This window comes from Equus caballus, chromosome 6 (genome assembly GCF_041296265.1).
Source record: "Equus caballus isolate H_3958 breed thoroughbred chromosome 6, TB-T2T, whole genome shotgun sequence".
Taxonomy (NCBI): Eukaryota; Metazoa; Chordata; class Mammalia; order Perissodactyla; family Equidae; genus Equus; species Equus caballus.
This window is the reverse complement of record NC_091689.1, coordinates 6,573,233-6,715,868: the sequence shown is the minus strand read 5'-3', so window position 1 is coordinate 6,715,868 and position 142,636 is coordinate 6,573,233. Positions and strand designations below refer to the sequence as shown.

Here is a 142,636-nt window from a genome sequence, read left to right as displayed (position 1 = left end):
TTCACTGAACTGTGTTTAGCGGCCATGGTGTAGGCCCTGGGGCCACCCTTCACCTGGTGAGCTGCTGGCACTAGGGGAGGTGCTCAGAGACAGAGGCTGGGAGGTGGTGGCAGACTGACAGCACCCATCTCAGGCTCCCTTCACCACATACACTTGCTCAGTGTTTCTTTCTTGCTCTCCTTTAATTACATATAGAGTCACGCGCTGCATAACAATGTTTCGATCAAGATGAACGGCATAGATGACAGTGGTCCCTTAAGACTAGTATCATATAGCCTAGGTGTGTAGTAGGCTATGCCATCCAGGTTTGTGTAAGTACACTCTGCGATGTTTACACAATGACAAAATCACCTAATGACGCATTTCTCAGAACATACATCCCTGTCATTAAGTGACACATGACCATATTTGAATTCAGGTTATTTAATGCAACTCCACTTCAGCAGTTGCTCGGTGTACGTGACTGAAAAGGAGCATCTAACAGATAAAGAAGTAGATGACCCAGAAACACCACTCCTCCAAAAAACAGTCACAGGAAAAAAAGGAGGTCCTAATACTTGTGATTCACCTGAGTTCCTACCGTTGTAGGTCAGCTGGAATCAGAAGACCATGATAACCAGGGCAGAAGACAACAGGTGAGACACAGTGTCCACGTCCCTAATTAGACCACATGAAATAAGTAGACACTGACCACTTGAGCTGCCAGAACTTTAGGAAATTGGTCAGAGTCATCTCAAAGCCATTAAGTTTCCTCCTGAGGTGAGCATTGATTGAAAGGACAAAAAGAAGCATTTACCCTGCACAATGTGTCAGGCAGGATGCTAGGATCTGGGCAGAACCACAGAGGAAGAAAGGGCAGAGTCACCAGCTTCCAGGAGTCCACTGACCAACTGAATCGACAGAGACGTGAGTGAAGACTAACACCACATGTTAAGGCGTGGTATGACAAATACAAGTGCCAAGAGGAGGAAGTGATGAGATCTCTTGAAAGGAGAGCCCAGAGAAGTGACATTTTGTTCAGCCCAGCTTGGCTCCTTAACAGCACCTACTTCTGGGACACACCCACTGCGAAGCCATTTCTGGACTGAGATAAGACCCTGAACCTCTCCCCTCTCGGCTCTCCTGGTCACGGGTTCTCCGCGATGTCTCAAGCCTCATGTTTGCCCTGTCCTCTGTCTTTGATGCATGCCATGACCTAGGACCCACCAGACCACCATTGAGCTGTCCATCCTGGCAAGAGCTCCTTGGAACACTGCCCCCAACGCCCTGTAAGGCTCTCCCTGTTCCAGGGACCCTCCATCCTGATCTTTATACCCCCCAGGGGGAACATGAATACATTCAAGCTGGTCCTCAAAGTTGAATAGGGGTTGACTAAATGGAGAAGAGGCACGGCTCTCCAGGCCAGAGGAAGGTGTGTGGAGGGGTGACGGTGTGGAACAGCGGAGCATCTGGAGCCAGGGGAGCCCCTGCGGTCGGCACAGGGTGGGCAGCAGGGGCTGCAGGGAGACAGGACCAGAGTGACAAGGGGTGTCTTTAAATGGGAAATATGACAGCCCCCTTCGTTAGACTTACTCAGACAAGTTACCCATTTTCTAGCCTCTAGTCTCTCGCTACTCCCACTGTGCTCGCACACCTCTGCCAAATGAAGCTCGAAGTTTTCTAAAATACCGCTTTCATCAAACCACTCAAGGAACTGCAGTGTCCCCCGGCCTGCGAAGCCGAGTCAAGCGCCCCGCGGGGACTTCAGCGCCTTCAGCCTGGTCCCAACCCACCTGCTCATTCTCCTCCTGCAGAAGCTCTGCGCTGCGTGCTCTCCTCTCATCGCCCCCACACAAGCTAGGCCACCCGGCCTCCAGGCCTTTGCTGATACTGCCCACCCCCACCCCAAATTCGGAAAGACCTCAAGCCACTGCTCCACAATCAATCCTTCTCCTTCTTGTGACCCAGCCCGAATTCCACCTCCTCGGGGCAGCTGGGCTTGACTCTCCCGATGCCCTTCTCTCACCCACACTGCAGGGAGTTTAGCACTTAACTCCTTTTTTTTTTTTTATTGTAACAGATTTATCGAAATTTAATTCACATACTATACGATTCATCCATTTAAAATGTACAATTCAATGGTTTTTAGTGTATTCATGGAGTCACTAATTAGTCACACAGTGCATCCAGCGTCACAATCAATTTTAAAACATTTTCATCACTCCCAAAAGAAACCCCAAACCCTGTAGAAGTCGCCCCTCCCCCATTTCTTCCCAACCCTCCAGCCCTATGCAATCACCAATCTACTTTCTCACCTTCTTTCTGTCCCTATAGATTTACCTACTCTGGACCTTTCATATAAATGGAACCACACAATATGTGGTCTTTTCTGTCTGAATGCTTTCACTTAGCATTCAGATAATGTCTTCAAGTTTCAGCCACGCAGTAGCATGAGTCAGCACTTCATTCCTTTTTATTGTCAAATAATATTCCATGGTATGGATATACGCCACTTTGTTTATCCGTTCATCCATTGTTGGATATTTGGGTTATTATTACTTTGGGGCTATTATAAATAATACTGCTGTGAACATTGACTTACAAGTCTTTGTGCGGACATGTTCTCCATTCTCTTGGACATATACTAGGAGTGGAATTGCTGGGCCTTATGATAACTCCATGTTTAACTTTTTAGGAACCACCAGACTGTTTTCGACAGAGGCTGTACCAGTCCACACTCCCACCAGCAACATATAAGGGTCCAAGTTAGCCACCTCCTCGCTGATACTTGCTGCTGTTATTATCTGACTTTTTGATTAGAGCCATCCTCATGAGGCTGAAATGTATCTCATTGTGGTTTTGATTTAGCATTCTCCTGATGGCTAATGATGCTGAGACTATTTCCATGTGCTTACTGGTCATTTATACATCTTCTTTGGAGAAATGTGTATTCAGATCCTTTGCCCATTTCCTAACTGGATTGTCTTTTTATTAAGTTGTAAGAGTTCTCTATATATTCTAGATATAAGTCCTTTATCAGATATATGATTTGCAAAATATTTCTTCCCATTCTATGGGTTGTCCCTTCACTCTCTTGTTGGCATCATCTAAAGTGCGAAAGTTTTTAATTTTGATGAAGTCCAATTTATCTATTTTAGTATTTAACTCTATTTCAGTACTCACCTCTTGTCTATGTTTTTGGAGTAGTTTATTCTGTGGTCCCAACCAGCCTAACGACAAGGCTCATGAGCTATGTTCAGATGTTAAAAGGTAGAATAGAAACTGAACCTGAAAGAAAGCCAATAAGCGAAATGAAATGGTAGCAATATTTTGTGTTTGGGAGGGTAGGCAGTATTGATGGTAGAGAAAAATGAGGGTCTTGGATCAAAATAGATCTGGGTTCAAATCCTGACTATTCCACTTCCTACCAATTGTGTGACTTTGGGCAAATTACTTCTCCAAGCCTTAGTAAAAAAAAACAAACAAACATATAAATAACAAAATGGGTGTAATGGGTAAAAAGGTGACATAATGAAACTTAGCTTAAAGGGTTTGGGTGAGGATAAAGCAGACCCAGCATGTAGAGCTCAGTACAGGATCTAGCTCTTAGCAACAGTGAGAATAATTGCAGGGTTTTTTACTGAAATTAAATAAACTCCATATGGTAAATATCAGTTACGTATTAATTGGCAGCTAAGGTTTTGATTTTAAAGATTTGGAATACAGAACATTATCCTTAAAGATCCTAACCTCAAACATCCAACAACACAGAGTTCACTGATTTGATGTCAAGCAAAATCACCAGGTAAAATACTGCAGGCCTGCCCCGGACCCACCTCCTTCCCTTGCTCGCTGTCATCAAAGTCAAAAGGGATTTATTAATAAGCAAGTATGCCTGACAGTGCGCCGAGCTCCCCGCAGGGGAAAGGCAAGATTCCCTGACCTCTGGGAGTGGACAGGCTCAGGCAAAGTCTTGCTGAGCTACTTCCAGGCTGCCCCAGGGAGGAATAGGGGGTGCCAGGGGGAGGAGGAGACAGAGGAGGGGCCAGGAGCCCAACACAGAGTAGGGACAGAGAGTGTGGACGGGACCTGGTGAGATCAAGCTGGGCGACAATCTCCCAGGCTGTGTGGTGTGGGGGTGAGTTAGCCAATTCATGAATGACAGTCTTGTTTACACTTCTTTAATGCTAATCATTTGTTGATTTAAATGCAGCTTTGCACTTGACCAAATGTATTCTGAGCTCGTGGTCAGGTTGAGCCTGACTCCCCAGTGAGAAATCCATCAAATCCTAAAATTGCTTCATTTATTCATAGTCACTAATACTGGTCCAATAAGGCTGAACTTTTTGAAACCAATTAGCTTTCAGAATGGTTGCTTAAACAAAAGAACACCCCCTTGGGTTTACAAAGTGCACTTCTCTGTTACACAGCATGTCGCTGATCTCCAGGGTTACATATGCAGGTCCAGGGTGAATTCACTAAGAGAGAGCCTGGGGAGATAAAATGCAAATGTAACTCCCTTTAAGGTAACCTGAAGGCCTTCCTGTAGGATGTGTGGTTTGTCTGGAGCTAACTGCAAGTCCCAGACTCTGCCTTATTTGTGAATCTAATTATGGAACTAAGACCTCAGAAAGTGTAGGCATCCTTCTGGGAAGGGAAAGCGACTTTCTGGTGTCTCACACTAATTGGACTGGGGAGAGCCTGAGAATTGTTTTCCTGACCTTTTGTCATTCTTCTCATCTACACATTTTCTAGATCAATACCTAGAATCTCTAACATATAGCATTTATTTTCTCTTCTCCCTTTGGGGGCCGGTGCTTCTCATGCCCACGTCTCCGGCCTCCGTAGTCCGGAAGCTTCCCTAGGTAAAAGCCCTTTCACAAACGTTACCCTGGAGCTCAGAAACCAGAGAGAGAGCAAAATGAAACCCCTACCCCGGTCCCTGGAGAAGGACGGGCTGCTGTGAGCCCAGATGATGCCTGCTCTGCCCACCCACCCCCCAAAGCCAGGCTCCTTCTGTCCCCAGGGGCGGCCCCCAGCCTCTCCTGTCACCCCCTGGGGGAGCTAAAACAAACAGTGCTTTGGAAATTCAGTGAAAGGAAAAGGCTGAGTCAGGCCTTCTGTTTCAATAGTCCCCACCTGTTCTCCCAGCCCTTGCCTTCCCCACTCCCACCCTGTCCCCCCCACTTCCCTTTCTCTTTTCTTTCCTTTTCCCCTTTGTTGCTCATTTTCAAAAGGGCAGAGCTGACAGCTCTCGCCTTGAGCACAGCCAACCCCGGGGGCCAGCCAGGAGCCCGAGCTGCTGATCCAGCTCCCCCCACCGGCTCCTCCCGCCGCCGCAGCGTGCACGTGGCTGTGTCTCGTCCGCGGGGGAGGGGGAGAGAAAGCGGACCCGTAGGGCCCAAGACAGAAGCCGCCACCCTCTCCCCTCCCCCGCTCCACTCCTCCGCCAGGCCCCGGCACGCAGGCGGGCTCAGCACCAGGCACCCTCTGCCCGCGGGGTTCCCGAAGCGTATGGAAGCAGAGGGGACAAAGCAGGCAGACAGACGAGGTGGCGCCTAGCGAGGGATGTGCCCTCTTGTTGGCTGGAACCCTCCGTGGCCCCGTGCACTTGATGCTGTGTGTAAAAATAACTCCTTGGCAGTGGAGGAAATGAATGAGTTGACCATATTCAAAATTGAAGAAAAGAAATGTTTCCAAAGTGGCCGAAATTGAGTTACAGACGTGCCCTGAACCCACCAGCTCTCCTTGAGGGCACCTGGGAAGCCTTCGGAACGCCCTGCGCCGCCCTGAAAGGGAAGAACCCCTCCGAGACCATGGCCGGCTCTGTAAATCAAAAGCTTTTGGTTTTAAAGTAAAGTTCCTTACAACTCCATGTGAATCTACAGTTTTGAGAAAATTGTGGATTCACATACAGTTACGCTAAGAAATGATAGAGAGGGAGCCCCTACACCTTTTGCTCAATTCCCCCAGGGTAACATCTTGCAAAACTATGGTACAACATCACAACTAGGATACTGATATTTATACAGTGAAGATACAGAAGATGTCCATCATCACAAGGGTCCCTCATGTGGAACTTCTGGAGCCTCACCCACTTCCCTTCCTCCTACTTAACCCCTGGCAACCACCAGTCTGCTCCCCATTTCTAAAATTTTATTTCAAGAACGTTATATAAACAGAATCCTACAGTATGCAAACTTCTGTAATTGCCTTTTTTCCTTCTGCATAATTCTCTAGAGATTGATCCAAGTAGTTGCCTGTATCCATTATTCATTCCTTTTTGTTGCTAAGTAGTATTCCATCATGTGAAGGGACCACTATTTGTCTAACCATTCACCTGTTGAAGGACATCTGGGTTGTTTCCAGTTTCTTCCCATTACAAATAAAGTTGCTATAAACATTCGTTTTTGCATGAAGATAAGCCTTCATTTCTCTGGGGTAAATGCTCTGGAGTCAATTGCTAGGCCCTATGATAATTGCACATTTAGTACTGCATCTTTTAAAATTCTTCTCTAAAACTATTCTTTACACACTTCTGGGAGTGTTCCAGGAGGAAAGCAGAAGGAGAAGCTAGAACTGAAAGGAGGGGATCTTTGAGATCTCAATTTGTGGAGGTGAGTTGCTGCCAAAACACAAATCTTGTGCCTGCCCCGGATGGTAAAGGTGGACCAGGACCAAAACCAAGTATGGCGGGCAGAATAATGGCCCCCCAAAGATGCCCGTGCCCTAATCCCCGGAACCTATGAATATATTAAGTTATGCGGCAAAGAGGAATGAAGGTCACAGATGGAAATAAGGTTGCTGATTAGCTGAACTTGCGATGGAAGCGTAGCCTGGATGATCCAGGTGGGCCCAGTGTAATCACAGGGACTTTAGAAGTGGAAGAGGAAAGCCGAAGAGGAGAGCCGGAAGACAATATGACTAAGGAAGAAAAGCCCCAAAAGATTCATTGTTGCTGGTTTTGCAGATGGAGGAAGGCGACCCTGAGCCAAGGAACGTAGGTGGCTTCTAGAAGCTGGAAAAAGCCAGGAAACCAGTTCTCCCCACAGCCTCCAGGAAGGAAGGCAGCCCTGCTTTTTGCAGGCCAGCGATTCCTGCATCAGACCTCTGACTACAGGAACTGTAAGATAAGAAAGTCACGGTGCTTTAAGCCACCACGTTTGCAGGAACTTGTTACAGCAGCAAATAGAAAACGAATACACTAAGTGACCTCGCTGTGGGTTTCCACCTTCACAGCCTACCACGCACGCATGCTCCTGACACAGTTCATCTGCTCGTCTTACGAAGCGGTGAAGAGAGAACACGGAACTTCTCTCATGCTTCGTTCAAGTACCTACACACTTTCTGGTTGGCCGGAGGCTCAGGCCTCTCCCTTCCAGGCCTGACCTGTTGCCTGCTGCTCCTTTCCAGTGGACACCCCAGCCCCTCTGGGCCTTGTCCTGCCCCTCCCCAGGCAGCACCTTCAGGGTCAAGGACTCTGAGCCTCCATCCAGCAAACTCAAACCTCAGCCCAGCCTTACCCATGAAAAAGACTTAAAGAACTTTGGGATTTGGAACTTGTTCGTCCACTGGGATTCAGCGCTTAATTAATAGAAACCCAGGTGACCTGCCTCTCCGACAGCCAGAGGCTGCTCTGCTAAATCAGCCAGTTGGTGTTCCATCAGCACAGGAATGAGCTGGGCTTTTTTTCCCTTTGATAATAATCCTAGAAAATGATGAGCCCGGCATGTGGATGAACGAGATCCAGAGAAATGACGTCAAAACGACCCTTTCACGGGGAAGCAAAAGTGAGGCGACAATTCCCTAAATGAGTAGTTCTCAAGTGAGGCGTGAATCAGAATCACCCGGAATCTACCTATACTCACATTCCACCCACAAGGACACACAACAGACACTTCCTACTCCATCAGGATTATCATAATTCTGTGAGGACCAAAGCCTTGAGAGCTTAGTCTGTGAGGGCATCAATACACAACCTAGCCCATATGCAAATACAAACCCACGAAACAGCCCCCAAAACACACACACACACTTTTAGTTTGATCCACCGTTTTAGAACCTAGTTAGGCTTTGGCATGAAGCCAAGACTAAGAAGCTGGTCTAAGCCAGAAGAAGTGGTCTCCCCCAGAACTACACCCTCTCTCTCCCGATGTGGCATTCCTCACCCTCGCCTTTTTCTCATTTTATACATGGAGTTTGGCAATAGGAAGTGGAAAAGGAGAATGAATGGGTTGTCACCACCCCAGAGATTTCCAGAGATACCACCAAAGAAAATATCCTACTGACAATGGGACCTCTGAAACACCAAGAATACCTCACTCACTCATTTCACAAATATTTGTTCTGCAAAAATATAAGAGGTGTCACCTCAGGTCAGACCAAAGGTGCAAGTAGCCCAGCGCTGCCAGCGCTCTGTCTGTGCTCGGGTGTGTGGACAACCGACACCCTAAGAGCGGAGGCTGGGGCGGGGTTGTGTGACCACTGTCCCCCAACCTGTTCCAGTGGCCACCAAATCTGAATAAGTGTGACATTTATTTTTGCTGCCCTTGAGTATACACCCTGGTAGGACAGCGGTGGTCATGTGGCTCTTTGAGCTGATATACTGTGTGACTCAGTTTAGAGCAGGTACAGCTTGCTGTGGGCAAGGGGACTGTATTAGTCTGCTGGGCCACCATGATGAAATATCATAGACTAGGGGGCTCAAACAACAGATATTTATGCTCTCACAGTTCTGGAAGCTGGAAGCCCAAGATCAGGGTGCCAGCATGGTGGGGTTCTGGTGAAAATCCTCTTCCTGGCTTGCAGATGCCACCTTCTCTTTGTGTGCCCACATGGCCTTTCTTTGGCACCTGCACACGAAGAGAGAGAGGCCTCTCATCTCTTCCTCTTCTTAGGAGGACACTAATGCCATCACGGTTGCCCCACCCTTGTGACCTCATCTAAAGCTAAAGACGTCCTGGTGACCTCACCCGCACATGCCGTCACTTTGGGAGTTAGGGCTGCAACATACGAACTTTGAGGAGACACAAACATTCCGCCCCTAACAGGGACAGAAGTGAGTTCTGAAGAAAGAGCACATATTCAGTGGACCGTGTAAGAACCCACTGGAGAGAATGTGAGACAGCGTGTCAGGGTAATAAGGAGCTCTTACTCATAAGAACCACAGCATTGAAAGGAGCCCAAGCGATTGATGAGGAAACTGGATGCTTCTATAGATACTGAAAGACATTATTGAACTCCTGTCATTGACTGTGTTTTAGTAACTACTGGCTTATCGTGTGCTATGTTTAATTCTTTAATCATATCAAGTGTGTTTCAAATATTATGCCACGAGTGCAAAAAGGCTGGAAGCCACCAGGTTAGGGACATATGCCCAACACCACTAACTTCACTAATGCGTTTCTGTGACCCACCTGTACCACCTTTGGATGGTAATAATCTCTACAGAAAGTATTAATGTCTCTGGAAAGTTTGCATTCTTTGAAATTCTTTTCTAAAATTACCCATTTCGTGCTTCCAGGGATGTTCCATTCTTCTCATAGGGAAGGTGTTGAAAATCATATCCGGATTTACTCTATTCCCACCCTGGATAGCTTCATAAACATGTCCAGTGTAACTCCTCAACCTCTATATTTTCAACACGAGGAGTCCTCTGTAAAAGGAGACAGATTGTCTTCCATGAGCTGGATCTTGGGGTGACCTCTCTATTATTTTTACTTGAGACACAGCAAGTAGAATGTGTTGGCACCACGGATGGTATGAGGAAGGCACGGCAATGACAGTATCCTTCTTGACAAAGCTCAGCATCCTGTTGGCCTTCTTTCTGCCACAGCTAATGGCCCTGTCTTCAGGAAACAGTCTGTAAATACTCTTAGTCTCTGTTTTTAGGACTGCAAAATTCCAATGAAAGTTAAAGAAGTCCTGCCTGACCCTAAAAAGGTCACAGTGAAGAATTTCCCAGCTCTCAGATACGTGTAGTGAATTTAACATAATTTGTTGATTATAAAAGCAATACAAATTCACTGCAGAAATTTGGAAAATAGAGAAAAAACTACAAAGAAAACAAAACTCATATTTTGTGTATGTATCTGTGTATAAATATTTTAACATAATCAGGATCATACTGTGTCTGACTTGCTTTTTTAGTGTATTAATAAGATGCAAACATTTTCTCCTGTCATTTATGTAGATCTTAGCCAACATGATTTTTCATGGTAGATGGCATGCTGTCATGTGGGTGTGTCATGATTTATTAAACCTATCCTTCATTGTTGCCTATTTAGTCCATTTCTAATTTTTCACTCCTTCAAACTATCCTCTTAAAAAGTATTGCACATTGGGGCTGGCCCCGTGGCCGAGTGGTTAAGTTCGCGCGCTCCGCTGCAGGCGGCCCAGTGTTTCGTTGGTTCGAATCCTGGGCGCGGACATGGCACTGCTCATCAGACCACGCTGAGGCGGCCTCCCACATGCCACAACTAGAGGAACCCACAGCGAAGAATACACAACTATGTACTGGGGGGCTTTGGGGAGAAAAAGGAAAAAATAAAATCTTTAAAAAAAAAAAAAAAAAGTATTGCACATTGAATCCTAATCTATAATTCATTACAGAAGAAAAGGTTATCAAATGTCAAGTGAGCCTTAAGCTTGCTAATTTCAAGATTATTGACAAGTAACTGATTGATGTTCATTTAAGGTGATAAGGGTGCTAGGAGCAGGATAGAAACCAAGGGAAGCCAAAAAAACCTCAAATGAAAGCCTGAAGATGGTGTTGCTTCAATGGGTTTAGAGAAGTACATCAACCAACTAAATGACAACTCGCCAAATCTAAAATGCATTCATTGTAAGATGCACCATTTAGTTTAGGTCCCACTAAGGAAGAAAGAAAAGCTGCCAATAACCATTGATGTCATCACTTATAAACAGCATTCAGGTGGTTCAGAAGACCAAAGGCCCAAGGAAGAAAGTCTTGCTAAGGAGATGCTGAGCAGGAGTAGAAGCCGAGTTGGAAGGAATCAGCTGAGGATAAGGCCATTTCACCCTAAAACCAAGGCCTAAAGTTAGAATGTTGAGAATAGATATCCTATGACTATGATGAAAATCAAGCTGACCTCCCTGGGGAGAAGCAGACTGAGATTGCCAAATCGTGATCATTTTATTAGCCTACATGTTATCTTGAAATGCTCAAATAAGCCTTTAGACTTAGCATGCTATGTTTTAGTCATTCTCATCTCCCCACAGCTCCCTGGCTTCACCAGGCTGTTTGATCCTTCTGTGCCTTTTCATAAACAGTTCTTTCTGCCTGGAAACACCCATAGTCATCCAGAAAATACAACTCAAGCCTTGCCTTCTTGGGGACCTTCTCTGACCTCTCCTAGGAGGAGATGGAGTCGCTGTTGCAGAAGGCGAAAACTGCTATTTCCTCGGACCACCGCCCTGACTTTGCACACCAGCTCCTGTGTCAACTATGGCCCTCTCAGACCCAAACAAGCCAGGCGCAGACAGAACCCGGAAAGAGGGTGCTTCACGTGGTGGTGGGATTCAAGGAGCCACGATCTTGCCTGATTGTCAAGCCAGCTTCCCACCAATTGGAAACAATAACCTGACCCTACAATGCTTTAACTCTTAGCTTTTTGAAGAGGCTAAGAGCATTCGATGAGACTGGCAGAGCCCAACTCTGCAATGCATCCTATGTGCATTTCACTAAAACGTTGACTTCATCCTATCCAACGCAACCACAAGGTGGAGGGGTGTTCTTATATCCTCTGCCAGGGTCTCCTCCCCACTAAGAAGTAAAAAGACTCAACCTTGGGGAATAGGCCTGCCCTCCAATCTGTGCTAGCAGCTCCCCTATCCTCGCCTGTGCATCCCACCCCTTACTCCACATCTCTAGTTCTCACTTATCGAAGTTCAAATTGCTCAGAGTTTGTTTCTTAAAAAAACAAAAGTCTGCCTTAGTAACAAACTGTGCAAACACTTTGGGTCTGCTTCTACAGCCCAGCAGCTTTCCCTTTAATCCAGACATTAATATCTCAGGCTCCCAGTGTCCTCTGCTGCCAGGCTGGGAGGATCATTTCAAATTCCTTTTGGCGGGAAAGGGGAGTTCCTACTTGGAGACTTGGCTAGAAACGGATCAGTTGTTCATTCCTCAGGACCCATAGCAATTCGGGAGCTTTCCTGTTTAACCATTCTATGCTCACTTGCCTATGGACACCGGTAGTCCTAAGCACATTGTGTTTTAATCAAGAATTTATGTATCTGTCTTGGAGTTTCTGGAGGCCTGGAATTGTGTCTTGATTGTCTTCGAATTCAGTGTTGAGCATGGTGCAGCTCCCAAAATGAATGAATGAATAAAAGAACATGGAAGTTGATTCAAACTGGGTATAATTTATCATGTCTTGGAGAGCTCTGGGGCACTGAAGGTTGAGTGAATTGTATTCCCATATCCCCCCTCTCCTGTGTACTATCCTCCTGTGATCGCCTCTCCCTGCAAGATGCTTCTCCTTGTCCATCGGTTTCTTTCTCTGTTCCCCATTCCCGTCCTCTCCCCAGCCCCCACCAAGTACATAAGGCTTAAGCGAGAAAACCATCTACCTACGTAAAGTTTGTTTCTGAGATGGCTTCACATCCTTGTAAGGTCACTTTGCACAAACAGCTGAAGAGAGATCGTGAGGACAGTATAAGAATGCAGGAAACAAACAGGAAGAATGGCAAAGTTCTCCAGGTTGACGTCTTTGGAAGACAACCCATCCTCAGCTCTCCTACCCCCTCTTTTCTTTTGATAGAAACCCCCAAAGTTATCTGGAGCACATGTCAGGGAGTCTTCTCTGTTGGGGTGCTGGGGATGCTTCTCACTGTCACCCGTTAGCCTTCCTTCTTCTCATCAGAAAGCATTTCATGGACACAGTGATCTAGCTAGCATTTTATTCTCTGAGTATGGGTGACTTCTATCTATGATCTACCAAGTAATAATCACCAAGGCTTCTCCGTCAGGACAGACAGGAAGCTTATGCTCTGTAACAAACAACCCCCAAATCTCAGACGCTTAAAACAAGACAGATTTGTTGTATACCACATGTGCATCACAGATCTGCTCAATGCCCCATCTCTTGTTGCTCCAAGATCGAGTCTGAGATGACCAGGCTGCCGTCATCTCAAACATTGTCAATGTCAGTAACAGAGGGCAAAGGGGAAAGAGCATAGTGAATATCAGTCCCATAGTACCTCTTAAAGCCTCTATCAGGAAGTGAAACCCATCACTTCCACTCACATTCCATTGGCCAAAGAAACTCATTGGCTGAGTCTGGATTCAATTGGGTAGGCCAGAGTAATTCTACTCCATGCATGTAAACAGCACTAATGACCACCACACACTGTGTCTTCCACGGAGTTGGGTCTCAATCTGTTTGAGAGGGAGAAGAATTCCATTTACTTGCCCCCTAGAGTAAGGGTAAAGAGAAGACCCTTGTTTTACAGAAAGGAGGTGAAGCTGGGTATGCATAAAGAGAAGGCAAATGAGCCACTGAATTGCTCCATGAAAGAGAAAGATGGACCCAGCGGGGCAGGTCCAGGAGTCCTGAGTGGGTGAAGGAGGCTTGGACCCTCTCTAGTGCAGGGAAATAGAAACTAAAGGGGAGTTTGTACAGAGAGAAAGAAAAAGAATATGGTAGCTGCCAGAGGGAGAGCAGAGACGGCTAAAGAGGACGTTGAGAAAGTTTTGTTCTATAGGAAGTGATATGCCCTCTTCAGGCATCTCCCTCCTTTTGGAGCATGATTTGTGGGTTTTGAAAGTGACAACATGCTGAGGCTGGTCTCAGGGCAAACGTAAGGCAAGGCCAGAGGCTGCCAAGGAAGCCCAATTACTGTCTACAGGCCAAAGTCAAGTTTTGTTTCGTTTCGTTTGCCTGATCTGGCTCCAACTAGCCTATCCTTTATCCTCCACTATGACCCAGCACCTCTCCGGGGGTGTGTGCTGTGCTCTTACCCCATCACCTGACATGGGCTGCTCGGTACTTCCCACCCTAAGCCTTCGTTCTTATAGTCTTCCCCATCTCTGAGGCCCCAGCCCCAACTGTCCACTTTCCACCTCTCAAATCCTCCTCTCTCTTCAAGCTATGTCTCAAAGGCCACCAATTCCTGGAATCACTAAGATGAGGCTCTCGTCCCTCTCTGCACCACGGCCACGCGTTTCACCAAGGAACGCCGTGTGCTAAAATTACTGGTTGACACCCTGTCTCCCCTAAAAGACTGTGAGAGCCTTGATGGCAGGAGATAATTTCTATTGAGCTTAACTCAGCTCCGGTTACAGGATTTAGTATGCAATAACGGCCATAATGACGCTAAGTAGTCGTCACAGTGATGGATGACATTCACCAAGCCATTATGGGTTGGGCCCTGTCTAAGGGCTTAGGTACATCATCCTTTTATCTGTACAACCACCCTGGTGAGCATTATTAGCCTCACTTTACAGATGAAAAGAATGGAGGCCCAGAGAGAGTAAGCAACCAGCCCCAAATCACCCAGCTCTGCTGTCAAAACCACCTCAGTTTGAACACCTTCCTTCTCACTTAAGTTCAATGGTCAATTGCTTCTCCAAAGTTCTGAGCACATACTACTTAGTGGTGGGGCTCAGCTTTCAGCCTAAGTCTTTCTGACGCCAAAGATTATGCTCTTAAACATGAGGTGTTTGTGGCAGAGACCGTCTAGCTATTCACGAAACCATTGTCCTTTACCTCCAGGGTGCTCCATTTCCAGCGTCCCAAATGACAGGTGCGGCCGTGTGCCTGAGTGCGTGTGGGCAGGAGTGATGACCACCACCTATAGACCCAGACCATGAAAACTTCCCATGGGGTCCTCCACGGCCCCACCCTCCCCTCACCCCTGCCACTGTGGGGCTATGAGGCTCCACGGAAGACTCGGAGCTGTGAATGAAGAGACCCACTAATTGGATGAATGACTTCATGGAGCAGAGTTCCCCACCCCAACCCCAGAAAACTCCACCCTCCTCCCCTGGAGACAGAAAGCAAGAAATCAACATTTATTGTGCTAAGCCAGGGAGATCTGAGCACAGATTGCAGAGATAGTGGCCCTGAGTAAAACAGGGCTCAGTAGATGGTTAATTTTAAAGTGATTTGGGGGAGCACAACGAGACTGCAGGAGCTATGTGATGTCAGCAGGGGCAGAGAGAGGGTCCCCAGGCGCACTTAGAGAAGAGTTGACATCCATTCACCCTTAACTCTCCGTACCTTAAGAGCAGGATGCTGACTAGTCTGAGTGAACGAGCAAGAGGGGAGATGAAGGAGAGACCGCCGATTGCTGAGCCAAGGACCCGGGAGCAGGGAAACAGGAGACAAGCCTCACAGAGTCCTCAGGACTGGGCTACCTCTCTTTATAAGGACCAACTGGAGCGGCCAAGGAGAGCTGCAAAACCAGCAGGAGCTGGAGCTCCTGATCAGGGGCCGCTGGCCAGTGAGAGAGAAAGCCCGCTCGCCTGCGTGGCTGGCGGCCTGGGAGGCCCAGAGGCTTCATCTGAGATCTGGCCCAGTTCTTTCCCAGCAGCTCTGAAACATGAGCTGGCATTGTGTCCGGCAGCTGGTTTCCCACTGCCCACTCTCTCTCTTTCTGCTTTTTCTTTCTCTGAACTCTCCTTTCCTTGCCACCACCCTCCTACTGTACTGGGGAGAGATTGACAGTCCCCTGGGGCAAAGAACATCCTAAACGGGTAAGCCAACTGTCCCTCTGCCCACCCACACACATTATGCTCCGCTTATTGCATGTCAATACCCAGAATGCCTTGCTGGTCCACGCCAGAGCCATTAGACACATCGGTCAGCCATTGCCAGCATCTGGAGCCTGGAGTCAGCAGAGCGAGGTGTCCCTCTCAGGGCAACGTGTTTGCCTCCACGCCAGTTGAAATTGGGGTTGAGCTGTTCACCTGCAGTGTCAGTCCCCTTCACAGACTTCTGCCAGCATGGTTCATGTTGGCACAAGGTAAAAAGAAACCCAGGTGCACTAAGAAGCGATTTTTAAAGCCATTTGACCAGCTTTCAAGGTCCCCACACTGCTCACCCAGTCCATCCACCAACACAGCCCCCTCGTATTCCTGCTGAGCCCACCCCTCAACCCAACAGTGTGGTCTCTCCTTCCCACCGGGGGCCGCAAGAGAACTTTCTCAAAATCCAGATTTGGGGAGTTTTTCTACCTCCCTCCATAATTTCAGAGTGCAACAGCTTCACCTTTGGGTACAGAGAGGGCAAGCAACTTGCTAAAAACCACACCAGCATGATGAGCCCCCCCGGCCTTGGTCCCAGTGTCTCAGTTTCCTTAAGCTGCTGCTTGAGAGGTGTCAGTTCACAGTCCCAGAGAGCAACTCAGGAAAAGCCAACCCATCCAAGTAGGGGAGGAAGGAGAGTGGGAACAAGCACCTGGAAAATATCTGGGAGAATAATCATAAGGAGCGACGGTGAACGTGCATGTGGACCGTGGGTGGAACAGAAGGATATAAAGAGGAACAAGTAAAACAGCAAACAGACCACAGCCTCCATGTTCCACTTCATCCAAAAAGGGCTTCTTTTGTGCAGAGTATATTACACATATCTGCTCCTACCCCTGCAGGAACGTAGAAGGCCATCCCTGACTCAGACAGACACGTAATAATTCAACAGTTCACTCACTCGGTTAAACTTAGCGTGCTTGCTACGTGTCTGGCACCGTGGTGGTAACCAGGGCCGTGCAAATGAAAGACGTGGCCTCTACAAGGCAATGCCTTCAACGCTGATGTAGCCAGCAAGCCCTTTTCCTCCACGTACGTGATGACTGCTGTCTGGGTGTCGAGGAGGGGTCCCCCTGAGTCATCCGTGCTCCCTCGTCAGGGCAGCTGTCAGCCCAAAGCACAGGGGTAAAAGCGGACTTTGGAGCAGCCCTGCTCCCATTCGAAAGTAGGCTCTGCTGCTTTCCAGCTTGAGGATCCTGGGCTCATTTCTCATCTCCATGCCTCAGCTTCCTTATCTGCAAAAGGGAACCAAGAACAGAACTCCCTCATAGCGTGAAGGTGAGGACTGAATGAGTTAACACATGCAATGCTCTCAACACACATCAAGCCCTCGGTAAACATTAGCTATTGCTATCATCGCAGTTGGCCACACGGATTAACCAAAGTCACTGCCAAGCTGCAGGAAACAGCAGCCAATGGCCACAGACCTGAGCAAAGCTAAATGGTGTTTACAGGAAACTAGACCATGAACTTGGCCTCCTTGAGCAGGGCTCTAACCAGATAAGTACAGGAAAGCCAGCACTTATAATATGTATAGGCCAAGAGATAAGTTGATTATTGGAATGGTGATTGGCTAGTAAGTTAGGAGAATTTCAGACTTAAACATATGAGAAAGGGCCTCCTCCTGCTCCCTGGCTCTCAGCCACTGCATTGCTGTGGGGTGGAGGATAGGTAAGGGGGAAGGGAGGCACAGAGAAACTTCCGAGACAGCGCTCGGGCCCAGAACCAGGGCAGGCAGGGGTCCTAACAGGAGGTTATGGTAACTCTAGCTTCTTGAGAAAGGTGTTGGGTGGACCATTGCTAAACATTTCTCAGCCTTGGCCCCGCCCTCTCCTTGGCGACTTCCCACCTGCCCACCCCCGTCTCAACCCTCAGGGTGGGGTCAAAGACAGAGGGATTTGGAGGGCTGAGTCCCAAGTCCCAGGAAAACTCCTTTCTCTGTTCCCAGGATTAGGAGATTAGGAGGAGAACAAAGGAACAATTCACCACTGGATTCTGCAATTCTCCCACGTCCGACTCAGCAACCGCTGAGTTCCCACCATCTCATGTGGCTGGAGAGACAGTTGAGACCAGCTGGCTGGCCTGAACTGGTGTCTGTAGAGATGCCTCTCTTAGAGACACTTCAGTGCCTTCTGTGCAGGGAGCTTGGGGTAAAAGGGAACCAGTATGTGTGCGTGTGTTTGTGTGCGTATGCAGGCTGCTTAGGGAAACCTTAGAGGCAAGGGAGATAGGTACTGAACCAGAAAACTTCCCACAGATCTTCTCTTCAGAAAAATGCCTGCTTTCCACCCAGTTCTCTTCAATCCAGAAGACAGACACTGGCCAGGGAGGATGACAGCTGGACGACTGACACAACCCAACCCCACTTCCAGCAGATACATCCTCTGTAAAAGAGCTACATTCTGAAACTTTTGGAAAATTGAGGGAGAAAAAAGTTACCTACAATTTCATCACCGGTGGCATTTTGGTATATTTCTTCCAGCTTTCTCCCCTATGTATCTTTAAATATACGTGTAATTATTATCATCCAAGTCACACATTCTTGGGTCTTGTGATGTCTTCTCTTTCTTTACGTGATACCACAAGCGTTTTTTCATGCTGTGACACATTCTTCCCATCCAGCCTTCTTACAGGATGGAGCTCAATTTGAGGAGTGATTGATTGTTGAAGGGGTTCAAAATGATTCACAAGAGGGAAGGGAAGACTGAAGGAGCTCCTGAGTTACCGTGTTTAAGCTCACGCAAGGCTACTTCCAAATACGATATGGAAAGCACAGCTCTTCAGGTGCCCTATGGTCCAAATAAAATAAGAGGAAAGAAACGAAAACTGAAGCTGTAAGGGAAATTTTGCTGACTATTAAGATAATTATACTCTAAAGTGGATTAAAGTTCCCTGGATGTTTCCATTCAGGGTGAGCTGTGGTCACTCCTTCCGAGATGCCAAGAGATGCCCAAAATGGGGTTCCTCGTAACAAAGGGATTTAGTATTTGATCATTCTTAACGGATCTTTTCTTCAATTCCTGCCTTCCTTTATAAAATATATTCACATATATTCTCATTTCCTAGAACCACACTCTCCCACCTCCTAAACATACACACCCTCTCTTCCTCATTGTCTCCAGACTGGACATGTTCCAGATAGGTGGCATTGAAGGAGTCCTAAAAATATTGCTTTCCTTAGGAATTGAGGATTTGGCAAGTGAAACATTTACCAAGGGCTAGCATATCTCGCTTCTGCCAGTACTTAGCTTCTACCTTCTTATTCTCCTGACAGAGATGCCAGAAAGGGGCTTGATGCGATGTCTGAAGCAGAAGTGTGTTGGCTAAACAAGGAAGAGGTGGTTCTTAGATGGAGAAGATACTGCTTTGTTGAGGTGTTAACCATGGAAGAAGAAAAGGTTCATGGGGGGGCCGCAGCAGGATGGAGCAGAGAAGCTTCCAGCATTAGCTTGGAGGGTCAGCACACCCTGCCACTCAAGTCCCTTCTCTGGTCCATAGGGCAGGCAGGGAGGACTCAGCCCAAGAGAAAAGTCCACTCTTCCTCACTCTCCAGCCTCCATAGCGGCATCAGCTGCCACTAGCTAGGTCCAAATATGCAAAAGACTCCGGCTTTGTGAGGTCCTCATGGAGCAAGCCACCAGTTGCTTTGGCACAGTTCTGCCACAGCCCACAGAGTTCAGGGAAGAATAAAGATGTGAGTGGACCAAAAAAGCAGAAATGAGTCATCACAGTTTGAAAGAAAAGAGGTTCTTCTTTCAGAGGTTAGTTGCCTAAAGCCCTGGGGTGGGAAGAGAACAGAGAAGAGTTTTTTCATGGTTATGCAATTATCATTGGAGGTTTCAGGAATGGACTGATACCTTTAATGCCTGTGCACTCCCTCAGCCTTCTTTGGAGAACCCATCTCTAACTCGGCTTCAGCCTTGGGGGTCTGAGTTCTCAGGCCCCTCACCCAGCTGCTCGTGGGGAAGTGCCCTCCTGACTAAGGGCGAGCAGGTGGTGGGGAATGGGGAATGAAGCATCACGGATTCATTATCGTAAAAGCTCAAGTCAAAGTCAAAGAGAAGAGCCAGTGTCATCTCGAGCTCACAGAGCAACCAAGGGCTGCATTTGGAAAGATGCTGTTGCAAGCCCTAAGCAGTTGGTAAGAGAGACACAGACCCCACAGAGAGGACCTGATGATTCTTTCAACTAATTTTCTAAAAGTCATAATGTATCAATAGTTGGAAAAAGGACCTCAAAGTTCATCTCAAAAATTCCTCCTTTTGGGGCTGGCCCTGTGGCCGAGTGGTTAAGTTCGCGCACTCCGTTGCAGGCAGCCCAGTGTTTCGTTGGTTCGAATCCTGGGCGCGGACATGGCACCGCTCATCAGGCCATGCTGGGGCAGCGTCCCACGTGCCACAACTAGAAGGACCCACAATGAAGAATATACAACTATGTACCGGGGGGCTTTGGGGAGAAAAAGGAAAAAAAAAAAATTCCTCCTTTTGCAGATGAAAGCATCCAGGTTCAGCCAGCCTCAATGGCCTACCCAAAGGAATGGCAAGTTAGGGACAGAGCCAGGCTGCAGCCGCAGTGTTCTGAATCCAACTCGAGGGTTCTTTGCATTACGCCCTGTTCATAATCACGCCGCCAGCATGTAAGCAATCCCAGCCTCTCCGGACATTCTCCTCTCCCACACAGCAGCAGCAAGATGCATCCCTGTCTGGAATGAGGGTTGTTTCCCATCACGGCTGCCTTGATTCTGACTGTATAGGTTGATGCCATGCGACAGGTGGAGAAGCATGCGTGGGTGCAGGACATCAAGCCAAAGTTCTCTAGGGAAAATCTTAGGAAAGGGGCAAGTGACTAAGAAACAGGGATAGAGCAAAGACCTCAAAACATTTGGAATGGGCAAGGATAAAATCTTATAGCGATGCTGGAGGAAAAACTAAGAAAGCGTCTGCTCTAGGCAGAGCATAAAATGCAAGCATTTGTGTTCGGTGCTCTCAGCCTTCCTTTTGGCTGCCTTTTCCTTTCTTGGACATCAAGGGCCTCTTCATAAGCAACATTTTCTTTCAGGAAAGAAACTAATGAGCACATCCACTCTGAAGCAGAACCGACTAAAAATTCTCTCAGGCAGATTCCATAAGATGTCAGAGCTAGAAGGGACCAAGACATAACATTGCCAACCTAGTGTGAAAAACAATTTCTTGATCTAGAAGCTAAGTAATAGGTACCATCATCACCTACATTGTGGACCAAGAAGGTAAATCTAAGCCCTTAGCATCCTGCCTGGTATATGCAAGCCCTCAGCAGAGGACCGTAATCGGGTGTTACCCCAAGTCTGCATCCCTTCTTGAGAGAGCTTGGCCTGCGTAGGTATTTGCAGGATCCAACATTATTTCTTGTGTATGTCCATTCAGGATCATCTGCCACAGGCTTCACCTGGGGCGACCCTCTGGTCACCCCGAGTATTTGGAACCATATCCCTTACCAGAGGTCATTATCACTTCTCTACAGGAACTCACGATGAGTCCAGATGGGACAACACGCCCCTCTCCTTTTCCTTGGCCACCACAAGACTAACACACCAAGCTGAACTTATGTGCAAATTTCATTGTTGAAGAATTAGGGAAAACTAGAAAGAGAATGATCATTTAGGCTGGACAAACTTCAAGCAAACTGTGAATGTGGACTCTTTCTTTTCATTCCCAAAAGAAGGCATGTAACACTCAGGCTTTCACAAGAAGAGGTCGTCTGTGCAGGGCCGCCATGTTGCACAACTCCTGGGATCACCATTGTCATAACAGTCTGTGTGACGGCTCCCCTGCGGTTGTGCAGAGCCATGCCTTCACAGCTATAAAAATGGCTTTGCCTCACCCCTCAGTTGACCCACCAGTACTCAGATCATTCACATTGCCTCAAGCACCCGGTTCTCCAAGTCTCTGCGTCCTAAATTCTACTCTCCTTCAAGAACTCTCCTCTCCTTTCCATAGAAAAGTCTCAGCTCTCCAAATCATTCCTATGTTTTACTGTCTCTTGTGCAGATATAGATACAGCCATATGGTCAACATCAGCACATTGGTCATCACTGAGTCTCAAAGACATCAATAGAAGAACGGACTCCGGTCCCACAAGCAAGAGTGAAGAGATGGATCTTCAATTCTGCTACCGGGGAGAGCTGTGCCCAAGATAAACATTAAACGAATGAGAGGAGAAACAAGGGTACACTCCAAACCACGATAACTAAAGGCTCTAGCCCCACCCTTTGGTCAATGGTAGCCCGTTACTCTGCAACAATCATTTGGTTTCTTTGGGACTCTCTCGTGTGGATGGCCGTCCCCATAAAATGGCTACACTGGGGTTTAATTGCTCCTCCATCTAATCAAAAGACTTTAATAATAACCCGCATGATTCCCAAGACAGCAGAGCCCCTCTTTAACACACGCATTCTCAACTGGGGGGATATCATTGTGAACATTTGTTCTTGGGGGACTAAAAATGTCTCAGCTATTACAATGATTTGTAGCCTCCAAAGGGTCCCAGACATGAACAGATATAGAGTATGTGAGGGAGGAGGGGAAATGATAAAGAAATCAATGCCTAAAAAGTCTCTTTAGGAGAGTGATAACGAAAAAAGTTGAGAAACACTGCTCTAAGAGAGGAGGGAAACGGCGATGGAGGAAGTTGCCAATTCTAGCTGCTATGATAATTATTATCATCATCATCATAATTAAAAACATTTTGTATGCATGCCCTAAATTAATCCTCCTAACAATCTTAAGGGGTAAGTACTATTATACTCATTTAAGATGATGAAACAGCTTCAGAGGTATTGTCCAAGGCCACACAGCTAGTAACTGACAAGGGCATGATTCCAACCAGCTCTGGCTGACTCCAAAGACTACGGTCTCAACCATCCTAGAATACTGACTTCATCGTCAGCCCACAGAAGGGAGGTTGGCAACAGAGCAGCCCATCTCTGTATTCTAATATCTACACTGTGAACACAAGTCTACCTCCAAGACCATACAGGACAGTTAAGTTCTAAGAAAGGAGACAGACAAGTGCTGGGAAAACTCTGAGTTGGGTTGAGGATGAGGAGGGAGGAAGATGGCCCCACCCTCCTCCCGAGTCTGCCTCCTCCTTCTCTTCTGGGAAGCGTGGAGCCACTGGGACCAGGAGCCTGGAATCTGGAGCAAAGAGAAAAGTGAGAAGGGGGGAGGTGGCCCCTGCTGTGTGCTCAGCTACTGCTGCTAAAACCCCTGCATGGGGCTGCAGCCAGACCCCAGAGATGCGGTGACCTCTCTACAAACAGAGCTTCCCCAGGCAGTGCTTCTGCAAATATAAACAGGGACTCACATGTGACGGGTTCAACCAGTTCATGTAAACACCAAAGGGAGAAAAAAAACTCAAGGGAAAAAATATTCTCCAAAGCGACAGAGCAGTGTATGCAGTTTTGTGACTCAAAGAGATCAAGATCAAGTGCTAAAGACTCAGAACCCACTGGGCCTCCAATAGGGTCCCAGGGGCTCTTGCAAACCCGGGCGCCGGGAGCCTCGATCCCCTCTCAGTGTGGGAAATCCTTTGTCAAGGGCAGCAATCCATGCGTGGTTGGCTTTTTCCCTATATCTGAAGGACATTGGGTTAGACTTCCCTGAAAACAGAGAGAGAGGGTAGGCCTGAAGCAGGAGGGCCCGCAGTTAGATATCAGAAGGGTTTCCTCATTGCCAGGTGCCTTCAGGGAAGGAAGGTGCCTCAAGAGGTCCATCTAAGCTTGGGAAGAGCTGGCCTGCTTGGGAGCAAGGGGATGGATAGAATGAACTCTGAAGAAACAGCACACCCGTCCACCCTGCCCCTACTCCCTCCACCCTGTTGTTTGCGCTGGCAGAGAGGATGCTCTCCCCCACAGCTCTGTGTTATCTGTGAGAATGCCAGCGGACTCTCTGTTGTTTCTGCAAACAATCCACGCTGCCTCTGTAAAAAGAGCCAGCTTGCCAGCGCGTTTGCAAATACCATGCTCTCCTGGGCCAGCAGTTTCAACAACAGAGCATCTCAGCCCTTTCGAGGCACCCATTACCCTAAAATAAACCAGCCAAGGAGGAGGTTGGCAGCTAGACCTGGTGGATGGTGGGAGACAGGATGCTCCATGCTGCTGTCGTGGTCTCTCCCCTCTTCCAGAAGAACCCACAGAGCTCCGGGACGCCGGCACAGTCAGGGCTGTTGGAGGTCTTCAATTCTGGATTGAACCAAGCGGACTGTGGGTGCCACTTCAGGCCTCACCCTGCGTTGGGATTCATTCAAGCAGGTATAGCCTCCTGGTGGCTCAGTAGGGCACCTGAGGGGCTCACCTGGGAACTAAAATTGCACCGAAACACAGTCCGGGGATGGGAGAGGGACGGGGGAAGCAGACACGGGCAGGCACGGCCTGGAGGAGACTGGAGGAGGCTAGAGGCCGTACAAAGAGGGAAGAAGGGCGGGTGGATTTCAGTCTATCAACCACACACACCATGCACCTTATTGCACACATTTACTTCCATGTTATCACCTGCAGCCCTGCCTATATGGGCCAAACCAGTAGTAGATAAGTCCTATAACAACAGAAGACATTGGGGCAACCCAGCCCGGGGACTCCTAGCCTGGCCACTTCTTCTCTGTGTGACCTTAAGCGAGTAACATGCCTTCCCTGGACCTCATTTGTAAAATGGGATGAATAATTGTTCATATCTAATAGGGAAGTTACAAGAATTAAATGAGTTAATATCTGTGAAGCGCTTAGAACAGTGCCTGGCGTGTAGCAAGCGTTATTAGCATTTGTTAAACACACACAAGCTCAAATGAATTTCCCCAGCATTTCATGCCAAAGGGCTCCTCACTCAATTCTTTTTTCATCTTTTTGTTTATTCAATAAATACTTATTGGGTGCCTACTCCCATATCAGGCTCTGTGTTGTTACTGCAGCTGTAAAAATGAGCAAAAGCAACCACGGCCTGCCCACTCTCAGGGCTTCGAGTCCATGGGTCAGCTCTTCTGGCGAGGTTTTCTCTTCTGAGCACCTCCAGAGCTCTGGCAGGTTAAACCGGCCCAGCCCAGATCGCCTTGCCTAGGGGCCCACTCCCCAGAACACAGGATCCGAAAAGGAAAATTGCTGTGGTTTGACAGCTGTGCCAGCCTCGGTGCACGGGCGAGAACACTGCTGGAGTCGCTGGAAGGAGCCCTGATGTTCAGAGTGCAGGTGCTGTAAACCCAAGCTTGTTGGGGTGGCAAGTGCAAGACTGTTTGGGTCAGCATGCATGCCAGCTTCCGGCAGGCCCTCCCCCACTGCAGAGGCTGGAACCCCAAGCACTGCACCTCTCAGATGCCTAAGCAGTTACGGTTTTGGAAGTGACGCAGGACCTAGGAACCAGATGCACACACCCAAGGTCGATTTGAATCAAGTGGGGAGAGAAGGAGAAGCAGAATGGGATGTCCATTTCACTGGAGCAGACTGCAGCCGAGGCAGGTGGGCCTGGCACAGCCAGCTGTGGCCGTGGCCTCCTGATTCAGCAGGTAGCCTTCTGACCGCAGCGAGGCAGCAGCTCCTGTGGGGGCCCAGTTCTGCAGTGTGGTTCGGGGAGTCATTCCTGGAAGCTTAGCCTTGAATCTTTTTCTTCAGCCCTCTCCATTGGCCCATGATATATCTCTACCCCTTAATAAATCCCTTTCAGCCTACACTCGCTGGCTGGACTCCACTGTAGGCAACTAGAAGTGGGAGAACCCATCCAGAGCTGACCTCCCTTAACAAGGTAATTGTGGTTGAACCACCAACTAAACCCAATGAGAAAACAACATTCCCTGAGGTGCTGGGAGGGAGGAGACTCCAGTTTCCTTATCATTTGGCCAGCATGACAGCAGGGCCAGCCACAAGATTCAACAAATCCCTTCTAGGTGTTTATAGTAAGATTGCCCTGTTCACCAGGCAGAGAAAAAGGGTGGAAGGTTTTGACTGCAAGGTCACGATGGAGTGGAGAAGGAAGAGGAGCAGGGTACAGCACTATATTCTTCCTGCCTGGCCCTCAGTCACGCAAGACTTCTTTCTCCATCTCAAACATGCCAACTGTGTCTCTGCCTCAGGGCCTTTGCCCTTGCTGTCCTGTCTGCTGGGAAGTCACTTTCTACCACCTTTCCCCATTATATCTTCTCTGCAATTAATTTATTGATTTATAATTATTATAAATTATAAACATCATTTATTTTATTGATTTATTTGTTTATGTGTTTATTATCTGTTTTTCCCCATTAGAGCGTAAGGTTTTAGAAGCCAGGAGATCTGACTTGTTCACACTGAATCCCTAGACCAGAGGACATGCCTAGCACAGAGTAGGGTCTCCAAGCAAACTTCTTGACTGACTAAGTTATTCACTGACTCTCATTCTTCAAACCTACTTCCTACGGTCAGAGGCTTTCGAGTCAACAGAAAAGGCCCAGGCTTTTGGATCTAAGAGGATCCCAAGGACACCCCGAGCACAGAAGGGGCTCATGGGTTAAAACCTGGAGGTCAACGTCGGGGGAACTCTTCTCCCCGAGAAGTTAATAAGTTAAATCAGATGGAAATAAATTTAATCTTCTCTTTCTCCCCTTATTATCCTAATTGGTTTAATTTTATGGCAACTTTTCAGCATTCTCACAACAGAAAGCAACTCACGTTGCATTGGCGGCCCAGAAAGTAATTATCCTGTGGTTTTATTCTAATTCACTAACAGACATTCTCTCTGGCTTTGAGAACCCCTGAGAGTAAAGAAGGAAATAATGAAGATGTGGAAACGCTTTTACCATTCCTTGTGCTTTTTTAAAATTAAAAACGATGATAAAATGATTAGACATAAGAACTATCTCTTTTTTGAAAATAAAAAAAAGGTACATGATTTAGAGCACAATGTGAAACATTAGTTAAGTAGATGCAAACGTCTAAATACAACTGGGCATCTCGTTCGCTGACCTTTAGCTGGTTTCAAATATTGCTGAATGCAGCCTTGGTTTTATTCCAGAACTAAGTAAATTAAACTCTTTTTGATTATCCTAACTTGGACATAAAGTCTCCCCAGGGCTTATCCCAAGTCTGATGTGCTTTGTATCTTCAGAGCAGTTTTTTGTTTAAAAACAAAAAGTGCAAGGAGCTTCTGTCCAGCCTTGATCCCTGTCTAACAAAGAAGACCTTTCGTGTCCTGCTTGCAATTTATTAGAGAAAAGCCCAATTTGTCCTTTTAAGTCCCGAAGCTCTTCTTCCGCTTCCTCTCCCACTTTGCTGCCCACCAAAAAGAAAGTAAACAGCAGACTGAACGTTTTCAGCCTCCGCACAACTTCACTGTGAGCTTTCCAACCCAAGAGGTATCTAAATTTGCGTATGGTCGCTCCAGCACTCCCAGGAGCCGTCGGCCTTGGCCACAGACTCCTGTTGAGAAAGGCATCAGTTATCGCCCCTTGAGAGCAGACTTACTTTGAACAGGCAAGAATGCTATTTTCCCAAGGTATGGGGAGTGATTCCTCCACCATGTTGGCTTCCCACCCATTGCACCCAAATCTATCTGCAAGATCCCTCTGAAAGTCCTGAACAAAGTGACAAAATAGAGGCGAGCACAATTGGCAACAGAAGGAGAAGGTATTGGGGACAGTCACCCCGATGCCATAGGTGCCTGTGGCCCATCCCCGTCCCCTTTGTTCTCGATTTGGTGGTATGAATATCAGGGGAGAAGTTTCTCTTTTGTCCCAGGGCTCTGAAGTGAAATCCACTACTTGTCAAGCAGCAAAGCAAACTTCCCCAGCTGTCACCATGAGTCAGCTCACCCAAACAGATGTTGACAGTTTGGTTTACAAAGAAGATAGCTAGAGAGGTGGAGGAGTTGGGGCAAGGGAAAGGGATGTCCCTCAAGGGCCCTGGCTCTCAAAGGACCACCAGGTCTACGAGTTCCATGGCATCCCCCTTTCTGATCTGTCTCTCGGCACTAGAGAACGGCCACATGTGGTGAAGCCTCCATGCTGCATGACCTTAACTCCCTGCTACCCCCTCCTTCTCAGACCCTTTTTTCTTCTGGTGGCTCCTCATGCTTGGAGAGACCACCAAGGATCAGCTAATGTGGTGGTTTGTAGATTATGTAGAACAGTAAAATGTCCTCCAAAGTTTGGGCCCAACGTGGTAATGTTATCTCAGTTAAGGTGACTTTCAGAGACCCCGACTCCCACTGGATCCATCAATAAGGAGACGTGTCTTCTCACGTCACTGGAAGAGTAGAGCGTGGCTTTAGACAAGACCACATCAGCAGCCTAAGGACATCCTCGAGGCCCCAAGGTCTTTCCTTCTCTCTGAATTACTATCTACAGCATCCATATTGTCCCTCACGGTTGCAAGAGGCTACCAGTGGCAATGGAGGCTAAAAGCTTTCCAATCCAACAAGAGAAAGCAGAGAAATCTCTGCCCCAGACATGCAACGTGAATCTTTCCATGACCTAATCTGATTGGGCCAATGTGGGTCACTTACATAACCAATAGCTGTCACCAGATTAGACCAGCGGTTCTCAAACTTTTCCAACTTGGGATGCCTTTAAAATTCTAAAAATTATTGAGGACTCCAGAGAGCTTTTGTTTAGATGGGTTGTATCGATTGATACGTATTGAATTATAAATTAATACTGAGAAATTTTTAAAATATTTATTTGTCAATTCATTTAAAAATAAAAATAATAAATTTACTACATGTTAACAAACATTTGCTATGAAAAAATAACTGTTGTTTTTAAGTTTAGTGAGAAGTGTGGCATCGTTCCACATTTTTACAAATCTCTTTAATTTCGAGTTTAATAGAAGACAGCTGGGTTCTCATATCTGCTTCTGCACTCAATCTGTTGCAATATCACATGACAGTTAGCCTCTGGAAAAATCCAGCATATGCTCATAAAAAAATGAGAGTGAAAAAGACAAATAATGACTTAGTATGAAAATAGTTTTGACCTCCCAGACCCCCTGAAAGGGTCTTGTAGTCACACTTTGATAGAACTGCTGGTTTAAACTAATCAGAATTGCCTTCTGAAGTGGGGGATAGGGTGGCCATCTGAACAAAACTGGATCCTGGGGGAAAAGAGAAAGGAATCTGGGTTTTGGGAGCAATCCACAGCGTCTCCAAAACTGATACTAAAAACATACAAACAGAAACAAATTGCCATCTACCATCTCCTACATCTCATTTTTTTTAATGCATTTTGAGTCAAAGACACAGGATGAACAGAATTTCAAAGTAAAGGGTAGTAGTTTTGATTGACTACATAAAATTTTATGAAAAACTTACTACGCTGATTGCACATGGGAAGAGAAGGGAAAGAAAGTATACACATGGTCTCCAGCTTGAGAAGTGGGTGGAAGAGGATGGCATTTACTGAAAAAGAGAACCAGGTGGGGCAGCAGGTTTGGGTCAGAAACAACGAATTTCACTATGGACGTGTTGAGCTTGACCGGGGCCTGGGAGGCAGCCAAGGGGAGAGGTCAGCACTGGACGTGGAGATCTGGAGCTCAGAGAAAGATCTCGCTTGGTTAGAGGAGAAGTTTTGCGAGCCTTAGGATGTGAGTGATAACTGAAGGTTCTGCCATAGAGGAGCCCCAAGGACTGTACAGACAGAAGGTACAAGATGGCCCAGGGAGAACCCTGAGGGGCACCCATTTTAATGGGGGGTGGGGGGAAGAAGAGGAAAAGCAGGCAGAGAATAATGAAGATTTTTTTTTTTGCCAGAAAGCTAGGAAGGCGTGTTCCAACCAACAGTCTTGAGAACATTCAGGAAGGGAATGACGATGACGAAGCAGGTATGTGCGAGCCAGATTCTAGCCGGCTGGGAGTGTGGGGACAGAGGCTGATTTGCTGGCAGCGTTCATGGTTAGCCTCTTGCCTCCAGTGCCTGCAGCCTCAAACTTCCTCCCTATTCAAAAACCAAAAAAACAGGAAAGAAAGAAAGACAACTTCATTCAGAAAAGAATCTCTCAAAGGACTTTTAACAGCTATATAGTATTCCACTGTGTGGATGTACCATACCTAATGGTAAGTGCTCACAATATATTGGCAAGCGAAAAAAGCAAGACGGCAAAGAGTTTACGAAATGTGATTCCCGTTTTGGGGGTCTATCTATGTGCATCAATATGAGCACATAACACGTGAGTAAACTGACCCACACATGGCTAGATCAAACGAGACCCCAGGGGCTGCTTGGTCAGAGTGTTGCTCTTTGGTTCTGTTGAGCACATCTACTAGCTTGGTGAGCTGATGAGATTTTCAGGGGGTGGAGGGGAGGACTTAAGTACCAGGTGGCTGGAGAGGCAGAGGATGAGTTTCTTGAGAAAAAGAGAGAGAAAAGAGAGAATGAGACCATTTCCACCAGGATTAAAACTTTGGAAAAAGCACACAGATATCTCAAGTGTATGAGGAGAGGTGTGATGTCACGCGTAGTGTGACGTAAACATCTCCATCATCTCCCAAGAAATTCTAGAAAAACCTTCGTTGCTCAGCAATGCTTTGGGAATTGGAATCCGATGGGATTGGGAACTACAATGTTTGGCCTCCAGACAGCACAGAACAAGAACCACTGAGGCAGCCCAGGAGGCTCAGTTATCTGCAAGTTACAAAACAATAGCAACAACAGTAATAATACTAACAGCCAGCATTTCTTGAGCCAGGCAGTGCTGAAAGCGCTCACTAAATTAGGGTATCAACTCACTTAAGCTTCACAACAGCCTTACAGCCTGGGCACCGTGATTATCCCCATTTTACAGATGAAGCAACCGAGTCAGAGAGAAATTACTCATTTGTAGGTCACAGAGCTAGTAACTGGCTTAGCACCTGGCTCAGAGATTTTTCTTTTTTAAGCTCCACTCACCACCATGCTCTCAGTAAACTAAGCAATATGCCTGTTACAAACCAGAACGAAACTTCAACCACAGTTGTGTCCGGGTTATAAGAACATGGGCGATTTTCGGTTCCTTATTTATGCATGTTGTATACATTCCAAATTTTCTACGGTGAGAAGGTATTACTTTTATAATTGTATGAAAATAAGGAAAGGATCTTATGACATCAGCAATTATGTAAACGTCCACTTCAACTGATCAGAGCATAAATGAAACCTCTCTTGGAAGGATTTACATTTTAATAAGTAGCAAATTCCTCAAGGAAAGAGAGAGATTTCTCATCGGCAAGCAGGCCGGGAATTGTTAGAAGGGAAGGGAGAATCTCCTGGCCTCTGAAGTCAGCCTACCACCCACCAGTGCGACACCACCGTGCTCCCCAGAGCAGGCCTCTGGAAAGAAGGGAATTGGGGGGATGGTGACCCCCAAATGTAAGCAGACCCTGGTGGGAGCCACGGCTATAAGTGAAGCCTGTGTTTGGGTGAGAGAGCGGGTGAGCCAAGTGACCTGCTGAATCCAAGAGCGGGCCTCTCGGCCTGGCAGCCGCAGACAGCTGGAGCTCGAAGAAGGTGTGAGTCTCCGGCCCGTCCACTCGGTACTTTCCTAAGTCAGCGCCGGGTTGCTGGGTAAGGGCTCAGTAAATGTTTAATTAATTAATCAATGTGGTTTTCATTTTCACAATGACCTACAAAGAAGGAAGGAATGAAAACTGCCCCCAAGGGTGCATTTGGGAGATCTTCCTAACTCGAGAGCGCGGGGCTCCAGAGAAACTGAATACGCCTCCCTGGAGAGGCTTCCCGCCGGGATGGACTTCAGGCAGCTTTGGAGGGGCGACAAGGTGGAAGATGGCCACAGCGACTTTTGATGACCCTAACAGCCTGAGCAGAGGCAGCACGTCCTAATAGAAAAGCAGACAAGCAGATCACAAACCCCTCCAGGCCTGGGTGAGAGTCCCAGCTTACAGAAGTTTGTAGAATCTGGGGGTATGGTGGGATTTCAGGGGTCTTCCCACCGCCCCACCCCCGCCCCAGCCCACGTGCACATCCTTCCTGTACTCTCTCCATCTGGCGACGCTCCAAGCTCCATCTGACCACATCTCCCTTGTTCCTCAAAGAGCCCATTCTATTTACGGACCCTCGGAAAGATATTAAGCAAACCTTTCTGGAAATGACAATCACATGAGGGAGAGAGGCCCTGAATTATCCTAGGACAGGGAGCCTGGTGGATCTCCAGGCCATGATGTTGACGAGACCCAGCTTGCCCTCTCTCACGTCCACTGGGCTACAGCCTCCGTCAGAGTAGCCCATACCCGCCAGCCGATGCTCTCCAGGATCGTCCATTCACTTCCTCAAGCCACATTTCCCAATGAGACAAATCACGGCTAACGCTGTGAACACGGTTAAATCGCTAGTCTTTCTTACGCCTCCGTTTCCTCAACTGGAAATGAGAAAATTAGCTCAGACAGCCTCTCACTGAAATCTAATCCAAGGCTAACACTATGACCTGTGATCACTCTTGCAGGTAAAGCGGCAGGTGGGAAAGAGAAGGTACCCAGGACTCATGTAGGAGTCAAATTGAGCTCCAGGGAGAAATGGCCTTGGCAATTAGCAAAGGCTGAAATCGTGAAAAGTGGGTGCATTCGCCCCTGAGAGCTGGATGACTGCCCACGGCCCAGGTACACAGCTTGAGGCCAGGGTCTCAAATCACTAGGGAACACACCCACCTGCGGGGAGGGCCCCACCTGCCCAGCAGCTGCCAGGGCTGAGGGAGAAAGTGCCCAGAGCTCCCCCTCCAGCTAGCCCTTCACAGAGCACACCCACCTGCATGGCTCTGGGCCCGCGAGGGGGTTGGGGAGGCAGGGGGTTCTTCTCCCGGTGAAGCTTCCAGACTCCTTAGCAAGGCTTGGGAACCACTAGGCAGGTCTTAACTGAGGGAGGAAGAATGAGGATTATAAGAGGTCAGACAGCAGAGGAAGGCAGGCAAAAAGAAGAATTTACATATCCAAGCCCAGCAAATGCTAACCCACTGTAAGGATGGGCGGGAGTGGCACCACGCTGCAGCCATCATGCTCCTCAGCCCGTCCTAGCACAGCGCCAGGGCTGACGGGATGGTGGGTGGAGAGCATGGGCTCCAGCGGAGAGCACCTGGCTCCCATCCCACCCCCTCACTCACAGCTGTGTTACCTGGATCCAATAATTAACCTTTCTAATCTGTATAATGGGGACACAATTAACCCACCTCATAACAGCTCTTACGAGGATGAAGTGGGATGATTTTAAAAAGCGCTCAGTAAAGTGTCCGGGACCTAACAGGTGCCCGGTAATGTTAGTAGTGTTTTCTCATCGTTAGACCAGACCCAGCCCAACAGCGGAACTCCTGCTCCTTCCTGAAGCTCCTGAGTTTGGAGGAGAGGATGGAAGGGGGGCAGCAGGAAGGGAGAATCCCCCCCAGTGGTTAACCAGAAGCAAGAGTCCCTCTGTCCTTTGCACTCCACGACCAGCTGTCCCGCAGCCCCCCGGTCGGGCCTGCAGAGGCAGAGGGCGAACCCGCCAGTGACACGCCCTCCAGTCGGGTCCTGCTGAGTGGCCGAGGTGGGCCTCACAGGTTGCAGTCAGGATCCCAAGGGACAGAGGAGAGCAGGTGGGTCGTGGCGCTCAGTGGGGAGACGGCAGGAGTATTTTGCAGTGATGTGAACAGGGAGAAAGGGGAAAACCAGTGGCCAAAACCCAGTGTGGAAAGCAGGTTTCTGTCAGATAAAATACAGGACACCCAGTGAAATCTGAATTCCACATAAACAAGGAACAATTTTATAGTATGAGTGTGTCAAATATTGCACGGGGCACGCTTAATACTAAAACAAGTTGTTTATCTGAAATTCAAATTTAACTGGACGTCCTGTATTTTTATTTGCTCAATCTGGCAGCCTCGCAGGAAGCACCATGACAGCAGGCTGGAGAGGGTCCCTCCGGCGGGCGGGTGGAAGAGGGGAGCTGGACACAGCCTGGGAGGGAGGGGACGAGCAGGCCAGGCAAAGCATGCGGGAGGAGTCGCTGGGGTCCCCGGACCTGAGGCTGTGAAAGGGGATGGAGGCTGGTTGGGCAGAGAGGGCAGAGAGCACACTGCAGACCAAGTCACAACGCCCCAGAGCACAGCGCGTTCTGAGCTCTGCTGGCATCCAGTGTCACCCGCTGAGGTTGGAGCAAAGGGCACAAGGCGGCGAGAGCAGGGCTGCTCAGGAAACGCCTGGCACCCACCTCAGGAGTGGCCCTGATTCAGAACTCGCTGATGCAGAACTCTTTGAGCATCTGCCCTGTGCCCAGCTCTCTTCCTGGGAGCCGGTAGTGAACAGAGAGACAAGCTCCCTGATCCCGTGGTGTCGCTTACACCCTAGCAGAAAGTGAGGGCATTCCAGACAATAAACAAATAAACAAGGCAATGAGAGCCAGTGACCGCGGGCACTAACCCTACGCCCACATTTACCTGGCTAATCCACTTCACCTTTAGGTTCTGCTCAGATACTGTCGTCTTGAGGAACCCTTTCCTGAAGCCTGTAGCTGGGGTTAGGAGTCCTCCTTGATTCTCCCGGGCATAGCACTGAGCACACGGTGTTGAATGGAGTATTGACTTCTCTATGCTGCACACTAGACCGTAGCTCCCTAAGGAAAGGGTCTGCTGTTAAGTCTCCAGTACTCAGCGTGGTGACCAGTATCCGCTACAACATGATCTACTGAAGACACTTGTGGGGTCTGGATATGAGGCATGGGGATGTACATCCTGTTGGAGAAGCCAAGTCCAGTTGCATTTATGGATCTGGAAACGGGGAAAGCAGCAGGGGTTCAAAATCAGATTGTTAAATTCTAATATATGGATGGTATGTTGGGGCTGTGGGTGGGAACATTTCTGTCTAGGGAAAGAATAAGCATCATAAAGTTAAATAGAGTTCTTTGATTAAGAACAAATAAAACTAACACTTGCCAACATGAAGGAAAAAAAAAAAAAAAACGAGCTAAACCACACAAACAAAAACAACGCACCCAAGGACTGGGGATTACGTTGGGGGCCGACATAGACTGCTTGCGGGATCAGAGGAAAAGCTGGGAGCCAAGTTTAGAAAGTCTAGATCCAGAGTAGGTCAGGGCATCTGTGGAGCAGGAAGGAAGCCCAGAGTGCTCGGGAGCCCACTCTGGAACACTCCAGCGTAGCTCAGCATGCTTACTCCCTCCACGGAGTCCCGGGAGAGAAAATCCACCGGCACAGCTCTGGGCATGGACCCCCCTCCTGGTTAGCGCAGGACGGGACTTTATTGCGACCAAGATGGCAGCCATGGGTAATTACACTATGTGAAATTAGGGTGGTGTAATCAGAAAAAAAGAGAAAATGGATGCTGAGCAGCCAGTACACAAGCATCCTTATAATTATGAAGCTTTGCCAAACTGTCAGCTTGCAAAGTACAGGAACCGGCAGCCCAAGAATGCTACAAAGTCTCGTTCTGTGGTAGTTTCTAAGGAAAATCATACACAAACCCTTCCTGAGATTATCTGAATGGAGCATTGACTGGAAATAGGAGAATAAGGTAGGTAATATCCTTAATTGTTTCCAGATCTACAAGAATCAAGATTTTGGGCCAACGCAGGGAGCTTGACATCGGAAGTTTGACACACTCTATTAGTATGTCCCTTCTATGTGAGATAGGATGAAATCATGGTGTTTCATTTTGGCTGCAACGGGGATGCGGGTGCAGCAGGGGGCGTGACGGGTGAGCTGTTGGAATAACCGGCTTCAGTTTGGACAGGTCATGTCTAATTTATGTGTCAATGTGCCTTGTGCTGCAGGGGTATATGTCAAGCTAGACGTCTAGATGTGTTGCGATGCTGCAGGCAAGTGGCCCTCCCTGTTGGAGCACCTGGGATTCACAGATTTGAAAGAGGCCTCCTGGTGCAAGCAACTGTCAAAAATGATGGATGCTGACATCTCAGATAGGAGGAAAGCAGAAACGAGAGGCCTGGGCTCTGGGAACCTGTTGGAACTTAGTCTCATTCTCTTTAGCCTTGACTATCAAGGGCCGACGATTGGCGATTCTCTCCAGGTTGCCTAGAGAACAACTGAGCTGAGGCACAGAGACGTGATTGGGGAGGTAGTAGGAAGAGCTTAAGAGTTAGGTGACGAGGCGGGGGAGCTGGTGGGGGAGACCAAGAGGTGATTTTGCATATCAATAAGAAACAAGGATGATTTTCCTTTGAAACCATTGTTTTGGACAAGAAATTTTATTCTCTAGCTGTAATACCAATCACCTTTCTCCTAATTTTTAAAGCTCAAGAGTCTTTTCATGACCTTTCTAAATTGCCCTCTGCAATTTATCTTTCCTTCCACTTCCCCTTCCTCTGTTTCCTATTTAAAATCTAGAAGAGACTTGCATAAAAAGCAGTCAAGATGTTGGAGCCCACTAACAATATTTCCCCAAGTTTTAAAATAAATAGCAGCAATCCTTTTCATGTATATGGTCCTGAACATATTGAAAAGTATGTTTGCTTGTACAATGCCATCCGAGCATCACACTGGCCCTACGAAATCGGCAGGGCTGGTGTCATTTGTCTTCAAATCTCAGAAAACAGTAATAGATAAACAAAGATATGTGTTCAAGATGATGTAGCTGGTAAGGAGTAAAGTGGAGAGGTTAATCCCAGTCTCCCTTTTTTCTTAGTATTAGAACCATCTTTATTATTTCTGTCTTTAAACGCTATTTACAAGTTTTACAGTTTGGTGGTCACATTCGTTCACTGGAATAGCACTGACCTTAAACCTGCACATGAGTAGATAGAATCTTTTTTTTCCAGCTTTATTGAGGTATGATTGACAAATAAAAAACTGTATATATTTAAGGTGTACAACATGGTGTTTTGATATAAGTATACATTATGTAATGACTACCACAATCAAGCTGTTTAACATACGCATCACTTCACACTGTTACCATTTGTGTGTGTGTGTGTGTGTGTGATGAGAACACTTAAGATGTACTCATTTAGCAAATTTCGAGTATACAATGCAGTGTTATTAACTATAGTCACCATGCTATACGTTAGATCCCCAGAACTTACTCATCTCATAACTGGAAGTTTATTCCCTTTGAGCAACATCTCTCCCATTTCCGCCACCCCCAGCTCCTGGTAACCACCACTCTACTCCTGTTTCTATGAGTTCAGCTTTTTTAGGTTCCACATATAAGTGATATCATACAGTATTTGTCTTTCTGTCTCTTGCCTATTTCACTTAGCATAATGCCCTCCGGATTCATCCACATTATCACAAATGGCAGAAGTTCTTTTTTTTTAAAGCTGACTAATATTCCATTATATATATGCATGCATTTTCTTTATCCATTCATCTCTCAATGGACACTTATGATTGCTTCCACATCTTGGCTACTGTGAATAGTGCTTCAGTGAACGTGGGAGTGCAGATACCCCTTCAACATCCTGACTTCATTTCCTCTGGATATATACATACCCAGAAGTGCAAATTCAGAGTTCTCTCCACAATTCCACCCTGTCTGAAATCTATGCTTTTCTCCACTCACCAGAGGGAAACACGATTTGCTCTGGACAAGAGGGAGGGAGGAGAAAACAGCAAGGCTACTTCTCGGGATGGGAGCCCATTTCAGATGCTCCTCTGGTGTGGAGATACTTTCTGATCCACCCCTTCTGAAACCATGCATAGAGCCACTGATACATAACTGTTGGCATGTGATGGCCTCTGCTTTATTTTGTAGCCCTTGTAGGTTGGGTGGAGTTGACCCTTCCCAAACTCCAAAGATAGGCTTTGATTGGTCTAAGCCAATCAGATAATTCCATCCAATTTACCATAAGAATTGGTCCAGGGATTAGCAATAACCCAAACTAAGCCAATTGGCTCATGGCATTCCCCTGGGAGTCATAGTGATTAGTTCAAGTTGGCCCAGCAAGACTGAGCAGAGACCCAGGGCCAACCTCATAGGCATGTGACCTGTACAGTCACACAGGGCCCCCAATTACTAGGGTTCCATAATTGGTTTACTACTCTGGTTTTGCCTTCTCGAAAGTCTTAATAATTGTTGAACAAGATGCCCACATCTTCCTTCACACTGGGCCCCACAGTTATGTTGTCAGCCCTGCATGAGACTTTAGTTTGTTGGTTGAGGGCGGACAAGAACAAGGAAGCACACAGCGTAGGTGGCTTATGCTGCCTTCTTGCAACCATGAGAAAAGTCAGTCAGAGGACAAAGCCAACATTTAAAGGAAGGCAGGACAGAGAGAACTACAGAGAGCTGGAGCCCTGATTGATTCATGCCTGAAGTCCACCACTCAGTTGGACTTCTGATTACATACGTTAAAACATCCCCTCCTTGGTTTAAGCAGATTTCAGGGAAATTTTCTATTACTTACAATTGAACACATCCTGACTGATACAATGACTAATGACAATTGTCAATGCAATAACTTAGACACAGAGCCACAGCTATAGGGCAGGAAGGAGTGACCTCAGGTACCTCCCCAACATATTCTGGGTTCCAATCCCATCGTCATGAGGTCTGTCCTGCCCACTCACTCTAGCCCTGGGAGTAACACCTCCTCAATCCTCCAGAAGTGACTCAGTCAAGCTTGACACCCATTTCTTGAACGCTTGGCAAAGGATGTGCTCAACATTGAGCTGGGCTGAACCATTTATGTACCTTATAGTGTCTGTTTATTCAAGAGGCATAAAAACTCGCATTTAGAGCTGGACAGGACCTAAGAGATTGAGTCCAACACTCCTTCATTTTCCAGATGGAAACAAAGCCCTCAGGGAAAGAGACTTGTCCAAGGACACATAGCAAGTCAGAAGCTGATCCAGGCCTTGGCTTCCATCCCCTGACACCCAAGTTCTCTCCACCCAGTCTGCCTCAGGAACCATCTGGGTATTTCTACATACAGTTTGAAAGATTGAGGCTTTGGTCCCAATAAACTTGAAGGAGGCACAGTAGCCCTGCCAGTCAGGAAGAGTTTGGTGTATAAAACCTCATCCTCCCTCTGCAAAGCTTAGACTCCATCAGGCAAGGACAAGTACCAGAATCTGCCCGAGGTCCCGTCATGATCAAAATGGCTTTTTCTCCCTGCTGGAATTTAATCATTCATATTTTGGCATTAAATAATCTGGGTTCACACTGGATTTTTCCATTTATAAACTCTGTAATCTTAGGCAAGTTTTTCAGTATCTCTATGACTCAGTTTCCTCCTCCCACTACTACCTTGGAAGGGAGTAGTAAGGAGGAAATGCGTTAAAGAAGATAAAGCACTTAGGACAGGCTGTAAGTGCTCAATAAAAGTTAGCTATTGTATTTATAATTATTATAATAATACTCTCCCTCAGGATATTGCTCATGGTTATCTTGCATTGATATTTGACTCCTAAGTTGATGTTTAGCTTTCTGCGGTTGCACGCTTTACCCTCCTCCCAAAGCTCCTTCATGACAGGGACCTGCCATAAATGATGGATCTCTTCCACAACACCTAGGACAGGGCTCTGTGCTCAGCGAGTACTCCACTCAAAGAACTGTTGACTCATCGGCCCACCTCCTCTAGCAGGTGGGATGCAAGAATTTCTCCTCCATCAGCTTTAGAGAACCCTCGCTTTCTGGTTTGCAAGATGGAGGATCCAACCAATTAACTTTAAAAGTTGGCCAGTGAAGGGAAGTTTCCAGGGGCTTCTTGAAATGGTAAAGACAAGATATCTATTCTTTGTGCCAACTGTAGATAAGACCCAGAAGAGCGGAGCTCCACTACAGTTGAAGGGACGTGAGTTATATATTAAGAAGAACTTCCCCGCTTTCCTGGGGCTCTGATACACTTTCAAAGAAGGTCATGGTGTTTTCTTTTCCAGAGATTTTTAGAAAAGGTGGACACCTTTTATTTCTAGTATGGTTGGTGTGAGGTCCTCAGTGTGAACAAGTGGACAAATAAGTGTTCCTTTGCAGGCCTAGGGTAGAAGGAACAAAGATGGCAGAGCCTTGAGACCCAAGTCCTGGAAGTCAAGACTGAAACATCCCAGCAGATCCCACTGGAGCACCATGCCAGCCACAGAAGCTGTACCCAGGGCTCCCTCTGTCTCTCCAGGTTGTGCTGGGAGGGAATAGTCTGGGGGCAAGGGAGGCAGGGGTGAGGTTGTGAGGAACTAATGACGTAATTTCCCTCCAGCAATCTGAGCTCCTTGGGAGAAAGGTGCGGCATAAATACCAGGTATTATTATTATGAATCAGAATTGCTTCTCTTTAAATCCCTTCTTCACTTAATACTCTTAACCATGAACCATTTCTAGGAAAAGGGAATAGGAGACTGCAGAGGTGGGTTTCCAATTGAGTGGAGTGTTTTGGATCCTTTCAACCAGGCTTCCCAAACTTTTTTTCCTCTCAAGATCAAATGTCACCGACTGACCAGACACCGTTCTGTCTAAACAGGAAATTCTCCATCCCTGACCCCAACCTTCTCCCCTCTTCTCCCCCCACTTTATTTACCCTTTGACCTGAACATAATATAAATATTTAATCTCATTTATTACCTAAAAATTATCTGTATTTACTCTGTTTATTTAGTGACAGTTACTTAAAAACAAAACAAAAACTACGGGATTGGGTCAAACAACCAGTTTGTCTGATTTTTCCACTGAGGTAATCCCTTTTGCTATTTAATTTAGATAATTGACTGGTTGCTCCCCAAACACACCACGGATTTTCCCAGCCCTCTTACTTTCAGCCTTTCCTCAGGCTCCCCCAGCTTCTCTTCTTGGCTTGGCAAAATCCAGCACACCTTTCTAAACCCATTTCAAACCCTGCTCCTCTGGGAAGACTTCCCTGACAGCCCCTCCCAGCTCTGCAGCTGGACCAACACTTCCTTAGCTGCATTCCCAGAGTGCCTTGGGTGCACCTGCGTTGTTGGTCCTATCACAGCGTGTGATTCTGTGGGACCCACTGGGAGGCAATAAAACAGGGACATCCCAGCACGACCCTAGAGTCACACTCCCTGACTGCAAACACAGAGTCTCCAGCTTTCTAGTTTTGAGACCAAAGGCAAGTGTCAGCTTTTCTATGTGCCAGGGAGCCCATCTTATTAGGTTTTGTTTGATAAGCCTCCAGCTTCTAGAAGATGCTATGCAATCCTTGGGGAATGGAAGGATAAGGAAGAAAAGGCACTAGACAGAAGAATAACTAAAGATGGAGATGGGGAAATTAGAAGGAAGATGGGGGAAAAGAGGAAGGATTTTTTATAAAGAAGAAAGAACAAATCATTTGGGAGTGGTTGAGACACCAAACATCTTACCCCTGAGCTAGTATCCCACACCCCAACCTAGCAGCCGCTATGGTGTGGGAGGTGTGGGTTAACTAGTCAGCTAGCTGTGTTCCTGCACACCTGCAAGGGCTGGGGCTGAGGCTCGGGTGCAGCAACAGAGTGAGACATGAGCAGGCAGGTTCCATAGGTCTGTCCTGGCACAGCTCACAAAGTCTGCCTCTCGGGCAGCACCTAGCTTTGGGACTATCCCACTGCCGCCCACACCAAGCCAGATCCGCTTAGCCTGGGGCTGGAAGAGCCCATGGCTGTATAACTCCGGGTCAACTTGTCCTCTTAACACAGAGGTCAGAACATGCCACTCCCTTGCTCTCAGTGGCCATGATGGCTTCCCAAGTCACTCAGGATACAACCCAAGGTCCTTACCATGGCCCAACTCTGGCTACTTCTCAGCACTCTGTCCCCTCCTGGCCTACTTGCTGTTTCTTAAATACACCAAACAGGTTCCTCCCAAGGCCTTTGCACCTGTTGTTCCTTTTCTGAGGATCCACACCTCCAGATACACATATGGCCTGCACCTCCTTTCATCCAGGTCTCCTCTTGAGAGATATCTCCTGTGACTACCTTGTCTAAGGCACGTCCCCATCATTCACCCCCACTTACCCTGTGGTACCTACCTTCATCACACTCATGTCATCTGACATTACATCTGTTACCTACTTGCTCACTGTTTTATTTGGGTTTTGTCTGCCTCCCCTTCTACATATTCTCCATGATGGCAGAAATTTTATTTTTTTCACCACCATATCATCAAAGTTCCTGGCACATAACAGATGCTCAGGAAACAGTGTGGAGTAGATGACAGAATGAAGGACCCCAACTCCCTCACTCACAGTGAGGAACCCTGGCTCAGAGTGGGAAGACTTTGTTCAAGGTCACACTCATTGGCTCGTGTGAGTTCAGGCAGATCCTGAATTCACCCCATGTCTCCTGGCTCAAAGATAGAGGCTTTGGTGCCACTCTATGCTGTGATCTGGGGAATGACCCCCTCATCCACACACACCCCAGGATGGACTCTGAAAGGGAGGCTGAACCACAGAAAGCCGAGTGCATGGGGTGCCCTGCAGCCAGGTTGCTTTTTGCATTTGAGTCTTTTCTCATCTCTTACTCCAAATAAATTCTGAATCTGAATGAAAAAGTGCTTTAAGAACCCAGGGCAAGATGATCACAGGCTGGGGGTGACCAGTCATGGACCATGTCCACAGAAGGTGGGACAGTCCACTGGATTTGGTTAGAGTGGGGTTAGAGGACAGAAGGAATCCCTGACAGTGAAGGACAGTCAGAACTGGAATGAGTGCCCAAGACAGCGTGCAATATTATTAGAACCCTGCAGAGACCAAAGAAAGCCACAGCTGTCCATTTATGTAACATTCATTCAATCATCCAGCAAATATTAGTTGAGTGCTTACTGGAGGATTTTGATATATCTAAAGACAAATGCACGGGCAGGATGACCTGTGAGGGCTCACAAGCCCAAGGAGCCTGAGCCTGTATGACTTCGTCTTCAAAGAATCTCTTTGCAGAGCAGCTACTTCATCAGCTGAAGTCCTGAGGATTGGGAATGAGAAGTACCCAACAAAGAAAGTGACACCATCTTCCTGCTCCTCTTTGCTCTTCTTCAGTGACTCAGATAACTTGAGACCCACGTCAGAGTCATGGATGCTGGGCCGTCTGGACCTTCCATGGCTCACTTTGTCCATCCCCCTACCCCTAAGAGTACACAGTGCCTTCTTGGACTCAGGCAAGGGTGGGTCATTCTTAGAGATTCCCCAGCATAGTTAATTCCACATCTCCTTTGTTCAACATTCAGTGACTACCAGCCCTTTCCATCATAAGGTTCTATCTGAAGTCTGCTCTCACACCTTCCTGCTACACCTTTTAAAGTTTTTTTAAAATTAGTCTTAGTCATCATGGATAATTCTCCAGACACCAGACCTCCTTCTGCACCATTTACTAAAGAATACCTTACAAAATTAATCAGTTAGACAACAAGTATGCATTGGGCATCCATTATATGCAAAACTCCATGGTACATTTAGGGAGAGGCACAAAGAGACGGTGGAGGAAAGAGTGTGGGTCTGGAGACAGATTAAGTTGGATTCACAGCTCTGACACTTGTCCCTATGAGGACAAATCCTCTTCCTCATGTCGGGTTCATCATCTGCGAAATGGGGGAAGCAATTCTTGCTCCATCTAGCACACTGGTTATTGTGAAGCTCTATAAAAATTATGATAAGCAGGGTCCTTATAAACTGTAAAATTCCATAGAAATATGAGTCAGATGCAATACGGTGTAGTGGAAAAACACTGGACTTACAGCCACAGAGCTGAGCAGGGCCTGACTCCATCAGGACTGACTCTGCTACTCACCTCCCATGGGACTTTGGGCTGGTCACTTAACCTCGCTTTCCTTCTCTGCAAAAATGGCCTGTTGTGCAAAATGAGACAGTGCACATAGAAGCATCCATCACTGGCTCCCATTACCTAGCAGATCCTTGGTCTGTATTTGTTCATTCATTTGCAACTGACAAGGGGAGAGCAGCGCAAGCAAGCAGACCACGAAGAGGTTGTACCGGCAGTGAACACCTTGGTCTGACCAGGCTTGAAGGGTCAGCCTGAGGAGCAATGAGAACGAGCCTGGAAGAGTTGTGACATGGGAGAGAGGGCGAGGTGGAATGCCAGACTAAGGAGTTTGGGCTTGAGAGAACCATTTATGGGCATTAAGGAGCCATTGATGGTTTTAGAGCAGCGGGATAATAGATGAAAGGTATTTCTGTTCTTTGTGGGAAGTGCTCAGGAATGAGGAATGTTCTGGAATTGCTGGGTTCCCCACTCCAGGGCCGGCCGCCTAACCTGCTGGACTGGAACACAGTTTCCAGAGGGTGAAGGCCTGACTAGCACCTCCTTTGAAATAGCTAAAGCTCAGAGCAAAACCTGCTCAGACTTCCAAAACTTGGGCCTTGTAATAGTCGTATATAGCTGCCTAACAAATTACTTCAACAAGTAGTGGCTAAAAACAAAAATAAACAGTTCTTATCTCACAGTTTCCAAGAACGTCCTAGCTGGGCGGTTTGGAATCTGGATGTCTCATAAAGTTGCATCAAGATGTCAGCCAGGGTTGCAGTCATCTGAGGACCTGATTGGGGCTGGGGGATCCACTTCCGAGGTGGCTCAGTCACACAGCTGGCGAGTTGGTGCTGTTTGTTGGCAGGGGGCCTCAGTTACCACGTGAACCTTCTTCACAGAGCTGCTTCAGCATGCTCACAACCTGGCATCTGGTTCCCCAGACCGAGTGTCCGAGAGAGAGCAAGGTGACAACATCTTTGGTGCCCTAGCCTCAGAAGACACATAACCTCTTTCGTTGTATTCTATTGGTCACAGTGACCAATCCCGGTACCATGTGGGAGGGGTCTACATAGGGAGTGACAAGGACCAGTGGGAGCCTTCTTGGGGGCTGGCTACCAAGGCAGGAAGAGGGGGATGTCGAGGAAAATGATCTTGGAACCAAACAGACCTGGGTTCAAATCTCAGGTCCTTGACTTACTCCCTGTACGACCTTGAGCAAGTCACTTAAATCTCAGGCTTTGGTTTCTCCTCTCTAAGACAAGAATGAAAGTAAATGTGCCAGCATCAGACAGGGTTGTGAGGGGTCAGCACGGTGCTGCACACGGAACACTCGGTCCAGCTCCAAGCAGAGTCCATGTTTGCTAAATGGTGGCTTTGTTTACTGGCATAACGCACAGGCAGGTAGGATGAGAGGTGTTCTAGAAACACAAACCATCCCTGTGGTAGGCTGAAGAGAGCCCCCCGAGGATGTCCATGTCCTAAGCCCTGGAACCTATGAATATGATTTTGTAGGTGTAAGCCAAGGACCTTGAGATAGGGAGATCGTCCTGGATTATCCCAGTGGGCCCAACGATGCAATCACAAGCATCCTTATATGAGGCAGGCAGTAGCAACATAGAGGGGAGAAGGCCACCTGATGAAGGAAGCAGAAATTGGAGTGATGCAGCCATGAGCCAAGAAGCCAAGGTATGCTGGCAGCTGGAAACTGGAAGAGGCACGGAACAGATTCCCCTTGGAGCCTCCAGAAGGAACCATCTCTGCCATCACCTGGATTTCAGCTCCCTTGAGGCTCATTTATGACTTCTGACCTCCAGAACTGTAAGAGAATAAATGTGTTATTTTAATATCTAAAGTTGTGGTAATTTGTTACAGCAGCGATAGGAAACTAATAGGACCCTTTGAAGGGATCTAATCGGCACCTGGGGCCTGAGGAGTAGGATGGATGGGGACAGAAAGGATGAAGGGAGGAGCGGGGAAAGGTGCATGTTACTGAACTGCATCAAGGGAACCACTGTCCTCTCCTGTGACAGTGACAGCCCTAATTCTGTAGCCTCTGGTGCTATCTGAGCAAGAGGCATGGATTCAGGACAGAAACAGGGGTGGGGACAGATGGAAAACAGAGCCATAGGGCAGTTCTGAAGAGGACTGACCTGGCCTGTCGATTTAAAGTGCCTTTCGTTTTACAAGCAATAAAATTGCATTGGCTGGTTCTTGACAACCTCAACAGCCCTGCTCTGAGATGGGCATTCTGCAAGCTTCTTTCTCCCCCAGAAAAGGGACAGAGAAGGGGACTAGGAGAAACATCTCCTGAAACCTTGGAGAGACAAAAGGAGGAAGAAAAGAAGGAGGTTCTAGAGAGCGGCCTGCCAAGGACAGACCCTCAAGGAAAATAGGCAGAGGATATGGAGGCAGAAAACGATCTCCCACCCCAAGCCCAGCCACTTGCTGCTCAGCGACACCGAGAAAGTCAGTTCCTCTTCTCTGAGCCTCAGTTCCATCATCTGTCAAATGAGATTGTTACGAGGATTACACGGGTGAAGGCATTTAGTATATTCCACACAACAGGCATACAGTAAGCAATTAATAAATGTTAGCTATTATTACAGTGACCAATTTCATTTAGAAAGCATTTATGAAGTGTTGACTATGTATAAGGCAGTATAGACACTAGACAAATGAGACACAGTCTCAGCTCTTCATGAGATTGTTGGCTGGTGGGCGACATAAGCAGGTGTCATGGGGCCCTCAATGTGGCATCTCGGACAGGCCCAAGAATCCTGAGACCGGCGGGCTCTCTGAGAAACCAAGGGCTAGTCAGAACTGAAGAAGGTTGCCGCAGAAAGTCTGGTCTCTCCTCCCCACCCCACGGCCCCATCCATATGACGGCAACTGCTTTATAGTTGGTGTAAAATTTTCTGCAAAATAACCCACATAGCCATGGCTCCATTAACATCAGTTACTCTCATTATTTTTAAGAACCCAAGCTTTGGAATCACACAGTTCTTCATTCCAGCCCCTGCTGGCACGCTTGCAAGCGGTCCGTCAGCTTAAATTGGGTGTGCTTAAATTCACCCAGTATCAGTTGTTCGTCCATGAAATGGGAATGATCTCTATTTCCAGAGTCACTCGGAAGACATGAGATTGATTTCCACTAAATGAGCGCTATTGTGATGGTTTTTGGCCAGACCCACCTGCAGGGAGAGGAAAATCAGATGACACTGGAAAGTCCTTCTGTTCCCCCATGACCTTGGCCACTCATCTGGCTGACACTGCTCAGGAGTGATGGCCAAGGTGCTGAGCTTTATCTTCGTGCTGGACACAGCCAACTGGACAAGTAGGAGAGGAGCAATTACCGAGCCAGGAGCAGTGCCAGCCGGAACACCCACGGTGCCCTCTGATCCTGTGCAGCCACCTCTAGGCAGCTTCAGCAACAACCCAGCTCTGGTCCAATGCAAAGGCAGCGCCCCCTCTGGTTACAGCTGGAAGCTCCCACTGGCACATAATCTTAGTCCCTCCCACTGCGACCAGGCTCTGGGTGGGGCAAGAAGGCAGATGTGCCCCATCTATAAACAAACCCATGTGGTCTCTCGCAAGAGCAGCAATAATAGAAGCTTCTGTCTATGCTTATCAGGTGCCAGGGGCTGTGCTGAGCAACCCTCTTAAGAAGGTATATGACCGTCATACTCATCTGACAGATGAGGAAACAGACACAGAGAAATTAAGTCACTGGCTGCAGGCTGTTCAAGTAGTAAGCAAAGAATTAGGATTTAAATCCAGTCATCTGATTTTGGAGGCCCTGCTCTGCCCCACCAGGCCATGCAGGCATGCCGCCCAGGGCACCCTCTGTGCATGACATTCACCCGCGTCAATGGACTGGACTCTGCAACGCAGAGAGCGGGTAGACGTTCACACGGCGCTTCTGGGATCACAAGAGGCTCCCTGCCTAGGGGAGCCAACCAGACTAGACTTGCCCCTGCTGGACCCTGGCCCTCCACCTTCCCCCCATTCAGTACCTTCTGCACTGCCTCCCAAATCACCGGTGGAGAGAAATCACCGGTGGGGAGGAACCTGCCTCAACCCAGTTCTTCCCAGCATCTCCAGGCCAGCCCTGGGGGGAAGGCTTCCTGCCAGGACACTAGACAGTTTCCAACTCTTCACAAACCCACTCCAGGCTAGGAATTAAAATAAAAAGACAGAGAGGGAGGAGGAGCCGTCTGAAAACCAAGCTCTCCCCAAACACTGAGTCCGACAAGTTGCGACTCACCAAGAGTTCTTCCCCGCCAGCTGCATCAACTAATTACAAGGGGAAGGCTGGGAGGCAGGTTTCAAGCTTTTCGTGACAGAGCGTTTTCTCTTTCACTCTCCTTTCTCTCGCCTCCTCCATTCTCCCTTCCCTGTTCTCTCTCCTTGTCTTCCTCATCTCTGACGCCTGGCAACGCGCTTCCGCACATGGGTATGCGCTGGCCGTGTGCACAGAGCAGAGACTCACGTGCTGCCAGGATCTTCCAGAGGTCATAGAATTGAACCCCTACCTCCTTACACAAGATCCCTGCTCACCCGTCAGCATCTTCTAGGAAAAGGTTAGCATGGCCTGAACTTCTCCCTCTCAAAATAGCCTTTAAAAGCCATGTCTATTTTTCCTCGTACAAGTAATGCCTACTCTGCAAAAGGTACAAAGAAGATACTTAAGATTATTATCCCAGCAACCAGAGATAACACACTATCAATATTTTGTTGTACAGTAAACCCTTGACATTCTCGAGATTGCATCTCAAGATCTTCATGAATCTGCAAATTTAAGGAACTGGAAATGTTAGGGGCAACCCCAGCCTTTACAAAGAGATTCTCAACTTCACATCTAATTTATATCATCGTAGGCTTAAGGAAGGATGTCCTAGCTTGAGGCTGGGGGCTGGATGAGGTGCCACCCACTTTACAGATGAGGAAACTAGGGCCAAAGGGATATATCAGTTTGTCTGTGGCCCTCAGCTAAATGGGAGTCAAAGATGTGGCAAAGAGAAGGGAAATGCAGTGGCAAGGTCTGCAGAGAACTGGCTGGTGCCTGCGTTGGCAAGGAACTTGGAGGCACAAGAAAGGCAGCAGGAATCCTGTCCTTGCATTAACAGGCTGAGTCTCTAGCTTGACTGAATCCGTTTCCGGGATCTACAGTCAGGTGTATTATCTGGGTCTGGGGACTGAGACACCAGCGGGGATAACAGCCTCCCCCTGGCCCAGGGGGCCCCTCCCTGAGACAGGCGGTGTGCTCCCAGGTATTAGAGCTGGGACCAATATATCCCCAGAGAACGTCCAAGAAGGAGAAAAGCAGATGCTTGCCCCGGATTCTGCAGGAACACTGGTTCCAGAGCGCCCATCCTGCCCAGGCAAACGGGGAGAGCTTGATGGAGCTGGAAACAGGACCAGCCCGCCTCCTCACCCCTGCCCTGCACCTCACACTGCTTAATCCTGGTCAAGTCCTCTGCAGCTAGCATCCGCAGTGGCAAATCTGCCTTGAACAAAAAGATCCAGATGCCCCAGACTGGCAGTTGAACTTACACCTTCATTCCAGGGAACCAAAGAGCTCTGGGCAAGGCTTTTGCTACCTGTAATGCTGCCTAGCCCTCCCCTTCCTCCTCCAGGATTTAGCCTGGGGCTAAAAGCTCTCGTTTGCCACTCCCTGTGCACAGCCTGGAGCCAGCTGTGTAGCGTCTTCCCTTCCTCGACCTGCCGGACTGACTCATCAGCAGCCAGAGTTCCGAGTCCCAGCCGGGAGCCTGTCCTTACCGCGCCCACAGAGCCCTTGCTGAATGCCCCTGTCTCTGCAGTGGAACCTCTAAGCGTCGATTTATGTTTCCCCATCCGTGCCTAAGCACCTACAGCTTCTGCCTCCACATCTTATCCCCTCAGAGGCTCATCGAAAAGGAGAACGAGGAATGTCAGGGGAACAATCCTAAATAATGATAAAAACAAGGAGGAAAGGTCTACCAACTGCTCCAAGAATCCTAGCTAGCTCATTCTTCCAAGTGACCCAGTGGGGAAATTTAATTAGGATTAATTGCTCAAATTTCAGGAGGGCCTTTGGAAGTCTCCAGGGATCCCCAGGGTCTTGGGAAATGTTAGGAAATAGAAAATTAATTAATTTCGGAATCATTCACAGAACAAAAAATAAAACACTGAAGTGACCTCTGACCCAGGTAAAGTTTCCTCCTAAGGGACAAACACACTTTTAGACACACGCCCTTCCTATTTGCTTTGGTACCCACACAAACATCTGCATCTGCCATCTCCACACACACCTGGAGATGCCAGGCACTGTGCCCACCCCAGGCAGAGTTGTCAGATAAAAATAAAAATATGAGACACTCAGGTAAATTTGAATTTCACATTAACAACAAATAAATTTTAATGTAAGTATGTCTCAAGTATTGCATGGGACATACTTACACTAAATTTATTCCTTATTTATCTGACAGTCCAATTTAACTGGCCATCCTATGTTTTATCCAGCATCCCTAACTCTAAGACACCTATCTCTAGGTCCCCTACAGAAGTACTCTCACCCAGCCCCACACACACACTGTACTATGAACATGAACCTGATCCACTGTGAATTCACCCTATTTTCATTCAGTCATCTGAAAATTATCAGGGCAGAGGATCTAAGGAGTAGCAGGCTATCTTCAGGCCCTTCACCATCCGCCTGCCTCCTGATCTCACTCAGGAGTGTGGTCAGCGACTTAAAGGTTGGGGGTGCGGGGGCTCTCACGTATACTAAGTGTCAAAGACCTTCGGCATCCCAAAAGGCTATTAGCGCACGCATTCTAAATTTTCCCTCCATGACAGTGCTGGTTGGGATTAAGAAAAGGCTGAAAGTATTGGCTCATATGAAGAGTTTAATTCCCAGGTGTTAGAGAAAATCAAAGAAGTGGCTTAGCTGGTTTCTAAGGTAATGTCACATAGGTGTCCAGGACAGCAGTAGCGTTGTCTTAGCAGCTCTGTTGTTAAAGGGCTAGAGGTGTGTTTTGTGCCTATTATCAATGCCCCCAACTCTGTCCTCCATAGACACTGACCACGGCCATGGAGACAGGGTCTCGGGACATCTCTAAGTCCTTTCCCCGCTCATCGCCTGGAGAGCTGCACACCCTCCAAGTTGGTGGACTCTCTCCTGGTGGAGAAAAGCAAAGATCTCCCAAGTCCCTGTTAGGGTTCCTTGAAACATCTCCGTCGGGGGCCTTTCCTTTGCTGGGCACGTGTGGACAAGACTCTCTCATGTTTTTGACTCACCCTGAAACGAGCGCTGCCCAAGGCTCAGGTCTCTAGCTGGCAGCTTTGCGGTGAGCCTGGGACAGTGGGGAAGGAGGCATTCTACCCAGGTTTGCAAAGCTGACTTGCCTCAGAGACCCCGACTGCCGACCGCCTTCCTCTGGACTTCTACTTGCAGGTTGGTAGAACGGGTTCACTTATCCAGGCAGGCATTGTCGGGGGAACCAAAGAGATGATGTCTGTGAGTATATGGTAAATTCTCAGAAGGATGGGGCAAGATCCGAAACATCAGGCATCTTCCAAGGATAAGATATGCTTTAAAGCTTTCAAAACAGACTTTATATCTCTAGGAGCTCTGCCCTGAGAAACTCAGAGTCTTTAGGATGTAGAAAAAGTTCTCCAGTGTCCTGGAACCCAAACAATATGGAGAAAAAAGACAGAGTACTAGGCTCCCAGAGGGAGTAAAAAGAATGATGGCAGAAGAGTTCAAACGTCAGCAAAAGGACCAGCACTTAAGACTCAGGAGTTTCCTAAGAGTACAAGATTTTTATGCATGAAAATTGACAGAATGATGAACTCTTGGCACGCAGCATCTTGCAGAGCTGACATTCCATAGAGGCACAGGATCCCAACACTCGATGGGAGAAGAAGAAGAGTCAGTGACAGCCCAGCACCACCCAGAACCAGAAAATCCACGGAGATGTTTTAATAGAAGCTTTTTTGGTTGTAAAGATCAGAAACTCTCTCCAGTTAGTTCAAGAGGAGAGAAGGGTTGTTGAAAGGGTACCAGGAACGTCATGGAGCCATGAGTGAAGTATCGTGGGGCCCTGGAACAAGAAAGCCAAAGCCTTTGTGATTCGGGGCCATTCTCACTCATCTCTAGATTGTTGGTTCCATTGCCCTCACTTGATGCTGAATATATGTTCATCTTGTTATCCCAATATCCCAGCTTCCTGAGACTTTCCAGCTCCCATGACCGCCACCAACTGGTCCTTCCTTCTGTGCCTTTCATTCACATTTATGAGAGAGAGAATCTCATTGGCCCATCCTCACCCAGGGGCGAGCCCCAATGGGAGCAGGTGTCCTACCCTGAGCCAAACACCATGATGGGGCAGAAAGGGCCCAAGGCACTCAGGCTCGCCACCTGTGAGCAGAGCAGGACAATCATCACTCTGCCTGTTAAGAAGGGAAAGAGGGGAAGCCACCTTAAAAGAGGAAACACTCTCCACTATCCACAATGAGTATGAAGAATTGGAACCTCAGGTCAGAAGCGCATCCATTTAGAGGACAGTGTGCTAAGAAATGTCCCTCGATTGTCCTGTTTAGTATTCCCATCCTGCACAGCAGGCTTAATTATCTCCATTTTACACAAAAGGAAAACGGAAGCTCAGAAAGGTAACTCCCCAGGGTCACTCAACTAATTGGCGGGGGCCCTAAGGTCCAGCTCAGGCCTGGAGGGCTCCTAGCCAGCATGTTTTCAGACACAGTCAGCCACTGAACAGGATTCTCCCTCTGCAAACATTTGAATGAAATGCAGACAGTGCAAAGCCATTCACTCCCAAAGTCACCCTACATGCGGGAGAATGGGGAGGGAGAGGAAAGCCAGAAGGAGAAATGGATTTGCTTTTCCTGAGTAAATCGGAGGGAAGAAACAATACGAAGGTGAAGAAAGGTGCCTGTCTCGGGACCCTGGGAGGGACGCAGGGGGCGACAGAGAAAACGGAATCCAAGGGCACAGGACAGTACTCGCTAAAAGGAGGGATTTTTTTGTTGTTCTTTGTTCCTGCACCAAAAGTGCCTATAAAAAATCCCTGCTGTTGCTCCAGCAACAGACAGAACCAGAGGCCCGCACGGCCCTTGCCAGGTCAAGAGCTTTCCCTATGCCTCCACCCCCAGCCCTTCCATTGTCAAGATGAGGGGCAGAGGCGTGCCGAGACACAGCCCGCAGGAGGCGGGCGGGAGCCCAGACCTCACTTGAACTGAAGGAAGCTAGAGCGAGAAAGGAGGGGCACAGTGCTTCTGCGGGCTCCCACCTGAAGACAGAGACAGAAGGTGAGACCAAAGGCAGGTCCTAAAGCGATCTACAGAGAAAGACGAGGAAGGGGATCAGAGAGAAATGGTTAGAGCTGGAACAGACGCACACCCTCCACCTAAAGACCCAGAAACAGACACGTGCGCACACTGTCACAAACACGGAGGACCAGGGGCCCGAGACGGGGGAGGCAGCCTTGTTTGTTCTCCCAAAAGGCATCTGGATTTCTCAGTGAGGGCCTGACTTGGGTCTTTTCCTCATTTTCCAGCTGGACTGAATGGAGAAATGCCTGGCATGAGTGGTGCCGTGAGTCAGCGCAGATCCAAGCTCTGTCCCTCTGCCCCTCTGCTCTGCTCTTTGCCAGACCACACAGCCTCCCTCCCCTCCTGCCAAGCGTGGCCAGCGTGCCGTCCAGGTAACACACGGCAAAGACTCGGGGGTGAGATGGGGTGGCCCGGGCCAGCCTCAGGAAGGGGGCCGGATCCGCTCCCAGCCCAAACGCTCCTGGTCAATTTTCCTGAACGGTTTCCCTTCCTCTCACATCCCTGACACTTTGAATAACCCCTGGAAGTCAGAATTGGAAAACTCAATTTTTCACTGGGGCTGTCAGCCTCTTCCGCGCTACGGGTCTGTGTGGCTTTATTGTGGGGTTGACCAGATGTCAGCCAACGTCAAAGCAGAGCCCAGCAACAGCAGAGTCTTCCCTGAGTGGGTCACACCCCGTAGGGCAGTCAGAAAGACAAGGAGGGCTTAAGTGACCAGAAACCACAGGACACCTATCGACGTGTGCGTATGATAGGATGGCCCCCGCATGTGGGTCTTAGTGGCCCTCAGCCTGGCTGCCTACATCTCTTAAGATATTACCTTTAGGTCATCTTGTACCAACTGTATGTGCCTGATCTCCCACAGGAAACCGCAGAGATCTCAGCAAGCAGGAAACATACTCATCTTTGTGTCCCGGGAGGGGCACGTGCCTGCTGTTCACGTGCTCTTCCTTTTTTTTTTTTTATTAGGAAGATTAGCCCTGAGCTAACTACTGCCAATCCTCCTCTTTTTGCTGAGGAAGACTGGCCCTGAGCTAACATCTGTGCCCATCTTCCTCCACTTTATACATGGGATGCCTACCACAGCATGGCTTTTGCCAAGCGGTGCCATGTCCACACCTGGGATCCAAACCAGCGAACCCTGGGTGCCAAGAAGCCAAACATGCAAACTTAACCACTGTGCCACGGGACCGGCCCCTCACATGCTCTTCTCACGTGTCTGCTAACTGAAGTTCGCTGCAGACGGCCTCCTCTGACTTTCATGAAACACTACGGAGCTTGAGGGGCATGAAAATGGCTTAACATTTCCTCCTCTCTGAAGTCCTTTCTCTCTTGCCAATGGGCTCTCTGCATAAGATTTAACACTGGTCCACGGACTCAGAGTCCTATCATTGTACTGGTGGGACACCTGAGGACAAAAACGGCATTGACCTGTCAAGTAGCATGGTGGGCAGAATTCGAAGATGACCCCCAATGACCCAGGCTCTTGTACAATCCTCTCCCCTTAGGGCTGGTGGGACATGTAACTTGCTTTTAACCACTAGAATACGGCAAAGGTGATAGAATATCACCCTGTAATTACCTTACCTTGTATGGCAAACGAAAAGAGATCCTGCAGATGTAGTTAATTTGCAGTTGACTTGGAGTCAATCACAAGGTAAATTATCCTGGGTGAGCCTGATCTAATCAGGTGAGCTTTTTAAAAGAGGGTCTAGATGGTCCCCGAAGTTAGACATTCCACCCAGCAGAGGCGCTCTCTCTTTTTCTCTCTCTATCTATCTCACAGCTGGAACAGGTTCTTTTTTTTATTGAAGTAACATTGGCTTATAACACTACATAAATTTCAGGTGTATATCATTTTCTACTTCTCTACAGACTGCATCATGTTCGCCACCAAATATCTAGTTTCCATCTGTCACCCTACTCCTAATGTCCCCCTTTACTCCTTTCAACCTCCTCCCACTCTCCTTCCCCACTAGTAACCACCAATCTCTTCTCTGTATCTGTACATTTGCTTTTTATTGCATTTTTTAAATCTTCCATGTATGAGTGAAATCATACGGTAACTGTCTTTCTCCATCTGACTTATTTCACTTAGAATAATGCCCTCAAGTTCCATCTATGTTGTTGCAAATGGACAGATTTCATCTTTTTTATGGCTGAGTAGTATTCCATTGTGTATATATACCACATCTTCTCTATCCATTCATCCCTTGATGGGCACTTAGGTTGTTTCCAAGTCTTGGCTATTGTGAATAATGCTGCAATGAACATGGGGGTGCATGTATCTTTTCCAATTAGTGTTTTTGTGTTCTTCAGGTAAATAGAAGTGGAATAGCTGGATCATATGGTAGTTCTGTTTTTTATTTTTTGACGAATCTCCATACTGTTTTCCATAGTGGCTGCACCAGTTTACATTTCCACCAGCAGTGCATGAGGATTCTCTTTTCTCCACAACCTCTCCAACACCTGTTATTTCTTGTCTTTTTAATAATAGCCACTCTGACAGGCTTGAGGCAATATCTCGTTGTAGTTTTGATTTGCATTTCTCTAATAATTAGTGATGTTGAACATCTTTTCATGTGCTTGCTGGCCATCTGTATATGTTCTAAAAGAAGATCTGAACAGAAAAATGTCTGTTCAGATCCTCTGCCCAGTTTTTAATCAAGTTTTTTTGGTTTTTTGTTGTTGAGTTTATGGGTTCTTCCTATATTTTGGATATTAACCCCTTATCAGATATGTGATTTGAAAATATCTTCTCCCAGTTGGTAGGTTGTCTTTTCCTTTTGTTGATGGTTTCTTTTGCTGTGTAGAAGCTTTTTAATTTGATGTAGTCCCATTTGTTTATTTTTTCTTTTCTTTCTCTTGCCTAAGGAGACATATCCAAAAAGATATTGCTAAGACTGATGTCAAAGAGTGTCCTGCTCATGTTTTCTTCTAGGAGTTTCATGGTCTCTGGTCTTGCATTCAAGTCTTTAATCCATTTTGAGTTCATTTTTATGTATGGTGTAAGATAACGGTCTACTTTCATTCTTTTGCATGTGGCTGTCCAGTTTTCCCAACACCATTTATTGAAGAAACTTTCCTTTCTCCATTGTATGTTCTTGGCTCCTTTGTCAAAAATTAGCTGTCCATAGATGTGTGGGTTTATTTCTGGGCTCTCAGTTCTGTTGTTCCGTTGATCTGTGTTTGTTTTTCTGCCAGTACCATGCTGTTTTGATTACTGTACCTTTGTAGTATATTTTGAAGTCAGGGATTGTGATGCCTCCAGCTGTGTTCTTTTTTCTCAGGATTTTTTTGTCTGTTCGGGGTCTTTTGTTGTTCCATATAAATTTGAGGATTCTTTGTTCTATTTCTGTGAAAAATGTCATTGGGATTTCGATAGGGATCACATTGAATCTGTACATTGCTTTGGGTAGTATGCCCATTTTCACTATGTCAATTCTTTCAGTCCACGGGCATGGAATATCTTTCCATTTCTTTGTGTCTTGGATTTCTTTCAACAATGTCATAGTTTTTAGTGCACAAGTCTTTAACCTCTTTGGTAAAATTCATTCCTAGGTATTTTATTCTTTTTGTTGCAATTGTGAATGGGACTGTCTTCTCAATTTCTTTTTCTACTAGTTCATTGTTAGTGTAGAGAAATGCAATAGATATTTTTATGTTGATTTTGTACACTGCTGCTTTATTGTATTCATTTATTATTTCTAACCAATTTTTGGTAGATTCTTTAGGATTGTCTACATATAAAATGATGTCATCCACAAATAGTGACAGTTTTACTTCTTCCTTTAAATTTGGATGCCTTTTATTCCTTTTTCTTGCCTAATTGCTCTAGTTAGGACTCACGATACCACGTTAAATAAGAGTGGTGGGAGTGGGCATCCTTGTCTGGTTCCTGTTCTCAGAGGGATAGCTTTCTGTCTTTCACCATTCACTATGACGTTAGCTGTGGATTTGTCATATGTGGCCATTATTATGTTGAGGTATTTTCCTTCTATACCCATTTACTGAGAGTTTTTATCATAAATGAATGCTGAATCTTGTCAAATGCTTTCTCTGCATCTATTGAGATGATCATATGATTTTTATTCTTCATAGTCCTAATGTGGGTATTAATATTGTTCGTATTGTTAATGTGGGTCTTTACAGGATAATCTGGGTAATCTAGGCCTCATAAAATGAATTGAGAAGTGTCCCCACGTCTTCAAATTTTGTAAGAGTTTGAGAAGGATAGGTATGAAATCTTCTTTGAATGTTTGGTAGAATTCACCAGAGAAACTGTCTGGTCCTGGACTTTTGCTTTTGGGGAGGTTTCTAATTACTGTTTCAATCTCCTTACCAGTGATCAGTCTATTCAAATTCTCTCTGTCTTCTTAATTCAGTTTGGGGAGGTTGTATGGTTCTAAGAATTTATCAATTTCTTCTAGGTCATCCAATTTGTTGGCATGTAGCTTTTCATAGTACTCTCCTATAATCTTTTGTATTTCTGTGGTATGTGCTGTAATTTCTCCTCTTTTGATTTTATTTATTTGAGCCTTCTCTCTTCTTTCTTAGTAGGTCTAGCTAAAGGTTTGTCAATCTTGTTTATCTTTCCAAAGAACCAGCTTTTAGTTTCATTGATCTTTTCTATTGTCTTTTCAGTCTCTGTTTCGTTTATTTCCATTCTGATTTTTATTATTTCCTTCCTTCTGCTGACTTTGGGCTTCCTTTGTTCTCTTTTTCTGGTTCCTTTAGGTGTAGCACTAGCCTGCTTATTTGAGATCTGTCGTCTTTCTCAAGGTGGGCCTATATCGCTATATGGCACAGATCCTCTTGGTGTGGGTAGAGGAGCTTGGTTTCCGGCTGGGCAGGCAGCCACCTTCTCCTCTGAGTTCCCAGGGGTCCTCCCTCCCCACTCCAATCCAACCCAGCTGTTTCAAATGCTCATTTCTCTCCACATCTCCCAATCTCTTCCCACCTTGACGTGATGGCCCGCTCTTGACCTCCTTCACCAAGATCAAATCAGTCGGGCGCCCTCCATCGCCCTTCCTCTGCGGCAACACCTCTTTCCCTTCTTGGGAAACTGAGTACGTTTCCTGGTGATAACTTGGGCTCTCCTCCTAAGTCAGACCAAGGAGCTCTTCCCTGCATCATGCCTTCCTGCTGGGAGTTTGTGCTTCTATTGCCCTGTTTCTTGTGGCTGATCCCCAGATCTCTACCACCAGCCCTGCTCTTTCCAGATCTGCCGTTTTCTCTGTGCTCATCTAGCCTCACCTAGGTGTACCGTCTCCAGCCCCTTCTCTCCACCTCTCTTCAGTGCTTCCTCTGTTCAGATCATCTGCCTCCCAGCCCATCCTCTCAGATGTCCACACTCTGGAACCTCAAAGTCATTTATTCTCCACTTAGCTGCTTTTCTCAAATATTCTTTTATTGGCCACCAAATTCTTCTAGCATAATATAGACCGAAATCATCTCTATCACTACTTACTATTCGAGAATGTTTGAGTGAATTTTCAGGGTGTAAGAAGAAACAAGCACCATAAACATAACAGTGTGCCCAAAGCTGAAGAGGTCTGTTTTCATTATATTTTAAAGTTCAGTCCGTAGAAATGGAGGAAGTGGCCAGAGCTGTGCATGTTGGGTAGGATGGTCACGGAGTAATCCCTCTTCAGGCTGAGGGATGCGTTCATGGAGATTTACACTATTCTGTCTGCTTTTGTGCACGTTTGAGATTCTCCACAATACAAATAAAAAGGGGTTTTAGCAAAATTAAATAATCAGTTAATTTTTAAAAAAGTCAGGGGAGGGTGAGCCATAGTCCCAAATGGTAACAAGAGGCTGGAATTGAATTTCCCCTGCCCCTCTTGAACCCACAATTCTCCGCAGCCCCCACCCAGCCTGCATCCTTCCTGTGTCTTGCCGGGGGCCGTGTGCATTTGTGACATCTGTTCTACAGCTGTGAGAAAATAGCTAGGGAGATAGATAGATACATATGTACATAGAGGATGCCAGTAAATCATTAGTGTGTGTTCAGTGATTTCTCTTTTTGGGGGGCGAGGGATTGAGTCCAGAGACCACCACAGAGATGCTAGACCTGTGACAGTTCACCGCGGGGTCTCTAGGATACAGAGTGTTGTCTCCTACACTTCACACTCCAGTTCCTGCCTGAGTCCAAGGTTAGCACAGCTCCTCAGACGTGTTCAGACCAGGAGCCATCTGATAAAGGTGGCCACATCCTCTGGGCCTGCACTGGTGGTGTGTGGACCAGGGAGTCATTGCACAAGATGAAGGGGCATGCATCACACCTTTCTGAGGACCAGATAAAGCCCCTGTACCTTTCCAGGCCTGTAGCTCCTCATTTACACTTTGACTTTCAATCTCTGGAGCCAAGACTGACCTCGCTGGTTTCTGCCCAGACTCTAAGAGTGCAGTTAGGTCCCATTCGTTCTAAAGTGCCCACCCTGGCCAATATCAAGCCCTTGAAGTGCCCAGAGTGGGTCTCCAGGACAGGCACCATGCGCCCCCCACCCCCCGCCCCAACGCCAGGACCACCGCCACCCTCTGCCATCTTGCTGGGTCTCTAACTGGCCGCAGAGAGCAAGTGATTAGAGAAGATTTAATCATTATCAACACAAGAAATTAAAATTTGTTTGGTTTCATTTCTTTTGCCTTTAGTACTCTGGCAATCTAGAAAAGATAACCAAGGGGAGAGGCTAGCTACTGAGAAATCAAAAAAAAAAGAAAAGAACAGAGACAGGAGGAAACAGACTTCTTTCATTTGTTCTCAAACACTCATTGAGTGTCTGCTATGTGTTCTAGGCCCTGGCGACATAATGGCCAACACAACAGTCACATGGTCTGTTCCCATGGCATTTTCTTTCTAGACACAATCAAGGCCTGAAAAGACGATGAGAATGCAGATCTGGAAATTCTGGCTGTAAAATACCCCACAGAAAGGTGAACGAAGAAGGAACCACAAATAAAGTCACCGCCACTGAGTGTTTACTGTGTGTTATGGGTTGAACTGTGCCCACCCCCAAAAACCCATGTGTTCCAGTCCTAACCCCCAGAGTGTGCCCTTATTTGGAAATAAGGTTGGTGCAGACACAATTAGTTAAGCTGAGGTCATAAGGAGCAGAGTGGGCCCCTTATCCAATACGACTGGTGTCCTCACGAAAAGGGAAAATTTGAACACAGACACACTCAGGGAGAACACCGTGTGAAGAGTGGAGTCACGCTGCCCCAAACCAAGGACCTACCAGAAGCTCCGAGAGAGGCCTGGAACAGATCCTTCTCTGGAGCTTTCAGAGGGAGCACAACCCTGACGACACCTGGATCTTGGACTTCCGGCCTCCAGAACTGTGAGACAACAAATTCCTGTTGTTTCAGCCTCTCAGTTCATGGTCCTCTGTTACAGCAGCCCTGGCAAATGCATATGATATGTAATAGGTGCTATGCTAACTGATTTACATCCACTGTCTCATTTAACCCTCGGGACAACCCATCAATAGGTACCATGGTCCGTTTTATGGAAGAATAAATTAAACGAGAGGAAGGGTAAGTAACTTGTTCAAGGCTGAGCTGCTTCAATCTAAAAGGACAGTGGTATTCAAAGCCTCGGGCTCAGGGAAGCCCGCCCCACACCCAACCTACCCTAATTGGGTAAATCCCACGGCGTTCTTCACTCAGCCTTTCAATCCTTGCTCAAAATAGATGTTGTCTCTTCAACATCTGCTTGGCTTCTGGTTAAGATGCTTGCATGCCCTGTGTGGTGGTCAGATTGGTGCACTCACCTGTTCTAAGTCCATATACATGGAAAGACCTAGTGAGTTGTGATGTTTATGTCACACGTGGCACCTAAATGCCTACCCCCTCATTTACCAACAAATGGGAGCCAACTCTCCTGGCTTCATGCCATCTCACTGTGCAACGTCCAATATACACACACACATACACACACACACACCCCAGCCATCATAGTACAGACTGTTCATGTGATTTATGTTTGTTTAATTTGTATTTTTGTCCATGGTTTGTCACCCAGTTGTGTGCAGATTCCTTACCTCAGCCTTCTTCTATCTAGCCCCAGAAGATGTGTTCCATTTTCAAAGTCGTGGGAGCCAAGTAAAACCTCCTTCATTGTCATGGGCTAATGGGCTATAGAGCAGCTGCAGACCTGATCCTGAGACACCGTGTCAGGGCTGAGTGACGGGGTGGGGGGGGGGGGGTGACATGACGCTGTGTTATGAATATAAAGATTCCGCAGTACTATTTTGTTTTGCAAGTGATTTAAGGAGCTTTCATGGGTAATTTTGATTATACTCAATTTTTGTATTTCAAACTGACTTTAACCACTATGTAATCCATGGCTCCACTGTAGTTGAAAAAAAAAATAGTAAGAGAACTAAATCATCAAACAGAACATCAAACGTGTGCGTGTCAACCTCAAAAAACTTGTGCCATGACACTTAAACCACAATCACAACATGGGTAGTGATTTCTTTTCAGCAAAACATCAACCAAACAACAACCAACACGCTGAATTAACGTTGGCATTTTGCATTTTGTTGGGTTTGTAGTTTTGATTGAGTTTATTTACCTATTTGTTGGGTTTTACAGTGAGATAAGCTTATGGAATTTATACCTTAATATGTTTATACATATTTAGGTTACACTACAATTAATATATTTTAAATCCAACAATAGGAATATATTGGAATTCACTGTTATTTTAAAAGAGTCCATAAATTACTCCCATCTGAGGCACAAAGGACTGAATAGACTCATGTATAAAGGGACAAAATAGAAACACATCAATATGGACATTACCAAAAGGCAGAATAGCACAGAGATAAAGCTAAGTGTTTGGGAAGATGTTGGAATTATTAGAGGATGGTAAGTATTTTTCATTCAAAAATAATTTATTAAGTGCTTTCTCTGCCAGGAACTGTACTCGAGACTCATGGCCAAGAGGTAGGGAAAGTAGAAAAAGCAAAAGTAAGATACCGAGATGAATTAAGACCTTGGGCCTCCGAGACATTCAATCTAATGGGAAGAGAGGGCCCCAACAGGTAATATTGATTGGGCACTAGCAAGGGCCACTGCCTCATTCAAGGCTCACAACCACCTATGGGGTAGGCTATACTATTCCCCCATTTCGCCACTGGGGACAGAGAGGCCCACGTGGGATAAATGCTGCTACCCAGCTAGGTGCCCTTAGGAAATCACACAGGGGAGTCAGGAAACCTTCTAAAGTAGCTGTGACTTCTTCTGCATCTTTAATGATGACAAGGAGTTCACTGGTCAACCCTGAGGGGAAAGGCATTACTGTCTGAATGAACCGTTTGTGCAAAGACACAGGGGCATGGAAAACCATGGGTTTTCTAAGGAATGGCACAAAGGTGTAGATTGGCCCAGCTGAGAACATGGCCAGAGTCAGCACCTTTGTAGGGGCTTAAGCCCATGCTTCAACCCTAGTAATGAATCAAACCATGTCACTGGGCCGATCCTTTCCACATTGGTAGAAAAGCAGTGTTTCCTCATGGTTTGGAAACCAGGCTCAACTCTTCCAACCAGGGCCACCACATACAGCTGTGCAGGTTGGGCACTGCATAGTTAGAGCTCCGTCTAAATGGCACTCTTCATATAGCAGACATCATAGATATATACATTCATTATGACAATTGCCTGGAAGGGGTAGTAAATTTCTTGTTTTAACAAAATCTGTATTTTCTAACAATTTTCGGACAAATAGAAGTAAAGTATCTCGAGGAAGGGCATTTTTTCCTAATTTACACAAATTTGCCCTACGGGCTAACAGTGGTAACCTAGCCCTTAGGCTTCTCGCTCTCCTGCTGTGATGAAGCCTGGATTCCAACCCAGCGCTGTGATTTTATTTGGACTTTTCGATGCTCTAGTGCATTATATTAAACTCGCTCCAGGAGTTAACACTCTTCCTCTTTCCTCCTATCCCAAGTGATTCCATCTTCCCTACCTGGTCCATCTTTATCCTTCTTAGACCTGGATCTACCAACACTGTCTTTCAGCTAGCAATCGATCACTTTCCCTAGTTAATCTCATTTTTCCAAAATTCAAACACAGCTCTGGGGCCGTGCAGATCCCGTGATCCAAGGAGACAGCAGGCCTCCAACCAGGAGCTGGATTTATGGCACTCTCTCTATTCCGCCATCTCTCGCTGGAATGGCTCCGGAAGCCTCCTAAACATCAATTTTTAAAACTATTAACTTATACATTGCTCACATAGAAATATAAATCACCGTGAGTCGTAGCTGGCTCCAGCTCCTTCAAAAGTCAGCCCTCGGGTCAATTTAGATTCTAATTAAATTGCCACCAGAGCAAGCACCACTACAAATTCACTCTAAACCAGCAGATGGTTTCACCCTCAAAATTGTCCTGACTCTGCCGTACAAGAAACTTCATATAAAACCTAGAAAAACATTCTGCAGAAAGGACACAAAGCCATTTCAGGAGGGTGCTACCTCCGCGCAGGAAAAACAAGACGGACTGGAGCAGGAGGTGAGCGGCTCTCTGTGACACTGTATTTCTTTTTAACAAAATCTCCAACATGGATGGCAAATGTTCACATGTGTTAAACGTGTGTGGTGAGTGCAGGATATCTGTTATATTATCTTCTGCTCTTTGAATGTTTGAAATAGACCATAATTAGCATTTTAAAATTTAAAAAGGACATTTTTTTATGCACTTTGGCTGAAGACCACATTCAAACTATTCATCACGGCAGCTTTAGGGCTTTCTTTGACAAACCCAAAGTAATCAAGTTCTGACCTGGCCGCACCTCGTCTCCAAGGTAAAGTGATCATGATTATAGCTGCCGGGGGCTTGGAGGACCTCCCACCTCCAGCTGGATCGGCGCTGTCGCAGCCAAAGGGCAGCGCCCAGGCTGGGGCGGCGCACTGCCGACCTACGGGGTGTTGATGTGGCCCACCTCACCCCCCCCCCCAACACTTCTGCTTCTCCCACTCCTCATCCCTGTTGTTAGACTTCCCCTGTGCCTGCTTCTTTCCCTTCTCGAAAGGAGGCGTGTTTTAAATGATGTATCTATTCTGCCACCTAGCCTTCAGCCATGTCACTACAACAAAGCTGCCTTAAGCCACTCTTCTGCACAGACCTCAATCTTGCTGAACTTCCATTATCTGGGGAGGGACCTGAGCCACTGGGTACTTTATTTCTTGAAGGTCATTTTACCTTAGTTTTGGAGCAGAACCAGCTGCACCAGGATGCCTGATGTGTGCTGGCCTCTGGGAAAGGGACTGGTGTCAATCTCATAAGGTCTTTAAAAGAGGATCATTGCCCACCGTGGGGATGGTTTAGGAAAACCTGTCTGAGAGAGTGGTGAGAGCAATGCATAGGAGTGAATGAAGCCAAGACCCTTAGCTGGCGTTTTCCCTTTCCAACCAGAGGAGCCCAAGATATTTCATGTCCTATTAAAAGGCTATCTTTCCCAAACCATGTTATCAGTGTCACCCTTGCCTAAAAAACACTTAGAAATTTACAAAGAAAAAGGATCAGAGGAAAGGAGTCAAGCTTTATAAAACCAAAATGCTATGCACCCTTTGAAAAATTGTCCACATAAAAGCACAAACCTCGTGCTCAGTTGCACTTCTTGAAATTTCGTTTTGATATGTAGTTAATCTTTTAAAGGAATGGGGAGGGGCGATCTCTGGGGAACCAGACACACATGGATAATATTTAACTTCTTACTTCTGCAAGAAAGACGTGGTCAAAAGGCATCAAAACTGGACGATGCCAGAGTTGGGAAGCTCGGGGCGGTGCAAGCAAGTCAGCTCGAAGGAGGGAACGGGGCCTGGCCGCTGGCATCCGCATCCAGCACGAAGACATGAGCCCCTCCCAACGAAATTCATTGAGACAAATTATTTTTTTCCAGAGGCAATCTCCTGAAGGTGATTGTGAACAGATCTAGGACTTCAGAATGGAGGGAGAAATGGCATCAAGACGGGCTCCCAGGCATCCCATAATCCAACATCCAAACCTTCCCCGCCCACTGTCACACATGAAGTATGGACCCTTAGAAGCAAAACTATCCAGCCAGGCCCCCATCTCTGAAACAAACCACTAGAGACAACTCCAGCCTACTGAGACTGCCTTCTCTCACGCCCCCCCCAGGGAGGCTTCCGAAGTCCCTGGGACAGCAGCTCCCCGCCCATCAGCCAGCTCCCAGCCCTCAGGACATAAGCCCATCACTAAGTGGAGATATGGAATGATCACCTGACATTCACAGACGTGCAGCCCACCCTCTGTCATGGCCCCCTCCCCCGCCCTACCCCAAGGACCAGCTCTCGCCCCAACCTCCTCCTTCCTTCTCTCTACCCTTTCCGTCTTCTCGATGAATCACCCTCCTCTTCCCCATACCTGTCCTCACACATTTTATTTTCCAGCCACTGGAAGTCGGCTAGACAAAAAGACGTGTCACTGGAGGTCGTCTCTCTCAGAATAGAGGGTGGCTGGGACCAGGCAACTCATGTTTCTCTGGAAGGAGCACCACAATTTCCCCATTCATCTGAAATGCTACCAGCACGGCTGGAGCCGGCGGTGCACGGTGCAGAAATAGGCGCAGGGGCGGAACACACAGCGCACGCCATTCGGCCACTTGTCTAGTCTGAACTTGACACAAAAGGGAAAATAACACACCATCTCCCTCGCTCCTCAGACCTTGCAACCCAGTTTTTGAATATTAATTTTCCCTCTACCTTACGAAGCCCCCACAGAGGGGAGAAGCAATGGAACAGGCGTGGCTGTCTTTTTTTTTAATCGGTACACATAGCTCCTCCTCCTTCTCCCAGCCAACATCTAAAACCCCCCCTGCAATTCAGACAAAAAGGCACAACTTCAAACTTTGGCCTTGTTTTCAAATGTGCCTTTCAGCAAATAGCTAAGTGAGAAGAGAAATCAGGATCTCAGGATGTTAACAACACAGAGGAGACACTCCTGAACCAAACCAGCAAGAGAAATAACTATTTGCTTAGAAGCAGCCCTGGGGAAAGAATTCTTATCATAGATAAGGGTGCAGTCTAGTGGCAAACTTCATGAAATGCAGCCCCTTCTCCAAAGGAAAGTCAGAGCACTTCCAAAGGGAGGAAGGGAGATGTAAAAGGGGTCACAGTCCTCCCACCTTCTCCCAAATGGGGTGGCAACGAATCGTCATTTCTCTCCCACCTGGTTATGAAGTCCACAGCCCATCCCTGTCCATTTCAGAAAACAATAAAACCACCAGCTACCTTAAGCCTTAGCTCTCTTTCATTTATTTCACTAAGGGAAGAAGGAGTCCACGGTGTCTGAAAGGATCATCTGAGGTTTCAAATGGGACAAGAATGCTCCTGGTCACAATCACTTCAGAGCAAGCCCCATGGCCCTGTCAGCTCCTATTCCCAGGATGTGCGTCCGTGTGTGTGCCAGTTAACCTTATAACAAGGGGCCCCTCTGGCCAGTCACCCATCCCCTCCAAAGATGTGGCCCTAGCAATGGAAATGCCCCTTTAAAAGAACACGGAGGGAAAGTATCATTCCATTCTGCCTTCCTTGGTCTGAAAACCACCCCTCGGGACATGTTGAGCTGCCAGGCAAGATTTTCAGACCTAGCATTTCCTCCAAAGTGCCAGTCTCTGTAACCCACTGCTCCTAAAGTGCTGCCGTGTGACTGTCCCTGCCTGCAAGTACATAGCACAGATCACACACACACACACACACACACAGCTTCCTTGGGCAATGCCGTAGTTGAAGGAAAGTGGCCACTTCTTGCCCATATGACCAAAGACAGCCATTCCACCAGCAACAGAAACACCCTTGATTAAATCCCCTTACCCAGGCTTTTGGAGGAAAAATCCAGTTTTTCTTTTTTTCTTTCTTTTTAATTCAGCTCATCACGCATTGCTGGCCATCCTATACTAACACTTTGCCCCCCGAACACATGCACGTGCACACACACACACACACACACACCCTTACACAGTAACCTAGACCCTAGCAGACAGCTCTTTCTCAAAGTTTGGGAAGAATTTCTTGGGCACTGGGTATATCCAGGTGGCTAATAAGAACACGCTTCTCCCTCCAGCCTGGGCTTTGGCTAGTTAAGGGGTGGGAGGGAGGGAGAGACCGAGTTACTCCTCATTGTGCCCAGTGTGCTCCGAAGAACTCTCTCTTCCAATTGCGCCCCCCACCTCAACCCCTCCCCCCAGCCCCTTTCTTACATTCCGGCGGAGGGGGGCGCGGTTCAGGGAGCAAAGGGGAGCCCCCCGTGTGTCTCGAAGGCCTCTCCCCACCCCCACCCCGTGTGAGTTTGTACTGCAAAGCTCCTTGGCATCCTTGCCTGGGTTGGGTGTTGGGGAGCTCAAATTGCAGCTACAAACTGGCTGGCAGCCAGGGGCCGTCTATTTAAAAGCGCCTGCTCGACCGGAGCCCGTAGTCTCTTTGGAAACTTCTGCCGGGGAAAAGAGCTAGGAAAGAGCTGCAAAGCGGTGTGGGGTTTTTCCTTTTTTCTGCTCCTTTTAATAACCCCCTCCTCCGTTTGCACCCTTCTCCGGGCTTCACGCAGAACCTACGAATCTCGAAGAGGTGGTGGCAGAGTGGGAGCAAAGAGGTGTTAGAATTTTGGATTCGGGGCTTTTTTTTTTTTAATTTCTCGATTTCGACATTCTCCCCCACCCTCGCGGCTTCAGCCGCCGCCTCTTACCTGTTCCGCGGCAGCCGCGCGCCGCTGGCAGCTGAGGGTTAGAAAGGAGCAGGGTGTACTTTAGATCTTAAACAAAATTTTTGAAGACAAATCCATTTTTCTCCCCCCACCCCATTCTCCTCCACAGCCTCCGAGCTCATTATTCCGGTGGTTGCTTTGAGGTGAACAATTTTTGGCTTTTTCCCCTCTGCAGTTCTGACCAGCTCCGGCTTGAGGGCTTGTCTCTCCAGCCTCCACTCCCTCCGCGTGCACCTGGCGCTGCTCTTTTCCCCCCAACCTGTTGCAAGTCTTTAATCCTTGCAGTTGGGGCTTGCTTGCAGGCACCGCAGCCCTCCGTCTCTCCCCACATTTTGCCATTGTCTGGGGGAGGGCACCTGCTCTACCTGCCAGAAATTTTTTTTAACAAGAAATTTCCCCGGGCGCCCTCTTGGCCCCTTTCTCCCTGCACTCTCGCTCTCCTGCCCCGCCCCAAGGTAACGGGGGAGACTCGGAGAAGATGGTGCTCACCGCGGTCCTCCTGCTGCTGGCCGCCTTTGCGGGGCCAGCCCAGAGCCTGGGCTCCTTCGTGCACTGCGAGCCCTGCGACGAGAAAGCCCTCTCCATGTGCCCCCCGAGCCCCCTGGGCTGCGAGCTGGTCAAGGAGCCGGGCTGTGGCTGCTGCATGACTTGCGCCCTGGCCGAGGGGCAGTCGTGCGGCGTCTACACGGAGCGTTGCGCCCAGGGGCTGCGCTGCCTCCCCCGGCAGGACGAGGAGAAGCCGCTGCACGCCCTGCTGCACGGCCGCGGGGTTTGCCTCAACGAAAAGAGCTACCGCGAGCAAGCCAAGATCGGTGAGCGCGCTCAGTGTGCCAGGCGGTTACACGGCGCACGGGCGGGGGACACGGGACAGGCTGGCTCCGCGCGCTGTGTCCAGCAAGTGGCTTAGAGCGGGGGTGCAGCCCGGGAGGAGGGCGGGGAGGGTCCTTGCCCTTCGGAACTGGAGCCCTGGCTCATCCAGCTGCCCTGGGCTGCTGTCTAGCCAAGCCTCTCGCGGTTTTCGTTCCTTCTCCTCGCCCCTGCCCCCACCTTACTCCACCGCACCCCTCCCCCTCGCCTGAATACAGACTCTCAGCTCCTACTCGGTCTTAAGGTCCAAATACCCAGGTACTCAGTCTCTGGTCTGGAAGGGTGCATGTTACATTATCAACCCCCTCCTCCACCTCTCCCCACCCACCCAATACCTTTTTTCCCTGAACTTGAAAAAAATCTCTTTTGTTAAAATATTGCTTTAACTGGGGACTTGGAGAGGCGTGACCAGCCTTCCGTGCTCAGTCCACCTTCGTCCTTCCCAGCCCCTGCCCCCTACCAGTCCCTCCTGACGTTTGTATCCGTCTGCTCCGACATACACACGCACGCACACGCACGCACGCACCCTTGGGAGCTCACGCCTTTTGGGTGGGGGCTTTGACGCCCCTCCCGCGTGCACACCCAGTGCTCTTGACTTAGTATGATTGATTGTGGTAGATGGTAAAACGTATTAAAACGCAAAATACCTTTTTCCTCCCATGAAGGGAAAGACTACTTGAGGTACGCTTGGCGGGGGCGGGGGCTGTGGGGAGAGGGGTCATGGGGGAAGGGATAGAAGGAGGGGTTTGGTGATCCGGTGCTGGGTGTTCGTGACTGAATCTAATTTCTTTTTCCCCGCCCCAATTCAGATTTCACTTAGGAAGAAAGGTGGATATAGGGTTGGGAGGCAAGAAGGGATGTGAAATTCAGACATCATTTCTCCGCCAGTGCTAATCCCCACCCCCACCCCAATCTCTCAAACCAGACCACAAGTGGGTGTGGCGTAAACGCAAGGAGGGCCCTGGAAACACAGAATGCAAAAGCCAGGGGGCGGAGACGGAAAAGCCACGCACCCGGAGCCTCCCCTCAGCCTCCAAGTAGCCCCGCCCCCAGATTGCCCCGCCCCCAGATTGCCCCGCCCCCAAATTCTCGGTGCCGAGAGTCGGGTTTAAAAGGTTGACCGAGCTACCTGCTCACTCAGAACAGTTCTGCCCCCTTCAGACTGGGTTTCTTCTCGGAGTTACTTAATCTTAATTTTTTTTTTTAAAGTTTTAATGGACTATGCACTAAAGTCTGGATTCTGAGACGTCAGCCTGGTGATTGATCCTCTCCGAAAGGGTTGGCTAAATAATGTTCATTCTGTGTGGTTTCTTGCTGGGACAATGCCCTCCCTCCCTCCTATCCCCTTCCATTACAAGCACCCCAACATGAGTTTTCCTAACTGCAAACCAGACTCTATAATGTAGGAAAGGAGTGCGCTGGCACTTGAGAAGAGGCAGGAGAGTTTTTCCGGATTCCACCTGGATCCCCGCAATTCCTGCAGGTTTTCCCTGTCGCTGGCGGCCGCCCCTCCAGCTTTGCAAGAGGTAGTCGCTCTCCGGATTGCAGCCTGCAAAATAGGGACAGAGGGCAACGTGCAGGCCCCGGAGGCCCCAGAGGCTGGCTTGTGGAGTTATTTTTATTAAGAGCCACTTGTCAAAGGCAGTCCCGCCCGCCTTCATCTCGGGGGATGTGGATTTGGGAAAGCTTAGCACCAGGGTAAAAAGGTATGAATCGATTTCCTGGCTTGGAAGGGAGCGCTCTGGATGACAATCTGGTCACATCGAAAGTATGCACGGTATCACTCAGCCGCACTCTGGCCCCACTTTTATTTGCCCAAGTGTGTGGTTGCTGTGATGCGGTTGGTGTGGAGGGAGTGCTCACAGGGCGCACGCGCGCGCGCAATTGCTGAGAGAGCAAATTGGCGCATCCAACTTTCCAGTTCAACCCGCTACACACATACACACACACACACACACACGCCGGCTTTTTGCCCCAAGTAAGATGCCCTTTAGACTTCTCTGCAGCCTCTTCCTCAACCCCCACCTTCAAGGAGCCTCTGAGCCAACACATAGCAGCCTCCCTGCCCCGCCCCCACCCCGCTCCAGCTCTTCTCACCGACTCCACCCCGCCTTAGGCAGGTGCCTGACCGACCGCAGTCGCGGGATGGCTGCGCTCCACCGGTGGCTGGAGCTGACGCCTTCCTCCTGGACCGACGGGATGGGAGTGGGCGCTCCTGGCTGGAGCCTCTCTAAGCTCGAAAACCGTTGGGTGGGTCCCCAAAAAGTTGGACATGGTGCAGAGAGGAAAATGAACAGAGAAAGGAAGGAGCGTTTTAGCTCCTTTGGCCAAAATTCCTGCTCCGCAACATCCTCTATGCCCCCTACCAAAGTCAGCAGGGCGAACTTGCATTTGCCCTCCCTCTCGCGATTGTCATATACATACAAATACAGATATAGATGATATACGTATACATGTATATATATATACACATGTATCTTTTAACACGTATGTCTATAAAGAGATAGATAGATAGATATGTAGGTAGATAGATATTTTTAAGCAAAAAAAAAAGTGCCTTTCTAGAATCTGAAATGGGGAGCTGAGCAGAGCGCGGCGGCGGGCGGCCAGAGCTGCTGGAGGAAGAGCGGGCGGGCGGGCGGAGCCTGGCGTTTTGCTGCGCGCGTTGCTGAGCAACCGGGAGTCCGCCCGCGAGCCCGGCGCGGGAGCGCGCCGCGCCGTGCATTTCATTTGGGCGAGTTCAGGGGCGAAGATAGATACAGAAACACAGGGCAGTGTGTGCGAGGCTGGAGGAAGGCGGGAGACGGGAGTTATTTATTGGACCCAGTTCAATAAATATCGGTGAGCTGGGTCGAGTCGAGGAAGGACCGGGCTCTGCCCTGCGCATTGTTTGGCAAAGGAGCCTTGTGGCTTCTTGGGCGGGAGGGCGGCGCGCAGACTTGCCCGGGTCTGGGTGATCTCTCCTGTGCCTGTGAGCCATTGAATTTGGGATGCAGGAAGAAGCGCTTTCTGGGTTTCAGTTCCGTCACTGAGAAATAAGAGAGAAAGAAGGACAGAAAGTATGCTTCTGGGAAAGAAAAAAAAAATCCCTCAATAAAAATGAATTCAGCCTTTGCTTCTTGGAGGGGTTTGGCTTCCGTCAGCCTGGCATCCACGCCACGCCTGGTCCAAATGCCATGTTGAAGTCAAGTTCCAGAGTTAGGTTTATTGGCCAAATTTGTGTCTGGGTTGAACAAGACTATGGAAAACTGAAGGAGCCAGATGGCTTTCCCACCCGCGCGCGCCCCCTCCCTTTGAAACGAGTCTTTGAGAGGCTGGCTGCGCCCTGAGCCAACCAAAATGGGAGTTGGGACGGCTAGAGATGCTGCTTTTAACTTGAGCTTTCTTGCCGTCCTCCCCCCACCCTTCTGCTGTGTCAGCTCAGACTGGAAGTGCAAGCACAGCTGGCCACAGTGAGACCTCATTTTCTTTCCGTTTCTTTTTTACTCTTTCTTATCCCTCCCTCCCGCTCCCCCCTCCCTCCCGCTCCCCCCTCCCCCTCCCCCCTACCAAGGCATCCCCTGGGGGCTTGAGTTTTAAGTCAGTGCCGCTCGAGTTAGTCCTGGGGCTGGGGTTGGATTTGAGCAGGCAGGTGGATTTGCAGCTGCAGAGGGACGACCGGGCTGACCTAGGAGCCAGAGGTCACTGTGGGGGTTACAGCAAAGGGCATGGGAGCAGGAATCCCAGCAGAAACCCTGGTCCTCTTAAGGGGGGCCGGGGGGGGGGGGGATGCTAGGGGGAAAGGAAGGTGATTTTTGTCTAAAGTTTTTACTTTGTACCTGAGCAATTCCTTTGCAACTCTGAGTTATTTAATGTGTGGAAAATAAAACTTTGGAGACGGGATCACCAACTCCAGACCCACTGCGTCCAGAAACTGGAAGAACGCTATAAACGGACCAGGTACCAATGAGGGCGGGAGAAGGGTTGCTGGGAGAGACAAAGAGGCAGTGTGGAGGGTTTTGTTTAAGTTTTCATTTTGCATTTTTGTTACAGTTGGTCCAAAAGTTGCAGTCCCCAGAGGCCAGCCTTAAATTGCAATCTGGATATGTTTTCCAAAACGCTAAGATGTATTACGTAGTTGCAAAAATCAATAAGCAAATAAACAAGGAAGCCAGTTCTAGGCTTCTCCTCCTCTCTCCCCCATATCCAGAGAACCCCCCACTTTTGTCTCCAGTTTCATTTCTTTCTCTGATTTGTTATGATGTCAGGGTTTTTTGGTATAAATCCAGAGGAATGACTGGAAACCTGTATGATAGGCGAAGTGGCCTTTCCTGCCTGGCCGCCCAGCTTAGCCCGGTCCTAGCTTCTCTCCAGTAGTTGTCTGGGTGCTGGCCGAAGATGCTAAAGCTGGAGGGAGCCCCCAGCCATCCTTGCCATCGAGGCCTTCATCTTACAGATGTGGACTCTGATACGCAGAATGCAAGTCACTTGCCCAAAATTAGTCACAGGGTTAGCAGCAGAACCGGGGCTAGAACCCAGCTCTTCCTCTCTGGTCCTTGGACTCCATCCACTGCTCCTGGCTTGTGTCCCTGTCACTAGGGCTCTGGCTGGGGCCTCGCCTAACCTGCAGTGAGGCCTTCAGCAGACACTGCCCAATGCCACCCTCCCATGGTGAGGGTTGTAAAGATGGAGGAAAAGCTCAGAACTTGGGAGTGCTCCATTCTAGGGGAATGAAGTGTCCCCAAAATGGAGAATGCAACACCCCGCTTATTTACAGGCACATTCTATTCTGTCCCTTTTTCTACACAGTCTTGCAAACAAGGCTGGCTAGGCCAGTGGTTTGGGATAGCAGAGGGATGGGGCAAGGAGAGTGGAAAGAGGCAGTGTTCAGCCCAGACCTCAGGTCCCTGTGCCAAACCTCATTTCCTGAATGACAGGGGGCTCTCCTGATGTGGGAAGGCAGGCGGGCCCTCTCTGGCCCTCGGCTGTGCAGTGGTCCGACATCTCTAAGGACAACACGCACAGAAGTGGCCTGTTCCCATGGCAACCAGCCTCCACCACACAGGCCTTTCATGAAGCCCGGCAAGGGAAAGGGATCTGAGCTCAGGTTGGGTAGGGTGGGATGAGGGAATGGTTGGGGGATTTCTGCATCAGGAGAAAAGAGAGAAAACCACAGAAGTTGATAAGGAAGAGAACAAGAGGGCCGCCTGGTTTTTGAACATATGCAGGTATGTGGGAGATCTCTCTGGAGGAGAGGCGAGGGGCCTGGGGATTTCAGTTGGTCTAAGGAATGCCTGAAGCCTTCCTAATACATCCTCACCTGGGGGATGCTCAAGAAGGAGGCTGCTAAGATAAGTCCCTCTTCCCAATAGGGTAGACCTGCCAGGTGAGCTCTCGGGGAGTTTTAAAGTAGATGAGTTATCTTCCTTTTGATCCTTCAGCCTAAACCATCAGATCTGGCTCATCCCCTTGCCAAGTCCTGAGCAAGGCCCAGACTGAGTTTGCTCTCGAAACCCAGCCTCATAGGCCCTCTGCTGGTTTGCAAAGATGTTCTGTGTGGGCTCCAGGTGTCCTGAACCACTTACATTGCACCATCAGAACCGCAGTGCCTCTGTCACCCCAGTGACAACGACGGTCCCTCCAGACCCTTTAAAGCAGCACTGACCGGTTGAAATAGACTACAGGCCACCTGTGTAACTTCAAGTTTTTGGGTTGCCACATTTTTGAAAAAGATAGAAAAGGAACCTGGTGAAATTAATTCTAATCATATATTTTCATTCAACATAGTCAAAATATTACCATTTCAACATATACTCAAAATAATTATAATGAGATATTTTACTTTCTTCCGTATTAAATCTTGAAATCTGATGTGTATTTTACACTTACAGCACATCTCAATTCAGACCCTAAATTTTCATTGGAAGTACCTGGTCTGGATTTCTAGGTTTCATAAAATTTACAGTTGAAAAGTAAATTCGTAGACCCAGTTTTTCCAAACATACTCAAAAATCGGTTTTAAATTTAAATTAATTTAAATGAAATGAATTTTAAAATTTAGTTCCACTAGCCTCATTTCAAGCATCAGTAGCCACACGTGGCTAGTGGCCACAAGCGAGCCCTCCCTCACCTGAGAACCTGAGAAGTGAATCTGTCTCCACTCTCTCCTGCCCACAAAGAGTCGAAAAGGAAAAAATGTCTGAGCCTTGATAGCCAGGCAGGACACAGCTCCCCTGTTTGACCCCTGGCAAGTCTCTCTTCTTAAGGGGACCTGGTGGGGGGGGGGGGGGGGCGGGGGAAGAAAAGCAGAAGTTCCAGCCGTGTGCTCCCTGCTGCCCCCTTCTGGTTTTGCAGGACTTTGCGGGGAATGCAGCTCCTAGGCATCATATTCTGAATGGGCTGTGATGAACCACAAGTGGAAGTGTTGCCAGGCCAGAGAAACAGCCAGGGGCGTCCTCCCCCTCCTCAGCTCCCCTTCCTCTATTCAGAGGCTGCTCCCCACCTGGCCCCTCCATTACCTCCTGGTTTGGGGTGTGTACGGGGAACAGATAGAGACGTTTCTACTGAGCATGCTCCACCTTCCCCAGCCCTAGACAGACTGGAAATACTCATCTTGGGAGGTGTGCAAAGTGTGTCTTTCTTATGGGTAAATTTATCACCAGCTGCCTCCCAGGGATGAAGAAATGTGCACCAGAGTCATGGCCCTGAATCCTAATTTCCCCAGGAAAAAAAAAAAATGAGGGAGACCCTTCTTTACCTCTGGTCCCTGGACAGTGGGAGATGTGAGAGCGGGACCCCCACCTTTCATTCCAGGGGAGCATCACCAACTTCTTACCTGCCACATCTCCGCCTTTTCTCTCCCCACCTTTTGGGAGGGAGAGCTGGTGCCGTAATGCAGCGTGAAGGAAGGGGATTACACAGGGAGGAACTCCCGGGGGGGAGCTCTCTAAGTGGGGACTAGTTGTGGCAGCCAGCCTCCTGGAGACACGGAGAGCCATCGCTTTCCAGCAGACCTGTCTGCAGTCCCGGGAGCCTCAGACCTTGTGCTCTGAAAGTAGACACCTGTCACCAGATTTTGAGTTGGCGATTGGAACTAGGGAAGTCAGAGGCAGCAGAGACCTGTGCTGAGAGTTAATTAGCACACATCAACTCTCGTAATCCTCATGATGACCCTGTGGAGAAGGGGCTGGCATCATCCTCCCCATAACTCAGAGGAGAAAACCAAAGCAAAGAGAGGGAGGAAGAGATTAGGAGAGGTCCGTGTAACTCTGCGCCGAGGTTTATTGAACCAGTGGTAGCAGCCCCACCTTCCTCCAGGAAGGGTGACTGAGGGGTGAAGAGTCTGGCTCCCGATTCGGAGTGGTTGCCCGTTTGGCCATATGGCATCTTTACTTCTCTGCTCAGGATAGAGATGTTACATGCCTGCGCCGGCTGACTTTGCCTTTTGGTTTAGCGCACCTGCCCACATTAGTTCTCCTGGCCTGAAATGGGCTCAGGGCTGTGATGGAGCTCCATGGGGTAAGCCTATTGCCCTCAGCATCCAGTCATTGACTCTGAATCTGCTCCCCGCCTCTGCCACTCACCCCTAGTCAGCAAGACTCCCCTCCAGTGTCTTCTTGCAACGCCTCCCTTCTTGCCACTGTTCCTTCAGCTGATGGTTGTTTGAGTTTGTTTTCCTCTTGGAAAGTCAGACTCCTTTCCTTCTCAGCCCATAATTCAGGTTAAAAAGAGCCCAGAACATGCACGTCTGTTACTGACCACAGAGGAAAAGAAAACAGTGTCTTCCAAGAGAGACTGGGGCAAGGCAGTCACTGGTCAGGGATGGAGCAGTGGGAGGAGGGACGTTGCAGCTCCCCGGGCAGGCTCCACAGCCCCTCCCTGCAGCCCTGTCCCCTCTCTCCTTGCAAAGGCACCCACACACAGTGTGACGGAGTCGTTTGGCATCCACAGCTGGGAGCCCATCAGACTCCGGGAGACTGAGACGTCTCAGGGTTTTTAAATAGGGAGCTGCTGATCCATCATTCTCCCATAAGCCTCATGTAGCGAAGAGCAGGAGGCTGCAGGCTGGCTAGGAAACGGCAAGGTGGGGAGGGGGCACTGAGCACCTAGGCACACCCAGATATGAATCAGCGTCCTCAACCAGTGCTGTCCAGTAGAATTGTCTGCAATGATAGAAATATTCTATATCTGTGTTGTCCAACACAGTAGCCACTAGCCACAGTGGCTCTGGAGCACTTGAAATGTACCTAGAGCCACTGAGGAGCTGAATTTATAATTTGATTTCATATTTATTAGTTTAAATGGCCCCATGTGGCTAGTAGCTACTGTACTGGACAGTGCAGCCTTAGGCCAAAGAAACCCAGGAAATCCTGGGGACGCCTACTTCTCTCCCACCCCTGCAGCCTCCTCCTCCTGCCTCCTTGCTCCCTCTGGGCAGTTATTATGCTTGAAGTCAGGGGCATGAGTGGAATGACCTCTCAGGGCATCCTGAGGTCTAACATGCCCCAGCTTATGTGACAGAAATGCTTCGAGACCCAATTCTCTCTGTCTCTTGAGCAGATCCATGCATCTCTCCATTTAAAGATTATTTATTGAATACTACACACTGGAGAGGAAATGACAACACAGCTCTTCCCTCAAAACGTTGACTGTTTAAATTCCACAGAGGGAGCCAGAAGGAGAGCCAGAGGAAACCCGGCTCCCCTCTTCATTCCTTGTAGAGGAGACACGGGGCAAACCCATCCTGTTTTCTGACTGGAAAAGGAGACTTTCCTCTCTCCAGGTCCAGGTGGCCTGGCAAAGCCCTGCCTCCTCCCTGAGCTGTGAATTCCAAGTACACCTCAGTTTCCGGAAGTAAATCCCAATATCAAGGCCACCTCAGGTTTCTCTTAAGTTTGATTATGAAGTCAAGACAGAGTGGGAGGCTAGCACCAGCCTGGGCCCAGGCTGTGAATGGGGCCAGGATGTGATCAAGGGCTCCAAATGGAAGGATGGCTTGCAGGGAACAGCAGGTCCCCAACTGGACCCGTCCAGTCACTGTGACCTGGGAACAGAGTGGGATGAGAAAGTGCCTGGTTCTGTTGCTAAACCATCCTCCCCTATGAGAGGACAGCAGCGGCAAGAGGGAGGGGTGGAGACAGTGGGGGCTCAGGCAGGGAAAGCGCACTGTGCACCTGTGCTGTGAACAGCACTACCCACCTGAGGATGCTCTGGGTCCACAGCAGCCAAGCCTGCACCCAGAGCCGCTCTGTGTTTGCAGAATGGCGTGGTCCTCAGCAGGTGTTCATGTTGTCACAGGGAGGGCCTGTGTTCCCACATGCGTCTTGGTTCATGTTGCCGCACCAGTGTGAACAGGCAGCACCATGTGAATGAAGGAGGGTCTGAGCTGGCTGACGGGACTAGGGTAGAAGTCAGAACAGAATCAGAGCCTACCACAAAGGTAAATATCAGGACAATATCATAGCCCTCACTTCCTTGGTCATTGGATAAGATCACAGGAAATTAAAGGACTCTGCCTCCCCAGCTTCCCAGAGGAGGGAACAGTACTGAGCAGCACGCATTTCCCGTCCTCTGCAGAATCCTTTCAAAGTGATGCCTAGAGACAGGAAGGAAGGAAGGCTCCGGTGGGTTTCTTTTCTAACCCTGATCACTTTTCAGTTGCAGATTAAAGAAACAGCAGGGAGTTATGTGCAGATAAGCCTCGCCCCTTCCCCTCCAGCTGCCACATCTGCCTCCTCCACCGTCCCCCTCGCATGGGTCCTTTCCAGTCCTCACTTGTCCATCTCTCTCCCTCTGCATGCTGCAGACACACAGAGGGAAGGAGAGGGTTTGGATGGTTGTCAGAGAAGTAGTGAGAGAGGCACACAAATTCCAGACTCTGAAATGGCTTACAGTCCCTAGAAATAAGTACCGGGGACATGTTGTGTGGCCATCAGTCTCCCCTGCCCTCTACTGGCCGTATGGAGGTATTGACCTGTTTGTCCAACAGCTTCTAGAACCCACTGCGCTAAGCTCCCTCCATTGCTGTTCACGTGCGGGGCAGCTTCACCAGGAAGTCCTCCCTTATATCCCGCCTGAAGCCCTTCTGCAGCCCCGGCCCATTGCCTCTTGACGAAATAGCTCAGGAGCTGCCAGGCTGCTTGTGCCTTCTTGTCTTATCTAAAACTTAAACCTTTCCAGAACTGAAAGCCTATTTATGACTCGGCCTCAAAGCAGCTGCACAGGGCTAGCTGGCGCTGGCATCCAGCTCCCCTCTTCCTTTCCAGCCCTTTAATCTTCGTGGCTCTGCCCTGGCTCCGCTCCACGTTTCCGCTGTGTCTCTGGAGCCCACAGGTGCCACAAGACCCTGATTAGTGTCTTTGACACTCGACTCCCCTGCTACCTAAGTAACAGGTCCCATGGGGTTAAGTGGCTCCAAAACCTAGGAGACACATCAAAACTTTAAGCCTGCCCTTCAGAAGCAGCCAAAGAACCAGCAAACTAGGGACAATGTGCCTGAAGTCCCGGCGAGGTGAGGCTGGGGGAAGGGGAGAGGGCTTGCGAATGTGTTTGAGTTCCTTAAAGAAGATACAGGGATCTGCACTCCGTCTTCCAGGAGCATCACTGCTTGGCCCCAACACTTTCAGAGAAGACACTAAGAGAGGTCACATAAATTTGCCCCAAAGTCTATCGAACCATTGTTGACATCCCCATCCTCTTCCCAGAAGGGAGACTCAAGGTTAAGGGCGGCCCACAGCGCTCTTAGAAAAAGTCCTCAAAAGTGAAGAGTCTTGAGAAGAGCTGTTCATACACGGCGGGCCAGGAGCCAACAAGCTTCCATGTCCACCAAGGCCAGAGAGAGGTGAAATGACACCCTCTGACCAAAGGGACAGAGAGGCCCCCCCAAAACAGGTGACCAGAGGAGGATGGGTGGCACATGCATCCCAGATGTCTTTAAGAACTAGGACGAGTTCCCCTGGGATGGCATAGGTACTCATTTCGGCTTGGACACGGGCATGGACTAGATAGTCTACTGGAAGGATCCCAGGAGCTGGTACAGCCAGCCGCCGGGGTGGGCAGCGTCCTGGGCTCTCCCCTTGAAGAGGTGATTCCTGGAGGCCCGCTCCACAGATGCCCCTGAGGGAGCTGCTCATCCTTCTCCCGTGCCCTGGTCAGCACCCAGCCCTCTCGCCCTCCCCCCCTCACATCATCTGGTTACAATCTTGATTGGGAAGGGGTGTGGCCATGCCCCCCCAAAATGCTCCCAGCTTCTCAGTGCCAACCTTCTCTTGCCCTCTGCTCTACCCTTCTAGTCACCTGCTTTTTGAGGATTAGAATGCTTGGTGACACCCAGAGAGGTGGAGTGAAGTGTCCCAAGTCACTCAGTAAGATGGGCCCAGCAGCCATAGTTAGCTTTTCCTCTCCTCACCCCTCCTCCCCCAGTCCTGAGCCTCAGGTTTGGGCCCTAGTTACTAGACAACAGAGCCCTAGCCTTTCAATTTGTACAGAGCTCCCCAAACCAGCTTGGCTCTTCCCTGCATCCCACCCCAATTCTAGCTCATCCCACAACCAAGAAAATTTGATTTGCCCCGAAACATCACTCCTTTAGCTAATATGGTCTAGAAGGCTACATCCCAGCCCCCAGGCACGTCACTGTGTGGATTAGTCAACACAGCAGGTTTGGCAGAGTCGAGTCAGGCCCTGAGTCCAGACCCGGCGGCAGGGGAGTGGAGTGGGCTGCTAAAGGTGGGGGCTGGCACGTCTGCTGCTGAACTGGGTGCAGGGAGATCCTGCGTGCGGCTATGCTATTTGCTTTCTGCCCATCATCTCCTCTCCGGGGACCTCTTCTCTTCCTGGCCTGTGGTTACATTCCTATATCACCTGACCACCCAGAACACTGCAGGCCGGGGAGCTTCCCTCCCAGGCCCTTAATGATCAGATCCCTATTCAGTTAAATTTGACAAATCCCCAGCCGCGAGACAGACAGGTGCTCGCGCGCTTCCTGCCACCTGCCGCCCCGACAGGGTGAGGCCAGGTCTCCCAGTGCCTCCCTTGGCACACAGCGAGCTTCCCCTGGGCTGAGATGAGAGCTCCTGCTTGGGACACAGAACAGTGTCTGCTCCCGAGCTGCTCTCTCCCTGCCCCTCTCATCCCCACCTCCGTGGAATGCTCTCCTTCTGTTTTCCGTCCCCGACACCTTGCCATCACGGCTCCTGGGTAGCCTAGATTGCGGGAACGGATGGAGAACAGATTTTCCTTCACCCGTTTTGAGTCATATGGGGTCGTCCCAAAGCCCTATGTCCTTTTTCTAGAATTTGAAAAGGAAAGAGGGCAATATAGACAAGGGCCTCCCTGCCCCCACCGCACTGCCCTGTCCTTGGTCTCATGTGGGCATCCTGGCCACACCCTCGTCACCTGGGAAAAGCAACCCAAGACCACTGCACTGTGGGTCTGCCGAGGCTGGCAGGGCGCCTGTGAAATAACAATTGAATGGAGATCTGTGGACCAAGAAAAGGCCGGGAGGGTAGAATGAACAGATCAACAAATAAATGAACAAAGTCCTACTTCTTTAAAGGTCATAAGTCAGCTAAGTATAGACTGTCACCATGTCACTCCTATATATAACTGCGCCTGCCCCAGCCAGCTGTCGGCCTCTCTTGGCCTGGAGCTGGGTTATGTTCCAGCCTCCCAGGGCCCAGAGCACAGAGCCGGCTCTGGGCCAGAGCAGGGAGCCAAGCCTCAGGGTTCAGTGTCCCCTCGCCCACCAGCACTGCTCCCCGCTAGGCCCCACATTTCTGGCTCTGTCCTCCTCCTGCCCTTCATGGTGGCCCCCACCACCCTGCTAGTCCAGACCCCCAGGACCCTCCTGCCCCTGGTTTCCCAAGTCCTAATATATCTCAACTGCAGCAGTTCTGAAGGCACAAATACCTCACAAGAGGCCTTTCTTGTCCCTGCGTGGCTGTCCCCTGTTTTCCTCCAACAGCCTGGAACTGTAGGTTGTGTTCTGACATGGCAGCCCCACCTGCAGCCACTGCCTCATCCACATAGCCAGCCCCCCAGCAAGCAAGCCCCTTACCACAGCGTGAGCTCTCCCATGGGCCCCTCCTCCATGCCCCCTTCCAGCCCCCAGAATGTCCTCTCCCTCCTTTTTCAAGACCCTCCCACTCCATGAAGGCTTCCTAGACTCGCTCTTCTGGACTCCAGTCGTGTGCCGGCAACTTCCCACCACTTACATGAGCGTTCGCTCTTCTGCCTTACTTCTCTGCTTTCCCCCCCTCCGGTCAGCCCCAGGAGGGCGGAAACCCGGTCTCCTCACCCAAACCTCCCAGCCTGGAGCCCTGCACGGTGGGGTCTCAGCCCCCAAAGGCTGATCTGCATCCTCCCTCCTTGCCCCCCGCAGACAGAGACTCCAGGGAACATGAGGAGCCGACCACCTCCGAGATGGCAGAGGAGACCTACTCCCCCAAGGTCTTCCGGCCCAAGCACACCCGCATCTCCGAGCTGAAGGCCGAGGCAGTGAAGAAGGATCGCAGGAAGAAGCTGACCCAGTCCAAGTTCGTGGGAGGAGCCGAGAACACTGCCCACCCCCGGGTCATTTCTGCGCCGGAAATGAGACAGGAGTCTGAGCAGGTGAGTCCTGAGGATTCTCTCCCCATCTCCTTCTGCATCCACACTGGGCAGACTTTGCCCCAACCCCGACTTTTGACCTTTCCCTGCCTCTACATGACCATTCGTGGCAGCTGGAGGTGCTTAGGCTAGACCTAGGAATGGACATACCACTGACCATGGCAGCTCAGCTTGGGGTTCAGGAGAATTCTCAGAGCTGGCAGTTATCAGGAGCCAGGACTTATCTGGCTGGAAAGGAGAGGCAGTGCTCAAGGAAGGTGCCAGCCCACCAGAGCGAGCACACGCCAGGTGTGTGTACGCCCTGAAGCTGTGTCCTCACCTCGCCAGAGACGGAACATTCTCCAGAGCATCCCCAGACAGCCACCTCTGCACTTAATTACTCAGCAGAATGGAGGAGCTGAGGGTGGGTGGCCTGGAAGACAAATGGGGTAACACGCCTTCGTACCTGGTCAAATGCAGGTTCTGCATCCTTTCTACACCCAGGGTGCATGATGGGTGAGAGGGAGGAAGGACCTTTGGTAGCGACTATTGCAACAAAAAGCGGCCACTTTTCCCGCAGATGGTTTAGCCCCCGCCCCCTAGGCCACGCGTCCTGCACGCAGGTGGTTTCCACTTGAGACCTGCCACGCCTCTCATGCCCCCGTCCACACACAGGGCCCCTGCCGCCGACACATGGAGGCTTCGCTGCAGGAGCTCAAAGCCAGCCCGCGCATGGTGCCCCGAGCCGTGTACCTGCCCAACTGCGACCGCAAGGGATTCTACAAGAGAAAGCAGGTACGCCCAGCCCCTGCCTGCAAGCCCAGAGGGCCCCTGGGATGCCCTTGCCAGAAAACCTCTACCTCTAAATGCCCAGGATCTCTGGCATTGGCAGTAGTGTTTCCCGACCCTCCAATAACCAAGCTCGTACCACCATCTGGATTTAATGATTCACCTTGTTTTCATGAATTCGTTTTAAAAGGAAATTTTGTGTCACTCTCCCATCCCATGTTGATGTGTTATTTTCTGATGCACACACACATAAATATTGCACACATAAGACTTTAGAACGTATTTTTACCGCGTGCCACCTGGAATCATTTTGTGTCCCGTTCACAGCCCACCTACCCTTTGGGGACCCCCATGGCTGGTCACCCAGTGAGACTCAGCCTGTGGCAGTGGGACCAGGCCCTCAGGCAGTGGTTCTCAGACCTCCCAGGGCACCAGAATCCCAAGGCCTGGCTCAGACACTGGCTGCAGGCCCACCCCAGCGCATCCGAGTGTTCGGTCAGGGTGGACCCTGAGAAGGTGGCGTTTCTATCAAGTCCCCTCCTGGTGTCCCTGCTGCTCCACAGGGACCTCATCTAAGTCAGGGCTCAAGAGCCAGGTGGCCTTGGGTCAGCTCTTGGTTCTGCACATACTAGCAGTGTGCGCTCTTTCCTCAGTTAGTCAACGTCTCTGCCTCCGGTTTCTCATGTCAAATGCAGAATTGTACCTGTGATCTCACACGACTGTGAGGAATAATGGGTCAATCCTTGTAAAGCACCTGATCAGCTCCTGCCATATACAAGTGTGAAGTAGTGTCTTGTGCATGGTAAAGCTGTACAAGTTATGCCTCCTGGCATCATCATCATCATCATCATCATTATTATTATTATTATTATCATCATCAGATCCTGTAGCTTTCTGGAGAATGCCAAGGTGGAGGACCCTGAATGGGTGACATAAAAAAGAGGTGTAGGAGCCCACCGAGGGCAGACTGCCCAAATTAGCATTTTCCCCAGGGCCCTCTCCATGCAGAGGGGACGCCAGACCCCCAGGGTTGGGTACAGCCCCTCAACTCTCTGGGGGCAAGAGTTGGTCCCGGGTGGGGAAGATAAAGGCCAGGCAGGAGCGGATCCTGGGGTACAGCTGCCCTCACCGCCTGTCGCTCCCCCCACCCCAGTGCAAGCCTTCCCGCGGCCGCAAGCGTGGCATCTGCTGGTGCGTGGACAAGTACGGGATGAAGCTGCCCGGCATGGAGTACGTCGATGGGGACTTCCAGTGCCACACCTTCGACAGCAGCAACGTGGAGTGACGCCTCCCCTCCCCGCCTTTCCCTCGCCCCATCCCACCCCAGCCCCAACTCCAGCCAGAGCCTCCCTCCACCCCAGGACGCCACTCATTTCATCTCATGTAAGGGAAAAGAATACATATATCTATCTATTTGAGGAAACGGAGGACCTCGGAATCTCTAGCAAGGTCTCAACTTGGAAAATGGCAACAATGGAGATTCAGAAAGCTAAGGAGACACCCCACAAAATGGTTTTCTTTTCGAGGCAAGTTGAATGAACAGGGAAGGGAAGAGAGGAAGAATGAGAGAGAGAAAGAGAGAGAGAGAGAGAAGGAGCGGGAGAGGGAGAGAGAGGTAAGCATATGTGTAACAGACAGGGAAAGACAAACAGAGTTGGAAAAAGAGAAGAGGAAAGTGGGTGAGAAGGCAGGTGCACTGGGCCGTGGATGGCTCCACCTTGCTGTCCAGCCTGGCCCGAGATGGGGAAACAAGATGGCCCAACATGTGACGTTCGATGACACACCTAGGGTTTTCCCAGTTTGGATGGGTCACAGGGGGAGCAAGGAAAAGATGAAGGTGTCGGTGCCTCTCCCGGGTCTGTCTCCTCCTCCAGCCAGCAGCTGTATGGCTCCAGCCCTGTCCTTCCCGTCCTGCCACCCCAGCAGAGCGTTCTCTCTCCCCCAAATTTATAAAAACAAAAACGCATTCCATCCCTCTCAAAACAAAACAAATTAATAAGTGAGTGATATGAGACAGACAGGTTCTCCGAGGCGGGTACATCCATATGAAGTATGTGTGCATATAGCACACCCCTGCAGACTTAGAAATCAACACACACTCCAACAGTGGAAAGACTGGTTCTTCCGGGGAACTAAACTACGTGCAGAACGAAGCGTGTGGTTTCAGCACCTCATTGCATTCAATTCGCAGCAGCACACCCTCTGGGGGGAGGATAGGCTGAAAAAAAAAACGTGGGCTTGTATTTATCTACAAGGCTCCATATAGTCACGTATAGGCATATAAATCTATTCTCTTTCTCTTTGTTTCCTTCCTTCCTCCCTTTCTTTCAAAGGTTTGCATTAACTTTTCAAAGTAGTTCCTATGGGGGCGTTGAGGAGCTTCCTCATTCCGGGCAAACCAGGAAAACCCATATTCTTCTAACACAACCCCGGGCACCAGATTTGCTGCCCTCAGCCGTCTGTGGGACACAGGTTGGGTTTTTCATGACTTCCCTTGTGCACGTGTGTTCATGTGAACCCCTGTGCCAGGTAGACGAGAGCACTCAACGGAGCACCCACCGTGCTCCCCAGCACATCCCCTTTGAGCCTTCAGACCCTCCAGAAGTCACCGTCCCTGGACCCCACACCAAACGAGCCCAAGGTCCAGGTTTGACCCGCTGGTCCTGTCCAGCCTTTCCATTTCATCTGGACAGAGCCTGCATTTTGAAAGCCTCTCTCTCAGTCTTCATGCTGGCAGAGCAGGAGAGAGACCGAAATGAGAGATGGCAAAGCAGGAGATGGAGGCAAAAAGGCTTTAAATACAGGGAAACAGTAAAAGTGATTGTTCAGGCCAGAGCAGATGGAGTGAGGGTCAGTGGGCTGCAGGATCAGGGGGCGGACTGCTCCCTTCTAGCTTTGCAGCAAAGCAACAGAAAGGAGACAAAGCCAGGAGGAACTTCCCCGGCTCCCCTCTCTGTGAGCCCTCTGGAATCACGAAGAAGGAGAGAGGAAAATGGGGGAGCAGGTTGTAATGGAGAAATGAACTTAATCCAGGCCTTGAGCCAGGGAAGGCGAGTAACTTGAGGTGGGTCCTAGACTTTAGCGGCTGGACAGGAGTGAGGATCAGTAGAGACTGGGCATGCTTTGGAAGGGACAAGGCTATGTGCTCACATGCCCACTTTCACCCTGCAACAAGGGACTGAGGCCAGAGGGTCTCTCAAGCTCTTCGTCCACTCTGGCCAGTCCTGGCAGCCCCTCCCTGGGGTGGAGGATGGAGAAAGGCCCAGGACTAGCAGGGAATGGAGGATTTGGGGGTGCTGTCATTTGGCAGCCAGATGCTGAACCAAGAAAAATCCCACTTTCCACTGTTTTCCTTAAATGGGTGGCCTTGGGGCTGTCCCCTGAGGCTGGAGATGGCCTGCCAGGAAAGGAGGCTCGGACACTGACAAAGGAGCCCCCTTCTCGCTGTGAATACAGCTGTCTCCCCTCTTTCCTGATGGCTTGACACCGTGGAGCCCACCATCAACAAGAAACTTGGGGCAGTGAAGAGAGACAGCAAAGAAGCACATAGATTTCAGCTAGTGGAGAACTCGCAGCCGTGGAACGTGGGGGACGTCTCCCGCTCCCCTGAACAACACAGCTGGTGGGGATGGGAGAGCGGTCAATCTTCATAGGACAAAGGGCCCGATGGGGATGGCAGCCCTGAGGACTTACTTGGCCTGCTGTGTCGGCATGCCCCATCTCTCTGTGCAACTGTCCCCGAGCCCCCGACTCTCATTTCTACATCTCAGGCCAGTATCGTAAACCCTTCCCACTTCATCTTCCTTCTGCCGTTCTTTCTCTGGATCTTGAGCACTCGTCTAACTGGGATCTGCCGAGTGGATACTGGGGAGCCATTCTCCATAAGAAAAGACTGAGCCAGGAATTGCATCCCCCACCCCACCCTTCCCAATGCCTGGACCTGGTTCCTGAGAGGGGCTATCTCTTCTCCCCCACGCTGTTTACTGGACTTTGCTGGGCCTCTGCGCCTCACATCGGCTCTTTGCTGTCAGCCATCAGGTGAGGGATTATGGCCTGGTTTAACTCCATCAGTCTCTTCAGCTTTCCAAAGTTCATGCCAACTAACCCAAACCTGTGAGTCTCCAAGGCTTATAGGGGGTGATTCTGGTCAGCTGGCCACTCCCCATAGGACGCTGGACCTTCATGACAGAAGCAACACAACCTCCCAAAGGGGAGGTCTGGCCTAAGCCTAGAGTGGGGAGACCAGGGGAGAGAGTCATTGAGGAAGATGGCGCCCCTCCCTTGGGCTGGGTGGGAAGAAAGGCAGGCGTGAAGTGCTGCCAGCTGTGAAGTCCTGAGCGGGGATCATCTTGACTCCAGGCTGCCTGTTGGCCACTGCCCACCCAACCAGAGGCCTTAAGCTCCCAGTTTTCTATGGCCTCAAGTCTAAATGTTGCTCCCCCAGCCCAACAGGAGGTCTCTTCCTATCCCCCTTTTGACTCACGCCTCACTCCAGCAGTGGAGACATCCCTGTAGATTCCCACTGCTGCCAGGTGATGGAGGGAGGCTTAGCCAGGACTGATCCTCCTTCCCCAGAGCTGCCCTACCCACCAGGCAAAGCAGGGCATCTGGGAGGGAAGAGACTCGAAAGTTCCTCAGACAGCCAGGCCTGGACAGCCAGGCCTGGAGACATTCAAACCCCGACATGGGAGAGGACGGGAGGTCCAGGAGGCCCTGTGTGGTCCTCTCTCCTGTCCCCTCGCCCATTTTCCCATCACCACCTCAGTGGTCTCCATGGTAACCCTACACAGTCAACCTCCTCTGGGGAGGTGGGCCTGGACCACCCCTCTCCCACCACCTAGCTCCGTAGCAGCCACAGGGCTACTACACACCCGCAAGCCCCGCTCAGGTGGGGCAGTGTGGCCACTTCCATCCATTCAGCCCCGAGAGGGTTCCAGCTCAGATGGGAACTCCAGAGAGGTGTGGGCCAAGGAGGGGCAACCCTCTGGTCTCGGAGAGGATGTATGTGGCTTCCCAGAGAAAGGAGGCTGTCTCCAGAAGTGGTGGGACAGGGCACAGGGGTTACCTGCCGGCAACCTGGGCATGGGACTGTCTTTATTTTTAAAACCACTAAAGTGCAAAACTCATTTTGCACTTTCCTCCACTTTTTTTTCTCTTAGGTTTTTGTGTCTTTTTTTAAACATACTGTCTTGGTTTTCAAATGGAGTATATAGTTTAGCCATTTCTACAGACTCTGGCCTCCTCTCTTTAACTCCTTTTGGATGGGGAGAGGGAAGGTGGGGAGGGCCAGCCGCCTCGCGCCCAGCACCCCACCTCTCGGGTCCCTGGCCACCAGCCTGAGTCCTGTATCTTCCTCCTCTACCATCACCACCGCCACCACCGCCACCACCACCACACAGTAGCCCACGGGATAGACAGTTGTCAGACAAGATTCCTTCAGATTCCGAGTTACCTACCGGTTTTTGGTTTTTTTTTTTTTTTGAAACAGCAATAACCACAGCACATATTACTGTAGTTTTTTATAGTTTTACACACATACATACCATAGCTCTGTTCTCTCCTCTTTTTCGTTTTCACCTTTTTAAAAAAAATAAATAAATGCTCATAATCTTTACTGGTGAAAAGGATGAAAAAAATAAACCAACAAACAAAACCAGTTTGTGGACAAAAGAAAAAAAGCGGAAAAAGAAATCACCCGAATGTGGAAGAGCTCGCCTCCTGTTTAGCATTTTGTACCTAAGGAAATAAAAATAAAAATAAAAAAACAGAGGATCTCACGTTTTATTAAAAAAGTGAAGATTGCTGTATGCTATTTATTCAACTTATAATTTATGTACTCCTTATCTTTGTCTTTTGTCGCGACAAAGCCTTTATTTAATAAAGTTATGCGTTCAGTTAGCCTGCCTCAGCTTCCTCCGAGGGCCCAGGGAAGGTAGGCAAAGGGCGAGTGAGCACACAGGAGCGTCCTCAGGCCAGGCCCCCCTGGGGAAGAGAGAGGGCCTGCTCCCTCCAGAGGGGACCCCAGGGCTGCCCTCCCATCCAGAGCTTGGGTGCCCCCTTCTCCATCCGTTCAAAATTGTCTCAGTGAGTTAATGCATAGAACGCTCTTAAACAGCAGGTCCAGCCACTGTTTTTCTTATTATTATCGTTTAATCTCAGCCCATGCTATTAAATAAAGTGAGCTTAATTTGATGGGTCTCTTCTCCTTGGAGAGGACTTTAAGGAAGGCATTTCTAGAATGTTCTTCAGTCACTTATTCCTGTGCCTTGAAAACTGTTAACTCCTGGGAACCTCCGGCCGCGGTATCTCCCACCTCCCGCTCCCACACAGCCCCCACTGCTGTTTCTGTCCCGTAAAGAGGGAGGCTATGAAATGGCTAGTGACTCTAATTTCAACCATCCAGCAGCTTCGAGATCGTGGTCCCTACATTGTCCTCCTTTCTGCCTCCATCGCCCTGTTGCTCTTCCTTCCCCGGCCCGTTCTTCCCTCAGGCCCTTCTCCTGGTCTGCATGTCCCCCTTCATTTGCGGATCCCACAGTGGCACACTGCCCTTTATACATCCTCCTGTCTGCACCCTGAGGGGGCTCCCAGGTTCCTGCAGGGAGACAGTGTTGGCAGCATCTCCACTCTGCCCCGCCGAAACCCCAGTGGCCTGCCCCAACTGAGTCACTTGGCAAGTGGAGTAATTGGGAGCATCCCTGCCTGGGGAGGGGGTTGGCCCATCACTGGGCACATGTCCTTCGGAAGGTTCCCTGGAACACTTTGTCCTGAGACCTCCCAGCACCAAGTTGCCTCAAGGCCTTAGGGTAGTCAGACCCCCAAAGAGGCCCGTGCACGCCTCTGCAGACAGCGATCTCTTGGCAAGTGCCTAGCAGTGAAGGCAACGATGGAGACTGTGCAAGCTGCACTAGGAGGCGCAGGGAGGGGCCAGGCGCCCTCCCCCTTTCCTTTGCAGGGGCCTTGATGAGTAGGGGACAGGAAGAGTCTTGTGCAGGGAGGCCATGCTGGTCCAGGTCAGGCCACGTGGCGCCACCTGCCCTAGGACTGTCTCCAGGCCTCTCCATCAGCAACTAATCACCCTACCTTCTTCCTGGAGGGGATGTGAGCCAGGATTCTTCTCCCGCTCCTCCTCCAGGGCCCATCTCATCCAGGGCCCCCTCCACCATGCTCTGCTACTCGCCTGGCGTCTCCTCCCTACCCTACAACCTCATCTGTGAACTCCCTGCTCATCTACCGAAGTCCTTTTGGATCCTGGCTCCCAGCTGCCCCTCCCCTTGTCCTGCCCCCACCTGGCACAGGTCAGTGGTCGTTGGGACATCCCACACAGCACCTCGGTGATCATACACTCACCTGGGCTCCTTGTGATCCAGAGGACTGGGCTGGGGTCAGGAGTCTGCTGTCTGCCACCCTCACCCCAGTGGTGTGCTGGCTGCTCTGTTACTCCCGCAGCTGCACCAATCTCACCTCCATCCACCGAAGCCACACCCTGAGCCGGGGACTCTAATGCATTCCACGTGGAAAATCGGAAAATCCCACTCTCCCATTCAGTGAGAGAAATGGGACGAGGGAGCTGCCTCGTCAGCATTTTACTTAGTGGAGAAGGAGAGTCTGTGGTCTCCCCCATTCTATCTTTCCATCCGTCAACACTCTCTTGCTCTGCTTCCTCCCCTAAGGAGGCGGGAGCCCATGGCTCCACAGTCAGTTTCCGCTTGTGCGGGTCTCGCCTGCTCTGGATAAACCTCACCAGCCAATATGGTCACTCCTGCAGGGCACCGCGGAGCCTTGCTGGAGAAATTCCCACCATCATGCGGGCTGACATCACCACAGAATGTCCAGGCTCCACCTCCTGCCTGGAGAATCTACTAGGGGCCCCAGCTGGGTCGTCTCCCTCCCACTTTCCCCTCCCGTCTACAACACACTGTCGTGCATCTCCCCACACTGCCTTCTCCCTGTCAGAGAAAACCCAGACCCACCTGTGCGGCTGTCCTATTTTCCCATTCCTCACCCCACACACACAGTGAGCCACAAAACCACCGCCCGTACTCTCCTTCACTCTCACATCAGCGCTCCTCTGTTTCCAAGGGACAGCCCCCTTCCTTCAATCTCCCCACCGGCTGCTACCCCTCCTCCACCAACCACCCCCTCTCCCGCTGCATAGGTGATGGAGAGGGAGGGGAGGGGATGGATATGAACACTATCTTGTAGATGGAACTGATGGGACTTGACCATGAATTGGATGTCAGGATAAGGATAATGGAAAGTCAAGGATGTCTTCTCCCCCCAGCGACCCCCAGGCAATGCACAGTGCACTCATCTCGTAAACTCCAGTACTGTGCCTGCCTTATTTTATCTTACACTGTACAAAGGACAAATTCGACAAGAACAAAATTCGAACCCATCACTTTCCTCTAAACTACCCCTCTTCTCCCTTCTCCTCCGCCTCCCCGTATTCTTCTTCCTCTCTTTGCTATCTCAGAGAATGGCACCACCTCCGCCCAGTGGCCCACGCCTGACCCCCAGGCATCATTCTTGACTCCTCATTTACCCCCTACACCCAATAAGTCTCCAAGTCACAGGAATAAGCTACCTCACTGACAACTCTCAAATCTGACCCTTCTCTTCACCTCCCCTGCCTAGTTCAGATCATGCTCACTTCTCACGGGATCACTGCCATTTCCTCTTGCCAGGCCCTTCCACCCACTCTGTGTCCTCCATGCTGGAGTCTCAGCTGGAGTTCACTGTCTAAAACTCAGATCAGACATGCCCAGCCTCGGCCTAAATTTGTTCCTCAGCTCTTGAGAGCTTTCGGTGCAAAGTTGAAATCCTTCAGCATGACACCCTAGGTCCTTCCTGACAAGCTCTCTCTGGCCTCCTCTTCAGCTACTCCCCTGCCTGAACCCTCCCTTTACCACAGGAAACCCTGACCACCGCCAGGGCTACAGGTCCATTGTACATAGTTCAAGCTCTGTCTGGATCCTGCCATACACACACACACACACACACATCCCTCCTTTCCCCGAATTCCTACTTCCTCCTTACAACTCTGACTCTGCACCCTCTCTGAGACACAGATGTCCATCCTTCTGGCGCACCTGGGCACACCTCCGTCACAGCTGGAGTCATCACAGAGTTACGTGGCTGGTTCCCTCCACTAGAACGTCAGCCCTTCAGGGCAGGAACCAAAGTCTCATCTTCCTTCACCTTCATTATCATCCTAAAACCCTAACACTGAGCCTGGGATACAGTACCAGCTATGTGTTGGCAGCACTTGGTATATGTCAGAATGATTTCATGTTCCCAAAGCAATTCTTTGCGATAGAAATTATCCCAATATTTAAAGATGAAGTAAATGAGGTTCAGAGGTTAGAAATGGGTCCAAAGTCATATGGGTCATAAGTAGTAGAGCCCAAATTCTGTTCAAAGGCTGCCTCACCTCCAAGCCCACGCTCTCAACCACGTCACATGTAGCTAGCTAGCAGTCAGGACTCGCCTGACAGACACAGCCACCGCAGCAGTGACTCCAAATTCAGAGGACATCAGAACAGGCCAGCTTCCTGGGCAGCAGCCTGTGCAGTCCCACAGGGCCCCGGGCTCGGTTTAATGCTCTGTTGTCACTGTCTCGAAATTCTTACTAATTTCTGAACAAGGGGCCTGAATTATCCTTTTGCCCTGAATCCTACAAATTAGGTCACCTAGAAATTAGGTGATTCTACAAATTAGAACCACCCTAGAGGCATGTTTCAATGCAGATTCCCAGGTCCCCTCCCAAGCCTCCAGCGCAGGAATGAGTCCCGCGATTCCTCGAGTTTAACAAATTGACTCCTTCTGGACTCCCGGGACCATCTCTGAAGCAAGACTCTCTGAGACGCTGTGTAAACTCAGCTGCAGTTCTTGGCGCTGCCACACAGTGGCAGTAGAGTCCCAGCGTTGGTCAACTGCCGGGCTTTCAACGAGCAGCTCAGTTCCAGATCAGCTCGACATCAAGATCCCTGTCCAGCCAAGCATCTTCCCACAGGGGGCATTTATGCCTTCCCTCAGCCGCAGTCTTTGGGTCACACTATACATCAGTTAGTGTGGCTCCTGCAGCCACAGCACAGCAAGGCGCTGCTCGCACACCGGTAACACCCACCTCTTTAGAGGGTTTAGAGGCCGTGGGCAAGTGGGACAAAGATGGGCAGGAAGACTGTGACATCTTCAGGAGCACTCTGCACAAATAGTACAGAAAAGACCCAAGTGAGTTGGCAACCATGGGGCATGCGGGCTCACTCCTGCCATGGCCTGGTCAGAATCCCTCCCATCGTAGACAATCCTACAGTTCTCGAGGTACATTCACAGCCACTGGCTCACATTGACACTATCCTGTTATTTGAGGGTGAAACCATCCCCACTAGAGGGATGAGGAAAACTGAGGCTCAGAGAAGGCGAGTGACACGCTCTCGGGCAATGGAACAAGGAGGGGTGGATCAGGATTCAAACCCAGCTGTCCAGATGCCAGCATTCTTCTTGCCTCCTCCCTGGCTCTGCATTAGAATCAACCAGGAAGCTTAAAACTAACTAAATAAAAAAGTCCTGCGTGGGCTCCGCTCCAGACCAATCAGACCAGCATCTCTGACGGTGGGCCCAGCCGGCGGATTCAAACGTTGCCAAAGTTGAGAACTGCTACGCTTGCTCGGAGAGACAGCCGCCGCTGCCCACGGGGAGGGGACGGAGAGGGGGGCGCCCACCAGTGGATGAAGGGAATCAAGCCCCAAGCAGGGACTGCTGACCCACGGGGCCTGTAGCCCCCTCGGGTCTCCCAACGCACCCGCCCCAGCCCGCGGGTGGCAGTGTAACGCAGGGGCAGCATCCCTGCTCGGCAGATAGGGGCCATGGAGGTTGGGCAACTTCTCCTCATCGGTAAAGAGGAGCTAACAACAGCACCTCATCTGTGGATTCACGAGGATTAACTGAATCAACGTACTTCCGGGGCAGCCAGCCACTGGCTGCGGGACCCAGTGTCCTGCTGGCCTTGGCCTGGGGAAGCCCAGCAATGTGGCCCGGGGTCTGTCTGCTGGAGAGGACCTGGTTTTCTTCTACTCCAGCGAGAGAAGCTCACCGCACGGGAAAGGCCCAGGTGTCACTCTTCCCTCCCCTGAGTTGCCAGGAGGGTCAGGAGGGAGACGGATCGATGGGACAAAGCTGCCTGTCCACTCCTCTGGGGCAGGAAGGGGTCAGACCCCAGACACAGAAGAGCAGGTAACATGAAAGATGGGGCTCAATGCGCCGTGCTGGGGAGGGGGCGGGGGTGGACCGTGGGCCCTACAAGGCGAGCCCGCCTTCCCTGTGGCCCACTGCAGTCGGGGAGCCCCTGGAATTCGCCGGGGCTGGGGGGCGGACAGAACAAAGGGGGAGCTCTCTCACAGGATTTTGCTTCAGAAGTAGCGCCGGCGTGTGCGCCTGTGTTCTAGTCCCTTTGTTAACATTGCTGTTCTGGAGCCAAATGAGGACTTGGGCCCCACAGCGCAGAGCCTGAATTCTCACCATCTTTGTGAATGGCTGGCCCACTACAGCCCAGCTCCCTTTCCGCGGGGCTGAGTTGACGGCCCCCCGTACAGAAGGGAGATCTCCTTATTTCGGGGGTCAGAGGCCCCCAGTCCCCACGTTTCCCTGTTCCCTTTCTCCTTTTGCGTGTCATCTGAAGGAGGAACACAGACATGCTCCACGTCTCCTTCCGCGGTGCCCACGGGGGCGGGCTGGGGACAGAGCCTCGGCTGGGAGACCGCAGATGCCCGGGGCTGCCCTGGGAGGGTCCCACCTGCATTCTGACTTCGCGTTTCCATAAGCCAAGGTCATTGGAGGCAGGAGAGTCCCCTTCCTCCTGCGCAGCCTTCTCATTCCCGGGTTACGAGTGGGAGACCGAGGCTGTGCCTTTCCCGTTTCCCCGGGAGCCGGGGGCAGGGCCGGATGGAGAGAGGCTAGCTGGCCTTCAGCCTAGGGGCCTCTTTCCCAGGGGGACCCCACAGACTCAGGCACAAGACACATGCTTTCTTTTTCCTTCCTTTAATCTTAAGCAAAAGAGACACAGGGGTTCAAAAATAAAAATTTCTTTTCCCCCCTCCCAAACCTGTACCCCAGCTCCCACTGCAACCACGCCCTCCTCCCCAGCAGAAGCGAGGGCGCAGGCATCTCCCGCGGGGGAGGGGGAGGGCGAGGGTGTGCCGGTCTCTTTCCAAATATAAATACACGTGGCGGAGCTCCTGGAGGACCCTCCCGCCCCCGCGCTGGGCCCCCCTCTGAAGGTGCTTGGGGAGGGGGCGGGGCGCCAGGCACCGGCCGGCTGTGGTTTACTGCATCCGCTGGGTGTGCACCCCGCGAGCCTCCTGCTGCTCATTGTAGAAGAGATGACACTCAGGGTCCCCCCGGATGGTGGGCGCCCCCTGGATCAGCTTCCCCGTGTTGGGGTTCACACACCAGCACTCCCCGCGCTGCCCGTTCAGAGACATCTTGCACTGAGGAGAGAGAAGAGGAGGTCGTGAGGACGTCCCCCCCGCCACCAGCTTTCCTTCCTGCGCTCAACCCAACGGTCCACTGAGCCAGGAGCGTGCGCGGAGCCGGCCTGCGGGAGGATGCTTCACAAGCGTGAACATGCGCCAGGGGTTCTCGCCAAAACGCAGACTCCCATCCAGAAGGTCGGGGGACTTGAAATTTTGCACAGCAAAGAAGCTCCCATGTGATGCTGGTGATGCTGGTGATGCTGGCCCAGGGGCCACGCTCTGGCTAGCAAAGCTGCTGGGGATGCCCAAAGAGGAAAAGACAGCCCCACACACAGGGAGGGCCCTCCAGTGGGGGACCTAGTGTACTGGGGTTCAGTGACAGTGTGAGGTGACAAACGAATGTAATGGTGAAAGTCAGTGCTGGCACAGGTCGTCCTATGTGCCAGGCAATATGTTCAAATTCTAAACGCTGCTCGTTTCCGGTTTACGTCTAACATATACATTCATTTAATCTTCACAACCGCCTGGTCAGTTAGGTACCATCATTTCACCACTTTACTGATGACGAGGCAGAAGCCCAGATGACTGAAGTAACTTGCCCAAGGTCACACAGCTAATAAGAGGCATAGCTGAGAATGTAAACCCAGGCATTCTCGTCCCCGCTCTTCCTCATAAACTAATTCCTCTTGTAAATCCCTTTCATCACCCGGAAGGTACAGCACACGGACTGTTTTTCATTAGAACAGATCACTATTTCTTCTCTTCAACTCCATGAAGTAGTGGGCTTACACTTAGAGGGCACGTGCACAAATATATAGCTTTTAACACTAGACCGATGTTTAGAGGGCAAGATGCCGGGGCTGTGAAGGAGGTGGGGAAGTGAGACCCCCGAAGGGATCAGCAGAGCCCATCGCCCACCCCTTGGCTTCGCACATCTGCCCTTTGATCAATGCTGACTCCCCATTGGAACCATCAGCGGAGCTTCTGAAAATCCTGATGCCCAGAAAGCACCCAGACTCACAAAATCCAAATCTCTGGGGTGGGGCCCTGGCATCCGTACTTTGTAAGGCTCCCCACAGGATCCCAGTGTGCGGCCAGGGCTCTGAACCTCCACATGAAGACAGAACGGCGGTGGGGCACACTGCTCACTCCCTTCCTCCCTTAGTCCCTCTCTCTGCCTTAGGGGAAATGCACACGTGCTTGTTCTCCCTCAGAAGGGAGGAACTGGAGGAAGGGAGGAGTGGGCTAAGGTAAAAGGGCAACCGATCGCATTAAACATCCACTAAAATCACTGCAAACTCTGTGCGGATGTGTGAAAAACACCGACAATGTCAAGGGGCAGTACTGGCGACGCACGTCCCTCCCGAGAAGGCATGTGGATGGAGGGCAGCCGGCACCGCGCTGGTTTACCCCCACTGTCTTAATGTTCTCTGATGCACTTGTAACTGTCCTATTACCATCTTTAGAAATATTTTAAGTGGCATTTTTCCATCCCTGAGTCCCGTTCCCTAAGACACCTGGAAACCAGAGAGGCTGCTTGGTCAATGGTTGAAATTGGTGATTCTGGAAGTGTGGTCCCTGAACCATCAGCATCCCCTGGAAGCTTGTTAGAAATACAAACTGTTGGGAGCCAGCCCAGTGGCCTACTGGTTAAGTTCAGCATACTCCACTTCAGCAGCCCAGGGGTTCATGGGTTTAGATCCTGAGCGTGGACCCACACACCACCCATCAAGCCATGCTGTGGCAGCTTCCCACATACAAAATAGAGGAAGATGGGCACAGATGTTAGCTCAGGGTGAATCCTCCTCAGCAAAAAACTAAAAGAAATGCAAACTCTTGGTCCCCACCAGAACTCCTGAATGGCAATCTCTGGGGGTGAAGCCCAGGAATCACCTGCAGGCGATTCTGACACTCAGTACAAGTTGAGGAGCATGAGTGTGAGCCCACGTCTCTTCTCCAAGAGGCTCCCTCCCAACCGGATGCCAAGCGCTGATGGCCAGGTGGCTGGGTAAGTGGAGTCAGCCTCTGACAGGCCTGAGGCCAGGGAGGGAGGCCTCGCCACCCCCCCCCCCCCACTTCATGGCCTGGGAGCGGGCATCCCCAACCCCCTGACCCCCACTTCAGAAGTCTACGTCTCAGCTCTCAGCCCTCAGAGGATTCCAGGTGGGTGGGGCAGGAACAAGGCATACCCTGGGCCCAGGGCCGAGGAGATCCTCTCTCACCTGTTTGAGGTTGTACAGGCCATGCTTGTCACAGTTGGGAATGTGCAAGGAGTAGAGATGCTCCAGAGGGCCCCGCTCATCTGGAAGGCGCATGGTGGAGATCCGCTCCAGGACCTGGTCCAATTCCTGTTGGCAGGGGGTCTGGGGGCACAGACGATGCTTAGAGTAAGAATGAGCTCAACGAACACTGGCCTGGGTGCAGCCTCAGGAGAAAGCTTGGGCACGGGGAAGGGGCTTCCCCAAGGCCACACAGCCAGCTAGTGGAACCAGGGACTTCCAGCTCCTGGTCTGTGATCTCACCACCACACCATTGTGCCCCAGCCCACCCGCTAAAGGAGTCATATGGATGTGAGTTTTCGCTCCTCGCTCTGCGTCAATGGCTTTCAGAGGTCAACATGGGGTCTACTTGCAAATACTGAGTTCAGATGGTGTCTCTAGGGCATCTCTACCCCAACCCAGTGGCCCACACCCCATTCCTTTGCATCAACCCAACCAGGGCCAAGACCCCCGATAGCAGAGCTGAGCTGGCAAGAGGAAGCAGGTAGCTGAGCGAGAGGAGCACATCTCAACAAGAGAGAGCCACGTCCAAGTGGATCCGTCTTCATATCTAGCACCCATTTTCACTGCCTATGTCCCAAAGCCAAGCAGAAGTGTGGACGTTTCAGAAGGAGGGGACTTCAAGAAACCCCATGCCCAGTCCATTTCACAGCCAGAGACACTGAGGCCCCCGAAAGAGATACTGATTGGCCTGAAGGTCACTGAGCACATCAGTGGCAGAACCAGAAAGGGGAGTACTTTGCCTGCAGATAACACAGGACATGGATCTTATGGGTGCCCTCCCCAGCTGTAAGACACACCCCCCCCCCCCCCCCCCCCGTACATCCTCTGCCCTCTGACCCTGGCGGATGGCGGCCGCAGCTTCTTGGGCTCCTCCAGGACGACGTGGTGGTGTTTGCCACCTCTGCCCATCTGCCGGTGCTGCCCGGAGACCTTCTCCCGGTAGACGGCCAGCTCCTTCATGCCCGACTTGAGGGGCTTCCGGCCAGTTCCACCTCCACCTCCCAACGTGTTTGCCGTCCCATCCACGTGGTTCTCAACCAGGCCTCCCTCGGAGTGGTCATCGCCATTGTCTGCAGAGAGGAAGGGAAGAAGAGCTCCAGGTCCTGTTTCCAGAGAGACGGGCCTCCAGGGCCCGTCTGGACCCTGATCATGACAAAGACAGAGATGACTAACATCTAAGCAACTGTGGCCAAGCGATTGACACAGATCACCAATTCCAGTCTCACATCAACTCGGAAGCTGGCACTACTAGAGCCTCCCCCCCCCCCAGCCTTGCCAGATGGAGAAGTTGAGGCTCACAGAGGTCAAGATCACAAATTCAGACTTGGACGCAGGCTGTCTGACTCCAGAAAAATGCCTGAGACACCTACTCTGTTCCGCCCCCTCCTAGGCAGCTGGGGTGCAGCAGAGGAACACGGAAGGATGGACGTGTCCCAAAGGTCCTCACCATGGGAGGGGATGAGGTCCTTTCTGGGGTCTATCACAGTTCCCTAGAAAGACCTCACATACCCACCAGCCCCTAACCCCCGATTTAAGGTCTCCATCATTTATCCTCGGAAAAGCACGCACTGGCTGAGCTTTTAGAACTCGTGTGCAGCGATCACTGGGCCACGCCACATCTGGCAAGGGAGTGAGGAGGAGAGCCACGTCACCACTGGAAGCTCCAGTTTCCAACATCCCTGCCATCACTCTCCCTTTGCCTGTCTCTTCCTGTCCCCTAATGCTTTGCTCCTACGGCTGCCACCGCACTGCCCCAGGGACCCTGACCTGCCTCCACAGTTGTCTGTGCTAGGCTACCACCATACCCCATTACCCTGAGAGCCCCAGCAGCAGGACCTATGACCTCCTCAGCTTTGGAGTTTCATCTTATCACACGGTGTGTAGCCTCATCCACTAAGTCTCTTTTGACTGTCTCAAACCACCATCAGTCAGCCAGAGAGAGGCTCTGACTGTGTGCACAGCTCAGGCGGAGGGGGTCTGTGAGCCCCCAGCTGGTACAGGCTCACACTGGCTTAGGCACGTCCGGCTACAGGTGGGCCACAGAACAGAATGGCAGAGAAGAGTCGTAATCCGGGAGACCAGTCCCCGTGAGCTCCAGGGGAGCCGGGACTCAGCCAGTGCCTGGGAGACAGCAGAGCCAACAGGGCCTCTGGCCACGTGGCCTGGAGCAGCTCCCCTGCAGGTCCCGACAAGACCAGCGACCTCGGAGGAGCTGCTTCTAAACCAACCTGCACAGTTCCTCCTCTCCTTTAATGCGCCTTCAAAACTTACAGCCACAAAAGCGTAACTGAATGGCTCTTAAAATATTTCTCCACAAGAGTTTCAGGCAAGGTGCTTAGTACATGGTGGTCTCTAGTATGTGGTGGTCCCTGGTACTTGGTGATCCCTGGTACTTGTGGTGCCTAGTACTAGGTGGTCCCTGGTACTTCATGGTGCCTGGTACTTGGTGGCCCCTGGTACTTGGTGGTACCTGGTACTTGATGGTGTCTGGTACTTGGTGGTCCCTGCTACTTGGTAGTCCCCGGTACTTGGTGGTGCCTGGTACTAGGTGGTCCCTGGTACTAGGTAGTTCCTGGTACTTGGTGGTGCCTTTAGAGTTCAGGCCCAGTGGGGTGGGCTCAGAGGGTCCTGGCAAACCAGCGTTCAGTAGAGGTTTGCTCCCATCCCTTCCCTTCCTGCTGGCCTTAGGCCTGGGCAGCTCTCACGGGCCACAGCAGCATCCCTCAGAGCCCAGCACATTCTCTCCAGACTAGTGAGCACTGGTTACGAGGACACACTCAGGTTAAGTCCCAGCTCTGCTGCTGTTTATCCAGATGTATTTCTCCCACACGTATAACCTCTCTGTGCCTCCATTTTCTGAATCGTGAATTGTTGGAGAATCATAGTTCCTGCTCCAGAGAACTGTTGAGAGTATGTTACAGGTAGAGCAGTTAAGATTGGGCCTGGAGCACAGAAACCCTGTGTGTGTTGGGGGTGGTTAGTACTTCAATGATGATGAAGAAGACGCCGATGGTCTCAGTTATCTGTCACTTGGGTGATGTGGAACCCAACCAAGAGCCAGGAAGCAGAGAAGGACAAGCCTGTGAGCATCTCAGCTGTGAGAACAGCTGTCAACCGTCTGTGCCTTGTAAAGTGCTGGTGCCTTCCTCACGAGAGGCGGGGAGAATGGGCGTGGGAGGAACCCTGACTGTTGACAGCACGACCGCTTCACTGAGCCCGGCTTCTGGATATCTGGTGTCCAAGGCCACCGCAGAGGAAAGTCAACAGAATTCAAAGAAGGAAGGCATGTGGACAGTGGCAAGAAGTATCAAACGGCAGGGAAGAAAGAGAACACTAAAGAAATCAAACTTAGGAACTTTGGGGACATTTAGTGCACAGCAAACAACGCCACAACTACCAACAACCCCTGGCCACTTCCACATTGTGTAGACCAAAATGAAAGTTGTGTTGATCATGATGACGACCTTGGGATGTCCACAAAGCGGAGGAGGTTAACATGTCAAGTTGAAAAAAAAAAAAAACCTATCTATCCAAAATTGTTAAACTTTAGAAAAATAAAAATTGAAATATGTAAATGAGTAAGCCCAGAAAATTCTTCTGAATTCTGAAACCTGGAAAATTCTTCTCTCTAGATGGCTATTACCCCAGGGGCTCTGAGTGGCCTGGGTTTTACCATAAATAAACCAAGTGCAGCTTAAATCCTGTTCCAGAGGCCCCGATGCCACCTGCAGGGGACGGGTGACTTAAGGCATTCGCCACCAAGCAGGGTGGGAGTGCTAGTCCACCACATTCAATCAGACCCCTCAACCCGCCCCAAACTTTACTCACCCACCCGGCCCTCCCCTCTCTGCTCCTGGAGGCTGAAACAGCAGAAATCTAGGGGCCCCAGGAGACGTATTCCCAGTTCCCCTGCTCAGTGGCCCGCCACGCTCCGCAGAATGGGGACAGGAAGTAGCTGCACCTGGCTGCACAGATTTCCTCTGTCCCACTAGGTGCGCACAAGGTGACCCTCTGGGACTGGCCAGGCAGCTGGGCCGAGCACGAAGATCCCAGCTTCCCTCTTCATACACCCGAAGTGGCGGGCAGGAGGCTGGAGGAGAGGCTTGGGGGAGCCTGAGATGAACTTGGAAGAGAAATAGGAGGATCTGACTCAGGTAACCCTCCATCTCTTCACACTGACCCTTGAGACATAAGGCAGGTGTGGCACAAGTAGAGGGGGGACCACCCGCTTCTCCATCACAGGTCTCCTGCCACTTCCAACTTTACAGCTTCTCTGCATCTAGACCTGATGCGACAGCCTCAGGCCCTGTCCCCCTCCCTGCAGGCACTGCCCAGGGGACAGGAGGAGGAGAGCAAGGCGCCTAGGGAAGCCCTTTTCCCCTGCTGCCCTGGGAACCACCCAGGATCAGAGAAGAATAAAATGGGAACACCCGGGTTGCATCCTCACCCACCCTGCCCAGCTGGCTTCCTGCCGACAGAGGTGGAGAGAATTTCTGGAGGCCTCAACACCACTGCCAGCGCTCGGGGCCCTGTGTTCCGCTCACATGTAGCGAGACAAGACCAGGGCTCCAGGACCCTGATGGCGCAGCACACGCTACCATTCCTGGACCATCCCCTCTGCCGTCAGGAGGCCTGGGACTCTCAGAAGCTCACCTGCCTCCCCTCCTTTGGGAGGCTGCCTGCCTGCCTGCCCGAGGCTTTGGTTCAGACAGCGGTCTCATTGCGGCTGTAATTACACGTTCTCTGGTTGGAACAGGATGGGCGGCCCGTGTTTAGTTCTATCTGAGATCTTCTAGGAAGTCTCCACTCACCTGAACCCAATGCCTGGAACACCCTCTGGACTAGGGTCTCCCAACCTCAGCACCACTGACCCTGGGACCAGATGATTCCTCGTTGGGAGGGGTCTGTCCTGTGCACTGCAGGATGCTGAGCAGCATCCGGACCTCTTCCCACCAGATGCCAGGAGCACCCTCCCCAGGTGATGACAATCAAAAAACGTCTATGTACATTGCCAATTGCCCCTGGGAGGTGAACTCGCCCCTAGTTGAGAATCACTGTTCAGGAGTTAGGCTTTATCTAGATGCCTGGAAGTTCCCCAGGCCGGTGCTGAAGACCCCAGGCCCACGTAAAGCAGATCTGAGCTCTACCCCATTCCCCTCCCTTAGCTAAGACATTCCACTCCCATTCCCTTCCCAGACACACTTCCAGTCCATTAGTCCACCTTCCTGGGGGGATGGAGGCTGTCCTGGCATCCCAGGGGACTCCCAGCCTGCTCTCCCTCTTTGCCAAGCTCTCCCACACTCACCCCTGCCAGGGTCCGCAGGAGCATCCCCTGGCTGAGCCCACACCACGCTCAGGACCAGGCCCTCCCAGCTCTGGGGACACGTGTGACGGAAGAGAGGGGCACACAGACAGTGTGGGCTCAGCCTGCAGGCTCCAGGCGGGGCGGGCTGCTCATCATCAGACACAGCAGGCATGGTGCCCAGGGCCTGGAGAATGTTTTCATTTCTTTTAAAATCAGAAGGAAAAATAAGCTTTGTGGTCAATGAAAACGTCTTCATATGCAATACTGACATATTCGCAGTTATAAAATATGATTTAAAGTATTCTTTAATGAGTGCCCACAAAGGCAAGTGCCAAGAGCCCACGAAAGACAGCACGGCCCTGCTCCAGGCCCCAAGGACGGGGTCAGCCAGGCAGTCTTCTCCCGGGGGACGGAGCGGCTTCCTGTCCCAAGATGTCCCCACCCTCTCCGAGGTGAAGGTCCATTTGTCCACCTTCACGGAAGCCACCAGATTCATGGCTATGTTTTGTCCTTTTTCTTTACTGGTCTCATCAGTGCCAGCGAACCTGCCAGTAAGATGAGGAAACCCCCAGGCCGGTCTGCTGATGCACAGGCCAACGCCCCACGTCTGGAAGCAGAAGCCCAGGGAAGGGAAATGAAAGAGTTGACTGCGTGGAGCTCAGGAAGGACTGTAGGCTGGAAAAGCGCCCATTCCTTGACTGTTACTGTGCCCAGCCAAAGAGGCTCAAGAATTCAGGCTCCCGAGTCTAATCAGCTGACTGAACCCCAGCTTGACCACCTAGCTGTGCAGCCCTAGACAAGTTACTTAAGCTCTCTGTGCCTCCATTGCCCATCCATAAAACGCAAACAGCACCCTCCTCCAGTGGGTGGCCGGGAGGATTCCAAGAGATGCTGCATGCATAGATAGTGCCAGACACACGGTAGGAACACAGGGCTAACTGCTTCCATTTCTCCCCCCAGAGAAGTACCCACACAGCACCCCCACACAGAGCCAGACAAGGGCATTCTCCCACGTTACCAAGTTCTTCCCATACCTTCTCTTATAGGTGACAGGCGCAGCCTGCAGACAAACATTCCAGATGGAAAACTCCAGCTAGAGATGGAATTTGCCCTCAGAACAAAAACACCAAGTTGCATTTTTCTTCTGCCTAAGAGAGTTAGGTTCAGAATAATATTTATTAAGCAACCACTTATGTATGCAGCTCCGAGGGCGGCAGAGCAAGGCCACTCTGAGAAACGGTTCTCAGCAACTCAAATCACCTAACAAAAAGGCTTCTGGCCCATAGATGACTGACAGGACCCGCAAGGCCCCCAGGGAGCTCTCGCCCTGAGCGTGAGTAAGCATTAGCTGCTCTCCCCTGCGGAGCGACCTGGGAGATGGGTCAACACGGAGTTTCCCGATTATATCCAGAAAGTAAAGCTTTTCCAGAGAGAAGTGGGGGAGACAAGAGGGGGAGAGTTGAGTCCCAGACTCCTCTGTGAAGGGCTTGGAGACAGGGCAGAGTCGCATCCCGCTGTAGGTACCTGCTGCACCTTTCTGCCTTCCACACCTGGGGGAGCCGGAGATGAGGAGGGCTGATGGAATGAGAGGAGGCGGACAGTTGTCCCATTTTACAGACAGCAAACTCGAGGCCCAGAGGGCCTGCCATCGGAGTCTACAGGAGCACACGCCACATCTCTGCCATTTTCAGAGGTGTGTCACAATCGGCACAGGGTCCCCACACTGCCCTTCGACCCAGCCTTACTAATCCAGCCAAGGAGGGCGCTGGATGCTGAGAATCCGAAAGAACTTTGTGTCTACTTCTGTGCATTATTACTCTGCTTTTAAAGCTTAATTTTGGCAAAGCCCTTTCTTCCCCAACATAATCTGTGTGATTGTGGCACTGACGCCATTACTGAAGGGGTGAAAACCCTTGTGTCTGACGGATGCTCACTAGCATGAAACCGCACTTTCTCCTAATGCGATGCTCTGACCTCAGCGCTCCGTCCGACACTGGGTGATTCCTATCTAAGGGAGACGTAAAGCATTCTTAGGAAAACATGCCCCAAGAATCTAAAAGCACCCCCTATTCCTTCCTGCTCAGAGAGTGAGGCATCAGTCCGCACGCAGGCCTGGAGAGAAGAGGGCATCTTCCCCCAAACCATGTTCCTAACAGGTGGATGTGTCTCCTTTTTTCTTTCTTCTCAAGAAACCTGAGCCTTCTTCCAACCTTCTCCTTCGTCTGTCTCTTGACTATTGGAAATCCAAGAGCTGGGGCACCACAGACATGATCTAATCCAACCTGGAATCCATCACTACCTCCAGTGGATTCACCTCCAACAGGTGACAGCATTCCAGGCCCTTCGAGAATGGATCCAAGGAACAGGACAGAATGCTGGCTGCTTTCCTGCTTCCATCCTGCTGGGCACAGAACTCACTTGGCTCCTTCATTGTTGATTTCTCCTAAAATGCACTTAACCTTGACACATGTTGGGCAAAAGAATAAATACTACCTACCATCTTCCTCCTGCCACCCAGACAACTTCTGCGCTAACACCCATGGCAGTGGACAATTCATTAACAAATCCGAATGGGCAAAGGAGGCTAGGAGTCAAGAGCCCTAAAGTCCAGTCCTGGCTTTGCCACTTAGGATCACCCATCGTTCTAGCCAAATCTTTTAACCTTCCTGAGCTCTAACTTCTCAAGTCTGAAAAGTGGGAATAATAACTCTACTAAAGTGAAGGCTGCTACTCCCATCTAGCCTGTGGCCACTATGTTCAATAACACGGCCCACCAAGAGGCCGGGGTGGAAAATTCAGGCCATGCTGGGCAGCCAGGGGAGGCAGGAGTCAGAAATGGGGTTGGGTAGAAAGGGGAGCCTATTTGCTATTTTTCAGCTAATGTTTAACTGGAGGTCCCTGTCTCCCTAGGGAGTGACACTGTTTGTGTCTTCCTCCACCTCTTTTCCACAAGGTCAGAGGCAGCAGGTGGCAGTGGCGTCCCCCGCTGGAATTCTGAATAGTGCGTGCACGGATGTCTGCGGTGGTGTAGGGCTGGCACCTGGGACGCATTCCAGCTCAGTTACTGATGTTCTCCCGGTTGGTCCATCGACCCCCTGCTGACACCCAGCTTCATTCCAGACTCCCTTCCCATTCCTTCCCCGCTAAGGCCCTGCTCCTCGCAAGGGAGGCAGCTAAGCAGACCTGACATCTCTCAGGCGCCACCAGGTTCTGGAGAAATCCCTCTGGCAACAGACCAGCAGCTCCCCAGCATGGTTTTCAAACCAAAGGAGGTGGTTCCTCATCTCCGGATTCCCCTTGTGGTAGGAAATGAATGCAAGCAGCCTCCTGAGATGTTCCAGGCCCACAAGCCTTCCAGGTTCCATCACACAGGGCAGGCACTGGCCTTTCTCCTCTGGGGATCAGCTCCCTGCAGCCGCAGCGACCAGGAGTCTATCGCCCAGTGAGTGTCAAAGAACCAGTGAACTCTGCAGAGTGGACCGGCCAGCAGGCACTGCCACCGCCCTCACACAGGGAAGAAATTGCTGCTGGAAAGGACGCGTATGCAAGGAGGGCAGAGGGCCAACTACTTGCCGAGTCCCCCGAACCCTTTCTGGATTTCCTGTGGAACACCAGCTCTTGGGCTCAGAGCCTTGGCCAACCAGTTCCATCATGCTAAGAGAAGTGCTAGCCCGAAAGCCAGCGCTCCCAGGATCTGATCCCGACAGGACCGCCATGCCTGGGACTGAGTGATGCCAGGCAGGGGGTTTAAGATGTGAGGTTTCAAAGTGCTCATCTGTAACTCCAGGGAGTTAGACTAGGTGAATGGTTCCCAACTGTGGCTCTTCCTCAGAAATCATCTGAAGAGCTTGCTAAAAATAGAGACCTGGACTCCAGCCCCCAAGGCTCAGAGACAGGAGGCCTGGGCACGGGTCAAGGACTCTGTATTTCTAACAATCCCCTTCAAGCCCTGGCACCTCCAGGGCCCCATTCCTTTGCGATTCTCTCTCCTGCCTCGGTTTCCTGAAGAACTTCTTGGTGATGGAGATAGATCCCTCTCCTTTTCAAGAGATATGGCTTCACATACACACGTTGCAAAGACGCAGCCTCGGGAGCCCTTTCCATCCACTGACTCATGGCTTCATAAACAGACACACGTGTGCTTGGATGCACAGAGGGGCCCTTCTCTGCCAGGCATCACGGAGATTTCTAGAGCATGCCCTCACGTCGCCGTGTCCCCTCGGGCTCCCCCTGAGTGAGCAGAAACAGCATGGCCTCTGCAGAGCGTCCTGCCTATGAACTCTCCGAAGGGCTGCTTTATAAACACCAGGGTCACTCCTGGAATCGCAAAGACCAAGAGAGGGTCAGGGCTGAGGCAGACAGAGAAAACAAAACATGCTCAAACTCAGCCAAGGTCCTCTGGGACTCAGCCAGTCAGGCTGTCCTTGAAGAGCCAGAGAAATTGATATCAAGATGGCAAACAGCACTATCACCTTTCACTCCTTCCCACGGGTCCCAAACATTTCTCTCCTGGTCCAATGAAAGGTGCCGGAGAACCTGGCCAGGCGACCTACCTGCGGAAGGGCCCAAGTGAGTAGAGAGCAAGCTTTGCTGCAAACTTGGACCAGTGGCCATGGAAACGGGAAGAATGTGCCTGACCCAGCAGTTCTACTTCTCTCAGACATGTGCACAGGGGCACGTGCACAAAAGTGTGTATTACAGCATTTGTAGTTACAGAAAACGACTAGCAACCTGATCCAAAAGCCTTTCAATAGGTGAATGGATAAATGAAAATTGTAACCAATGGGCCACTGGGACCAATTTGAGCTGACCGCATCTTATCAACAGAGTGAGTTAAGAGTGGTCTTTCAGGAACTGAGAGTCAACCCCTTGTCCAGTTCAGGCCTACTGAGACCACCAACCCATGAACTGGGCCTGTGCAAATGCCAGACACATGATCTTTTTGACATCAAGGAGCTGAAAATTCCACCCTCAGATCAGGGTGATGCCGCCATTTTGTGAACATGCATCATACGAGGAGACATGAAGCTTGACTACGCTTGCACAGATCATCAGTTACCTACTTCTCCTCACCTCTCATCATCTATCTCCGCGCTTCGGACCACCCTGCCCTTCACCCTAAATTGTGCCCCCAGCCCTGGATCACGGAGACAGATTTGAGAGTGTCGCCTCCTGTCTCCTTGCTGGTCGACCTCACAATAAAGCTTTTTCTTTCCTCAAAGGCTGATGCCATAATAATCGTGCTTTTTATGCACCTCGGGCAGAGAACTCCCTCTTTGTGTGGTAACGAAATCAGTAAAGTAATATAATGTAATAATATACAGCAGTTAAAAAGCACAGCTCTGACCTGTGATCAGAAGCGGATCTCAAAAACCTAATGTCAGGGCCAGCCCAGCGGCATAGCGGCTAAGTTCATGCATTCTGCTTTGGTGGCCTAGGGGCTCGCAGGTTTGGATCCTGAGCGTGGACCTACGCGCCGCTTATCAAGCCATGCCGTCCTAAGTGTCTCACATGTAAAATAGAGAAGATGGACACAGATGTTAGCTCAGGGCCAATCTTCCTCAAAAAAAAACTAACGTTGATGGGGGAAGAAGTTGCAGAATGAAACCTTTTATGTACATTTTCAATTTGTTTTCAGAGAACAATTCTAGATATTGGTCATCCATTAGCAAGTCTGTTTAGCTGAGAAAAGGAAACACTAAATAATTCAGGCCAGTGGCTGCCCCGGGGGAGGAGGGACAGGGAGCTGGAGGCAGGTAGGGAGAGCCACCAGAGGAAGTTTTAAAAAATGACTTGAAGCTAATACGACAAAGAAATCAACCACTCCCAGTTCTGGGTGGCAACTTGGTGTTGTTATGTCATTCTTGTTACTTGTCCGCATTTGTAAAATTTTCTTTTAAAAAAGTCACCTCCGTCATTCCACCCACCCCTCACCCTCCTTGTCAAGCAGGGTTACTGGTCAACTTGGGGGGGCCTCTAAAACCCCACTGGCAGGAAGAGGATCAAACAGTAGTGGCATGGCCAACTTCACCACCACCCTGAGGCCGGTGCAGTGTCACCAGGGTCAGCTGTCCGCCAGTCAGGGTCTGACCGTGGGCTCCTGGCCAGGTCTCTTTGGCAAGAAGAACTGGGAAATGAGTCGGAGAAAAGACCTGAAGAGTGAAAGAGAGACACAGGGTCAAGGAGGGCAAGATGAAGAATCAAGATGGCTCAGACCCGAGAATGGAAAGCCAAGGGATGTGAGCCATAGGGGTGAGGGGGTCACCCAGCTGCAGAGTCGTGAAGGTGCCTCACGGCCAGTGGTGCTCGACGGAAGGGAGACCTTTCTGCTCCTTGAGGCCCAGAGAACTAAAACAAGTGACGAGCTGCAGATGGGAAAACAGTGCACAGATGTCCTCTGGTACAGTTTAGGAGGAACCCTTCAAGCAGGAAGGAGGATGGACAATATGGCCTCCAAGCACCCAAAGACTGCTTGACTGAGTCAAGGAAGGGCATCACTGGGCGAAGCACTCGTGTGATTTGACTCGGCTTCCTTCGCAGCTCTCTAGCCTGCGTGCGCTGGCAAGAAACCACGGGTCCACGTCTTTCCCACCTCCTCCAAAGGATGGAAGCTTCTTGAAGACACGAACTCAGACTTAGCTTCCATAGAACTTTAAAGAAAAGCACACATCATGAAAGGAGAACAGGAAGGGAAACACTGTGTGTGCTCAGTTTACTTTTTTGGGAGAAGAGATTGTGCTTTCTTCTTCCAAGAACGAAGGAGGAGGAAGCTCTGAAACTTACTTCCGTGACTTTAGTGGCCATTATTTCACATCAAGATCTTCCCAAGAGCCCTGGTCAAAAGGCTGAAAGAGCCGCCTATTTATGTGCATTAGATTTACATACATTTCTGCGGATTTGGTTTCTTCTCAGATAATAGTCAATGTTTTTAAATGCTTTTCCTGCTTCCCTCCAGGGCGGTAGGACTATCGTATTTTTATAGTTAGTCTCATGGCTTGCACACAGTATGTGCTCAACCAGCGTTTAAGCATTAGGAAGGCTGACTATCCAATGAGCATCCCACACTCTCTGGCCCAGAGTGTCGTGTTCGATTCCTTCTTTCTCTCACTTTTCTGGCCTCTCCCTCACCATCTAGGTCCCAGAGCCTCAAGAGTGGTAGGAATAAAGAAAGGCAATGAGCAAAAAGAAGCATGAGGTGGAAGAGAAAGGACACTTCCCTCTCCCAGGACCCTCATTCAAACAACTGTCCTTATACTCAGCTCAGATGCTGCTGTGTCGCCACAGACTGGCTCCCATAGAACAGATTAGGTCCCCCCCAGGCTCTCCTCCCACCGTCCCCTTCTGCCCGCCTCTTCTCCATCCCCACAAGACTGCTCCCAGATACTCCGGGCCTGACAAACTGAATCCAGAGGATGCAAAAGGAAACTAAAAGCTTGCAAAGATGTCCAGGATTGCCGGCCACACTCTCAAAGCAGCACAAGAAGCGTCCTGAATATAAATAAGTGTCTTTAAATAGGTCACGATGCTTTTCTTTTGCTTCCACTAAAAGTTCACTGATTTTGTCTGATGTAATACGGCATCCCATGAGTCGTCTTCATCAGTTACGCTCTCTTGGGTTAGAGACAGCAAACCAAACCAGAGACAACCAGCAGCACCTCAGGGAAGAATCTTCACCTCTGGGGCATAAATGGGCCACAGGCAGCCGTCAGCCATCGGTAGGACCAGGAGTGACAATGGTACCAAAGGCCATGACTGCCCACTGGAAAACCCTCCACCACTGACTCCATTCTGGACTTTCCAAAGCAAAACCAAGCCCCACCCCGTGGAAGACGCCACACCTCCTAACAGGGCTCTTAAGTGCCTCTTGGTAATAAACTTGGCCAATCAGAAAACATCTGAAAACAGGCATTTGCCTTCTCCCCCTGTGTGCTGAGATCAGGAGGAGGAGCCGGGCCAGAACCCATAAGACACCGCTGATTATCTGAGTTTCTGTGCGAAGTCGTTTGTGTACATAAGCCCGTCTTATCATCAAGCAATCACATGAGGTTGATAATTTCTTATCCCCTCTCACACCTGACAAAAAAGCCATGGGGGTTGAGGCCAATGGCACAAAGTCACGTACTCAATGGCAGAGCCAAAACCAAACCCAGGTTGTTTCGCTTCATAGCTCTTAATCAACCAGAATGGCATCTGTTCATTGGAGTCGCTCAAGGAAAAGCTCCCAGCAGAGACCTTCTAACCCCAGCACTTCACTTCTTCCGCTCCCCTCACCTCGCCCCTCCCCCTCTCCACAGGCCCTTTATCTTCCCAGGGAAGGAAGCCATCAGTCATATACCAGCTGGCCCCGCCCCACTTCCAAAGCCTTTATGATCCAGTAAACCCGTCGCACCCCCACCCCCTTTATCCTGCCTGACCCACCTCCTGCCACTGTTGCCATAGAAACTATCCGGCGTTATCAGGCAGTTGCAGGCACAGGGAGCGGGGGGAATTGCCATTTTCATTTTATCTTGGCCTCAGGCACTTGAGAAAGCAACTTCACCATCCAGAGGCAACTTGGCACCTCCATCCAGAAGTCCAGACAATAGCCCGAAAAGAAACTTCCTGGGGCGTCGCATAAAGGAACATTTTTGAGAAGTTATGCCTTAATTACTACCTCCCAGGGCAAAGGAGCATTTCCAAGCAGCAGTATATAATTCACTGCTTCTTTGCATGTGTGAGTCTGATGGAATGGAGCCCTGCAATGAGAATCTGGAGACCCAGACTCCGTCCTGCTCTGCTCCGGGCATTCTGGTCTGTGCCTGCCTTGGCATTTGGACCTGAATGCAGCCTTGATTTCTTCATCTGTCAAGGGGGAAGAATCCTGAGGCTGAAACAGTGCTGAAAAGAAAACCTATGGGCACTTTGGTAGAAGCGGGTGGTGTCTAGAAAAAAAGCAAATTTAACTAGCATTATTTTGCCATTTCTTCTGAGGTAGACGCTTTACAATGCAACTCGGATCCCTCCAGCTAGAGGTCCCCATCTCAACTGCTATCAGGCTGGGACACACTGAGCACACTCTTCTTGCCCACTCCCATCCCCCCTCCCTAGTTCCCCAAGGCTTTCCTGGGCTCAGCGCCCCTCCCCTGCTCGGAGTTTGGCTCCCAGAGCTCAGTTCCTTGAATGAACACAGACTGACACACCCACGCCCATCCACTAAGTAGAAACCTCCCCAGGCTCTGCCAGGGCCAGCCGAAGCAGGGCCTGCGGGCCAGTTCTCCGGCCAGGCCGCTGGAGGCCCGCCAGCCCTGCCCCCTTCTCCCCAATCTTCACTCCTGCCCTGCCTCCCAGCAGCCAGGAAGAGATGTGGGGCTGGCGGCCAGAAGGGGCCCCAAGGGCTGCCAAATGCCCCCTCCCCCCTACAAAAAAAGGAGGAAAGGAAGCAATTCCTAACGACAGTCGACTCTGTACTTCTTTCCGGGGGACCCGGCTTTCTGAGCAAGGTCTCCCTCCGCGTCCTGACTGACACCCAGGAGCTGGGCCAGCCCAGATCTTCCCTGGCTTTGTGAAGGAACAGGAGTGATGGACGGGGAGGAGGAGAGAAGGGTCGAGGGTTAGCAGCCAAGTAGGGGGAGGGGCATAGGAGGATGGTCTGTTTTCCAGTAGAAAAAAAGTCTCCTGTAGCCCCCACACTCTACCCATTGTGGGGGGAGCGTGGGGGGAGTTACTCTGAAACCTGAAAGCCACAAATGCCTCTGGACCAGCTACCTCATCTGTAAGTGGGCTTCTCCTCCCCCAACCCCCACCACAAAGGCCCCCAGAGTCTAAGGGGGCCGGCCACCCCAGATTCCCAGTGCCAAGGCTGTGCTTTGTCCCGACCATCCTGGGTGTCACCACAAGCAATGCTGACCCCCCGAAGACTGGCAGCCACCTTCCGGGGGCCTCACCTCCATGAGATGCCTGAGAACCCAGTCATCATGTCATTGTGCCCAGACAGGCCACCACTCAGAGGGCTTTCCGGACCACAGACGGAATCGGACATTAGGAAGAACCCCAGCGCCCAGAAAACACCCCACCCAGCGTTCCTGCTGGGAACCCCCAACCCCCAGGAAGTGAGAGGCTGCTCCCCCGCTCACTTAGAAGCGAGGTGAACTCTGGAGTGAGGAAACGTCACTTTCTGGATAAAACGTCCAGTTTCTTTGCCAGGATCACGTTCAACTTTCTGGCACTCCAAGCGCAGACAGGACGGATCTGAAAACCCATTTTCTCCGAGCAGGAACTGGGCACCACGGGGTCTTGCTGGCTTTGGCAGCCCAGCCAGGGCCCACCTCGCACACGCCGTATTGCTAAGTGTGTGAGGACCGGCTCGCTTCCTCTGTGAGCCTGTTCCGGAGCCTGGGTCCCCGCAGGCTTCCTGGGGGGCCGTCCATGGAGAAAGGAGCTCCCATCGCCAAGAGGTGGCCTCAGGGATTCTCCAGCCCTCAGACCACGGGCAGTGGGATGGCTGGGTCCCACAGGCTGGCTGGCCAGGCGGAGGCAGACCTCAGGACTGTGTCACCTGCTCAGGAGCAGCCAGGTCAGCGCACGTACCCTGTGTCTGAACTCTGGGGCCACCTCTGCCCCCAGTCTAGGCACTACAGAGTGAAGCTCCCACGCCAAGAATGGTCAGTGCCTGCACTAGGACACAGGCCTGAAGCAGAGTTTCACCACGCTTTCTACAAAGGGCTTCGCTACAGTCTGCAGGAGCAGGTCCGAGGCGTGGAGCTCACCATCTTACAGGTGAAGAGAGGACACCAAGGGACTTCTTACAAAAAACCCCAAGTGCTCAGGCTTGAGAAGTACTATCTATCTTATACACGCACGCACGCAGGCACGCAGGCGCGACCCTGTGGAGCTGGTCCCATCAATGCCCGCCTCACAGAGAAGGAAGCTGGGGCTCAGAGGGAATACATCTCTTGCTTCAGGTGAGCAAGATGCTAAAAAAACCGGGCTTTGAACCGAAACAACTTCACACCCGGAGGAGGCCCCTTACTGCCGAGGGATGGCCTTCAGCCATTCGAGTGGCCCGCACCCATGTGGCCTTGGCTTTAAAGGCCAGCTAACTAAGCGTCAGAGGAGATGGCGCTCATCACGATGGAGGCGGCCAATGTGTATGAGGACCTGCTAGTCCCAGGCACTTTCCACCTCCATTTCCAGAGCTGCCGTCTCATGCAGCCCATTTAAGAGGTACAATTTCACCACTTCACCAACAGGAAAGGCCCTCGCTCCTCATCACCCAGGTTCTCGGAGACAGGTCTGCGCTGGAACCCAGGTCAATCTGACAGCAAAGGCCAGGCTGTCTCCACCACCATCTGCTGCCCACCAGCTCTCCTCTCCAGAGGCACCCCGGGGCCCTCTTGTCTCTCCTGACTCTGCACACTGGCCACTTCCATTTCTGAAGTCCCCAAGCGCCAGGATTTGGGCCAATCAAAGGAGTCAAGGGAATACAAATAACGGAATCTGGCAGCAATGAACTGTGGCCTGTCCATCACCTGCACATGGCAGGCATCCAGGAACAAAGGCTTTTTCTGCCAAGAGCCCCACTTCCTTGCTTGGCCCACGGAGGCAGATGGATGCAGAGGCCAAGGAGCCAGGTCTGTCCCTCATCTCATTACTTACCTGCTAAGGCGCCCCTTGATGGGGCCCCAGAGTCCACACCTGCAAAAGGGAGGTGAAGAGCCCCCCTGGCAGGGTGCTGTCCGCCAAGGAGACAAAGCAGGCAAAGAAGTCGGTTCCTAACAGGAACAGACAGACGCAGGACGCTCGAGCTCCCAGCGCCTGCCTGCCACCTCAGCAAACGCTGGTCAGAGATGGCAAGGAGGAGCGATGGGCCTGGAACATCTGCCAGCCAGATCACTGGTGACTTAAAAGTAGAACCTCACTCTTCTCTGCCTCGTTTCAGCAGAAGCAGCCTCAGTACGAATCCCCTGAGGGGTCTATGGCCACCTCCCTACCCGAGCCGGCCCCGGCCCTGCCCTCCTCATGGAAGAATCATTCCTGCCTCAAACACTCCGGTCTCCAGTCACTTACGTGATCCCCCTCTAACTGGACTCGGGGAAGGCTGGGGCCATCCATTCCCAGGCCATTTCCTCAAGCCCTGCCCACCTGCTTCGCGTCCAGCCAGGTGTCCTAGACGGGGCCACAGTGGGGGAGGCGTGGGAGCGAGGCCGGTCAGACAGGTTGGGAAGACAGGGTGGAGAAAGTGGGGGGCTGGCGACACAGGGCGCAGGGAGCACAGGGGAGAGAGGGACAAACTAAATGCCGTCCCTGCAGAGGGACTCTCTTTAAAAACAATAATGATTTGTTTGGGTACAGTGTTGTAGCGTGAGAGGAGAGCTAACAAGAGCAAGTGTGGGTACAGCGTGTGGACCCTCTGCTCCTCCCTCACACCCCTCAGCAGCCCCCTAGTGCCCCCCACCCTCCGTACTGCACTCCTGTTCTGCATCCCATCAGAACCAGGAATTTTCAGAAGTCCCTCACATCAAACATAGCAATTGCACGTCCCGTTCTCCACGTTGGAGAACAGCTAACCTGAGAACCAGGTAGAGGCCAACCCGACAGCTGGGCCAGAGCAGGGCTTCTCTCAAAGCAAGCCCTCAAATGCTCCACGATGGGTGATGGACCACACTCCGCCTCAGACATCCCACAGACATTTTTATTGAACTAATTTCCATGGAGTCCCCTAACCCAAAGGAGTAACTTGCCCCAAAAAATTATTTTAGGGGACTGGCCCAGTTGTGTACTGTTAAGTTCGCACACTCTGCTTCAGTGGCCCAGGGTTTGGATCCCAGGTCTGAACCTACACACCACTCATCAAGCCATGCTGTGGCAGTGTCCCACATACAAAATAATACAACATGGAGGAAGACTGGCAATGGATGTTAGCTCAGGACCAACCTTCCTCACCAAAAAAAAATAAAAAAAAAGTAAGGCTCACTGCTGAAGTAAGCCAAAAGTGAGAACCATCTAAGACTCCCTTCTCCCTTTGCCTGTCAGGAAACTCAACAGTCCAATTTGGTCGAGAACCACTACACAGACAGACCCTCACGATCACAACAGATGGGTTCTTCTTTCCCCCCAGAGTCCACCACCTAGTCTAATTCAGAAATTCCTCAGCCCTGTTTCTGTTTTTGTAAGATCTTTTGACATGGTTATATAGGATTATTTCCTCAAATGTCTTGTCAAAGGAATGGATGGGGTCATCATTACCATACAAAGGGGACGCTCTGGGGGAACACTTTGGACATAAATGGCAATTGGGGAAGGAGACTGCAGGCAAAGCCCCTGATTCTGGAACCTCCTCAAACCCCAGCCTCCACACACCGCCGGCTCTGCTGGTTCGAGGCCAGAGAGCAGAGCCACGCCCTGCTGCTCCCGCGTGGCCCTCGGCTCCCCCATCTCCTTCCAACGCCCGCGGTGACTCAGGAGCAGCAGCTTAGCAGCGCAGGCTCTGGGTGTTCCGTCCAGAAGAGGCGAGGAGGGTGGCAGGCAGGGGTGCTAGCAATCAGCGACAGAGGGTCCCACTCATTCCCGGAGTCTATTTTACGACTTTGAACTCGGTATGCAAATTTATGCAAAACAAGATGCAAAGCAGCGCCGCGAGCCAGAAGTCGCGTTGCCTCTCTCCCCTTTTTTGAGGCTGCGCTGAGCCACAGTAAATCAGCGCTGGCCCCCGCCCCCGCCCGGGCCCGCTCCCGCTCCCGCTCCCGCAGCAACTGCAGACGCGGGGCCTCCCCAGGCCGCCGCCGCCGCCGCCGGGCTCGGAACGACCGCGCGTTTCCAGAGCACCTTTCTCTGCGCGGCGGCTCCGCCCCTCGGCATAATCCCGGGCATTGTGCGCGGCGGAGGCGGCAGGGGGATGCTGAGCGAGCCCGTCCAGCCGGCCCAGGCCCTGAATTCTGAAAGGGCCCGGCCGGGCCCAAGCCCGCTTCCTCTTCCTCCCCGGCATTTCTAGGCACTTTTGTCCCCTCCACCACCAAACACACCCTCGCACTTTTCAAGACCAGACCAGGCTGAGCTTAGGGTCCCCCTGCCATTTTTTTTCCCCCAGGCCCACCCACTCCAACCACCCCCCCCCCCGCCCCCGTCTGACTTCTGGGTTTCTTGGAACCAGCCAGTAACTCCCAGCCCATCACCCCCATGGGATGCGGGCTCAACACCCGCTGATGTGCCCACCCCCACCCCCTGCATCTCAGCCATCCCCAGGAAGCCAGCAACCAGCCCCTGAGTCCTGGGAACAAAGACAAAAGAGCTAAGAGCAAAGCCGGAACTGCTGGGGTTTGCTGCCTTGAAATAAGAGGGTATGCTTAAAATTCTCAAAGGCAACCTGCTCAAAGAGGAATGCAGGCTGGGATATGGGGGAGGGGGGGGGGCTCATTCTTCAGATGGGGGAGAAGAAGGGATGAGAGAGCCAGCGTAGGAGGCGGCAGCATTCAGGGCTAAGGTCTCATCCGGGCTGTGTTCAGTCGGCACCCCCCACCCAGCTGGGACTCCAGCACTCTCCATGCAGCGCCGCCATCCCAGCGGCAGCCCAAGACCCTCTCCTGCACCGAGGCCTCAAATCTTGCCCCCTCTCTTCCCTGCAGCCCTGCAAGCCCAGGCTCCTGCTGTGCCCCCTCTCCTCAGCCCTGCTCTCGCCTCAGACACCCTGCTCTGGGTCACTTCTTTCCAGGGTGCCCCTCAGCTTCCAACCCCCCCACACACACCTTGGTGTCCCCTCTTCCCAGCCTGGAGCACGAGAGAAAAATGCGGAAGGCGTCTGTCTGGGCATGGGGAGGAAAAGGCTGAGGAGGCAGCTGGGGCGAGCTGGCCGAGAGGAGTCCCATAACCAGGCAGAAAATCCAGAGCGACATTCTTCCCATGAACTCACGCCATTGTCCCCGGGCGCCCCTGACAACACCCCCCTTGAGGCTCCAGGGAGGGTGGAGTGAATGGGGAGAATCTCCCCCATCGGCTCCCTTCCCAAGACCCGAACTTGCTTCTGGGTCTGGGAAGCAGGAGAGTCCGTGTTCAGCCTGAGAGGCAGAGGAAAGAAGAGGGAAAAAAATCCTCAAACGTTTAGCAAGGACATGAGCCACGCACTTTACCAAAACAGTCAAAATCCAAACGATCCTATGAACTTGGAGGCATTTTGAAAAATTCACCCTGCTGAGGAAGATGTTTAGTTTGTCAGAGTTCAGCTCAGAAACCACAGGCCCTCCCTGGTGGACCACGGGGTGCGAAGAGAGATGGGGGAGGAACGCAGGCCTGGGGGACCGGCCCCCACCGCGAAAGGACCTTTGCCGAGTCTGTTCCTTCTAGTATTACTTTCTAAGAGAAGCGGGGGTTCACTTCGAGGCAGGCTGGGGAGGGAAGCAAGCCCGAGGTTTTCTGGGGGGTTCGGCTCCCAGGAAGCCCCAACTTGCTCTGCACTCAAGGTCAAAATGTGCCAGAGACATAGAAGAAAGATTTCAACTCTGACCCCTAATTCCATTCTCAAGGAGAACAGTGAAAAACACAATAGCAGGCTGGGGCGGGGGCGGGGGCGGGGGGGGGGGGGAGCGGTTTGTAGAACGATGGAAGAAGCTGAGAAGCAAGCAAGAATGTTTTCACTTTTTTTTTTTTTAAGTTCGAGAAACTTAGACTCGCTTGCTTTTTAAACAACAGCGGCAGGCAGTGGACACATTTCCCCACCGTCACCAAGAGAAAAGAAAATAATTACGGCTTCCTCCAGACCACGGGGGCAGGAGGCTTTCGTAACTTAAAAACAATAAAATAAAATAAAATAATAAAAGTGAGATCCTTATAGCCTGGTCGTGTCCCTCTCAAAACTTTGGGGGGAGGGCCCTTTACAAAGAACCTCGGGGCCCCCATTCTATCGCATAGGAAGAGGTCCCTAAAATTAGGACGGGGGGCTAACACCTCGCTCCAGTAAGAGGACTCGCGCCCACGACCCGGGATCCGCCTGCCCTCCCCCGGGGCCCAGATGCTGAACTGGGCGGCTGCTGCCCCCGCCCCGGGACCCCGGCCGGCCGCCCGGCTCAAGTTACATGGACTCAACTGCTGGGGTCTCTTCCTGGCCTCCGGAAGGTCCCTCTTTTATTGTTCACCCAACACAGAGGCAAAACCCTTCTTCGTTCTCTATGCAATATAGCAGCGTTCGTTTTCATTTTTCTCTTAAGCAACCCACCCTACAAAGCACCAAGTCCTTTCTTCCCACCTCACAATCCCAGGAAGAAGGTCCCTCAACGTGCTGGCGCCCCTCTCTCACTAGAGGTCCCTGGTGTCATCGGCACCGCCAGCCTCCGCCACCCGCCCCCCCCCGTCCCCCTCCCCGCCCCCCCCCCCCCCCCCCCCCCCCCCCGGCAGCGTCCTCCACCAGGACCTTTCCAGGAACCTTCGGTCGGCGGTCACCGGCTCGAGTTGCGCCCAGATCAGTCTCAAGCTCCCAGTCCTACAGATCTGACCAACAACCTCCCCAGTAAATCTCCCCTCCAAAATAGAAGTCAGGGTACATTCCACCCGGGGAGGGAAGACTGTGGTAACAGAGATGCCTTCCTCTCCCTAATTTTCGCCACCAAATGAGTAGCCAGGGCTCTCGCGCACGTTCTAACTCCAGGTCCGCTCCCGGGGCCTGACTTTCGGGTCCCCCTCCAGTAATCCCCACAGCTGGTCCAGGACTCGGCTCTCCCTCCGCTCAAACGGCCTCCGAGATCCCGCCGCACACTCCTTCCCTACAGAACGGCCGCCAGCCAGGCTGCCCCGCCGCCCTCCAAGTTTCTCCGAACTCGCCGTCCCAGCCGCGTTACCTGCAACCTGCTCGGGGCTGGCGCCGTAGTCGGCGTCGCGGCGCTTTTCGCAAGTGCCCTCGCCCAGGACCAGCGCCTGCAGGGGCAGCTCGGAGCCCGGGTGGGGGTAGCAGCGCAGCCCCTGGGCGCAGCGCGGGGTGTAGACGCCGCACGCCTCGCCCTCCAGCCGGGCGCACACGGAGCAGCAGCCGCAGCCCGGCTCCCGGACCAGCTCGGCGCAGGGCGCGCGGGCGTCGCCGGCCGCCCCGGACTCGGTGGCGGGCGGCGCGGCGGGCGGGGGGCCGCAGGCGGCGAGGCGCTCGGGCGTGCAGGGCGGGCAGCGGAACAGAACCTCGGCGCGCGCCCCGCGGCCACCGCCGCCCGCGCCCAGCAGCAGCAGCAGCAGCAGCGGCGGCGGAGGCAGGAGCAGCGGCAGCGCGGAGCCGCCCGGTCTCGGCAGCATGTTGGCGGCGGGGAGCGCGACGGCGGCGAGCGAGCGGGCAGGTGGCACGGCCCTGCGAGCGCGGGAGCCGCCTCCTCGCTTCTTTCTCCTCGCCGGCCGCGGCTGCCGGGTCCTAAAGGGCCCTGCTTCTCCCCGCCCCCTGCCTTCTCCCCTCCCCCTTTTGGAGACCACCCCCTTCCCCCGACACTCCCGCGCGCCGGCCTGTGAGTGCGCGCACGCCCACTCGCCCACCCCCGCTGGGTTCGCTGCGCGGTGGGTAGGCTACTGCCGCTGGCCTCTGTCCCGCCCCACCCACCTACCCCGGGCTCCCTGACTCCCGGAGAATAAGAATAACTTGGGGGCTTAGGTAGGACGGGCGCCGGAGTGGAGGAGAGGGGGTGCTTTTGTCTCCCAGTTTCAGTTCCTTTCGGAAGGACTTGGTTTGCGCGCTTCCCACGTGGCCGGCACCGGGCTAAGCGCTGGGGGAATGCAAAGGACAGAAAGCATCGTCGTGACCTTCAAGTAGATTTCAGTCCGCTCCCACCAGCTCCCTCCATCCTGGGGTTTTCACCCACCGCTGACTTGTTACTGGGGGCAATGACTTTGCCGTCAGTGAGTCCGGAGGAGGTTCACATCCCCTGTTCCAGCCTAGCCCCAAAGAGCCCCTCTTAGTGACCGCTGCAGTCTTCCAACCCCCAGAGCATCTGGGAACGTGTTAGTACCAGAAACGCAATTTCTGGATACTAAGAAACGTGCTCCCCTCCTCTCCGCCTGCTCTGTCCCCTCCCCCCAAAAGCCATCCCTTAGAGATCTGGGTCCCTCTCCACAGATGCTGCAGAAGGGGTCCCAGAACACCCTGCTTCAGGGGTCTTGGAGAGATCAGATCACCGTCCAGGTGTGAGAGAATGTCCTGGAATAAGGTAGATTATAGCTCTCAGATGGACAAAGATGGCATCCCTTCGTGGTTCTGTTTGATTTACTGAGTCATCTATCCAAGCTGACCCCAACCCCCAGCATTGCAGGCTGGACCCTGCCTTAATTATCACCCATGTCCATGAGCTGTGACCCTAACAATGGCCCTTGTCAGGGAGATTCTCTTGCCGGAGGATGGGCGGTTAAGCTGCCTGTAGCCCAGATTTGATTCTTGATACCTCCATGCCACCCTTCCCCAACTAGGGCCTTCCAGGGCAGCTCTTTCTAACTCTGGCACTCAGAGCCATTGGATTCAACTCAACAGTGGCCACCTGGCCCTGGAGGTGAGCTGGATATCCCAGGAAGGCAAGTTCCTGACCATGGGGAACCAGCAGTGTTCCCCGGGGGGAGTTTGGTAAGGTGAACAGATAACTGGTTGGCAGAAGCTGTGAGGAGGAGGAATATTTAGATGTAGAGGTGATGGGGGTTTCATGATGAATCAGAATTGAAATTGAACCTTGGAATTCTACCACGGACATGCAGGACTAACAAAGACACCCCAAGCAGATGGAGCAGCAAAGCAAGGACACAGAAATGGGAAAGTGAGGTTGGGGAAGGGAAGTCCGCTGTGGCCAGCGGAATGCTTGGGGAGGTGGGGCTGGCAGGAAACCCAGCTGGCTTGTAAGAAGGTTTGGCTTCACTTAGCGGGCAGGGGGTGCAGCATCCATGTTTGAGCAGAGGCGTGACATAGAGCTGACCCTCCGGAAATCACTCCAGCTGTGTCTGCTGCAGATCTGACAGAGGTAAGAAGAGACAGGCCTGGGAGGCTGCTGGTCACTCCTCGCTGCACTCTGGTGGCTGGTGCCCGCCTGGCGACATTGGCTCTCTAGGACCCTCCCAATGCAGTCTGAGCACCTTCAGAGTAGGGACGGCGTCTAGCGCAACACTGTCCAGTGGAAATCTAACGCAAACCACAAACTTGCACATGTGTGCAATTTTCGGTTTTCTAGTAGCCACATTAAAATATAGCAAAAAGAAATAGGTGGAACCCCCTTTAATAATGAACTTTATTTAATCGAATATATTCCAATTATCATTTCGGTGTGTAGTCAATATTAAAAATTATTAATGAGAGATTTAAAATTCCTTTTTTCGTACTAAGTCCTCAAGCTTTCATGTGCATTTTTATGCTTGCAGCACGTTTCAATCTGAGCTAGCCAAAATTCAAAGGCTCAGTAGCCGCATGTGGCTGGAAGCCTCCATATTGGACAGGGCACAGGTCTAAAATATAGTGCGTCACACCCAGCAGGCCCTCAGTAAATGTGTCGAATGAATGAATGAGTGAACGAATGAAAAGTACTGTCTCTAAAAATACTCTTGGCAGAGTCCCTATTCTCTGTCTCCCTTGCAATGCCCAGCAGCTGGAGTTGAAAGGCAGTGATGAGTCTGTTGAGAAGATAGGAGAGGCATTCATTCATTCATTCAGCTACTTACTTATCTTTTTAGATTCATTCTCCTTCCAACTCCTTTTAAGGTTCTTGATCTCTTAGCCGAGAACCTGGAGCTGAGCAGGCGAAGTAGGCTAAACTTGAATGCAAAGGACTCAATGAGGTTTCTCTTTCTAATGAGTCTGAAGACCACCAACCCCCCCCCCCCCCAATCTTTTCTCCTAGTTCTCTGGTTAATAGTCAGTTTTACCTCCCTACTCCCCACATACACACACCTACCCACCCACCCACAGCAAACCCAGGTTTTTAAGTCCTTCCCCACGAGGCTCAGAGTTCTACTCTAGAAAGGATGGCTGCTGCTGCTGAGGCTTCCATCACAGAACATCCTCCATCGGCTGAAGCCTAGAGAAGTGGAGCGGCTTGACCACAGCCCAGGCCGGTTGCCGGCTGGCCTGGGGCTCCGCCATTTGGCTCATTCCTGCAGGCCGGGGCCCAGAACGTGCAGGCACACGGAGACTCCTACACTTGTTGAGTGAAACCTGGTGCTCTGCCCCGGGGCCCGGGCTTTGTCCCGTGTTCTCGCAGCATTCCTTACTTTAAATTTCTCAAGAGTCCTCCCTTAAGGATACATCCTTATGCCTGAAAGCCTGTCTGTGCCGGGCGATGAGAACTCGCTGAGAGATGGGGACAGGCTGAAACTGGTTTCCTCCCCTCCCCCTAATCCCTGCCTCTTTTCACTTGAAAGGTGTTGCACAAACTCCACCCTCGCAAGGTGGACGTAACTAAGTACCACCTGTACTATTATTTACATAATATTTTTTAATGTGTCAATTCACTTTTTTCTTTTTTACTTAAAGCTATTTTTAAAAGAAACTTTGTATCAATACCATAAATGGAAAACCAGTATTGATGGCCATATATAGATAGCAACCATAAAAATAAACACAATGGAGAGAAAACAGCGTTACTCAATTTGAGCTGGATACTGTTGCTTATGGAAGCCTCTGAGCCTGGGACACTCTCCCCTGGTTAACAAAAGATGAGCGGGTCCAAGGAGAAGGATTAAAGGCAAGCCAGACCCAAGCTGAGATTTTTCTCCATTAAGTTATCAGAAGGAGAGGAATGTTTTTTTACAACATTTTACTGAAATGTAATATACATACAAGAAAGTACACATGTCATAAATGATAAAATTATGATATATTTTATCATTACCATTTATGATATCATAAGTGATAAAACACATATCACATATGATAAACGTTCACAAATCGACTACCCGATATAACCAGTCCCTGGGTGAAGAAGAAGAACACTAAGGTCAGAAGCCCCCTTCAGGCTCCCTGCCAGTCATCACCACCTCCGCCCCCCAAGGGTAGCCATGATCCTGACATCTACTACCAGGGATGACTTTTGCCTGTTTTTGCATTTCCCCTAAATGAAAACATACAACATGCAGCCTTTTTGTCTCTGGCTTCTTTTGCTCAACATTCTGTCTGTGAAATTCTTCCATATTCTTGCATATAGTTTACTGGTTCTTTCTCCTTGTTGGGTCATGTTCCGTAGTTTGACTGCACCACAAGTTATCTGTCCATCCTGCTGTTGATGGGCATCTGGAGAGTTTCCAGTTTTGTTCTGTTTTTTTTAAAGATTTTACTTTTTTCCTTTTTCTCCCCAAAGCCCCCCGGTACATAGTTGTATATTCTTAGTTGTGGGTCCTTCTAGTGTGGCATGTGGGATGCCAACTCAGCATGGCTTGATAAGCAGTGCCATGTCCATGCCCAGGATCCGAACCGGCAAAACCCTGGGCTACCGCAACAGAGCGCGCAAACTTAACCACTCGGCCACGGGGCCGGTCCCAAGAGTTTCCAGTTTTTGACTTCTGTGAACACAGCTGCTGAGAACCTCCTAGAACACATTGTTTGTGGATCATGAGCACACATCTCTGTTGGGTCTATACCTAGACCTGGGATTTCTGGGCCAGGGGCTGTACATGTGGTCAGCTTTAATAGAGAGAGCCAGAAAGTCTTGCCATGTAAATGTATGGGTCTGCAATCCTATCAGCAGTATCTGAGAGTGCCACTAGCTCTCCATCCTTGCCAATACTTGGCATTTTCCATCTTTTCTGGTGGACATATAGTTGTCTCTCACTGTGGTTTTATTTTGCAGTTCCCCGATGACTAGCAAATTTGAGCACTTTTTCAAGGATAGGAGGAATTTTTAAAGAGAATCATGTCATATAATGTTATTTAATGTCTTGCCCATGTATCATGATTAAACATCTTGAGTAACACCTAAAATCATCTTGCATGCATGGGTTGCAGACTTTTTTATTATGGAGGCTTTTATTTTAGTTTTAGATGTTGCTTCAGGAGGAAGGAAAGAGGCAAAAAAGATAAGATTATTGCTCCAGCAGAGGAAGTGTCCTCTACCCTCTATCCATACCCCTAGGAATTGCTACAGACCAGGGCCTCCCCCTCCTTTGTGAGTCTTGAAACAACAAACAGGCATGAGGAGCTCTGCCTTTTCTGAGCTGACTCCTCAGTTGGAAACTCCACAGTGAAAATCTGAGGAGCTCCACTGTGGAAAAGATGAAAAGTGAAAAGTATGCTCTGGGGTAACTAAGGGCCAGGCTGCCTGCTTTGTGGGACTTCCTGAGTGGGTGCCAGGCCTACAACTTGACCTGATCCCCATCATCATCTTTGTCTTCAGAACTTCTCAACCAAATGCCTCTTCCCACATGCTGGCTCAGGCTTTGGGGTGCCCTGCCCTCTAGGAGTTCCTGAATTCAGTTGGTCAACTCTAAAGTCACCAAGTGGAGAGGACACAACAGAAAAGATTCAGAATGAGGATGTGACCACTGGAGGCTGGTGGAGGAGTTGAGAGAAAGGGCTTTGCGGCCGGGCCATCTGGATTCACGTGCAACCCCTCACTCACCGGCTGTGTCCTTTGGGGCAAGTGACTTCACCTCTCTGAGCCTCAGTTGCCTCATCTGTAATAGGGGATGATAACAGGACCTATTTCAGAGGGTTGCTGCAAAGAGTAAATGGAACAGTCACGCTGCAGTCCCCAGCACCCTGCCCGCGTGCAGCCCTCCAGGATAGGTAGCTGTGCTGTGATTATGACCTTACTGCCCTCAGGAGGGGCCCACAGCCTTTGGCATTTGCAGGAGGGGAGCACAAGGCTGAGAGTTCCTCAGTGTGAAGTCAGGAAAGCAGCACCTCCCTTCCCCTAAGAAAGCTGGGAAGAGGTTTGCAGGGGGTGGAATTCACAGCTTGGTAGGAAGCAGTGGGCGTGGTTCCAGGCTGTACTGCGGCAGGAAGGGATAACTGGATGCCCAGAGCCTCCCAGAAGCACACTCAAGAGTGGCAAGAAAGAACTAGAAGGAGACCTCAGAACACAGTGGCCCTCAGAGGCCTGGAACAAGGCCTGGAACTGGCCATGGGATCTGGAACCTTCTCCCTACCATAAGGAGGGCGTCCGGCTGATCTGCATGGCCATAGCAACAGGCAGTGAAGTGCAGTGACAAGAGGAAGAGGGGATAAAGCTAAGAGCAGTCAGTCTTGCAAACACTTTCATGGATGTTATTTCATTTGAGTCTCATAAGTGTCAAATGAGGCCCAGAGAGGTTACGTGACCTGTCCATGGCCATCCAGGTAGTATATAATAGAGCCAGATTCAAACCCTTACCTTTCCCCTACTCCAAGGGAGCCAAGAAACCAGGACTCTACCTCAAGACCTGGTGCTAACTTCAAGGTGTGTGGCCAGAGTCATCCCCTATGCCCCTTACAGCCCACACTGCCTCAGCCCTTGTTCTGGTTATGTCTCACTGTGTGACACACCATCCCAAAGCATAACTCTTAAAACAACCATGTGGATCATCTCTCATAGTTCTGTGGCTTGACGGGGCTCTGCTGGGTAATGTTTGTACAGGCTCTTTTGTGTGGTTATGGTGGCCGGTATCCAGGACCTAGGTCATCTGAAGGCCTAGCCATCCAAGAGTGTTGCTCACTCACCTGGCCAGCAGTGGAGGCCAGCTGGCTGGCAGCTGAGATGGGTGGTCAACAATGGCGCCTACCTATGGCTTCTCCACATGGCTTGGGCTTCTCAGAGCCTGATGGCTGGGTTTCAAGAGGGAGTGTCCCAAGAATGAGTGGCCTGAGGGCCCAGGTGGAAGTCGCAAGGCTCCTTGGCATCCAGAAGTTCCACATCATCACTTCCCCCTCATCCTCCTGGTCCACCAGTCACCAGGCCAGCCCACCTTCAAGGAAGTGGACAAACAGCCTGTGGGACAGGAGATAGAGTTCAGGCCACATCTGGAAAGCATCATGGGCACAGCCTCCCCCATTCTCACTGACAGGACATCTATATGGAAGCCAGGCCTCACTCTGTTACCCTCTGCTTCTCAAAGTGCAGGTCATTCCCTGGGGAGCAAGGGGCCCTACTGCTCTTCAGAGGCAGGCTGCTGGGAAAAAATGAATCAACGCTTTTCCTGCCCTGGGTCTCCCACTCCCTCTGGGCTCTGGGGCTCTCAGTTTGAGGAGGAACTCTGCAGAGCTCCAAGCCTGAGCAGAGGTGCAGCCGGTTAAACAAATCACCATTGTTTCCCTCCCTTGGGAAAAGCATCCCTCAGCCTGAATTCTCTGGATCAGGGGTCGGCAAAAATTTCAGTCAAAGACCCCTCGGGTAAATATTTTAAGCATTGCAGGCTTCATATGGTCTCTGTCACAACCATTCAACTCTGTTATTACAGCCCCAGAGCAGCCAAGGATGATATTTAAACAAACGAGCATGGCTAGGTTCCAATAACATTTTATTTACCGGAACAGATGGAGGCCAGAATAGGCCCGAGGTCCGCAGCATGCTGACCCCTGCACTGGGGCCTCCTTAATTACAGAGAGCAGGCTTTCAAAGACTGTCAGGCCTCCGAGATAATACAGACCCTGGAGGATTACTTCCCAACCTTCGTCCAACTGCCCGCCCATTGTAGCATCCCTACATGTGTCCTCAAGGCAGCAATAGGATGCCTATTGCAAAGGCCAGCTCCATAAATGGCAGGTTCTTTACCAAGGTTCCAGTGCCCACAGCTTCCCTCTGGGTCGCCACTCCAGGGGCTCCCACTCCCTCCCAGAATCCCACGGTGAGATGTCCCGGTCCCCAGCCTCACCCCAGCTTCTCAATCCAGCATTTGGCCAGGCCCCGCAGACCCTCCTGGTCATCTAGGACGAGACTCAGAGCTGGACAGGGTGCCCCCAAGACTTCTTGGAGAAGGAGGGCAGATCAAGTGGCACAAGGAGGCCGAGCGGGTGCCAGGATCAGGAGGGACAGAACTGGCTTCCCTGAGAAGGCTTCAAGAGGGATGCAGCATCTGTGAAAATCTGAGCCGGGCCACTGCGTCCATGAGATGGGCCTGCCCCCTCCTCCCGGCGGCAGCTTTTCTTTCGAGGAACAAGACTACATCTGTTTGGCGACACTCTATCTGGAACCGTTAAATAAACCTTTCAGGCCCCAGCAAACAACGGCCCATCTTACACTCTGACGGGGGAGCTCCTGAAACGCAGCAGACTTCTTAATCCTAGATCTGTCTGCGGGCACCCCCTCCCCTCCCAGGAAATCCTGCTGCCCCCACTCCCTGGCCCTCATCCCGGACAGAGATGGCACACACTTGCCACCTTGGGCCCCTCTGAACTCTAACAGATTCTTGGTTTTGAATCTTCACATTTACTTTTTAGTATCATTGTGCTTGGTGTCTCTCTCTCCCCCTCTCTTTCCAGGGGGTCTCTCTCCCTCGCTCCCTCTCTCTCTCTCTCTCTCTCTCTCTCTCTCTCTCTCTCGCTTGCTCAATGGATCTCAGCCGCACAATACTGTCTGAGCAACTTGTTCAGCCCCCCACAATTATCTCATCTCCCCATCACTCGCACCCTTACCACCTTGAGGCCACTGAGAAGCAGACAAAGCTAAACAAATAAAGGATGGGCAGGGACCCAGTCAGCTCTTCCAAGGCCCTGGCAATGGGAAATTGCAAGCTCCCAGGCTCAGCTTGCCTTCTCTTCCCCACAGCACCAGCCTCCCTCCCCCACAATCACACACACACAAAAGCCAGACCCCTCCTCCAGCTGAAACCCAAGTCCACCACAAAGGCATGTTGCAATGCAGGCTACAGAATCTGTGTGTCCAGCTGAGCACACAGACCTTGCCCCTCCCCATCCTCTCACTCCCTACCCTTCCCTCAAGGTCGCACACACTTCATTGCCCCAACTCCCCTTTCCAGGAAATCTGTGGCCTCAGCAGAGAGTCAGGGAAAGCAAGAAGTGGCTGTAGGCACATTTGGTCTTTTCCAAAACTGCTGCTGGGCAGGGGTGAAAACTGGGTTTGAATGGTCCCCTTCTGCCTCCCCTCCTCCTTCCCGCCTGGGAGAGAGCTGTATAGACCACAGGCTATGGTTCTGCAGGCAGGCCCTGCTTCTCCTTGGCTCTGTAATTAAACTGCAGCCTCTCTCCTCCAATCAGAAGCCAGCTGGTGAGGCTGCAACTGCTCAGCCGAGATTGAGGGTGGAGGGAGGGAGATTTGAGGCTCAGAGGAAATGATGAAATCATCCCGCTTGGAAATGAAGCCATTGGGGGGATGGAGGTAGCAAAGAGCCTTTCTTTGGAGGAAGAGTAGGGCCCTGGATTTAGAGATTCCTTCCAGGCTGGTGGAGGAGCAGGGATGTTCTCTGTGGGAGAAAGGTTCTCTTCTAACACGACTCTGGTTCCTGGTAGAGCCCCTTCCTGAAGCTGAGGCAGACCTGCCCTGTCTCTGTCCATTGCTCCTAACACTGCCAAGCAGGAAGGGAGCTCCACCGAGATCTCTGTCCTGAGATCTGAGTTCAGGTTGCCTTGAGCTTCTTTTTGCATCCTCCAGCCACTCCTCCAACTCCCCGTGATGCTAAAGCTCAGGGAGGGCAGGGGCTGGTCTGCTATGATTCCTGTGTGCTCTCCCCCCACTCCCCCCAAGACCCCTCCTGCCTGGCTTCACCCATAGTAGATGGAGATTGCGCCATTCTCCCTACACACTTACACTTAGGCAGCCTGGGTGGTTCCTCTCTCCATCAATGGGAGAACTGCGGCCTGAAGAAAGGAAGCTCCTTCTCGCTCAAGGTCGTTGGACGAATCTGTGGTTTCTCTCCCTGAGCGCTGGTCACTGCTTGGCACTCCTGCCTCTTCATCCTGGCTGTGGGCAGGCAGCAAAACCCCACTAACCCAGTGCCATTGTGTGCAGAGCCGACACCAAGCAGTATATCCCAAACATCAGTCGTTCGGAAACCTGCTTCTGATTTTCGCCATCTCTTTGACCCACCTCGATTATTATTTCCTTAATATTTACCTTCAAATCAACTCACTTATTTTATCTAAGTAAAATACTGCAAGCAATAATATGTCTGAAAACACAGCTTTAATATACTACCTTTCCTTTACATATGAAAACAAAATATGTAATTTGTCAAATAAAAGATGTTCCGTGGAATACCACCTAAAATCAGCTTGGGTACCATATGTTGGTACAAAATGTAGAAGGTCGTTTAATCTCTTGGCCAGGTTAAGTATTTTGAGCAGGTGTCTGAGGTTCAGTCCCTTCATCTATAAAATGGGAATGAAAATACTTGTTTTGCCTTCAAGAGATAATAAATACCCCACGAAGGGCAATGGGCAATATAAAGAGCCTTCAAGTCAGAAGGAAATTTTGAATAGAAGATATGGCCAGGAGAATGGCACAAAATTTAATAACCATGGGAATTTTTTAAAGTATAAATTGCTAAAGGAGAAAGGAGTAGAAACTGCTGTACATTCTCAAAAGAACAGGAGCCCTGCACCAGACACTGCAAAGGAGGTAAAACAGAAATAGAGAAATGTACAGGCTATTAAAAGAAACAATACACACCCACATGAAAAACACAAATAAAAGAGCCTATAGGGAATTATAACCCTGATTATAATTCTATTGAGCTATGAACAGAAAGCAAAAGGAACACGAACCTCTGGATGGATCATGGGGAGCTCTGCTGCCTAAACAGTGGGCTGGGAAGGCTTCCTGGAGGTGGTGTTAGAAATCAGAGCTCTGGCTCCTTGGTTGTAAGGGAGGGTGTTTCTGGCACCCTCTTCCCCTCTCCCACATCTCAACTCCACACTCCCCTTGGGTTTCAGCCATGGATGGCAGGACCTGTTGGAAACTGCTTTTCTGGGGGCTGCTAGAGGTTGGCAGTACATCAGGGCCGGCAGAGGCAGCGGTGCTGTGTCTCTGGGGTGACTCCCAGCACTCAGCACCCTGCTGCTCTGAGTCCCCCGCACAGCCCCCCAGCTACCCTCCTCACCCACAGCCTCCCGTGTGCATCTTCCTCCCAGTGGAAATCTTTCCAGCTGCCGCCTCCAGGGAAACTTGCCTTCCTCCCTTTCTATAAAGTGTTTCTCTCTCCTCCCTGCAACTTGTCACAATGCAACTATTTCTATCTGTTACTTTGTTGTTCCTCTCTGTCACTGTAGCTTAGCGAGCAGTTGGTCTCTTTCTCTCTGCATTCTCTGCTTCTGTGTCTCCATCACTGTTATCTTCATTAAAGGATATTGCTTTTCATCCCCACGCCCACCCACCCCTAGAAGTCTCTGCCTACGGCCCAGCCCTTTCCTTCTATAGAGAAGGGTCCTGGCGACTCTGCTGTATTGTAATGATAGTCAAGAGACATAGGACACTAAGGGATCATTGTCTGAGGATCGGGCAAAAGGGAAGGTTTAGAGTCATAATGAATCCTCTACCCCATTCCACACCCCCCCCCCCAACACACACACACACACTCTATGCGGCTGGGGTGCAGGAGTGGGCATCTTGCCGAAACTTTCCAAATTATGCCTCTTGCCCATGAGCCAGAGTGGAGAATCAATAATTATTTCCATCCACATCTTTACAAAATAGTAAACAACCCAGAGGCTCATCCAAGTCAATGACCTCAGCTTCTGCTCTTTGTTCAGAATCCTGGTCTCTGGACCTTCCCTGTGGAAAGGGGCCTTGGAGCTTTAACACCAACCACTTCATAACTTGAAACTACCAGAAGGAGCACAACATACTCAGTTATCTGGGGGTCCCAATGCCAGCTCTGCCAGGTAATCCACGGGGGACTTTCTGGTGAGTCACCACACTACTTGGAGCCTCAGTTTCCCCATCTGCAAAATGGGGCGAGACCACCTAGCTCCTGGGGGCGTCTGTGAGGATTGAGTGGACTCTCTCGTGAAGGCCCCTGACAGGATGGCCAGTCCAAAGAGTGGGTTCACTCCATGTTTGCCAAACCTGGGCTGGGTCTTACTGTGGGGCCGTTGCATCTTGGAGCAATCCCTTGATTTTGAACACTCCGATCCGGAATATGGGGTGTCTGGTGTTCTTCAGGACCACCTGTTGGCACCCTGAACCACTTTTCTCATTCCCTGGCATAACCATCAACGACTCCAGAGGGATGCGCTGAGCTGGAGCAGGGCCCCCGAGAGACCTTCACCTGCAGGTGTGCTGCGTGCCTCTGCCTGTCTGCCCGACTTGGGCCTGGCTGTCTGGAACAGGATCTTCTCTCCAGGGGAAAATATTATTGTTTTTTGGCCACTTGTTTGATCCTCCAGAGTCAATATTTGTGGAGATAAGGGCAGTGTCATGTAGCTAGTGGAGCTGTTTCTGACTCTGCCCTCGTCCCACTGGGTTCCAATCCCTCCCAGGCCACAGTGTGAGTTGAGAGGGTGTATTTCAACAGCAGTCATCCTGTCACTCACCCAAACTGCCTGGCAAGGACGCAGAGGGGGCTGGCATCAGTCCGCTCCTGCTCCTGAAGGTGTGTTCTCAGCCCACTCTGAAGGGATTGCTGGGGAGGACTCAGTGTGACCTCCAGGAAGCCCGCAGCCTCTCCCCCCAGGCCTTTCCTGTGACACACATCCCAGGCCAACCCAGGTCTTCTCCACTAGATCCTGAGGTCCTGGAGGGGTCTTTCCTTTAAAAATAAGATCTTCTGTTTCCACTTCACATAAAAATGCCCGGGGAGATTTTCCACCAGGTCTAGAGGGCTTATTTCAAATGATTTGACTTAAAATATAGGCTATGAGGGGTGTGCAAAATTCCCTTTGAAGTGGCCTGGAGGGGAGGGCCCCCAGGGCTGGGTGGGCAGTACTCACTCCACGCTGAGAGGTCAGACATCCATAGGAGAGACACCCTGCATGTAGGAAGCCATTGAAGTGGAGACAAACCTATTTTCACATAAAGCCCCAAAGCAAAAGTCCTGAGGCCATGCAGTCACACTGGCGATGGAGCCGGAGCGGAGCCGCTTCTGTGTGGGCAGCTCCACATAACTATGAGGGGGTACAGGCAAGAATTGGTTTATTTAACTGTGGTTAATGGTTTTCTGGAGAAACACCAGGAAGGCTGGCTGCAAATAAGAATAATAGGAACAACAAGGAGAGAGGGGGAGGAGGAGAGCAGTGTCATGGCTGGGTGACCTGCTGTGTACCAGCCTCTTAGCAGGGTGACTCATAAAAATCATCTCATTTGACCATCTTATTTCTCACAAAAACCCTTCAAAGCAGTTCTTATCACCCCACTTTCCAGATAAGGAGAGTGAGGCTGTCGGAGGGTAAAGCGGTTTGCCTGAGGTCAGAGAGCTTGCACACAGCAGGCCCCACATGAGATTCTGCTGACCTTGATCCAGGCTCCAGGAGATCCCTCTGTGATAAAGTCCTCGCTCTTGCAAGGCAGCTGCGGCCCTGGCCCTGTGTCCTTGGCCCTGTGTCTCATTCTCCTCTGTCTCCCCTTCGTATCTTTGGCCTGAGCATGTGCTGGGCCCCAGGACAAGTTGGTCAAATGAGTCAAGATGGCGGAGCCCTCCCTCGGCAGGTGGGGGTCTGCAATGGATACAGCCCTGCCCTGAAGCCCTTAGGAAGTTGGAGGCACTCAGGAATTTGGGCCACCTGCGAGGGGCCAAGCACTGCTTTCATGGTTTGGGGCCTGCAAACAGAAGGGACAACTCTCCCCGGCCTGGCGGAGCTTCCACGGGGAGGCAGCACAGCGTCCGGGGCCTCCCCTCGCCACCTTCCTGTTAGGAAAGCTGCACCCTGCTCCCGTCTGCTCTCCATGCTGCAGCCAGAGAGGATTCTCTCCCAGCACAAGTGTGATCAACTCAGGTCCTGGCTCAAAGCCTGGCGAGGCTCCCCCTGCTCTTAGGACAAAGACCTGAAGCCTCAGACCCGCGGGTCTCAGCCCCTCCTGCCTCTTCCACATCAGTCCCCCTCGCTGCAGCCAGCTCTCCAGTCCCGCCCCTCTGACCCGTCTGCTCCTCCACCAACTCTGCTCTCCGTCTCTCAGCCTCCCGGAAGGAAGGCAGCCCTCCCTTCATCAGACCCCTCCTTACCGACCCCCGAGGCCCAGGGACTGTTCTGCTGCGCTTCTCATAGTTACAGCTCCACATTTAGTTGTGCAAGTATCTAATGAATGTCTGTCTCCCCCACTGGACTGCATGCTCCTTGCACACAAGGACTGTCTATCACACTCACCCCCGTGCGTCCAGACCTGGCCTGGGCCTGGTCCGACAGGATCTGCCATGGGAATGACTCTGTCACACCACCACTCCCTGTGCCCCATACTTCTAGCGATCCTCTCATCTGATCTGTGCAAACCGCCCTTGCTTAAAAAGTGACAGCGCAGGGGATCGAGAGCTGTGGGCAGGGGTCCCATGGCACATAAACCTCAAAGCGGGACCCTTGGAGTCATAGGATAGGTGCATATGACAGGGACAAAGACAGAATGTTGACCTCAGACAGCCCACGTCTTTGGCCAGTGCACCTGTGATGAAACACAGAAGCCACTGCGATGTGAAATCCTGGAGAAGGAGTAGGGTGAAATGAGCCACAAGCCTTTCTCTAGAAGAACGCTGGGCAGCAACCCTCCAGCCTCCAGAAGTTGGAGCTGCTCACCAGAGGGCCCTGTCCGTGCCACTCACTCACCTCTCCTCTGGAAGCATGCAGGACTGGGCTGAGAAGTTACTTTCTGATCAGAGACGTCCTTTACCTACCTGTTCACTCATCTGATGTGCGGTGACGAAGCCCCTGCCGTGCTTGGGGGCTAGAAACAGGAACGGGACTCAGGCCGTTCCCATCCTCAAGGTCCTGCCACACAAACAATGCGGGCTGGCTTTGTGGGATGAGGGGGCGGGCACAGTGCTAAAGATCTCCAGGGCAGTGTGGCAGGCATCCTCAGCACGGGAAGGGCTTGCTGGTGGTGGTGAGACCCAGGAAATGAGTATAGAGGCAGGTAAGAGGTGGTAGGGCTGGGAAAGGTAATCCAGGCCACTGGAACAGCACAGACAAAGGCACGGAGGTAGATGCAGCTTGGAGTGCTGGGGGAAACGCTGGTGGTTTGGTGTTGATGGGAAGTCAAGCATAAGACGAGGATGGGGGGTGGAGGTGCAGCAGTAGGGAGGGGCTGGGTCTTGGAGCCACTTTCAAGTCCCATGAAGAATCTCGAACCCTCTCACATCAAAACAGCGGCATTGAAGGTTTTAAGCAGAAGAGTAACACGGACAAAACTGCATTTTAGCTCGATCTCAATGTGGGCAGAAAGGTGTGAAGGGGACCAGGCAGGGTCGGAGCAGCCAGTTAGAAAGCTGTGGCTGTGTCCATGGAGAAAAGACGAGAGCGAGGTCTTGAGTTGCAGGGCGGCACTGCAGTGGAGGCTTAGGAATCTGTACTTGGAAGAACTAGGGTACCACGAAAGCAGTAACCACAGCTTCCATTTTCTGAACTCCTTCTATATGCCAGACACTCTGGAGAGCCTTTTACACCTTATAGAAAATGTTAATATTTATCCAAGTAGGCAGGGGACCCAGGATGAGGAAAGGCTTTTACGTAGGGTCTAAATAATTTAGAAATGCTGTGCAGGTGCTAAGGCCAATGGAGCTGAGATTAGGGGAGAGAAAGAAGTAGGGGGTGGAGTACAGAGTAGGAATTAAAAAGCACTCGTCCCCATGATTAGTTAAGAGAAGATTTTCACCGAGGACTTTGTGAGAGTCCAAAGTTTGGACAAGGGTTTGCAAACTCAAATGTTGATGTGTACCAGAAAGCTAACAGAACTCAGTTAAATAGGCAAAAGGCCATACAATTAGGAGCAGTGGGGACTGTGGCAAAGGGAGAGTTCACGTGCCATCAAAGGAGGTCAGCGGCTGTTCAGCCCCAAATGAGTGTGGCCTCAGGAACGAGGGTTCAATGTGGCCAAACCGGCTAATTTTCAAAGTGAAACCAGTTCTCCAGACTTTAGCATGAATTCTCCCAGTTTGAAAATGTTGGTAAATAATTCAGGATTTAGAAAAGAAAAGGAAAACATCGCACAAAGCACACCCCATAGAGCTCGACAGGAGTTAGGGCTGGGATGCCAGCGTTCTGTATGGACCCCTTCTTCCAGCAGTCGAGTTACACAAAGGAAAGGGAGAGTCAGGGTGGGCATGGAAGAGCAGCCAGGACAAAAGGCCTTGCTCAGGGTCCCAGAGTCTCAACAGCTTGCTGACAAAAGAAAAAATCCCGTTTGGAGAAGGAGAGAAAAGGCGTGGCAATGCCTCCTCTCCACCAAGTGACAGGATCTGCAAGGACATCCCTTCCTGGGGCGAGTGAGGTCTGCTGTGGTGTGAACAGCAGTTGTCAGACATCAAAAACATCTCAACCTCCCAGAAGCTCGAGCAGGAAGGCGCACATTCAGCATGTTAAAGGTTGCTTCGAGGAGCTGGACTGCCTCCTGGAATTAAGCCTGCGTCTCCTGTTCATCCCCCTGGGTCCATCCTCTGCTGCCCTTGCAGAGGCCCCATTGCAGTTCCTATTCTGTGACCCTGGTTCTGTCACCCTCTCCACCCTGGGCTTGGCCCCTTCTCTTCAGACCCGAGTACTGCCCTTGGCTTCTGCTTCTGGTCCATCTGGCCTCCAGGACGGTCCACAGTTGTTGACTCGTTGCTGGAGCCCATGTTTCATTGGGTCCTCCTGTGATTTAAGATACGGGGTGAGGAGGGAACTGTTCCCACTCGTAGGGAGAGAACTTCAAGATCAGTAATCACTACAACAGCAGACAAAGAATGCGACTAGAGCTCTGTCCTCAGAGGGCCTAGAAAGACGGTGGGTGAGCCTTGTTCCTGGTGGGTTATCAACTCAAATCAGGACCCACCTGAGAAAAAGGAACAGTTACCACACACACCTCTGGCTGTGTGTCAAGCACTCCTCGGAGGTCCTGTGATGACCTCCTGGAATTCTCCCAACCATCCCAGGAGGTAGGAGCCATCATTATCCTGAATTCACAGAGGAGAAACTGCCATGCACACAGAGAGGTTGAGCATTAGCACATGTAGCTTCTTTTCCAGCCCAGACTCAGCTCCAGAGTTGTGTTCTAAAAGAATGCTTCCCAGATTACCTCTGGGGGAAGCCCAGTCAGCCCCCCAGTGTCATCAGACACTTTTGTAAAATACAATAATACAAAGAATGACCAGAACAATGATCATGCGTTAGGATGGCACTGTGGCGGCAAATTGCTCTAAAAGTTTCTGGAGCTTACTTTCAGCGTCGACAACTATCTCGTGGTGGTGCAAAGGCCCCGAGCACGAACCCAGCTCCCTGCACACTCGTTCACGGGCTGAGGATGTGAAGGATTGAGTTGGGCACTGAAAAATCCCATGTCTGAATTCCTAAGGCTGAACTGTTAACCTTCGCCGCTCAGCCCAGCCTGGAGGGTCCCCAAAGCTCTCCTGGCATGCCTGGGTCGGGTGACTCAGGGAGAGGGCCCCTGTGTTGTCCAAGGGTGAGACTACTTAGCTCCCAAGGTCCCTTCCAGAACCAAAAACGCTAGGATTCTGTCTCGTTTTGCAACACCCCAGCTCCGCAGAAGTGTTTGCAGGGCCAGCTGTTTTTGCTCATGCATTCATTAATAAAAGTAGTGAATGCAACAAGAGCCACTCTTTTCTTTCCTTTGTCCTGTCCTGAAAGGGGGCAGGGACGGAGCAGGAGAGCCTGCAGACGCAGGGGACGTGCCAGACGTGCAACAGGAAGGGCTCGGCGAGAAGAGGACTGCGAGGAAGGAAGGCAGGTGGGCGGAGGGCGGGCGGCCGCGGGGGAGGGGCGGGGCCGTGCGACAAAGGCAGGCAGACACACGGAATCAATTACCCCGGCGATGGGGTGGGGGTGCACCTGAGAATTAAAAAGCACCTGGCAGTTTCTGGGACTGGGGAGGATTAAGAGCTGCTGAGGAAAATGAGGCTGGTGATAAAGCAGGGCCGGGTGCGCTGGGAGGACCCCTGGCAACTGGTCAGCTAACTCGGGGACCTGATTTTGGTCCCCTCGTGAGTGGGGAGTGGCTATTTCTCACAGGCTATCAGTAGGGTGGGGGCGGGGTGGGGCGCCTCTGGGTCTTTTATTCAGAGGCTAAAGAAGGAACTTGGTTCCAGAGGAGATGCAAGCTTCCATGGGCGGAGGGAGCTTGAGGTGCCGAGGAGCCAGGATTCCCCAGTAAAAGTTACCACCTAAAATGCAGGAGGCTGGAGAAATTTGAATTTCAGATGAATAAATAATTTTGGTGTAAAAAAATTTAGTTTATAAAGCTACGGAATTGTACACTTGAAAATGGTAAATTCTATGTTGTGTGTATCTTACTATAATAAAAAATTATATTTTAAATAATAAGTTGAGCATAAAAGAGTATAATTAAAAAACAGCATAGGGGCCGGCCCGGTGGCACAGCGGTTAAGTTCGCACATTCCGCTTCTTGGCGGCCCGGGGTTCGCTGGTTCGGATCCCGGATGCGGACATGGCACCACTTGGCAAAAGCCATGCTGTGGTAGGCGTCCCACGTATAAAGTGGAGGAAGATGGGCACGGATGTTAGCTCAGAGCCAGGCTTCCTCAGCAAAAAGAGGAGGACTGGCAGTAGTTAGCTCAGGGCTAATCTTCCTCAAAAAAAAAAAACCAAACAACAACAACAACAACAACAAAAAGCATAAAATTAAAAATAATTTGAGTAATCATTGAGTAATAATAATTTGAGTAAATAAATGAAAAATTTAAAAAATAAAAAATTAAGTAATAATAATTTTTAAATTGAGTGTAAAATTGTACCTGGTTTATCTGAAATTCAAATTTAACCAACGCCCTGCGTTTTCTTTATTAACCTGGCTGCCCTACACCCCTAGACCGATGGCAGGGGGCTGCCCAGAAGGAGCTGGGCCACAGAGGGGACACAGCTGCTGCTGCTGCTGCTGCTGCGCCGGGAGACACGGCAGGAAGTGGAGGAACGGAGGAGAGTGGTCTGGCTTCTCCCCTCCTCCTGCCCTCCAGTGACTCACCAGCTCCTCCCAACAGCCAAGGCTCCTAGAAGCCAGAGGGCCAGGAGCCTCAGAAATGCAGGGGCAGGGAAGGGATCCAGGAGCAGACATACAGTTATTTTAAATGACCCAGGAAGGCCAGGCCCGCCAGGACCAATGACACAATCTTATTTTATCCAAGGGCTGAAACGAAGCCCCAAGCCTCCATCAGGTCATCCCTCTGAGGTCCTTGCTCTCACTCCAGATCCAGGGGCGATCCTTGGATGGGGGGTTACCGCACGCTGCTAAGGCGGCAGACAAGAGCATGTTTGTGAACGTCTTCAAGCTGGGGATCAAGGAGGAGCACTTCAGTGGGTGGTTCCCGTCTGGAGCCGTCCCCCACTGTCTATTCACTCCTTTATCCAAGTCGGCTGAGGGACAGGCCTTGTGCACGGCAACTGAGGGCTTGGGAGGAAGTCAAATTGACACATTCCACACCCTCAAGGTGGTTAACAGTTCTAGTCATTTGGGGGGGATATAAAATGCAGTGAGAATTAACTAAAATTCAAGATGTAAATGACAAATGCAAGAAAACACTAGCGGAGACGTGGCAAGGCAGCTCAGACGAATCCCAAGTGGATGATCTAGGAGAGACCTACGGGAGGTATATGGCATGCCAGCCTGGTGCCAGGTGCTGGGGTCAGCAGAACGGACCTGGACGCATGCCTGCTTCTCCAGGAACTCATGATATTGCTCATAAGAATCCCCAGAAGGCGACCACAAATATCTGTCCACTAGTCTTGGCTTCTCGTAACCCCGCAGGGAGGCCGTTGGAGGAAGAGAGCAGATTAAGTTGCCCAGAGCTCTTGGGTTCCTGCCAAGCTCTGCCTCCAACTGCGTGGGTCCCGGGGCCTCAGTTTGCCATCGTGCAATGAAGGTCTGGCCTCCGTGACCTCTGCCTCTGCTCTGTGATTCCTCCTGTCCTGTCATATTGGTTCTTCTCTGTTTCATGTCTGGTTACGTCTGCCAGCCCCCAAGAAGTGGCAGGGGCCGCATCCAGTCATTTGTGACCCTGGAGCACGGAGCCCATAGCTAAGAACGGATGACTCAAATGTCTACTGTCCCCCAGTGTGGGAATAGCAGAAAACCGGGACAGGGCTCTGCGACAGGCTGCCAGGGTTGAATCCTGGCTCTGCCGACCACCAGCCCCAACACCGTGCTATAAGCTCGAGGTGCGTCCGATTCTTCATTTGTAAACTGCAGATAATAATGGTATCTCACAGGTTTGTAAGGCTGCGTAAGACGGCCGGTGAAGTGCTCAGAGCTGGCCTGTCAGCTATCCTTATCTGCTATCATTTATTAATCACCCTTCGCAGACTTAGAAACCAGTAATAAATTCCCTCTCAACTGCCCACCTTCAGGCCATCGCTTTTCCCTCTGTGGCCTACGAACCACCAACGGGTCGTGAAATCACTTTAATAGGTCTAAAACTACACATTTTAAATAAATATTTCTTATAATTACACAACAGAAGACAAGTATGGAGGAAAATAATACAAAATATTATTGTGTCCTATGTACTAAGGGTAAGCATTGTTCTGTGAGACTAAGGTTTCAGGTGTATTCGCACCTTAATCCTTAAGGTGGGTCATGGCCAAAAACATTTGAAACTACTGTTTTAGGTTAAATCACCATTCCTCATAATTCTACCCGTCATGCTTTTCAACACCCTCTGACCCCCAACAAACACCACTGGCTCTTGATCACACACACTCACCATCCTTTCCATAACTTTTCTCCTGGGAATCGCGAGACAGCCCTTTCTCTCCCTCCCTGATCCCTATCGGGTCCTCTTCTTGGGAGGGGCCCTCCTCCACTGTAGTATACCAGAGGGGTGCTGGGGGAGGCGGACAAGTGGAAGGCAGCAGAGCTGTCTACAGGTGCTGGCTGTCCCCGGGCCGGGAGGAGAGGAGGGGAAGTGAGGGAGAAAGATGGCTTTATAATCAGAGCCTGGAGGGGAAGCTGAGGGAAGCAGGCCCCGGTTAAGTGAGGAGGGGTGTCAAGGCAGGGTCGGGGTCACTTCTGGGGAAAGACATTCCTGAGGGGGGAGTGGGGTTGATCTGAAGGGAGGAGGAAGAGGAAAGAAAGCAGTGGGAAGAATGCCCGGGAGGGGAGTCCCTGAAACAGTGGGGCATCCAGGAGGTGCTCAGGGAGGGCAAGCTCCGGAGGAGAAGGGGGGCAGGGTGGGTTCAGGAAGGACTGAGTCCCTGTCTCCACGTGGCGGGGGCTCAGCCCTGCGGGAAGGGGTTTCCCCAAGGCCTGGAAACCAGCTCCGGTCCTGCAGGCTCCAGCCGCCCCTCACCTCCCAAGTGAAGTAAATAACCCTGGTGGCTCAGAGTTAAGCTGCCTTTGCTATGCCGTCATGACTTTAGCCGCTGGCCCCTGTGCCTTTGTTCCTTGCTGACCCCTGTGCCTTTGTTCCTTCGGCTGTGGCTCTGACTGCACTGAGGGGTGCTCGCTTTGCATGATAAAGCCTCATATCCTGGCTGGGCCCCGCAGAGGTCCAGGGCCCTCTTCAGCACAGCCCCCTCCCCCATTCCTCTTCCCCACCCAGGGTTTCCATCACGTTGAGAGCAGAGACAATTAGCAGACCCTTTCTACCAGCTCCCAGCTCTTTCCTCACACCCAGACTCCCAGGCAAAGGGAAGTGGTCTGTACCATCCAGAGTCTCACCTTTGAAAGCATCTATGTGGCTGAACCTTGGAGTGTTAGGCTGGACTGGCAGGACCAGGGGCTCTGGGAGGCCCTCGTTCCATCAGCTGGTCCCTTTGCCTTTGTTCCCCCAAGAGAGCGGGTCTGAGCCTCGTCACCTTGTACTCTATCTGGACCAGGTCATGACAGGCACACAGTTGACCGCCCCACCATGGGTTCTGCTTCCCCATCTGTACAGGGTGGGCTTCTGTTGAGCGACATGATAAACAGTTCTATTACAGATGTCACCCAGCGTGGAGACAGGTGTAGGTGTGCGCAAGCCTGCCGGGTGTAGCGTGACAGGGAGTGGGGGTGGATGCGGTAGATGAGAGACTCCTCGCTCTGTCTCAGGGGCAGCTCCTGCTCCACTCTTGCCAATGGAGGAGATGGAAATCTGAGATTTTATCTGAAATCTCCAAAATTTTAAATGCTGACGTCTAGTTTCAAAATTTTCACCATCATGCAGGCCATGCGAAATATCTGCGAGCCTGACTCAGTCTGCAGGGACCAGTTTTCTGCTTTATCCAAGTGGTTCTCAAATGGGAGCCTGCATCAGAGGCACCCAAAGGGCTGGTTAAACCCCGATCGTGGGCCCCGCCCCAGGGTTTTTGATCCCGGAAGTCTGGGGGTGATGCTGACGCAGCTGGTCCGGGCAACGCACTTTGAGAACCGCTGCCCTACGCTGCGAGAGTGCCACACTGTCCCATGCAATTCTTTAGTGATGCCAAAGCAGCCTCTCAGCAGGCTTGGTCAAGATTCTAGGTCCTAATTTGACAAGTAGAGTGATGATAATGAAGAACAGCCAACTCCTTAAAATGCATCCTATGTCCTAGGTCCTATGTGTGAAGTACTTTACGTACATTAGGGCCTTTAGTCTTCACAGAGGCCCCAGAGCTGGGCATTATAAATAGCCCCTAGTTAGCCCAGATGAACATAGCTTATAGATGGTGGGTTGGAAGCCAGACAGGGAGATGCCAGAGACCACCTTCCCCCTACAAGGATTCACAGCCTTCTTCTCACACACTCCATCATGGTTTCAGATCCCCTAGGTCATGCTTTTTATGGGTATGTCTCCATAAGTCAAAGCAAATTGTGTATGAGTTAATCATTCATTCACTCAATGAATGTTTGAGCTTAGAATATAACTGCAAGTCATGCTATGAAGAGGAACACAGCAAGCAGGGTACAAGGACAGGGAGTGATGGGGCAGGAGGGCAGGGCTATTTTACAATCAAGCAGTCAAGTAAGGCTTCTCCAAGGAGGTGACATTTGAACAGAGATCAAATGAA

General features: G+C 50.7%; 2 protein-coding genes and 2 long non-coding RNA genes across 4 annotated transcripts; 2 read left to right on the top strand and 2 right to left on the bottom strand.

The window, feature by feature from the left end:
• Positions 1 to 50,625: 50,625 nt before the first annotated feature.
• On the top strand, positions 50,626 to 61,095 carry LOC111773831 (uncharacterized). The gene is made up of 3 exons (XR_011439470.1): positions 50,626 to 50,789; positions 52,912 to 53,058; positions 59,554 to 61,095. It is a non-coding gene; the product is annotated as an uncharacterized lncRNA (long non-coding RNA).
• Positions 61,096 to 67,140: 6,045 nt separating this feature from the next.
• Positions 67,141 to 84,528, top strand: IGFBP5 (insulin like growth factor binding protein 5). The gene is given in 4 exon segments (NM_001308603.2): positions 67,141 to 68,226; positions 81,639 to 81,868; positions 82,520 to 82,639; positions 83,787 to 84,528. Coding segments are annotated over 4 exon segments (816 nt in total). The 5' UTR covers positions 67,141 to 67,892; the 3' UTR covers positions 83,919 to 84,528.
• Positions 84,529 to 94,656: 10,128 nt separating this feature from the next.
• Positions 94,657 to 120,081, bottom strand: IGFBP2 (insulin like growth factor binding protein 2). Its single transcript, XM_023642295.2, has 4 exons — positions 119,496 to 120,081; positions 98,226 to 98,458; positions 97,329 to 97,469; positions 94,657 to 95,121 (listed from the first exon to the last, which is right to left on the bottom strand). Exons 1-4 carry the CDS (start codon positions 119,935 to 119,937, stop codon positions 94,957 to 94,959), a joined length of 981 nt encoding a protein of 326 aa, XP_023498063.1. The 5' UTR covers positions 119,938 to 120,081; the 3' UTR covers positions 94,657 to 94,956.
• Positions 120,082 to 123,459: 3,378 nt separating this feature from the next.
• Positions 123,460 to 127,755, bottom strand: LOC138924877 (uncharacterized). Its single transcript, XR_011440228.1, has 3 exons — positions 127,444 to 127,755; positions 126,293 to 126,560; positions 123,460 to 125,268 (listed from the first exon to the last, which is right to left on the bottom strand). It is a non-coding gene; the product is annotated as an uncharacterized lncRNA (long non-coding RNA).
• Positions 127,756 to 142,636: the final 14,881 nt, after the last annotated feature.

Bases quoted from the DNA above. Each gene is read 5' to 3' on its own strand.
- IGFBP2 (XM_023642295.2), bottom strand. From the start codon at position 119,937: ATGCTGCCGAGACCGGGCGGCTCCGCGCTGCCGCTGCTCCTGCCTCCG. The intron at 98,459-119,495 runs GTAACGCGGCTG...TCCTCTCTGCAG, and splicing joins CAGCCCCGAGCAGGTTGCAG to ACAATGGCGATGACCACTCC. The intron at 95,122-97,328 runs GTGAGAGAGGAT...CTCTCTCCTCAG, and splicing joins GCCTGTACAACCTCAAACAG to TGCAAGATGTCTCTGAACGG.